This window comes from Eretmochelys imbricata, chromosome 11 (assembly GCF_965152235.1).
Source record: "Eretmochelys imbricata isolate rEreImb1 chromosome 11, rEreImb1.hap1, whole genome shotgun sequence".
In the NCBI taxonomy this organism is placed as follows: domain Eukaryota; kingdom Metazoa; phylum Chordata; order Testudines; family Cheloniidae; genus Eretmochelys; species Eretmochelys imbricata.
Window position 1 is genome coordinate 26,798,120 of NC_135582.1, and position 114,989 is coordinate 26,913,108.

The window sequence follows — 114,989 nt, forward strand, 5'->3', positions numbered from 1 at the left end:
ATAAAGAGGACAGTGACCAACTGTTCTCCGTGTCCACTAAGGGTATGACAAGAAGTAATTGGCTTAGTTTGCAGCAAGAGAGATTTAGGTTAAATGTTAGGAAAAACTTTCTAACTATAGGGATAGTTAAGCACTGGAATAGGCTTCCCAGAGAGGTTGTGGACAGTCCCCATCATTGGAGATATTTAAAAACAGGTTGGACAAAACCTCCCAGGGATGGTCTAGGTTTACTTGGTCCTGCCTCAGCATAGGAGGATAGACTAGGTGATCCGTTGAGATCCCTTCCAAACCATTATTTGTATGATTCTATACTTTGGATTGTCTGACTCCTCTCAGGGACTTTTCATAGCTTGATTGTCATAAAGCCCAATGATGCCCAAGAGCACTATTGTACCATTAGTTTTTCTGATTCCTTCCTTTGCGGATCTCTCGGCTCTCATTTGCTTCCACACAAAATGTCTCACAAAATGTGAGGTTTGGGGGTTCAACCCAGCCAGTAAGGGGTTTTGTCACCAGCTGCCCTGCAACTCTGGGTGCCTTAAATGTTATGCTGCTGTGGCTCACAGCCCGGACACCAACAGCGAGCAGACAGCATGCAAGTCACATCCTGGCTTCCACCACCCAGTTACTGTTTGCAGAGTGACCCCAACATCCGCCAGTCCTGAATTCCCCCCAAAATGTTTCCTTGCAGTGTCCAGCCCTTTCCTGGAACACTTATGGAAGTTATTAATATTGCTGTTCCTTTAAAGAGACAGAAACAGCAGCTAGTTATCTTGACTGTAGTTAACAGTCACTTCAATTCAACCAAAGCAGTGGGATGGTTTAGATGAAAAGTAAACTGAATTTATTTGATCAAAAAGCGAGAGGTTTTAAGTGAGTTCAAGTCTAAGGTATAGAGATAGAAAGGATTACAAAGGAACAGAAGTAAAAATACGCTTTTCAATGGCGAAGACCTAACATTATAAGCTACAGTCTTTGGTCAAGGTAGTTTCCTCACCAATCTTCCATGTCCATCAACAACTGACTGGTTCTTAGTCAGAATCCCCACAGAGTCCATGGCACTGGTTTTCCTTGTCTCCTCAGATAAAGGATAAACCAGAAACTCTCTGCCCCTCTCTTTATAGTCCAGTAAAACTTTGAAAAGTATCTCTCTCAAAGTTCATTGACCCTGCTTCAAGAGGCAGGAAGGCTTCCTAGGGAGTGCAGTCTCCATCCCTTGTTGAGACTGTTAAGTGATCACTTTTTTCCCCACCGGCTCTCCTGATGGTTTTGTTTGCCTGGCATGCAAATGTGCTTTTCTTTGTCTTTGGTCATACCTTGCTCAATTTACATGGGAGACACATTCAAGGAGCAGAACCGCATTCCTTTGTCTGGAAAAAAAATCCTGTTTATCAATTCCCCCTGACTTGCCTGGTTTAAACATGTTTCAGCCATAATTTCAGCATATCTATATAATCCTTTATGGGTTGCCCATACATACATCATGCAAGAATATTAATGATCAGTGAGTTATTAGTTTTCCAGTGACCTATTAAATGACACCTTTTAGATATAGATTATAACAATAGTGAGTTGGGGTACAGCCAGCTGAAACTCAGTCCTAGTTACCAGGAAGCCCCTTGACTTCCGGCACAGTGATGCTCTTAGGGTCACAGTGCCAAAGGACATTTACATTCCAGTTACCTTTATAGTTTTCTATGGTGCCCACAGCAACACAGTCTAAGTTGTGGTAGTCTGAAATACCCATGAATGTTGCATATCTTCCTTCCATCCACTTCAAGCTGCCACCTGTCCAGGTTTGACAGGGATAGTCCTGTTTAAAAGACCATTGTCCTATAGCACCTAGCCAGTTGAACACAAAATATCCAGTTTAATCCCTAAGAACAAGAGCATCGAGGAGTGGAGCAACAAAGCTGAGGCGATGTGTCTTTGGCAGGTTGATATGGTATTAGCAATCAATGATAGAGCCAAAGAGGAGAATTAAGATGATTGTGTCCTGCCAGCTTTATAAGATCCTCAAACCAGTGTTTGGCAACTGATGTGAAAAGAGTGTCAGGGATGCAGGAACAAAGTCCCTGCCTCAGCACTTTTCCTATTTATAGCAAGGCAAAACATCATTCCTCAGGATTATTTTGTGCCCTCACCTAGAACAGGGAAGCATGTGGTATTGATGCTTCCTGCAGAAGAGCTGCCACTCGCAATGGTGCCCATTGAGAGCCTACACTGCCTGCCACCTATTTGCTGGGGCAAAGTTATAACTAGCTAGTTAGTGAGTATCCCATTATCCTAAAAATGGAAACATTTCTGGCAGGCAAGATAGTATTCATTCTGCATTCGCTCTTCGTATGAATGTGAAGAACAAGATTTCCAGTTCAAACATCCTTCTACCCGCTGTTCAGTTATGGTTGGGAAGCTGCCCCATGGTTTATAGAATAGCAATCTGAATCAGATGTGGGGGCAGCAGGGTTAGGACAGGGTGCAGATTAAAACAAGTCCTTATCCACTTTTGTGTCTCTGCAACAGGTCCCTGGGAAACAACTCAAAATAAGCCTCTATATCTTGGCTGCCTTTTGGCAGAAAAGTTCTAGTGGCAGATGTTACCAGGCACTGGCTCCTTCTGAGTCTGAACCAGATGCTTAGTTTACATTGATTTTTTTGATAGATTCATACTGATTGTGGTGGTATTAGGGTTCCCATATGGTTACAAAACTCTATACAACAAACAGCTACGCACTAGTCTGATAGGGAGAGGGCCTTTGGGAGGGACAGAACCATCCTCAGTTGGTGCAGGGTAGGTTGTATAGCTCAGGGAGGAGTTTTTGTGTGCTCTTGTTATGTAAAATCATTTTACTTTGCTTCTCTTGCAACCCATCACTCTGAATGAAGCCTCGGGAATGAAGCCCTGATGAGAAAAACTCACTGACTAAAGGACTGCTCTTTTTTTGCTGAACTAGCTGATCCACTCTGCCACCTTACACTGCAGTCGTATAATCTGATAAACCAACATGTCTGGAGATCTTCCAATTGTTAAAATTTCTTAATGACCTGAATATGCTGAAGGCTGGTGGGAAGGGGAACCTTTGTAAAACAAGCAAAGAGAATTTGAGAACGGACAGCAAGGAGTCAGATAACAGTGCTGGAGCCTGACTTTTTAAAAACACATGCAACTCCTGGGATAGGACAATTATATTAATATCCAGGGTTTGAATTTAAAATGTAGAAATCTAGAAATTCCCCTAACCCATATTATATGGCCCAAGTTATTCTCACAGTGGGTCATGATTCTAATATTCTATCCTCCTTATATGTGCAGAATTCCCCATGGATGCCAATGGAAAATCCACATGCACAGGGAGATCAGAATGTCAGTGTTGTAACCTGGCACTTAGAATGGAAAGAAGAATTTTTCTTTAGATTAAATTCAGCCCAGGTGAAACGCCAAAGATGGTAGATTTAGAAATAGCTATGTCATCTACACACACTCATGAAAATAATGTTTACTTAGATTAGATTGTGTTTACATCAAGTAAAAATCAAAGAGACTCGGGGCCAGATTTTCAAAAGAGCTCAATAGCTCCCATGGGAGCTCAAGGGTGCTGAGCCCTTTTGAAAATCAGGCCATTTCATGGAGGCGTCTAAATGGGAGACGAAGTAATCTGTAGGAAGAAATAAAGTGATTATTAGCTGAAGACTGGGGTTTTTCACCTTCCTCTGCAGGACATGAGTGCAGGTAACTTGCAAGGATTATCTGAGCATCTGTTACTTAATCATTTCTCTGCCATTGCAGGGGGTCTCAGGCACTGGTGCACCTCAGTTTGTCCTATTGTCTGCCTGTGGCACACAATAATCTAGTTGCCTGTGGTCTGATTGGACTATAGTGTAATTTCAGTTGTTGGGTTTAGAGGGCAAGTGCAGAGTGGTGTTGGTGGTCTGTGATATACAGTAGGTCAGACTAGATGATCTGATGGTCCCTTCTGGCCCTAAACTCCATGACTATGGTAGAGGTGAATAGGTGGAGAGAATTTCATATTTTAAATTATGTTGCATTGTATTGATCCGAGATTGTTCACTCTTTCGTATTCTCAGTCATCAGTCTGGCTATAGCCACCTCTCAGAGGAAGATGCATCATCAAAGAGTAACAGCCTAACCATCTCATGTAACCCTCTCTTACCTTTCTTTGCACCTAAATTATTGACTTACATGCTGAAGGTCTCACACAGGTGCCTCTCTGATTCCCAGTGTTGGGAATTCCTTCCATTGTAATTGAAAATTTCCCACCCCATTTTAGCAAGAAAACCCAGTATTATCACTTTTAAATAACTTGGAGACACTGTGGTTAAAAAAAAAACCTCACAGCAAGTATGTGGAGCTCATCTTCCTGGGACGGATACTTTTCCTCGTCTGTTCATGGGGTTGCTGCTGTGACCTTTTCTTCTGTGCCCGGAGTGGTCGTGGAGCTAGACAGTTGTGTGTGCCTTTCCTTTTGTAAATCTGTCCTAAGAGAAGCTTGATGCACAAGCTGGTATAGAAGTAGCTCTGTAACAAATGGGCAGACTTTATCTCTTAACTTTTCTCTTCTCTCCTTCATGCTCCCTTTGTGCCTCAGAATCCTCTTTCCTTTGTCCTTTTTGCTCCTTCCTCTTGGCTAGACTTCAGTAATTGGAATAGTCTCCTATGTCCTGCTCCAAAGTCCACTGAAGTCAATGGGGATCTCTCAATTGACTCTGATAAGCTTTTGAACAGACAGTCACTTCTTATCCATGTAAATTTGGTGTCTATGAACTTTTATTGTTGAAAACGGTTTACTTTGAAGTAAAGACTCATTAAACTGAAATTATGGAAAGAGTTGTTTACACTAAAGGGACAAATCCCACAGAATTTAAGTTTCCTGCACAAATCCTTTTTGTGTCCCCCATTTGGGGTCTTTGTCACACATTGTATCTCATGTCTGGACCGTGGCAGGTGGAGAGCTGGAATTCCAGGTATCCTTTCTGCCTTGTTTTTACCAGTGATTTCCTCACTCTTCCTTATTTACTGGAACTGTTGTCTTGGGTCTCATCTTGCCTTTGTTTGTCTTGCCTATCATAGGTGGTACTCTTTGGGGCAAGGAATATGCCTTCCTCTGTTTGCAAAGAGCTATGCAAATTTACAGCACTGTAGACATGACTACTAATAACAGGGCTGCCAACTGACATGCATTGGGTGTGACACTCGCACATTTCCCCCCTATCCTTCAGTAACACTTGTGTGTAGTCCCACTGAAATATCATGTATCAAGCCAGGATATAAGTAGGCAGTGGGGTTTCCCCTGCACCTTGCCATGCCACTGCGAGCCACTGTAGACAATTAACTGCAGGCAAACCATGCTCTCTCTCCTATTCTGCTCTCGCTGCTCCCCTGCTGTCACCTCCTAACTAGCATAGAGTAGTGGGCACCTGGTGGAGGGATGTGAGGTGGCCGCCATAGTGCCCAGCAGCAAAGTCTTGAGAGGTTGAAGCGGGAGACAGACTAGAAAGGCAGGAGATTAAGACAAGAGGCAGAATGAGGATGTCACAGCATTCTGGGGGTGAAATTCAGACCAGTAAGGGGTCATGTCCCTGCTTGCCCTGCAACCCTGGGTGCCTTACAATGCTAAGCTGTTATAGCGCCCAGCCTGGGATGCTCACAGCCATCCTACAAGCATGCAGGTCAGACCCTGAGTGTCTGTGCTAGAAAGCCCTGTTACAGCAGCACTGACCCTAGCAGCAAGTTACAGGCTTAGTTCAAGATGGTTTCTCTCACCAGTCTTCCTTCTTCCCAGCCATGGCTGACTTTCCCTCAGTCAGGACCTTCTACAGAAGTACAAGAGGCTGGTTTCCCTTGTCTTCCTAGGTGAAAGATCTTTGCCTAAGCAGGTTTCTCACTATATTCAGTTTCCAGAGACTTCAATCCCCCGCCCCCTCGGGTTGAAGGACCCATCTTTCTCAGCTTGCAAGAACTCTGTTCCCTAGTGTCTGTCTGGTGAGGGATGCCAAAATGGCTTCCTGTCTTTGCTAATATCTTCCAAAGTCTAATGACCTTGTTTCAAGAGGCAGGATGACCTCATGCTGGTTTTTGCGTTCTATGGGCTTCCCATCCTCCTGCATACAACTGGGGCTTCCATTGCTTTGATGTCACCATGCTTAATTTACATAGGAGACAGGTAAATAGTTGTGGTGGTCTCTCCTGTCTGAGACTGACCTGTTTATCCCTTTGTTTGAACACAGATTGTAAAGCCTAATATCAAGGAGTATCCATAATTCCTTATACAGTATAGTATTTTATGATGATATTAATCACCAGTGTGTCATAGGCTTTCATAAAACATCTCACTTGATGATAAGCTTTAATTATGCAATAATGTTGTATACAGTCAATTGATTCAAATGCTTATCACTTCGGGTTCAGAACCCCTGTCTTTATAGCCCAGATAAAGTTTCTCTTTCTGGCTGGAAGTTCTCTCCTCCTCCACTTGTTAGTTTGATGACTTTGTTTACCTAATATGTAAATGGACCTTCATTGTCTCTGCCTGATGACTGGGCTGGTCAGAGATGCAGATAGAGAGATAAGGTGGGTGAGGTAATATTTTTTTGTTGAGCCAACTTCTGTTGGTGAGAGAGAGAAACTTTCAAGCTTACACAGAGCTCTTCTTCAGGTCTGAGAAACGTACTGGGAGTGTCACTGTTAAATACAAAGTTAACACATTTCAGGGGACCATTCAAGGTGAAGTGGCCCATTAACAGCCCTCCTGGTCGTGGGTGGGGGAGGCAGCTGGGGTGAGGTTGTTAGTGGGTTATAATCCCCTTCTTTCTCCTCCCCCCCACCACGATTGGAGGGGTGCTAACTTCACCTTGAATGGTCCCTTGAAATGTGTGTTAACTCTTTAACTGCAGCAAGCTTCTCCCCGATAATTCCCTAAGCTCCAGGCTTTATCACAACAAGCCCTACTTTCCCTTTTAATGTGCCAGCCAGCTTGGTAGCAGTACTTGGCTTTGGAGGAAAAAAAGAGGTGATTGCTCCACTCTGGGCCTAGAAATGGGTTTTGAGCCCTATATGCATGCCCTCTGCTGGCTGGTAAACACAGTCAATAAGCCTGGCTGTGGAGGGGGAGTGCCATAACGGGGAAAAAACTAGGGAAGAAGAGAGTTGGAAAATGTTGGTTTGGGAACCTCATCGCTCCCAGAATGACAAGGTGACTTTGGGAAGAAGAAACACCAGCACAAAACACCCCCAGATCTTGAAAAAACAAACCTCCATGAGATTAATGCTACATCATTTTATTTTGTTACAGTGTTTTGATATATAAAAGCCTTACAGGATTTTGGATGATAAGGGGGATTAGAGAGTAATGTTCCCACAATACTGCCGACAGAAGCAAGGCTGCTTATTACAGTTGTTTGTTTTATAGATCAGTATCTCTAACGTGGAAAACATGTTTGTTTTCTTTAACACATGCTAGCACCGTTTGAAACTGTGGTGCAGTTTTTGCAAATGCAGCAGTCTATGGAATTCAGGATGTACTGGAGAGTGAGCAAATCCACTGTAAAACAGCAACATTTCAACAATGATGCTTTACAGTATATAGCACCTTTCATCTGAGGATTTCAAAGCTCTTTACACACACTAAGTCTCACAAAACCCCAATTATACCCTTTTTACAGATCGGTGAGCTTAGGCATTCAAATTATTTTTGCAAGGTCACATAGTGAATAGAGGTGGGCCTAAGCCAAAAACCTACATCCAATCATCCCAAGCTTAGGAAGCTTGAGAATCTTGATCAAATCTTTGAGGCTTGGGCTCATGTTTAATAGCAAGTCAATCGCAGTCAAGAATAGAGACCAGAGTCTTGACTCTCAGGATCTGCTTTGACCATTAGAAAACTCTGTCTCATTCTATATTTGTAAGTTATAAATTTTTGCCCAGACTGTCAGACTCAGTGCAACTATGCCAGTTTGCACCAGCTGAGGATCTGATCTTTGCCTTTCAAGGTATAGTTCTGTAATTTTTTTGTAATCTATTTAACTCTTATTTTATTAGAAACAAGAATATAGTAGACAAGTTGCCTTATATCTCATTGTATCTGCAAGCAACTATACCATGATCCTTCTTGATGAACCCCCACAGTGGACCTCACTAGCCTGGTGTTGCTACTACAGTATATTTTGTTTCTTTCATTACTATATTGTTTAAAGTCATGTATTTAGCACAGTACTTGTGTATCTTCTGTTCGCAATTGTGGTTTTTGTTTTATATTTAAATTTTTCATTAGGAAATGTCAGCATGAAAAAGGAGGTGTGCACATTGTTGTTCTCTAGGATGTGGTTGTTGTCATCTCTGTTGTGGTTGCTGATATTCCAACCTTCTGACCTTTCAGGGTGAGTACACAACTTCTGGCCTCAATCCTGCATTCTTTCTGTAAAACCACATTTCCTCATTGAGAGTTTGTATCTCCCTCTAGTTGCTGGTCCACATAACCTATTAATGAGTCTGCTACAGCTGCCAGAGAAGGGCTCTGGTTCCCAATCCAGAAAAGTACTTAAGCACGTGTGTAAATTTAAACATGTGAGCAGTGCCATTGACTTTGGTCCATTTTCTCTAGCGTGAGCATAGAAACAGGGACAAAGACCTTTGTGGCATTGTGCATATCAGGGGTTGGCAACCTTTCAGACGTGGCGGGCCGAGTCTTCATTTCTTCACTTTAATTTAAGGCTTCGCGTGCCAGTAATACATTTTAATGTTTTTTTAGAAGGTCTCTCTCTATAAGTCTATATATTATATAACTAAACTATTGTCGTATGTAAAGTAAACAAGGTTTTCAAAATGTTTAAGAAGCTTCATTTAAAATTAAATTAAAATGCTGATCTTACGCCACCGGCCCGCTCAGCCCGCTGCCAGCCTGGGGTTCCATTCACCTAGGCCAGCAGCTGGCTGAGCGGGGCCTGTGGCTGGGATCCTGGCTGGCAAGGGGCTGGTAGCCAGAAGCCCAGACCGACAGCGGGCTGAGTGGGGCTGGTGGCTGGGACCCCAGACCAGCAGTGGGCTGAGTGGCTTAGTCCGCTGCCACTCAGCCCGCTGCTGGTCTGGGGTTCTGTCTGCCGGCTCCTGCCAGCCAAAGTCCCGGCTACCAGCCCCGCTCAGCCTGCTGTCGGTCTGGGATCCCGGCCCTGCCCACATAGAGTGGGTACCTACCTTCTCCCTGGTTCTAGCCCATTCTCTTCCTCTCTCTCTGCACTGAGCTGAGGGTGGGAGCGCACTGAGCACAGGGCTGGGGGTGAAGGAGCAGGCTGGGGGTTGGAGTGTAGGGTCTGGCCAGGAGCTAGAATGAGGGAGGGGCTCAGGGTTGGGGTTTGGGTGTGGAGTGTGGAGTGCTTACCTGGGCAGCTCCCATTTGGTGTGAGGGGTGCAGGAGCTCCCGTTTGGTGCTAAGGGTGGGGGTGGGAATGGGAATGTGGGGGGTGCAAGAGTCAGGACACATGGTGTGAAGGGGCTGGGTATGTGTGGGGGGTGCAGGAGTCAGGACAGGGGGCTGAGGGCATGTGGGGGGGTGCAGGAGTCAGGGCATGGTGTGTGGAGGGGGCTGGGTATGTCTGTGGGGTACTGGAGTCAGGGCTGGTGTCGTGGGAGGATGCAGGGGTTAGGGCAGAGGGCTGGGTGTGTGTGAGCGGGGTGCAGGGGTCAGGGCAGGGGGCTGGGGTCGTAGGGGGGTGTAGGGGTCAGGGCAGAGGGCTGGGAGTGTGGGCTAGGGTCGTGGGGGTGGTCCCAGCCCGCTGCCCAGAGCGGCTCACAGCAGGGGACTGGAGGGGGTATGCCCTGATTCCACCCCCCTTCCCCAAGGCCCTGCCCCCACCTTTTCTCCGTCTCCTCCCCAGAGCAGTGAGCGCGCTGCGGGTCTGCTTCTCCCCCTCCTCTCAAGGGCCATCAGCTGATGGGCGGCAGGGAGGGAGAGGAGGAGGGGCAGGAACCCAGTGCGCTGGGGGAAGAAGCAGGGGAGAGGGGACCTTGCCTGCCCTGCAGCAGGAGCCAGCAGGACCAAGCTTCTTCACCCTTCCTGGGGTGGGGGGGGGGGGCGGACAAGAGCGGGCCAGGGCGGGCAGGATTTTTAATGGCACGCTGCTGCCTGCCAAGGTCCCGGCCTGGGTTTGGCAGCGGGCTGAGCGGGGCCAGCATCTGGGACCTGGCAGGCAGCAGCGTGCCATTAAAAATCGGCTCACGTGCTGTCTTTGGCACGCGTGCCATAGGTTGCCGACCCATGGTGTATATGAATAGTGCACGGTATGTGGATGAGTAGAGCCCATCCTTGTTAATCTATGTTCTAGTTTAATGTGCCAGCCTTTCCCAATGTCATGAGCTAATTCTGAATTTAGCATTCATGTTTCTTAAATATGGAGTTTGTATTTCATTATATTGTGCGTGGGAGTAAACAGCAATTTCAAGTTTCAGAATAGAAAGATGCTGAAAATAAAATCTAACACAGCCAGCTGTCAATATATTATACTGAGAGCAGGGCCATTTCTGGTGGTGGTAAATTACCTAAAGGTTTCACAAAGTCTGGAAAAGAATATGAAATGAGCGCAAGTGCTAGTTTCTCTTGCACTGAAGTAATAAATCTTTTCAAACATTTCTGAGGTGAGATGAGATTTATACCAGAGATTATTAGAAGGTTACCTGTAATTTCTTCCTGAAGCACTGACAACCAGAAGGATATTAATACCTAGCACTTTTAATAATGCCATTCGTTCAAGGAGTGGACAGCATTCCACATAAAATAATTAGCAAATGAATCACCAACATTTTGCACAGGTACGTGTAATGGATGAGATTCCCCTACAGCTACTTTGTGCCACTGGCTGAGGATTCGCTCAAGTGGTAAACAGTAGCTCTGAGGCCATGCCGGAAAGAAAGTGACACGGCCGGTATGTTTCACACATTTGCACTCTCCAGTTGCCAGAATGCCCTCATGGGACACAGACAGCTGGGGATCAAGCCCCTCTGACTTGCACAGAGAACTGGACCAGTCCACAGTTGGCCCCACAGTGCACGGTGTAAAGCCACTTTTGCCACATTAGGCTGCACTGAGAACAGCTTGGAGGTACCCCAAGATCAGGGCCATAATGTTTGATCCAGCAGTCTTAGCAGAACCAAAATTCCCATTGAAGAGAGGGTTTTGTTAGTGAAAGGACTACAGGGTCATGTCTTATGTGTTCTAAAAATAAAACAAACATTTGTATTATTGCTTATTTAATTATTGACATGTTTCTGTAGTATCTGGCTGATGAATCTTGCCCATATGCTCAGGGTTTATCTGATCGCCATATTTGGGGTCGGGAAGGAATTTTCCTCCAGGGCAGATTGGAAGAGGCCCTGGAGGTTTTTCGCCTTCCTCTGTAGCATGGGGCATGGGTCACTTGCTGGAGGATTCTCTGCTCTTTGAAGTCTTTAAACTACGATTTGAGGACTTCAATAGCACAGATATAGTTGTGAGGTTTTTTGCAGGAGTGGTGGGTGAAATTCTGTGGCCTGCGTTGTGCAGGAGGTCAGACTAGATGATCATAATGGTCCCTTCTGACCTAAATATCTATGAATCTATGTCAATAGCACCAAAGATCTTTTTCTGTCATTTAGGTGCGATACACACATTTTGAAGTACTGCTTATTCACCCGAGAATGAGTCTTAGGGTATGCTGTTTTGTTAGGTGCACTATATAAATTATTTAAAAAATCCTGGATCATTACATATTTACCAGGCAATTGGATTAGTTACTGAATAATGAATATACAGTATATATTTTATAACCTCTCAGGTCAAATTATATTCCGCTGTTATGATATTTATAAGTAGGAAATTGATTCCTATTAAATCACTGGAACTTCTCTGACTACTTGTGCTATTTTATTATTAAAAGCAGGATGACACTTGCTCATGTTTCCTGTGTGGCTTTCTAATTTATATACTTAAAAGGGGTATGGAGTTTGGAAGAGTATATGTTCATTATGCTGTGTAAAGTTTTGTTTCTGTTGAACTGAAGCAAAGACTCATTGCAGACATTTTCCTGTTGCAATTAAACTCTCACTTGAGATTATCAGAGGAAAAGGATTGCTTCCATATGTTTCCTTCACATACTCTTATGCCTCTTGAAAGCTAAAACTTGTGATTGATTTCAGTGGCTTGATATTACTTTATTCAATCTATATGAAATCACTGTTCTGATAACAATTCAATATCTTTAATGCAAACTGTTGATTGGCAAACTGATTAAAATATTATGCATTTTTACTTTTCAGAAAAGGGCTGGTTCAGTCTCATTGCTTTGAATTTTTTAGGTAGGTTCATAACTGAATTCCTAAATCTAAACCTAGCTTTCTGGCTGTAGTGCTCAGTTGGCACCAGAACTGGTATGGACCTATTTTCCTGTTCTGGTTCAGATATAGCCAAAACCTCATAAGGACACAAGATGCTCAAAATGGCAAATATTTTATCAGAACAGCTTATCTTCTGAGATGCCCTGTGTCTGTGGGCCAAAATGTAGGACCACTAAACCAGCTGCTCAGAGGTTCTAGGTAATAGGACATATCCTGTTTAGCTGCCTGAGCAAAATGTCAGCACCCAATAAATAATAATAATGATGAATAGTAATACATTAATATTTTATTATGGAGAATTATTCTGAATATAAAATGGTGTGATGCTCCTAAGAAGGGATGGATTATTAGGGCACAATCCAGTGCTCACTGAAGTCAATGGAAGGACCACACTGACCCAAGCACATGGGTAAACACATGAAGTCATGTGTATTTGCAAATGGATACTTACACATAGAAAAGTGAATATGGCAGATTTCAACAATAACCAAGTTTTGTCTTTCACTATTCACTCCTGACTCTTGTTCATTCTTGTCCCCTTGCTGTTCTATGTTCATGAACATTCATGTGAATGGGATTTTGTTTGTATGATTGTTTGGGAATGGCTGTTCTTCATAGGAGTATCCTGATTCACAGGAGAATATGCCTGAACAAGAATATTCTCCCAGAGCTAATTGTAATTTATTGTTCTGCTATTTAAATATTTCTAGTCATCCAGCTGGGGATTAGAAACAGCAATACCATGTGACATAGTTGACCAGTCATGCACTATGAATAGCAAATAATCACTGTGAACATTTTGCAAATAACCCACAGACTGAAAATTGTTATTTTAAAGTGTCTGGTGAATAGTTTGAAGTAATGACTATATTTTCAGAAATTAGGAGAGGTTAGCAGATGATTCACAGGTAGAAAAAAAGGGACTAAATGCCTAACAAATAGTATTCAAAATCTCACCAGCTCTATCCCCAGACCACTGGTGCCACAAAAAGATTCCAGCACTGTGAAAGAAAGATGCAGATTTGTTTATATAATTGTATGCCTACTGTATCTCTTCGATATGGACTGGTAGGCCTATTCTGTTCCAACCTACTATATTAGCATAATAACTGGCTTAAATCTGGACTATTCAGCTTTAAAATATGAATCCCACCCCATTCTCTCTTATGGAGTAAAAGTTCTCTTTAGCTAGTTTAAGACCCATTTAAAGAAGAAATGAAGAAAACAAAGATGCAATCTTGGAGTGACATCTCGTAATGAGACCTCCTGAGCCTTTCCAAAGTTGCTCATTAACTTGCACCAAATGCAGATTTTAGAATTACAAAAGGATTTTCTTCCATAGCTCATAATGGTCTCTGCTTAGAGTATACGACATTGTCTCATTCTTTTTGGCATGTTCCCAAAGCAGCTTCTTTTGGTAAGCTACAATCACTGGGAGGAGATATTGTAGGAAGAACAAAGTACAATTTTTCCAGAGGAAATAATGATCCTCTATGGGATTTCAAAGAAAACCTACACAATCAGCAAATAATGTTTAAGAAGCTAGGAAAACCAGAGATGTTATTTTGGAGTGTTTAATGTCTAAACTTTAAAGATGGTGAAAAGTGTTTTGAAGTGTTTTGTTCTTTGTTTTTCCTCTTATTTTATTAAATTCAAAGCCTTTCATCCCCTACACTAAATATATGGCAACATGACGTCAGAGCCCAGCAAAACTGTAATGTTCACTAGAATGAACAATGACTGTAGGTCCACTACAGATGTATTTTTGTCATGCCACCGTTCCAGGTCTTCAGATTTTTTTCTCTCACATGATAATGTAGTATAGAAAAGAGAACGTGAAAAAGAAACTTACTGTTAAAAGCAAAGGTAACTAACTTTTTGACAGAGGTTTTGGTATTCTAAATGGAAGTATAATAAAAGTATGACCCAAAAGCAGGAGAGAGACAAAAGAAGAGCAGGGATTTTCTTTATAATTAAATCCCATGCACCAAAGGTGACCAAAGGGTATGTAAGCTCTGATGAATAGGAAAGTTTACACCTGTTTTAGGACCTGAACCAACATCCACAGAAGTTAGTGGGAGTTTTTACACTGATTTCAATGGACATTGGATCTAACCCTTAATAATACTTCATGTCTAGCTACAAATCAAACAAGGGCCCTATGGTTTCCTTCACTCTGGAGCACAGAGCAGAACAAATGGTAGTAAAAAGGGGTGAAAGTATCTCAAAATTAGTGATGGTTGTATGTATGTGTTGGAGAGGAGGGCTGTTTGTGATCTGTTTGCCCCCTTCCCAGGAGCCTACAAAGCCTCTTTGTGCTCAAACGGCATGGCTGGGGCTCTATGGGATTTAGAAGGAATTGTGTTTGGGATAGGCAGGAGGCAGAGGCATTTACAGAACACACACTCCTCAACCAGTGACAGCTTTCCAAACAAATCCCTGTTCTAGTTTAGTGATGCTCTTTAGAGACGAGGGGAGCACACAGATTTGGCAGGGGCAGAAGGGAAAAGGGATAGAGCCAATGGCAACATGGCTTTGTCCAGAGAAAGGGAACCCATGACTCTGAGACTGGAGCCTGATTTCCCTGAGGACCTAGAGCTTTGTGGGATTGCAGGCTGCATCCCTTGTCTAGCTCATCTGCATTGCCTGATACCCCTCTCCAAGGAAGGGAGGCTGTTACTTGAAAGCCATGTCAATTTCAGACTACTACTTCTTTGGGGGCGGAGGGAGGGGAAGGAAAGGTTGGCATTAGACTCAAGACTGTGTTGCAGACTTTTCTTTGTATGTGCATTTCCATAGTACTGAATTAAGCACCCATCTCTGACTACTTGAAGAGTCATTATAATATATATATATTTATAACAAATTGCCAGAGAATTTCCTCAAAAATCTCTTATTTAAGAAACCAAAGTGTCATCTATAAACACAGCAGGCATCAGAACAAGGTATGGGCATCTTTCACCCCAATTACTTTGGTGTAAAGATTAGAGATAGGCAAAATAATGGATACCAATTACCTAACTTTATCCAAAGACATTGTAATGGTCAAATACTTGCTATCAGTGGCAATTACTTGTTTCTGTCTGTTGCTCGGGGGGGGGGGGGCGGGGGGAAGCATATTTTAAGGGATGAGGCTACCTTGTGCAAATGCCGGATTAAGTCATATGACATGACACAACCTGGATGTTTTCCAGTTGCAGGGAATATTTATCTAAATGGTGGTAATCAATGGAATGCTCAGCAACAATGCCCAGTGCATTTTTTAAGGTGGAGGAAGGAAAACATGTGTGGCTTCTTTGTTTGTTTTAATACTGGCATAAATCATTTTTTATTCTTCATATTTAGATCCCTACTTCTGTTTACTTGGGGCCTGCAACAACAATCAGAATAGCAGAGCCACTGGAGACCACACGTGTGTGTGTGTGTGTGTGTGTGAGAGAGAGAGCGAGCGAGAGAGAGCGCGAGCCTGGACTGGTATAGAAGTTTTAGCTCCATGTGAAAGGAATGGCCTTGTTATTCACAAAGGGCAAAGCCCATAGTGTGTTATGCAAGGCATCTCAAACCATAGAAACTTTGCATATCTCACCATCTTGCATTTTGTTTAGGCCACCTAATTTGCAGAAAAAAATAGTTTCAAAATTTTTGCTCGAGAATTTTCAATTTGTATTGGTAGTTGTACCCCTCCACCTGTACAATCAGAGTGTTGCTGTTCCCGGGACCCTTACCATACGACAGTTGTATTAACGCTGATGTCCTCGCTCAATTCCAACAAATGGCATTTTGCTTTCTAAATCTACCCCACTGTAGTTTCAGCTGTTGTGAAGTGTTTCTGCACACTGTCAAACAGCTGAAGTGTCCCATAGGTAGCTGCATGTGTGTGGTAGGTGAAATGATCCCTCTATATCCTGTACCCACCGCTCAGCGGTGTTGGGAGGCTTAATTAGTTACAGTTTGTAAAGTGCTTTGACAGTCTCTGATCAAAGGCACAACAGAAGTGCAACATATTATTATTATTACTTTGTCTGCAAACTAATTTTAATGTTGTAACACCACAACACTAGACTTAAAGAGCAAATATGGGAGGAAGGCTTCTATCACCAGGCTTAAAGCTGTCAAAAAACCCCAAACAACCCCATTAGGAACTCTCTGATCATTACAAGTGAATACAGCTCTGTGTGTTTGCATTTGCACACAGACTCTAGAGAAAGAGCTACAAGAGTAAAGAACTATCAGGTGCATTTCCAGTTTTCCACCAGACTGTAATGAAATGCCACAATGCCTCCAACTGGACCTCTCATTAGTAGTCTTATTAGTTTTCACTCTAGTAAACAAACTAATGGTGCTACTAGCAGTTAATAATAGGCAATCAGGGTTTCTTTCATGGCTGTCACTTTTCCCTCTGCTCTATGGAAGGAACCAGTGTGTGGAAAAAAATGTCGAAAACCCCTCTTTTTATCCCACTAAATCTTCTTTTAAATACTTTACTTCATGGTCAGAATGCTTTTATGGCTGTCATTGATCCAGAAATGAACTTTCTGTGAAGCATACTTCATCCTTAAGAAAGGTTCTCTGGCCTGTTTTTTTTTTTCTTCTTGTAAGGCTGATATATGCCTGCAGCATGTTCTTATTGAAATGGAGGTGTCTAGTGGCAAAATCTGTCTGATGAGTAAAATGCTTTTAAGTAGTTTGCTTACATACTGCCTCTGAGTGCGTGTAGAGTACACGTTAAATCAACTCCTGTCAGTACAGAAAGTTCCACCCTGTAAAACAAGCAACATATTATTAAAACATGCCATATGCAAATGTCTTAAATAGATGTGGGATGACTAACCTCAACAAAGGAAAGTGGAATCATAGCTATGAATGTATGTAGTCTAGTGGTTAAAGCACTGTGTTCTAATCCTGGCTCTATTATGTGACCTTGGCTATGCCACTTAATGTCCGTGTGCCTCAGTTTACCCCCTCTGTAATACTGAGATAATACTTACCTCTATAACAGTGTGTGTTGTGAGGTGTAACTAATAAATGCTTTTGAAATGCTCATTATATGATTGTTATAAGTGCACACCATTACTAGATTTTTTTTATTAGTAATATTTATATTATGAGCCTCTTAGAATCCACCAAGAGGAGCCCAATACAGACCCAGGGACGGAGAAGGTTGTAAAAGAAACTGGCAGCTGAAATCAGAGGTGAGGGTGAGAGCTGGATACTGAGGACCTCTCTGACTGTTCCCTGCTTTACCAGGCTCTGAGTGAGCACTTTTTTGAGAGAACAGGGCTGAGAAAGGGAAAAAAAACCCGTGTTTTTAATGGAAAAGAGAGAAGTGGTCCCGTTCTTCCCCCACCCCTATTGTCCATATTGGTCCTTGTTAAATTTAAGTTGAAAAGGCTTTGGCTTAAAAACTTCCCCATTTTCTATTCATCAAAAGAAAAACCAAGTGATGATTTAAAAATCTTTTAAATAAGATGATGTCTAGACTGGAACTTCAGCACTGCCAAAATAGCCTCCCCTGCAGGTGGTGTATTTATATGTACATGCACTTAACACACTTACCCACAAGCCCTAATTTCAATTTTCAAATTTTCAGAAGTTCCCTAAGTGACTTAGGGCAGGCCCACCCTTAAAACGCTGCCTCGGCACAGCTGCACTAAAGCTGTACCGCTTTAATGAAGATGCTCTGTGCTGACGGGAGAGAGCTCTCGCGTTGGCGTAGTGAAACCACCTCTGTGAGAGGTGATAATTGTGTCAGCAGGAGAAGCTCTCCTGTCGACATAGCTTTGTCTACACCGGGGGGGGGAAGGTGGGGGGTAGGTCAGTATAACTACATCACTCCTGGTAATTCTGTAGTGTGGACCAGGGCTTACTCTCCTAAACAGTTTACTTTTTCTAAAACGAATTTTTTTGGAATTTCCTTTTCCACAGGAAATGTCAACATTTCTACATTTTGTTCTGAATTAGAAAGAAAACTTTTTCAAAATTTTGGGATTTCCCTTGGAACAGAAATTTGAGTTTTGCCCAGCTTTCCCCCGCAGTTCAAAAATCCCACACCCAAGGCCTCGGCTTCAGCTAGGGCTAGGGCCTCTTGATAGGTGTGGAGTGGCAGCAGCACTTAGCCTGCTTTGAAAATGCCGGCTGGTGGCAATGTAGGGATCATAGGGAGTTAGGCAGTATGGGGAATTAGATGGCACCTGAGCTGTGGCTTTGAAAATGTCAGTGGCACCTACATGGTGGATTTAGGTTCCTATCTACCTGTTTAGGCACCTAAAGCCCTTTACAACTGTCGATTGGTGCCTAACCTGCTTTGGCACTTTTGAAAATCCCACAAGTTTCCTAGTTGTATCTTTAGGTGCCTAAATACTTTTGTAAATTTGGCTGTAAAGACTTAGAGTGCGTTTGAAAATGTTACCCCTTATCTCTAACATAGCACAGCTCAAAGCAAGGGAAAAATTAGTCTCTCAGACTGACTTGTTTGCTTTTTGTGATTTTTTTTTCTTTCTGTAATTTAGTTCAGATAAATTTTCCTTGGTCTCCCAGTATGCTTCTCAAGGCAGAGACTTTTTTTTTTTGTCTCAGGCAGTGCCAAGAACACTATTTTCCAATAACATAATAAATAATAAGGGGTTTATGTGGTCATCCTTGTTCATTTTTGGATTGCTTTGAATTTCCACTATTGTTTCTTACAAGATGCTTTTGGAACTATCACATCAAGAAATTATTTAACATAACACAGAGCAAATGTAATAAATTTAAAACTAGTAATAATAAAAAAAAGGCTGAAAGTACAGCAGATCCCTCACAAGTACTGCCAATTTCCTCTTTTTCCAATATCCAGAGGGAAAACATGCCAGAGGAACAGCAGCCCATTTGAGATCTGGGGCCCTCCCAATCATCTTACCATACAGCTCCCTCCATCTTTTTTCACACTCCTTATTTTGTTCCAACTGTCACTCTACCCCTTATCCTTGGAACGGTCTCTCCTGCAGCACTGTATCTGTTCTCTTTCAAACCTTGCCTTAAAACTCCTTCTTCCTAGAATTCTCACCAGTAATTTCTCCTCACTGTATCTTCCCTGAGGTGGTGTTCTGTATCTTGCCTTGTGCATGTTTATCTATCTTAGGCCACCACTGTGAAAAGAGATCCACAAGAGTGTATCCTTATCCCTGTGTCAAGACCCATTGAAGCTGATGGAATGCTGAATAGTATAAGGGTCTGGAGATCCCTTTGCAGGATTGGGGTCTTAGAATCAAAGCATTTAGATCAGGGAAAGGACCTGATTTTGAATTCTCACCAACGTGTAAATCAGAAAACTGTATGGTATGACATCAGTGGACTAACATGTGTAAACCTGGTAAGAGACAAGAGTATGACCCAATGTGACTTACTTACTATGTCCATAAAACACTGTGAGCTGAAACTGTGCTATACCTATGGTTTTTAAGAATAATAATCTGTATCATTCTTTGACTGCATAACATGTTCTGTTGTAAGCTGTTATCTCTGCCATCTGGGACACACCAGAGTTTTATCTCTGGACGCTCAGTAGATCTTCAGCACCTTACAAGGAAGTGCTATTGCTCACGGAAAAAATCACTATCTTGCCAAAATCATGGAGAAATACCATCTGGAGTGCTCATTCAGTTTTCTGGCCCAGAATATCTGTGAAAGTGTTAATTAATTGTTGCCAAATGTTATTAGTTATGTTAATAACTCCATTTAAAGTCAATAAGAGTTTGGGGTATGCAAGGAATATGGGAGTAGATTCTATGTTTATATTATGACTATAAAGTATGACTAACACTTTCATACCCTGGAATTCATCTCCAAACAATTTACCTGGAATTTTTCATTGAAATCTTAAGATGGAGTCCCAACTAAACCTGCATAAAATTTTGACCTGTGCCAGTTTCAATCCTTTTTTCTCTGGAAGATTGATTGGAGAATTTAATAACCTTTCCAACTGATATTCTTAAATTCTCTCCTGTTATACTTACATTTTTTTAAAAAGATTTGTAAGAAAAGATTTCTTAATTTAGCACATATGGATGGAATCAGGCGTTACCTACTATTTAAAGTATATTACACGTACTTCTCTGTGTCTGATCTACAGAGGATGGGTTTACTACAGCTTCCAGCTAAAGACCTCAAGGTGAAAGACTGGCCCCCCTGAAGTCAATGGTAGTTTTGCCATTAACTTCAATGGGGTGAGGATTTCACGCCCATTCCTTTAACTCAAGTCAGAGAAGTTTATTCTCTTAGCTCTGGAGGTCCCGAGGTTCAATCCCTGGTGACAAGCCAGATGATGGTCATTACACATTCAAAGATACCTTCAAACACCTTAAATCTACCCTCACATCTCCCCCCACTCTTTGCTCCAAATCATGACTCAACTGTACAATCAGAATTTTGAGGCCCGTCCTCAACTCTGCCAAACCTGAGGTCCAAATACTCCCAAAAAGATAGTATGTTTCAAAATCTGAATTTTGAGGCTTTGGCACCTATCTAATTGTAAGGGGCGTGTACTTTATAAGGTCTACATTGACACTTTTGTGTAGAGTTTATCTCCTTTGTCTGACTGGCAATGAATTAATCGGGGTGTGTGTGTGGGGGGGGAATTACAAATGTAACCTTTGAGTATAACCTAGTTTTGCAATAATCCAGTCATTTTTGCAGATCCCCAAAAAGCTGGTCAGACTCTCAGGCTGCAACATAAATGCCACTGACTCACAGTTGATGAACGTTTGCAGAAAACTTGGAAGGAGCAGATAGTTTCACTTAATTAGACAACCAAATTAGAGTGGATGTTGGAAGACAGAGAACTGTTTTAAAAAAAATGTATTGTATACTCTAGCTACTATATCTGTGATCTGGGTACAGTGAAAAGATTAGCCTTTGGACTAAAATGTGCTTTTACTACATTTTATTCAACATTTCAATGTGTGCTAGACACAGCAAACCTCAACATGACATAAAGGAAAAGAATCCCATTGACAGCTGGTGTTCTTGGGGGATTCTGAGAATGAGACGCAGCTGTGGTAAGAGCCAAGAGATATACACAACTAACGATCTATATAAACCATACCCAGCCAAAGAAATCTCTATCAAGCATTCTTAAAGCTATAATACCCACCTGCTGAAGTGAAAAAACAGATTGACAGAGCCAGAAGAGTACCCAGAAGTCACCTACTACAGGACAGGCCCAACAAAGAAAATAACAGAACACCACTAGCTGTCACCTTCAGCCCCCAACTAAAACCTCTCCGGTGCATCATCAAAGATTTAAAACCTATCCTGAAAAATGATCCCTCACTCTCACAGATCTTGGGAGACAGACCAGTCCTCTCTTACAGACAGCCCCGCAACCTGAAGCAAATACTCTCCAGCAACCACACAACAAAAACACTAACCCAGGAATCTATTCTTGCAACAAAGTCCGATGCCAACTCTGTCCACATATTTATTCAAGTGACACCATTATAGGACCTAATCACATTAGCCACGCCATCAGGGGCTAGTTCACCTGCACATCTACCACTGTATTATATGCCATCATGTGCCAGCAATACCCCTCTGCCATGTACATTGGCCAAACTGGACAGTCTCTACGCAAAAGAATAAATGGACACAAATCTGACATCAGGAACCATAACATTCAAAAACCGGTAGGAGAACACTTCAACCTCTCTGGCCACTCAGTAAAAGATTTAAGGGTGGCAATTTTGCAACAGAAAAGCTTCAAAAACAGACTCCAATGAGAAACTGCTGAGCTTGAATTAATATTCAAACTAGATACCATTAACTTGGGTTTGAATAGAGACTGGGAGTGGCTGGGTCATTACACATATTGAATCTATTTCCTTAAGTTAAGTATCCTCATACCTTCTTGTCAACTGTCTAAATGGGCCATCTTGATTATCACTACAAAAGTTTTTTTCTCCTGCTGATAATAGCTCATCTTAACTAATTAGCCTCTCACAGTTTGTATGGTAACTTCCAACTTATCGGTATGGGGGTGTGTGTGTGTATATATATATATATATATCGTCTTACTATATGTTCCATTCAATGCATCCGATGAAGTGGGCTGTAGCCCACGAAAGCTTATGCTCTAATAAATTTGTTTTTCTCTAAGGTACCACAAATACTCCTGTTCTTTTCACAACTAGAAAGTGAATATTCATGAGCAAGAAGGAAGTAAGGATGAGGTAGGTAGCAAATGAGATGAACAAAATGCTTTGAAGTTGAGCATTGAAATAATGGGCAGTGCTGGAAAGGACTTTGAATGGTAGCATGTATTGCACAGAGGCAAATAGAAAATGTCTGTGAAGCCATTTTAAGAACTTCAGATGAAGTTTCTGTTTTTATATAGAGTTCAGTGGGGAACTATTTTTTGGATCATAAAAACAGATTCAAACCTTTGGTTCTTTTACTGTGTGATATTTTAGAATTATTAGCAACACCTTCTTCAGCTGCTGTTTGTTCCTTACAGCCACGCATCACTGCTCCTGTACCCCCAGGGCAGAATCTAGCCCCCTGGGACTTTTGGTTAACTATTTCCTTTTCTTCTCAAGGGAGTATCTTCTAATCTTTTTTTCACTTCTCTAGTGACATCTAAATGGGACTTTTTCAAAATTTCAGTTTTCTAATGCACATACAAATAGCCACTGTTCTTAACCTTTCACTTACATGAGCTTTAAAACATAACGATGATGATAATTAATAAGCAAATGTACTAGTGATTCAAGGAACTTTTTAAGACAAAAGGAATAGTAAATATTGTCTGGGCTTTTACTTTCCTTATTTGACTTCACCATCTGTTGTAGTTATCTATTATTATTGGTTAGTAATTTCCCTTCAATTTCCCTTTATCATTGTCATAAAAATAAAGGGAAGGTTAACCACCTTTAAATCCCTCCTGGCCAGAGGAAAAACCCTTTCACCTGTAAAGGGTTAAAAAGCTAAGATAACCTCGCTGGCACCTGACCAAAATGACCAATGAGGAGACAAGCTGGAAGGGGAAAAAACAAAGGGTTCTCTTTGTCTGTGTTGCTTTTGCTGGGACCAGAGCAGGAATACAGGTCAGAACTCCTGTAAAGGATTAATAAGCAATCTAGTTAGATATGCATTAGATTCTGGTTTATTTAAATGGCTGATAAAATAAGTTGTGCTGAATGGGATGTATATTCCTATTTTTGTGTCATTTTGTAACTTAGAAATCCCCCTAGAGGGATTCTCTATGTTTTGAATCTGATTACCCTGTAAGGTATCTACCATCCTGATTTTACAGAGGTGATTCTTTTACTATTTCTTCAATTAAAATTGTTGTTTTAAGAACCTGATTGCTTTTCCTTGTTCTTAAAATCCAAGGGTTTGGGTCTGTGTTCACCTATGCAAATTGGCGAGGATTTTTATCAAGCCTTCCCAAGGAAAGGGGGTGTAGGGCTTGGGGGGATTTTGAGGGGAAAGACGTTTCCAAGTGGGCTCTTTCCCGGTTATATTTGTTAGATGCTTGGAGGTGGCAGCAATAAAGTCCAGGGACAAAAGGTAAAATAGTTGGGGAAGTTTTAACCTAAGCTGGTAAAAATAAGCTTAGGGGGTTTTTCATGCAGGTCCCCACATCTGTACCCTAGAGTTCAGAGTGGGGAAGGAACCTTGACGATCATTATAAAACTTTAACTCTGAAGGAGATAGAAAGTATATACAGCATTTGCCTGGAGTATTCAATATAATAGCCTTGAATAGTTATTGAATCAATAATACATTTTTTGTTATAATGTATTATTATTTATTTGTTAAGTCCCAAAATTGTGGCTGGCACATAACAATTACCGCTTTACAATTTTACAGTTATTTCAACTGTAATTTAGTATATAATACTGCCAGATTAAATTTGGAACAATTTCATACTGTATTACAAAAACCCACATATACTGAAGGCTCCCCTGCTAAGTTTACCAGAAAGAAACAAACCAACAGGAGTGATGTGGGTATAGACTGATCCCCATAAAATTTCTTTCAGTCATACATTTGTACTGCAGTATGCCTCTTAACAATGCCTAAAGTTCTCCTAGCCTCTGTGTGGCTCGTGGCTTTTATGATTTCAGTGGAATTTCATCTAGGGTGACTAGATAGCAAGTGTGAAAAATTGGGACGGGGTGGGGGGTAATAGGAGCCCATATTAAAAAAAAGCCCCAAATATTGGGATTATCCCTATAAAATCGAAACATCTGGTCACCCTAATTCCATCCCTGAAGATGTCCACTGGATGTTCTTTGGTTAGCTGTACTCAAAATCTGTTCAAGCACTCAGGTGTCTTCATTAACTCTAACTAAGACGTTATTTTTCTTTTTACCCATTTGTTCTTGGTGGCAAGGAGGGCTGCTATATCTGAGTTATTCAGATGGGATTATTTTAATCATTGCTTTGTTCTGTACAGTGGCCTAGATGGTTTTGCAATGGTCATTCAATGAAATATGGAAATCAAATTAACAGTGTCATAGGGTGAAATCCTGGTCCCATGGAAGTCAATAGGAGTTTTACTACTAAATTCAACGGGGCCAGGATTTCACCCATAGCTCTTAGTGATGGAAAGGAACTATTTGATCACTAAATCTATTTCCTCTGCAAGGCAGGATACAGTACCCTAAAGGGGAAATAATTGTTTGGGGCTATTTCAAAACCCTTTTATTTTTCAACAACTAGAATACATTGAAATGTAAGAATCTATAAATATTTTTGGGACAAATTATGACATGGATAAAAGGGTTTCAGTTCAATTTAAAAAACCAGGATAACAGTCAGTAGAAATGTACATTAGCATCACTTACAATATTGTGTATTGCTTACTACATAATATTTTTTTTGCAAACTAGAAACTTAGATTTATTCATTTATATTATCAAAACACCTAGGAATCCAGTCAAGGAGCAGGGCCCCATTGTACTAAGCGCTGTACAGACAAGTAACAAACAAGTAACTTAAAAAGTTTCAGTAATTCCTATGCATGTGAGTAAACTCCATGGTTACATCAATGGGTCTATTAAAGTGAAGACCAAAAGCATAGAATCAGATGAATTCGATGACTATTAGCCAAGATGGTCAGGGCCTCAGCCCCAAGCTCAAGGTATCTATAAACTTCCAACTGCTAGATGTTCAGACTGGATGACGGGATGGATTACTTGAAATTGCCCTGTTTTGTTCATTCCCTCTGAAGCATTTCGCACTGACCACTGTCAGAAGACAGGCTACTGAGGTAGATGGACCATTGGTTTGACCCAGTATGGCCATTTTTATGTTCATGTAAATAAGATTTATTCACATGAATGGGGTGGCAGGATTTGTAAGCCAGAGAACTAAAATATCTTTGACAATCTCATACAAATATTTAAGGTAACTTGTATTCCACTGATTATATTTAGGCTTGGAAGTAATTGATTTTTATCAGTAAATGTTGGTAAAAATCAATTGAACTGTACACACACAAACAATGAAAAAATATTTCCATTGGTTGAAGTTTACAGATAGGCACTGTAAGAAAAATGCTTCTTGAAAACTTTTTAGCATTTGATTTAAGGATATTTACTTTGGATATTTTGAGATGTGATGCTGACAAATTCTATTTTAACAGTTATAAATCTTTAACTTTTTGAATCTCAACATCTACTGTTTTAAAATAACTGTTTGCTCACCCATTATCTGACCATCCCCAATTTCCCACAATTGTGAAAATTTAAACTGATAATTAAAAATGCTTAAAACTCATAATTTTGTGCAACTGTGAAATTTAAATAGATAAAAATAAAAAAGTTTTAAAATAAACATTAATATTATCCATCAAAATATTTAAAAAAATAAAAATTGAATTCTGCCAAGCCAAATTATATTTGTAAGATCATTCAAAAAAAAAAAAAAAAGAAAGAAAGAAAGACAGAAACAGGCTGATTATGATAACTCTAACATTGGTGTGTATCAGCAATAGCTCCATTGAAATCAATGGACCTCAACAAATGTAAAACCAGTGTAAGTTCAGAATCAGAGCCAGATTTTATAACTTCCCACATCAGAAAGAAAATTCCTGTGCTTATTAACTATAACCATGAGCCAATGCAGATTTAATACTAATGCTTTTTTGATGAATTGTTTCGTATTCTGTTGTGAATACTTTCCGCATGACTACATAACGTAATAAAATAAAATCTGTCGTTAAATTCTACAGATATGAACAAAGCACAGAACTGTGTTTTCTAGTCTTAAGTATTCAATATTTTATCTTGTAACATTCGCAAGACCAGGACGCCGCTTTGCTAGCGCAGAACCATTTAACTCTGATGGAGTGTAGTGTGTAAATTATAAAAATGGTCCCCAAGGTACACTTAGGGAGTCATGTTTAGGTCTGTTGAGGAGTGGGTTTAACTATAGTGAGATGGACATAACTATGTTCCTACAACAATAACAACACTCACTTGACATCAACAAGAGGTGCAAACCCAGGGTCTCATGCAGGACTCCTTACTCAGGCAAGATTTCAACTAAAGTCTCCGTATGTCTCCAATATAGAAGGATAGCATGGTTTATACCAAGATAGATACTCTGTTGATGAGAAAGCAGTTAAGAATCATTTGGATATTGACCCCATTTAGATATGACATCAGAGCTTTCATCAGATAAAACCAGGGGGATGAGACAATCACTTAGCAGTAGATATTTACAATATACATTTTAGTTATTCTAGTTACAGCTACAAAATTAGTTACAATATTATATGGTAAAGTGTGGGGGTGAATGGGAGAAGGGGCACTGTATCCATGTTGATTCAAGTGCAGTGGCTGGAAATTCTAACATAAATGTGCGGAGGCCCATTAGCTCCTGCTGTAGCCCATTCACTAGTGTAATTGCCTGAAAGGCTGTATTTTAGGCTCCTACCTTTACTTAGTTCCTTAGTAAACAAGGTGTTTACCTAGGCTTTGAACTTGTGACTTTCACACATCATGAATTAAAAACATTAAATATCAAAACCAGGAATATAACATCCTAAGTGTTAAAACTCAAAAAGAGTTGGTTTGTGGCTAAGATTAATTTTGCAGTCCAAAATTTGTTTATTGAACTAACTTAGTTTTTCATTTAGATTCCTCTTGGACATTTAAAATATTTTTCATGCGCATGACATTCTAAGGGTAAAATGGGAATTTCATGTACAGAAAAAGAGAAGGATATGCGAGATGGACCTGCAGTGTGGATCAGAGAGGAGGATTTTTCCCTAAAGGATGATTTCTAAAGAAAGTTTAGAAAACAAAATCCTTATTTTTTAAAAATGAATAATGAGTTTCAAAGAAAATAATTTCAGCAGTTGTTAGTACAGATGGCCACAAACTGGAATTCCCATTCTGCAGAAAATTCCAAAACTACCCATCCTCCTCCCAGTCCCTGAAATTTTGAAATTTCTGGCAGAATGGAAATTCTTAAAGATAGTTTAGAAAAAGTCAAAACATCATTTTGTTATGATCTTTTTCTAAATTATGCTGAGGCTCCCTGAGCTGCCCAAAGCCCCAGCAGCCAAACAGGAAGGAACTGGACTGCTCAGAGAGATTAGGAGACAGTGCTCCTGGGCTGCGGAGAAGCCCTAGGAGACCCAGCTTTGGGACAGTGAATGAGCCCACAGCCTGGAAACCCTGTGAGCCTTCTCCCTAGTGCAGTCTGCCAGAGCTGGGGAGTCTGGTAACTCCAGCTCTGAGACAGTTAACCCATTGGCTGCCCTGGAGCTGGGGAGCCTGGAAGCTTGAGCTCCCCACCAGACCACCAGGAAGGCTATTGAGTGGGGAGGGGAAAAGAGACAGAGCTGGGAATGATTTTCTGATGGAAAATTGAAAATTTTCAGGCAAACCCACAGACCCATTTTGATTACATAAAAAGTGAATTTTCCTCAGAAAATTATTCTAATCAAAAATTCCCACTTCTTCTAGTAATTAGTTATTAATATTCTTCTTAACATCCAGTCTTATTAGCAATTATTTATTTCAGATTGTAGCTTTTACATACTGTAATGAAGGGGATGTACTCAATCATGTTTGCTTTAAGCTGCCTTTTTCCTATTTCTTGATTTTCATATGATATAGGTGTCATTTTAATTGTTGGTTGAGCTTACAAGGCCTAACAGTACACTGATTGTCTGTCTCTTTCCTGATAGCTTTTGAATGCCACATCAAATCTATTCCAAAATTTCAGGGAATGTTTCAGAAAGAGGAAATGGAAGATACCCATCTCAACTCTGCTGAGACTCCCAGTACAGGTAAAAGATGTTGAACCCTGAATGACTTACATCCCTGACAGAAAGAAAAGAAATAAGGGCAGTGGAGGGGAAGGGAAAAATGTGGTAGGTACATAGAGACCCTGACAGAAAATGGGGACCCTGATATAGGGAGAAAGGGGAATAAGGGCATGAGAGGAAGAGAAAAATAGGGGCATGAGGGAAAGGTGGAATGGGGGCACATAGATACCCTAGAATGGGAGGGGAAATGGGGGACAATGGTATATGGAGGCATTACATGGCGGATAAACAGAACCTTTAGCACTGGGCATGGAGTGTAGGGGGAACACACAGAGCCCCTGATGCAGAGAAAAGGGAGGATGGTGGGAATGGATAGAAGGGAAATGAGGGGGCACAGAGATCCTGGCATGGGTAGGAAAGGGAAATGGTGACACACAGGGCCCTACATGGTAACCCACATCACTCACCTGTAATGCCAGCCCTACTGCCTCTGAAAAAGTGACAACCCCTCCCTCCATACCATGCGACCCTCAACAGCCCAACCAGCAGCTGCCCTCTAGCCACCCAGCTCTGAAGGCAGCAGTGCAGAAGGGTGGCAAAACCGTGATCCCCCCTACAATAGCCTTGTGACCCCCTGATCACGACCCCCTTTTGGGTCAGGAACCCCATGGTTACAACACCATGAAATTTCAGATTTAAGTATCTGAAACCATGAAATTAATGATTTAAAAAATCCTATGATGGTGAAATTGACCAAAATGGACCTTGAATTTGGTAGGACCCTATTTATAGCCCTGATTTCCCCAAGGACCCTCTAGAAATATTTGTGATTAAGGCCATTCCCCCACATCTTCTAGTTCAGCCAATAATCTCTGCCTCTGAGATAGGATAATGAGTTGAGTTCTCCATGGTTTTGCATTTGTGTTGCATCACATACATGTTTTCCCCATGATACAAGGAAAAAGGGGCCTGGGATGAGAATGCAGATGTTGATATTTTTGTATTTGGGATACACTAGCATCTAGTTTTTAAATGAACTACAAAAGAAAAGCATTTAGATAAAATTCTATGCTCAGTTAAGAAAGGTTCTAATCCCTGTGTTGATTTCCAAAGAACACACTGTATAAAAGCCTTCAGTAGATGTGTTTGTTACTGGAAAGAAAACAAAATGTATTTCTGTGAAAGCACCTCCTGCTGGACTGGAGAAATGAATTTACTCTGTTTTAACCTTGAGCTTCTCCATGCTGAAACTGACAAATTCGAGCCCAAAGAGTTAGGAGAGAGACCCTTTTAAATGAGGAACTGGATGAACGCAAGGGACATAATATTCCATGAGATGTACTAATCTGTAAGATCTCCTAAATTTGAAGGACATGTTTCATGATTAACACATTGTGAATAGTAAAGCAGAAAATATGGAGTGCATATAAAAATAATTATTTTGTGTATTACAGTAAAATGGTCAGAGCAGCTTATTTTTCAAAGACTCCTTGTTTCCAAGGGCAAGGGTCAGTTAAAATGAAGCAGTTTTAGAGAAGCAAACACCTCATTTATATTTTTCAAACTTAACACAGTAATATTTTGAGCAACAAATGTATATATTAACAGTCACATTTTAAAGTGATAAAACAAAACCCTGTCCACCCTTAGGTCTGAATACAAAGTTGCATACTATAATTGACTATGCCTTGTATTTTGTCAGAAAAAAGAGCACACAGTAATTTTTATCTCAGCTAAAATATTTCACATATGTAAAAAGGCAAATTATATAAAAAACAGAGGATGTGAAGTCTCTTTCAACTGCTTTGTTAAAAGTGTCAGTGAAACACTGGAACAAGAAGGAATTAGGATTAATTTTGGTACAAACCCACATAAGGGACATCTGAATTAGAGGACTGGGAGCAAGTTAGTCTTAATTGTTTTATTTAACTCGATCATTAAAAAGCTGCCCCTTTCCTAACATGGCATAGTTATCCCTTCTTTATATGGCTCAGCTGTTTTTCTTTTCTCTAATTTACCATTGTACATGTGATTTTTTTTTAATCTGGTATAATTTCCCCCATTGTTTTGCAGTTAGACTAGATGTAAAAGATAATTTAGAATAACATCGATGGGGGGAGGAGGGGAGAGTAAGAGATATTTTAGGAGAGGCACCAACCTAACAGGATTTAAACCACAATATTTCTGAAAAACTGTCAGACTCTTAAGCACCATGAGGACTGAAATGGGTCCCAGAAAACTTCCAATATAATAAATGTTTCCTGGAAGGGCTATAAAGTTAAGGGAGAGATATGTGTCCTTTAGTTCATACCACAATCACAGGAAAACCAGCTTTAATTGAAAGGGGGAAGTGAGAAGAAAAGGAAAACGGTGAACAAGATCCCCCTCCTCCCCTTTTAGCTGCCTAATCCTGCAAATGGTCTCGGTGTCGGTGGTTTCGTTTCAGAGAAAGCCCAGGTCAGTCTTTCCCCAGCTTGCAATGTTCAGTCGCTTCCCTTGGCAAGGAGAGCCCTTCCCCTTTCTCTAAAAGAAAAGGAGTACTTGTGGTTGCTGTGGCTTGCATGATACTCCGCATACGACCGGTTATCTAGGTCCGCAGCCGGCCGGGAGACCTTTGTGGGGCTCATTGTCCCAGGCTCCCCCTCCACCGAGGTGCAGAGCGGACAGCAATGGCCGGCAGCGCTCTCCGCTCACTGCAGTAGGGGGCAGACCGCGCCGCTTGTGTGCACACGGCGCTGCCGGTTCCCTCTGAGTGTAGCCCGCGTCCTCGGCTGTTAACACCGGAGTGCTCTGGGAGCGAGCCGGGCTCTGTCAAGCCACCGCTGCCCCTGGGCTCGCCTCACGGCTCTCAGGTAAGGGCGAAGCGGGGGTGAAGACACCAGGGGCAGCGGGGTGAAGGTGGCTGGCAGGGGGAATGGAGCGGGCGTGAGAAGACAGCGCAGAAGCTGATGAAACAGGAGGTGTGAGAGGAGACAATGGGAGAAAAAACTCGGGTGCAGCAAGCACGGTGGGGCAGCGGGTGGAAGGGGGCGCCGCTGGGCTGGCTGGGCGTGGGGGACAGGTGGGGAACGGGGGCCCCGGTCCCAGGGGATCAGAGAGAACTGTGGTTCCTGGGGGCATCGGGGCACAGCTAGCGGGGGCTGGGGGGAGTCTGCCAACTTGCCGCGGTGGGTTTGTTGGGCAGGGGCAGGCGGAGGGCTCCGGACACTTGGTGCAGGCTGGGGTGGGAAGATCTGGTCCAGGGCACTTGACAGGTGACCCGGTAAAGGTTTTTGGCAGTGAGGGGCTTGATGACACTTTTTGTTGTCCTGGTGGGCGTGTGAGGGTCTTTGGCAGCTTGAGGGGAAAGTTCAGAGCTCCTCTCCCCTGGGATGTGAGAGCGCTTGGGCAGCTGGGGTAGGGAGGTTCTGGGAAGGTTTTTTCAGCTGCGAATTAGGGTTGCCTCCCGTTGCGGGGCCTGGGAGGGTTTTGGTACCCGGTGTTCAGGGATGAGTGTCAGAGAGGCGGGAGGACAGGGTGTTGCTGGTTGGATTTTCCTTGCCTGTTAGAGAAGGGAAAATTCAGCCCCCTCCAGAGTCGCGGAAAGTGAGTTTCCCAAACGACTGACGGTCGTTTGAGGGGAATCGCAGTTTCAAGAGCGGTCCTACCCCAGGAACACAGCCAGCTCCTGGAGCTGAGCCGGATAGCCTTGGCACCAGGTAGGTCCCTCCAAAACGACTGATTCCCTGCAAGATTTACTGTCTCTCCGAGCCCCTCCTTCCTGCATAGGCAAATGACAGGCTGCTAGGCTGGCCGAGCGACTCTATTTCACAGCTGATCCGGCAGCCACGCTAATTGACTAGCCAATTAAAAAGCACACTTTCAACGTAGCCTTGGCCCCGGCCTTCTGATTGGCTGAAGGTGCGGAGAGGCTGGGCCCCTGGCCGGCCGAGCGTTCCAGAGCAGGACTGTTGCGTTGCGCGCTGTCTGTGTAGCTGCGTTGTGCATTCTTGGGATGGGGCGGCTGGCTGGAGGGTGGAGTTGGTGCATTGCTTTGGTGAGTAAAGCTTCTTCCCAGTATTTAACTGAGCACAAAGGAAAGGAAGTTCAAGTGCAGAGGATGGAGCACATGCAGCAGTCTCAGAGGGCCCTGGGGGCATGTTGCGTCCCAGATAGTTTCCAAAGCAGCAACAAATAAAAGGCTTGAGTAATTTATTATCATTTTCAAGTTTATCTCAGGAGCTGTATTTTCCCTCGTGTCTGCTTTTCACACCACACTTCAGTAGTGTCATTGTCGTTTAATAGCCCAAGGGATGGGAAATAGACGCTTAGCGGGTTGGAAATGTACAATTTTTCTTCTCTTGGGAACTTCAATGTCTCTAATAGTTGCTAAAATACAAATTAGTTTAGTTTATGAACTTCAGAGCCAAAGAAAATAAGTTAATTCCGGCCGAGTAGGGATTGCGCTGCAACGTTGTCAGTTGTTTTAGAGGTGTGTGCGGGTGGGGGGGGGGGGGGGAGGTTTGGTATTTTTGCTGCTAGCAGAAAACATACTGCAGCCAAATGCGTTGTTAATCAACTACAGAAACTATGTTTAAATGTGAATTTACGAAGATCATTACAAAGATGAGAGTAAAAATCCTTCCTATCTTTAATTCATGTTGCTGTGCAAATTGAACAAAACAAAGTGAAATCACCTGAATTGATTATCCATCACTTTGTGCTTTGTAAATAGAGATTATAGTGAGCATTTGGTAGAGAAAGCTATAATGATGAAAAAAACAGTTTCAGTTGTAACCTGTTTTCACAGGGTCAACTCTGTAGAAAGCTTATCTTTTTGACTCAAATTGTTCATATTAATCTCTGGTCAAAGATGGTTTGTTTGTTTAACTTTGAATAAAGCTTTTCAGACCTTGATTCTTTCCCTCCCCCCCCCCCCCCCAAATGAAAACATACATGTAGATATCAAATAACTGGCAAAAGGTGCAGGTTGTATAAAATCCATACATTTCTCCACCTCCTTTAAAAAAATAACCATCATCTTTTGTTCCACACAGCTAACTTAAAAATAGCTAAACTTTGAAATTTTGAATGTAATTGATCCTTAGTGAAGAGTATCTCCACAACAAATTTGAAAATATGGGTTGGCTATTGATAAAGTTTGAATGATTGAAAACTAAGTATTGTACATGTGTAATGTAACATTTCACTTAGTCTGAAGGTGAAATCCTGGCTCTGTTGATGTCTATAGAACTTTTACCATTGACTTCAGTGGAATCAGGATTTCTCCCTCATGAGTGTTTTCACTTCAGAAGAGATGCAGTGTGTGTGTGTTCTTTCAGAAATCTGCATTTGTCAATATATGTCATAGAGATATAAACTTATGCTTGTTTAAAGACTTGAGAATTAAGCGCCTAGGTGCTTTTGAAAATCCCTCTATGTGCCTGTTTGCATCTTTATGTTCCCCAAAGTCTTTAAATATCTGTCCCTTTGAGGGCCTATGTTACCTTAAGGTAGCAAAGAGGCATCTTTTCTTTTTTCTAAAAAATAAACACATGGAAATTAAATACAGAAAACTTCATTAATCCAACATTATGATTGCACAGTTAAAAAAAATTGGAAATGAGTACACTCAAGGAACCTTAACTGTTTGTTTCCTGACTTTCCCTAATATATTAATTGTACATTGCATTAATTCAAGAAGTTATTTGTATTTAATATATTCCAGGTATGCTTTCTAATGTAAATACAATTTTTAAACATCTCCATTATATTTATTTAGTACTATGTAATTAAACAGTTTTCTAGTTGAAATAATAATTTACTCCATATCCCTGTTACACTAGAAATATGTAATTACATATCTTTTAAAATAAGTTAAATTTACTGTATAGTACTAATGAAGTCTTGCAGAATTTGTGTCAGGACCTATTTAGAAATGTCTTAGAAGTAATTAATCTGATGGGGTCCTATTCAATAAAGAATACTATAATTTTGGAAACTTGCATTAGGTTATGGAATCCCTTCAAAGTATGATGATGTGGATGAATTCTTGCAGCTTTGTCGGCAGTGTTTACTTTATTGAATGTGTGAGCTTCAGCCCATAATGGTCCCTCTGATCTATTATGATCTGTACAGTCCTTGTGGATACAGTTGAGTGAATATATTACAATGATTTTTTCGGTCTTAATGGGTGTGTTGTGCCAAGACTTATTTAGCAACTCATTCATCCAATATATTAGATAGACTATGAATCAGATTCTTGCAGGTGCATACTTGTGGAGCATGGAAAGATCTCTAAAAATGCTCACAGTGCTTTCCATTTGATTTAATGAACATTAACTTATTTATAAAACAAGACATCTTAACACCTGATTTTGCTTCCATTTAAATCAATAGCAGTTTTGCCACTGCTGTTAAAGAGAGCAAGAATTAGCTCTTAGTGATTTGGGACCTGATGTACAAAATTAAACATATGCAATTATGCTCAAAAAATGCATGACTAATTTGTCTATGCATTTACTGCAATTAAGTGTGCAGATTGGTAATTGAATGTGTAACTGGACATTTCCACATTCAACTGACACTTTATTATTGAATTCACATGCACAATTACATTGTGCATGTGTATTAGGCAGGTAACTGTGCATGTAAATTGGTTAGTCTCTAAGGTGCCACAAGTACTCCTTTTCTTTTTATGCATGTAATTGTGTGTCTAATTATGAAAATCAAGTCCTTTACGTTTTATTTTCAAAATAGCAAAAGGAATGGATTTATGGCCTTCAAATTGTCATATTGAAATGGAGGCCTTTCTGGAATTACAGCACTGCTGAAAAAATATTCTGAACCTATATATTTTTGATTGATGGCTTTTTTTACTTAAAAATAGCCAAATAATTTTTAGTGCTTGAATATATATAAAATTAAATTCCTTTCTGAGATGAGATTTTGTATTCTAAACTGAAGGCAGTTTAAATTTTATTTTTACTGCTAAATTATATTTTCTCTGAAACAGAAATAGTTTAGAACAGAAAATTGACCGTCTCAATTATAATAATGTAAATATTGCTACTATAATGAATGACATATAGAACAAAAATAAATTCAACAGCTTGCCTTTATAATTAACAAAATACTCTGTAATGCATTAATTTTACTTCTTTTCATGTGTCTTTTTCTAGATAGCAAATGCTTAATAAAGTATATTGACAATTTTGCAACCCTTATACATTCAAGTAGTCTGTCAATGGGACTACTTATAAGAATATAAGTTTTCAGGAATAGGACCTATATGCCAACATCACTATATATATGTTAACATCACAGTATCTTAGGCCCCAGTCTTGCAAAGAGATTATATGACCAAATTTTTATGCACACATGGATCTCTCTGCATGATCAAGGTCTTAGTCTGATTTTTATTCTCTACAGAGCGAACGCACCCAGTGGGCAGGGTTGGTTCCAACCTTTGTATACTTACAAAAATCATGATAATACAACTCCATATCATTTTCTCCTGTTGAAATTAATGGCAAATTTTAATATGAACATCATGAGGGTCTCATAAGTTATCACTACCGTTTCTTCACAACTGTATTTCATTCTTAATTTTCCAATTTTATTGAAGTAGAAATTACATTTGGCACCTAGATCCTACTGGTTGGATTGCATTAGAAATAAATATGGATGGGCACATATATATAATAAGGCCTGCTTCACAACTATGTTACTCCAGTTTTACATCGGTGTACTCCATTGATTTTAGGCCTCTAAAATACATTGATTTTTCATCATTTCTAGCATAGAAATTTAATGTTATTTATCCTTGTCCAAGACCTAAAAAGCATGTTTAAGACAGAACAACTGGAATGTTCATGCAGATATTCCTGCCTATCAATTGGTACACAGCACTCATTAGCATTTTAAAAAACACAGGGGAGTGAGCTGATTAGAAATCATTTGTCCATGTAATATTTCTTGTCAATAGTGTTTGTAAGTTATGTGTAAGTCCGTGAAATATATCGTTAAAAAGTACCTAATAATCTGACACTACTACTGTGGATTGAAAGAAGTATGGCATAAGTGTTTCTTATGTCTGTGGGTTAAGATTTATTCATTAATAAACAGGAACAACATATCTCAGATAAAATGGTGTACTCAAACATCCTGAAACAATTTCCAAACACACTTATCATCCAATCAAACCCTAAGTGGGGTTTTATGAGGCAGAAATCATGGCTGAATTTGGCCCCTTGATTTCTGTTTTTTTTTTTTTTTTTTTTTTTTTTTTTAAACCTGTATTTACACAGAGTGCATGAGGGTTGCTCTCCCCTTTTGCTCTGTTAAAGCAGAGGACATGTTCTTATATGAAATGTGTGAAACTTTAGTTATCAATTAAGATGATCAATCAGTATTATTAACTAATGTTCATATGATGGCTCTTGACTCTGATATTCTGCTCCTTCTATGTGTGCAGCGTTCTACATTGATATCAAAGAACATTCCATGCAGTCAGGGAGAGTAGAAAGTTGGAGCTGAAATCAGCCACCTTGATCTGAGAGCAGAATTTTGCCATAAAAATAGATATCTTTCAATTTTATTTGCTGGCAATAGTACAAGTGAATTGGAATGGGCAAGAAAGATATTCTGTACTGAGCCTAACTTTATTTAATTTTCTTCAAGTTCAGAAGCATCATCAACAACAAAATGAAAACTGGTTTGATCAAACAGTGAATTAAGAATAAGTTTAATGCATGAAAAATAATCATCACACTTGATAAAATATAATCCAATTCTATTACCGTGAAAGACTGTATGGGGGCAGAGCCACTACTGAGTTGACCCCCGGCTCTTGTTTGTTGGCTTTGAACCGTAGTTACCACTAAAACATTGTATTTGGTTAGTGCAATGCACCATATATAAGTAACAAAAATTCCTTAAACATGATACTATCAGGTTGTTTTGCTCATATGAATAGTCAGTGGGATGAGTTCTGTGAGTAAAGTGATATGAGAGCAGGATCTGGCCTACAGTGAACTGCTTCGAGAAGATCCAAAGAATGAATTACCATACCTTATATTTTGGTTCTGTATTACTCATTAAAATATAGTGCATTTTTAGGATACTGTAAGATATATTTAATTAACATGAAATCCACCACCTCATTGACCAACACTTTGGCGAATCTTAGGGGTGGTTGATATCGGTCAAGACTGTTGTTTTATACAATGGCCATCTGTAATAGTCACAGATTGGTTCTCATTATGTAAACATGATTACAAAGTGGAAAGCCAAGCCTATACTGTAAGCAAAGTAGAGTAACAGCACTATAGCATATTAACACAAAGTATTTTGTACTTGTTTTATTGGTGTTTTTGTCTCCACAGTTCAACACTTTTCTTTTAGTTTGAATGTCATTTTTCTATATGATGTGTTGGAGAACTCACATTTTCATATTTATACTACTTACTGATTTTTCCTTTTAGAGTTGTAGTAGAGCTCATATGAACTCTTCCTTAGAATTTTCTCTATCTCATTTACTATGGAAAGTTTGGTGTGCTTCTCAAATGGGTAGAAATAACTTGATTCTTAACATTAAAAACGCCCTATTTTCATCATAGGAGATGTTTATTTTCAGATGTCCTAGGTAAGTAACCTTATTCATTTTATTATGTGTTTACTTTGTTGTATCTAATACATTATTTCTTATGATTAATATGGAAGAGCTGAGGTTTTCATTTGTATGCAGCAGATATACAAATAAGTAAATGGTGTTATTTCATTATGAGCCACGTAGCACCACGAGCCTTTTAAATACTTTGCTGTGTCTACATGCTGGAGGAACATACAGTGAACTGTCTTTTTGTTCAGTGATTGTACAGTGCTTAGCACAATGGGGTACTGGTCCGTGACTAGGGCTCCTAGGTGCTACAGTTACACAACTAATAACAACAATAGCCCTCTCTTGTACTGAAGTCACCATTTCCCATTGGAGAACTTCACAATAAGCAAAGGTTCCTTATAACTGGTGTTGCAATTTGTGCTTTGTAGGGCTTTGAAACTATACAAGATTAACATCCTGCTTCACTATGAGTATCTGAATTCACTGAAATAGCATTTTTGGTATTAATATTTATTTCTATTACAATACAGCTCAGATGCCTCAGTAAGAGTTTACAATCTGCTGAATTGTAATACTTGAAATATTAAGCAGTAGCCTTGGATTTATCTAAGGTATGGATATAAACTTTCTAGCTTACTGCTCCATCAGCAGCATTTCAAAATAAACACAAGTCAACTCCCATTAAATTAAATGATCCCATTAAATTAAATGGGACTTTGCACTGAAGTAATTGGAAGGGATATAGGTCAATTATAAATAAATGTCATATTTTCACTTTTCCTCTTTCATATGCATCCAAGCTTCACAGAAACCATTCTGCATTATATTTTAAATTCCAGGGATCAAATTCTGCCCTCTCCTATACCCTCCTCAACCTGTTGTCTTGAATAGATTTAGATGAAGGGTAAGTCTTGTCAGAATTTGGTGACAGGCATTTAATTAGTCTGTCTACTACTACTCTTTTATTATTATTCATATACTAGCTAACAGTAGTACAAAGGAAAAATGTCATAAAGAACAGTTGTATTGCATGCATTTTACCGATTGGCTGCCGTGGATGTTGGATGGGCCCTCCTATTCTGAATTTATTTGATTGGGAAAATGCTGGCAGCATAAAGGTGAAGTATTTCCAAAGCAGACAATTTATAAAATTACATGGGTTTTGTTCTGACAATGGCATTTCTGAACTAAGATGTGTAATTAATCACTGTGCAAAAGAAGACAAATATGTGAACTGATTAACAAATGGAAAGTTTCAAATCTGGAAACCTTCTTTACTGCACTGAAGTGAAAAGTAAGATTCTTGAAATCTAAGGGTCATGTAAACTCTGAATTGTCCTGGCTTTTTGCATTCAGAGGAGAACAAGGCTGGATTCCCACGATCTTTCCTACTTTGTTTGCTAGGTTTGGTTATTGGTGCTTGCAGTACTGTAAGGACAGTTTAAAATTTTTCCTTTTTCTAATTAAACTAAACTTGCACGCTCCAGTCTTGTTGTTTAGCCTCTGAATTAGAACTTGTAAAATATGCCCCTTGGTCATGTTAAAATATTTATGATGTTTTTTTCTTGGATACTAGCATATTGATAACTTTTTAGTGCTTGTTCTCTTCCAGCATTACATATTCCTCATTTACTGCTTCAAAGCAGTTCATTGGAAATTGTTGCACTGACATACCACAATTTGAATGTCTTATTTTCCAATAATAAATAGTTCATACTGTAATTCTGGCTCAAACTCTGTGTGGTTTGTGTCTTGCCCAGTGGAGGATAAGGTGAAGTCTGTGAGGCTCGGGGCAGTTGGAGGGGTCAGTAAATACACATCCAGTTACAACGTTAGGGTCTTTATTTGGAAATACTGCGTCTTTGCATTTGACTTTTGGAACTTTGGATAATGGCCTCCATAGAGCTTTCAGTCACCTGAAAATGAGCTTGTGTGGGGGGAAAAAAATGAAATACTTTTTGTATAAATCCAAATTTTGACACTTTTCTTCCTAAAATTATATCAGATTTATGCCTGAATTAAAGGAATTAATTTCAGTTTAAACCTAGTTATTGGAAGTATTACAAGTGGAATTGCACCCGTATACTATTTTACTGTAGATCAGATATTTGTGTTTTCTTCGTTTTGGCAAATTTTAAATATAAGAATGTGTACAATTTGCATCCTAAAATAGCACTCACATGAACAGAAGTGACCAGCTTGGGTCTTTAAAACTTTTGAAATCTTTGTAATTTTAATTTTACAGTATGTCAGCACATTTGGTAGACCACCTGGCTCCATTGAAGTTAATGCCAAAACTCCTATTGACTTCAGTGGATATGGGATTTCACCCTATAATCCCAAACAGTTTGGACCAGTGGTCCTCAACGCGGTGCCCGCAGGTGCCGTGGCGCCTGCCAGGGCATTTATGTGCGCCCACTGTCAGGGCCGGCACCAAGGAACGAAGAAGAGAGGAGTGCAGCGCATCCGCCTCAGAATGTGATACAACATAATTATATTTTCGACGTGGGGCAATTATGAATGAAACAATGCAGCTATTTGACACACCTGATGATATGGTATTTTAAAATTTGCTTAAGTGCTTCGAGCTTCTGATAGTTCTATAAATCTAAATAAACAAGTAAAACTAAAATAATTGTATGTTTCTGTTTTTCTTAAACAATACAAATGAGGAGGGGAAGGTGGTTTTGACATAAGAATGAATGGAATTTCAGGTCTAGCTATTACTAAAATCCACACATCTCTATAGTGCTATGCCTCGTTATATATTGTAATTTAAAACTGATATGTGGTGAATATTTAAATACATGTGCTGTCAAAAGAGATGTTTAACAGACTTCATAATCTGTGGAGGTTCCATAAGGCAGCAAAAACATGCTTTATATTACCTGTTTTGATTCGTTTCTTAATTTTATGGTGAGTTCTGAAGTAGTTATGATATGAGGGGAAAATTTCAAAAGCATTAATAAATGTTTGTGGCCTTAAATATTTAGTAAAGAGAAGATATTTTCCTTAGATGTTTTTTTGTTAACATAGCCTTCAGAATTAAACAATGGCCAGTGAACCAAAGAATTAATGTAAAAAGTAGCTTGCCTATTTAAAGTCTTTATTTATTGTCAGCATGTATGACTTATTTCATAGAAATCTCTCTTTGTTTAGCACAATAAGTGTTCATAGTGTTTTCCAGACCACTAAAAAACTTGGGCCAAATTTCAGTGCTGGGGTAAACTGGTGCCAGTCTAAATCCATACATGAATTTAGAGTACCTTAGAGACTAACCAATTTATTTGAGCATGAGCTTTCGTGAGCATCGGATGCATCCGATGAAGTGAGCTGTAGCTCACGAAAGCTCATGCTCAAATAAATTGGTTAGTCTCTAAGGTGCCACAAGTACTCCTTTTCTTTTTGCGAATACAGACTAACATGGCTGTTACTCTGAAACCTGAATTTAGAGTGGCATAATAAGCTTACACCACTGGTGAATTTGGCTATGCTCGCCATCCCAAGGAGTTTACAGTTATTGGTGGGATTATTCTTGGTTGTAAACAATGTATTATGTCTTTGCAGGACTAGTGGTCTAAAAGTTAAATCAAAGGCACAACAGAATTGACACTGGACAATGTTGGGTGAGGAGAAGCAAAGCCGAGTGCTATGGAGAGCTTAGTTCTCCTGTGTAGGCTAGATTGTAAATGTTATTTAAATCCCATATTTCATGCTGGTTACTTTTGAATTGCTTTATATATATATAAACTAAATAACATTATTCGATGGATAATCATTGCAATGCTTCACAGGGAAAGTACACAGGGATTTGAATGGGAAGAGGGTGGATGTTTTGAAAAAAAGAAAACTACAGTGTGTTTTGAGGAAGGCTATGCTTTATGTCAGCTTCATTTTAATTATATCGGGCTCTGTTCAATGATACGTAAGAATTTGTTTGGGTTTTTTTTCCATTCTTTTTTCAATCGACTGGCCTTTATAGCTTTTAAAATTCTTTAAAAGTAGCTTTGTCAACATTAGAAAAGCTGCAGTGTAATTATGGCAGCTTTCCTTGCCGTTAAATTCTTTTTAATTACATGTTTAGCCTGCCTATGCCAAACTGCTTAATCCTATCAAATATACTGTAGTGCATATTTGTTTATACTGTTTTTAAGATGCCAGTTTTAGATTTTCTTACTCCTGACTGGGTCTTTCCCAAAAAATAAGAGGTTTGTAATGTCATCCTTAGCCTGCCAATGTCTGTTGTATAATGGCCATCAGTAATTATAGATGTTGAACTTCTTCTCAGGGCTAGTGTACACCAATGCAGCTGCACCACTGTAGCACGTTTGGTGAAGACACGCTATGCTGACAGGAGAGCGTCTCTCACCAACATAGCACGGTTCGGACACTGCTTTAAGTTGATGTAACTTGCGTCGCTCATGGGGGTAGCTTTTTCACACCCCCGAGCGACGTAAGTTACATTGACTTAAGTGGAAGTGCAGACGTGATTGCACAAGAATCTCAGTTTTTATAAAAAGAACAGGAATGCTTGTGGCACCTTAGAGACTAACAAATTTATTAGAGCATGAGCTTTCGTGGGCTACAGCCCACTTCATCGGATGCATAGAATGGAACATATAGTAAGAAGATATATATATACACACACACAGTGAAGGTGGAAGTTGCCATATGAACTGTAAGAGGCTAATTAATTAAGTTTTTCTATATGATTGTCTAGCCCTCTGTGAAGAAAAGCTTGAAAATGTCCATCATAAAGGACAAAAGCCTGAAGGCAAATAAAAAATAATCCAAAATTTTGCACTGTTTAAAACCTCATGATTTTGTGGGACCTGACTTATGGGTTCTGAATGCATGTGGCTTGCAATACTGCTGTTCTTTTCAGTGTTGATATTTTTGTTTACTTTTTGTTGTGAGGTTTTATTTGGTGAAGTTTATTATTTATCACGGAGGCCTTCATTAGTATGTACCTTACATAGAAAAATACAGTGAATCCTGTTTCAAAGACCACCTGCCTTGAGACCACCCCAAGTATACTGTAGCATTTTACCAAGCTAATTTAACTATTAAGTGACTATATTTCCGATGTCACCAGAGACAACCTAGAATTGGTCATAGATATAGAAGAATCCTATTTAGTAGACGCGGGTAGTCAATTATTTTTTGTCAAGGTCCAAATTTTTTGGTCAAGGTCCAGACTCCAGAGAAACATTTTTATAGCAATAATAGCAATAATGATAATAATAAGTAAATAAAAAGATTTCATGGTCTGGAGTTGACTCGTGATCTCCCTGAAGTAGACCATCTGAACTCTTTGGACTTTGGTGTCCATAAGACTCACGCTGTATTTGCATTCAATTTGTGCCTGGTTTTATGTTGAAAAACCAGGCAACAGTTAAACACAATGTGTCTGTTTAGATAGTTAGTTAGTTTTTCATTAGTTTGAGACTGTGACTTGAGTCTAAATATGACATTGCAAATCTTGAACTTCTTGAGGAGCAACAAGAGACCCAATATATTCTCTATTCTTATCCCATACAGCTATATGTTACAGGCCGCAGTCAGTCCTTGTTCCAATGGGAATTTTATTCAATGACCAAGAAGCCAATATGGCTCAATAATAACTTAGGCTCAGATTCTGATACTTTTACTTACTATGTGTAGCAACTTACTCCCATTTACTTCAGGGGAATTATTCATCACTATTTTTATTTTATTGAGCTGGCTGGAAAATGCAACATTTTGTGAGGAAAAAGTCCTTCAAAATTTTTTGACTGAAAACCGCTGAAAACAGGGGGAACAAGTTGGAAAATATACTTTACTTTTTTTTTCCGGTTGTAAAACAGCAAATAAGTGTGAAAAGTGTTCTTTTCTCCTTTCAGACACTTCTTTTCCACTGTGGGTAAAAAGGGGAAGAAGGAAGGACAAAATGGAGAGAATGGAAAATGATATTTTTGATCCAAAAACTGAAAAGAAATGACAGTTTAAGTTGAAATGAGCATCTTATTTTGATATGAAATCTTTATTTCAAATTTTCCAGTTGGAAAAACTGAACATTTTTGTTGAAATCAACATTTTCTCACAGAAAAAATTGATTTCAATGAAAGCATATTTTTTTTATGGGAAAGGGTTTTTCTTTTTTCTTTTTGGTCAAAATGTTTTGACCAATTCTATTTTATTGCTAATTATTATGTATTAGTACTTATATTAATAATATATTCATGTTGAATATTTCAGTTTATAAAGTTTAACCATATTTTATAAACATACAAAGAGGTGAGATCCTGCCTTCTTCATTTAACCAAGATATTTATTGACTTCCATGGCAGATTGTTGAGAAAGAACTGCAGGCCCTAGTTTGCAATGTGAGTGCTCACAATGATTTAAACTTTGAGTGCCTGTATCAAATCTTGATCCATTTGTATTCATAATTGACATTGTTATTTGAGCACTTAATTGTTGCCTGCTTAGAATGGTGGAGAGTTTTGGCTTTTGTAGTTCCAAGACACAATTTTCTAAGGTTTATCTCAGACCTCCTGTTTCTGTGTGACAGTAAAATCACCACACACATTCTTTTTCATTGCTGCTTGCTGTGGTGATCATATTTCCTTGGAGCTGTTTCTTTGAACACTTGTTGATTTATGCTGCCATAAATATGCTTATGGAGGGTGAAAGTGTGATTGTTTTAGCAAAAATAAAACCTTCCAGTGTGTTAGCATTTAAACCAGGGACCATGTGGTATGTACAAAAGTCACACTTCAAACGTTTCTACTGCTTTGAAAGTTTTGTCAGGTGGAGAGATACTACCTATTCATGGAATGGGGAATTTCTGGAACTGGGTTAAAATAATAATAAAAAGAACTGCTTTAAGTGTGACCTGTCTGTACACTTTAAAATGGTAATAAAGATAACTATATGGCCATGTGCAATTTAAAAAAAAGTGGTAAAAAGAACTAAGATTAACAGAATGGGTGAATAAAACTCTGAGATTCCATCAGGCTTCCTCTCTGGCATGTTTACATCTGTGGCCATTAAAACCTTATGGGCTTTAATAGAAGCAAGTCTGTAATGGTATACCTGCCATTCTTCATTACCATGGTGTGCCACTGGGTGATACGGTAATCCAGGCATTTTATTTATGGCTTCTGATTTACAGCACTTCTCTAGTACAGCAATATGTAGTTGTCCTGCACTTCTGAAGCTGTGTTTATTGCAAACCGTTTGTGACAGGGTCAACAACCCTATTTAGATGTACAAAAACTCCACGTTTTTTAATGGCAAGGCTGCTGGTGGCTGAGACCACAGCCTATCATGCAGCCCAATATTATCCCATTGTTTTCTTGTATTCCAGTGTTGGTCTGTCTGTTGTCTCTTGTCTTACATTTGTACTGTAAGCTCTTTGGAGTGGGAACTATCTTTTTGTTCTGTGTTTGTTCTTCACTTAGCACAATGGGGTCCTGGTCCACAACTGGGGTTCCTAGCGCTATAACAGTATAAATTATAACAGTGTTATTTTAAGAACAAACAGATAATTTCATTACAGTGGTTCAGAATTAGGAACAGCTTACAATAAAACTCACAAGGACCTTTGGATAATATTGGCTAGATAATTGAGCAGAGGATGGTGCTGGGCTTGTATCATTTGACCTCTGAGATTTAGATCCCTGTGGCAGAGTGGTTGGTTTGGGGGAGGGGATGGGGGAGAAGAGCAGAAATGGAGTGATCTTACAGTACTGGAAGTGATATGCTTTTTTACTGAAGTGAATACTTTCTTCTAACAACGAGAGAGAGAAGATTAAGAGGCTAACCCGTTCGTGATACCACTTGTGGTGCAAGACAGGATATGTGACTGGAAAGCCTCACCCTTGGTGTTTAGAAGCTTAAATGAAAGAAGAGGTAAACAACACAAGTTCTTTCCCCCACCCGGAGGAATTTGGTATCGGAGGGCAACAAAAATGATTAGGGGGCTGGGGCATATGACTTATGAGGAGAGGCTGAGGGAACTGGGCTTATTTAGTCTGCAGAAGAGAAGAGTGAGGGGGGATTTGAAAGCAGCCTTCAACTGCCTGAAGGGGGGGTTCCAAAGAGGATGGAGTTAGGCTGTTCTCAGTGGTAGCAGATGACAGAACAAGGAACAATGGTCTCAAGTTGCAGTGGGGGAGGTCTAGGTTGGATATTAGGAAAAACTTTTTCACTAGGAGGGTGGTGAAGCACTGGAATGGGTTCCCTAGGGAGGTGGTGGAATCTCTATCCTTAGAGGTTTTTAAGACCCAGCTTGACAAAGCCCTGACAGGGATGATTTAGTTGGGGTTGGTCCTGCTTTGAGCAGGGGGTTGGACTAGATGACCTCCTGAGGTCTCTTCGAACCCTAATCTTCGATGATTCTATGATTAATTTTTTTACCATTTCTAATAATGCAATATGTGTGTGAATATATTTTCTAGCTAGTTTTGAAAATGTCTTTTACTGTATTAATTGGGATTGCGTGGACTAAGCAGGAATAGGGCTTGATCAGAACTGCAGTGCCTGGCAAATGCCCAGAGCTTTGTAAATTAATGAGCTCAAGATGATTACTACAGGTTTTGGTACTTGGTACTTTATGCACCAAATTGCTTTAATTGCAGGGGATATAGTGGTATTTGCTATCGTCTTTTATTCATACGCTATGAAGCATATGAATATGAGACTTTAAGAACTGTACCTGGCAGTCAAAAGAAACCTTAATTATCAAGAATCCAAGGGCAGGACCCAATCCAGTCACTAATTTCAATGAATGGGAATTTTACCATTGATTTAAATGACAGCTGGATCAGCATTATAATTTTTCTATTAATAATGTGCTCCTACCATCGGGGGAATCTCAATTCTGGTGCTGAATATAGTTTTGCTTACATTTAGCAAGTTTTCATGTATGATATGTTTTGATCTGCTAAGTTATTAGAAGACATTCTGTATTCATGTGAAAGCATTTTAGACTTACATGTGCTTTTATTTTTAATGAAAAATAAGCATCTGTCTAGAGTAGGAATGGCAGATCGTACAAACCTATTTGTACACGTATGTACTGTAGGGTGGATGTTTAGAATAATGGCACCACACAAGTGGTCAGAAATAGCACCATTCTGTGTGTCCAGGAATATTGTCAAATCACAAAATTCTAATGCTTTTCAAAGCAGCTATTAGCCTCCAAGAAAAAGATACATTTTACCCCAAAATTATCTGTAAAGTGATCAAAATAACATGAGCATTTAAAAAAAGGTGATGCTCAAAAATTCTAATTAATAGAGCCCTGCGTAGATACAAAAGTTATATCTGCATCCGATCTGTAATCTGCAAAAATAGTCCGTGGATATAAAGTGGATATCCACAGATTTGCAGGGCTGTACTTATTAACTTCCCCTCGTTTCCCACATTCTGAAAGAACTCCACTAGCTCCATATTCATTCCATTTGGTGGTTCTTGTTTTTAGTACCCTCCATGGACTGTCTCCAACCTACCACATGTATCCTTTTCTTACTCAGTCTCTCCTCCCTTCCCTGCTCCCTCTGCTATCACTAGCTTCCACACAATTTTCCCACACTTGGTAGGAGCATTCACCTCTATGGCTCCTTCCATCTGGACCCCAGTCTTTATGTAGCTCTCTACCTCATTGACATCCCATTACATTTTCAGGTAATTATTGAAACCGTTATCTTGTCACCCTTTTAGTTTCTCTCCTTTCTTTTTGATTGTCTCTTTGTAACTGTCTTTAGCATTATAAAACATTTTTGGACGCAGCTTGTCTGAAAGATGCTATACAAAATGAAGCTGCATCTTATTATTATCTTATTATAATGACATTTTACCTGGTGAGGGGCAAGGTAAGGAATAAGAATACTGTTACAGCCATTCTGATTATAGAAACCTTCTTGCTTCTTTTGACTGACAACAATCTGTTGAGGCTATTTCAGAAAAATAGGGATAAATAATACCTAGCTCTGATTATAGCGCTTTTCATCAGTAGAGCTCAAATGCCGTTACAAAGAAGGTCAGTATCATCACCCCTGTTTTACAGATGGGGAAACTGAGGCATGGAGGTGAAATTACTTGCCCAAGGTTACCAGCACCAGTGGTAGATACTGGAATAGTACTCGGGTCTCATGAGTCCCAAGTCCAAGCTATCCACCAGGACACACTGTCTCCCAACTACAATACAGTTTGTTTCTATTAAGATCAAGCATACCATTTAGAGAGGCCTCAGTCCAACTAAGAACTTTAACACTTGTACATTGTCCCACTGTGGTTAAGCATATGCTTATGTATTTGTTGGATCAGGGATTTACTGTATCACTCCTTTGTCAGTAGAAAGGATGGTCTCTTGGGTAAGGCCCAGAGCTGGTAGCCAGGAAATCTGAGACTTATTCTCACCCGTGAATTACAGCTATTGTTTTTTTGTGTGTGTGGCCTGTAGTGAGTTCAGCATTGCTGTCCATATACTGTAATTTGAGAATACTTTGCATATCACAGGGTTGAGCTCTGGGGACATCAGGGCAGACTGGTGGTGGGAGTAGATAATAACTTAAATAATTTCTCCTCATTTAAAAAGGGTAACACTGACATTCTGCTAGCTTTTTTCATTGGGGTTGCAGTTTACAGTATGTCTTCAAAGACTATGTAATGTGATCTGAATTTCGAAAATTATCCATTAGGCAAAAAAAACCCCCAAATTCGAGTGGGCAGAATCTCATTATTCCGAGGTCTGTCTGTGTCTGTCTTCATCCAGTATAATATTGTAATGATATGCAGTGTCCTGCATTAGATTTGTGTGCTATGTCAGTACAGTGTGAAAGTTGCTAGTATGATAAGATAGTAATTTTGTATTAAATTAGACACTTGTAAATTTCTATTGCTCTCAAGGGCCAACTTTTAAATAAACTGCTCTTTTGTTTCCAATTTAGAGCAGGAAGCGCATTATGCCTTCATTTAATATTGCAGCTCAAACTGGCAGAGTATTAGAACTTTAACTTCAGTTGATAGATGATGTCCTATCTGGCATAGCAACATGACTTGAGGCTTTATAGAAACCAAATCTTCCAAATAATTCATTTAAAATTAAATATAAATATCTAATTAATTTTAGGGAATATTAACCTTTATTTAAAATTGTTAGTATCAGATCATGAGTCTTAATACAAAATGGTTAATAGGTCACATTTTTCCTTTGGTCTTTTCCATCTATAGATCAAGGATAAAATTTTCAAATGTGTCTAAGTGACATAGGAGCCTAAGGCTTTGTCTACATTTAACAGCTTTGCCAGTTTAACTGTACCGGTATAGATAAACTGGGAAACCCCTACTTGTGTAGATGCCGTTATATCAGTGTTTTATAATGATATAGTTTATACTGGTTTGGGGAACTGGCATAAGTTATACTGGTAAGTACTTCAATACCAGTGTAACTGCATCTGCATTAGGGCTTTTACTGGAATAGCTCTGTTGGTGAAAATCACACCCTTAACCAACATGGCTATGCTGTGAAAAGTTTTAAGTGTAGACCAAGCCTAAGTCTCATTTTCAGAAGTGACTTAGGCATTGAGCCACAAAGGGATATAGGCACCTACACCCAAAATTTAGATCCTCAAAACCCCTATTCAGCTGTCACTGGTTAAACCCTATAGGTGCCCAGGTTTCTGACAGTATGCAGGCACAAAGCCACCTAGGTCCTGACGCTGGCAAGCTCCTCTGCATCTAAGCCCTGGCAGGAATCCCAAAGTAGGCGTTTCCCTGCCTATCGCTCACTTGTGGGCCCTGTCTGGTAGGTATGTCCCACCCCACTCCTCAGCATTCCCTACTAGCTAGTTTAGATAGCTCCTTGCTCAGCCTGCTGGCTTCTGTGAATCATATTCTTAGGCAATTGAGGGTTTGTCTACACTACAGAAAGCCCACCCCCCGCAGTAGTGAGTCTCAGAGCCCAGCTCTCCCAGTGCATTGTATAGAGACTCTCAGCACTTAACTCAGGGCTGCGGATTCCCCTTTGTGGATCTAGCTCATAGTCTCCTATGTACTGAAGTCATTTTTTAAAATTGGGACTCAGGCTCCTATGGCACTTAAGTGCTTTTGAAAATTTTCTCCTTTAAGCACTTTTGAAAATTATACTTCACCTGTTTCCTTCTTTATGGTAGTTTTTTTGCCTGTGTGTGCTCTAGTGGGCAATGCTCTGTCATGGATCATGGGACTTGTTACAATATCTAAATCTGATGTTTACACATTTCCCTGGAGAGTGTTTGTGTGTTTTTGTTTTTTTTAATAAATAAATGGCAAGGTGAGAGGCAGGAAAATGTTGCACTGGTAGGTCAAAAAACATGCAGACGTAGCCTGAGTTACAGCTGCTGCTCTTCTGTCATAAAGTTGGCCATTTGTGTTCCAAAAACAGAAAGAAATGGGGTTAGAGACCCCGCTAGAGATTTCTCAAATGAAGACTTTTCTTGAATGGTAAAGGGAATGTAAAGTTTTGATTTTTACAGTGGGTTAATCTGGACAGAAACCCGCAGTTCAGAGGTCAGACATGTACTGCTTCTCTGATTCATTCCTTTTATTACCTGAAGAAAATAAAGGAAAGCTCAGATTTGTATACCAGTGGTGCATAAGGGTGTTAAATCTTCCTCCATTTGAGATGATACATGCAAACCTTGGGCTAGATTCTGCACACTGGGACCTTTCCTGCCCTTTTAATATTCTGCCTAATTTCTCACACATCTGTTTTTATCCTGAGCAACCATTTGCAATTCTTATTCTCTTTTACTTGTTTTCATTTCTTTGAAGCAAAAGACATTAAAGAGAATGCCTGGTAAATGCCTATTCTAGATGAACCAGTTTAGGTGTATGTTTTTTCCATCCTCTTTCTTGTAAATAGCGCAATAGGAGGAAATGCAGGCATGTGATCAATCACTTAAACAGCTGCACTGAAACTTACCCTCTAATTAATTGCTGAAACTTTTAACGCTGCTGCCTAACTTAGTAAGGAGTTCAAAAAGATAAGGTTCCTCTCACTCTCAAACACTGTAACTACATATCTTAACCTACCACATATTTGCAGCTATATTTTTCTTTAGGTTAAATTGAAGAGAACTCCAGATCCAGACATGCTGTGTGTACTCTGTGGGTGAAATTACCCGTGTAGAGGGACTGAACAAGGCCCTATGCACTTCTTAAGCTGCACTTAAAGTGTGGTTTTTCTCTGAAAAGTGACTGTGTAAAAAGGCCACCTTTTTATTCAACACATCTTCTCCCTATGTATAGTTTGATTCTTGATTGATTATACTGATTTTTAGTGATTTCCATCCCCCTTCCTGTTAGCACTGCACAGCCAACACGATGCTGACAGAATGAGCTAAGTTCTGTTCAGGTTAATGCATCATCAACAGAACAGAATCTTAAAACTGACTTTATCTTTTCTAAATGTGATAGTGTTCTGTATGTTCCATTCAATGCATCTGATGAAGTGGGCTGTAGCCCACAAAAGCTTATGTTCTTATAAATTTGTTAGTCTCTAAGGTGCCACAAGTACTCCTGGGTTTTTTTGCGGATACAGACTAACATGGCTGCTACTCTGAAACCTTATGTTTATGTAAGGGAAAGACAGGGTCATAAGAATCCATTCAGAAATTGCATGTAAATTGAGAGGAGTCTAAAAACAAGCTAAGCTCCATAAATATGAATTTACATGGTAAGCTACCATAAATATTGGGGTAAGAATTCTGTGTGCAAATCTCTTGGACACTAGGTATTCTGAAACTCCAGCATCCCTTGTAAGGAGAATCACATTGTGGTTCACTTCATTACTCAGTCTTTGTAGGAAGAAATGCTGCTGCTCTGCAGTGGAGGAACACAGTTAGGGCCTTTATTGTACTTTATATGTAGCCGGTAAAGCACCAGAATGTAAGGTAGAACAGGAGGAGTGGAATCTACAAGCAGCATCTTCTCCTGGGTCATTCTGGAGGTTTTTTTTTGTGTGTGTTTTAGAGGTAAACAAGACATTTACATGGGACCAAACCCTGCAAAGACTGCCCTTGTGAAATCTGCCAAATGTTTTTCCTGTTCCTGTTAGTGAATATTGATTAAAGTTTCATGGCTGCTGTATTTTCTTTAGATGGCATACTTAATTTTGTTAACGCTGTGTATCAAATGCATATTCAAGAAGGCAGTATGTCAGTTACTATACATATTCAAAGGTTCTCGAGTCACGTGACAATGTACATTTTTGCAAAGTGGTTCATGGATTCATAGGTTTGTAAAGCTAGAAGAGACCATATAATCAGGGAGTCTGACCTCCTGCATAGGACCAGAGACTCCTGCATCAAACTCATAACTTCTGGTTGAGCAAAAGCATATATTTTAGAAAGACAGCCAATCTTGATGTAAAGATTAGGAGAATGGGAGCATGTACAAAGGTAGGTGTACGCCTACACCTTTTAAGTACATCTTGTTGGCCCTGCGTAATAAGTAGCACTGATGCTAGCTTTATTTGTGATTCAGTATTGTAAATTGAACCAACCAATGGAGAAAGGTCAGAGTGAAAAGAATTATAGAATCGTAGGACTGGAAGGGACCTCGAGAGGTCATCTAGTCCAGTGCCCCGCACTCATGGCAGCACTAAGTATTATTTAGACCCCCCCCCCGAGAGGTGTTTGTCTAACCTGCTCTGAAAAACCTCCAAAGATGGAGATTCCACAACCTCCCTAGGCAATTTATTCCAGTGCTTAACCAGCCTGACAATTAGGAAGCTTTTCCTAATGTCCAACCTAAACTGGCCTTGCTGCAATTTAAGTCTATTACTTCTTGTCCTATCCTCAGAGGTTAAGGAGAACAATTTTTCTCCTTCTTCCTTGTAACAACCTTTTATGTCCTTGAACACTGTTATCATGTTCCCCCTTTCTCCAGACTAAACAAACTTAATTTTTTCAATCTTCCCTCATAGATCATGTTTTCTAGGCCTTTTGTTGTTCTTCTCTGGACTTTCTCCAAATTGTCCATATCTTTCCTGAAATGTGGCGCCCAGACCTGGACACAATACTGTATTGAGGCCTACTCAGCGTGGAGTAGTGCAGAAGAATTATTTTTTGTGTCTTGCTTACAACACTCCTGCTAATAGATCCCAGAATGACGTTTGGTTTTTTTGCAACAGCGTTACACTGTTGACTAATATTTAGCCAGCGATCCACTATGATACCCAGATCCCTTTCCATAGTACTCTTTCCTAAGCAGTCCTTTCCCATTTTATATATGTGCAAATGATTGTTCCTTCCTAAGTGGAGTATTTTGCTTTTGTGCCTTATTGAATTTCATCCTGTTTACTTCAGACCATTTCTCCAGTTTGTCCAGATCATTTTTAATTTTAATTCTATCGTCCAAAGCACTTGCAACCCAGGTTGGTATTATCCACAAACTTTATAAGTGTACTCTCTATGCCATTATCAAAATAATTGGTAAAGATATTGAACAGACCTAGACCCAGAACTGGCCCCTGCGGGACCCCACTCGATATGCCCTTCCAGCTTGCCTGTGAACCACTGATAACTGCTGTCTGTGAACGTTTTTCAACCCATTTATGCACCCACCTTACAGTAGCTCCATCTAGGTTGTATTTCCCTAGTTTGTTTATGACAAGGTCATATGAGACAAAAGCCTTACTAAAATCAAGATATACCACATCTACTGCTTTCCCCACTATCCACAAGGCTTGTTATCCTGTCAAAGAAAGCTATTAGGTTGGTTTGACATGATTTATTCTTGAGAAATCCATGCTGATTGTTACTTATCACCTTATTATCTTCTGGGTGTTTGCAAATTGATTGCTTAATTATTTTCTCCATTATCTTTCTGGATATTGAAGCTCACATTGTTGAGGTAGGTTCCCTAAATAAAAAATAAAAGAAAAATTACAATATTAAATAATGTAATATAATATTAAAAGAAAAACCTCACAAATCATGTGGAAAACCTAGATAATAAAGGGCGAGTTTCTGCCCTCACTCTAATTTAAATCTGGAGTAACTCCAGAGAAGCCAATTGAATTGGAATTACAGCAGCATAAGCTAGGGCAGATTTTTGTTCCCATGGTAATAAAAGGACCCTGACAATATTCTCAGTTAAGTTATACAAGAAAATCTATTTGAAAAGCCTGTTGGAATGCTCTTAGGAGAGCAATCCATGTTCAATTCAGTTCAAGCCAACTGAAAAAAACAGACAATAACAAAACTTTCACTGTACTTTAACCAAGGTTTGTACTTGGGATCAGTGCTGATGTCTGCACTGCAGAGCATGAACAGAGTGTGAACAAACACGGCACTGGGATTCAAAAACAGAACATAATTCTTTTACGCTGTACGCTGGGAATGGCTTCAGTACTCAACAGTCTGGGATGTGACACTGAGCCACATAGAGTGGAGTCACTTTCAGCCTATTTCAGAATATTGTGTCTTTCAATATTGTAAATGGTAAATAATGATATAAAATGTATTTATTGTGTTACATGCCAATATTTCCCATGCCAATATTGCCCCCAAACTAGTCTCTTCCATTCCTCTCTGTTGCTGCTTTCATCTGCTTTATGGTGAGACTGTTTTGCCCCCCCTGCTAAGGGTTCTTCTTAAGGTTTCTCTTTGACTCCCCCTTTCCTCAGACCAAATATATACATATATAAATATATAAAATATTACAGGTCAAATCCTAGGAGATACTGAGCACTCAGGATTCTGACTGACTTTAAGGGTAGTTGCAAGTGCTTTCACTTCTGATTTCCCCAATTACAGCGCAGAATTAATTGTTCAGCAGTGTTTTATATTTGAATGTTCTTTTCACTGCATATGGGAAAAGATACCTACTTTGGATTCAATGGTCAGACAAGAAGTATGCAGATGATTTCTCAAGGGTCAAGCACAGAGCTCATTTGGCTGTTGGCAACAAATAGATTTAATGCAAGGTTACTGCCCATTTCTGAGGGTGAGACCTAGTAAGTTGAAAAAGTCTTGTGGTCTTTGTTGCTTCTACTAGTATGTGACAGGATGTACTCATCCCACACTGGACAGGGAAGGATTAATCCCGCATTGTGGGCTGAGGAAGCCACGCCCCCTTGCCCCTTCTCGGCAGGCTCCAACTGGAGCACCAGTATAAAAGGGAGCAGCTCAGCTCAGTCATGGCTGACAGCCGAGGAGAGAGGACACACGTTCTTGGCTCCTGTGCGGGAGCTGCTGAAGCCCCCGATTGCAGAAGCCAGACCCACCGAGATGCAGGCTGATACCCGGCTACCTGAGAATGCTTGCGGGAGAGGGGAGCCGCAGAGAACTGCACAGGCTGAGGAACCTGGAGACCACGGAGATGCCTGGGCCTCCGCATCGGGAGACAGAGTAGGAAGTAGCCCAGGGGGACTATGCATTGATCCGGTTGTAGAACTGAGCAATATGTCTGCATGTTTCAATAGGATCCCTGACTACTCAGTGACGTGTAGACTCACTGCTGACAGGGCCCTCGGTGGGACCTGGTGGAGTAGGGAGGGCCCACGTCCTCCTACCCCAGCCACCATCCCCTCCTGGTGGTGGCCTATCGCCCCTACAGCCATCAAACCTCACCTATGTTGACTCTGGCCAGTAGGTCGCATGGCCCTACAAGAGAAGACATCTGTATTGGCTCTGACTGTTAAGCCATGCAGCCCTGCATGAAAGTGCAACCATACTGATTCTGGCAACTAGACCACGTAGCCCTGCGAGGGATGGGAGCCATATTGACTCAGACCGGTAGGTCAGACTGCCCTGAGGCCAAGGGCAGGCAGGTGGACTTAGCCACAGGGCTGTGATGCCCTTGTCCAGCCCCAAGATGGGGTTGGTGTGTACTCCCCCTGTGACACAATACTTAATTCATTTCTTCTTCAAAGCACTTTGTAGACATTAAATGAGGAATCATGATCCTCATTTTGCGGATGGGGAGCTAATGACATGCACAAAGGCACTTATGTGCTAGAATCAGGACTAGAATTCAGGAGTTCCTAGCTCTTAGTCAGTGCCCAGACTGCGCCTCTCTCTGCATAACAGTTGGCTATGCTGTGCACTGGTCTCTAGCCTAGCTCATACTTTTATGCATGTCAGGGTCAGAACGCAGAGCCTGACTTACACTCCAGTTTTACACTGGTGTAACAGATAAATCAGACCCAAATTCTTCAGTTGGGCCTCAGCAGAGCACCCTGACCTCTTTATAAACATTTGGCAGAGATCCTAAACTACCCGCACAGGAAAAGTCTTAGAGTTTTATTGGCTTATTTAATTCTACATAATAAAGTGCATTATATCAAAATTGAATTATTTCTGCCAGTCTTAGCACAGGGATACTGTCCAGTTGCTGACTCAAAGCTGTATGATTATTTCTCAGTTATGGAAATCCCTGAACTCTGACTAAATGAAGGTGCCTGATTTGCATAATGGCGGTATGATTATTTATCTGACTACAAATCACTCTGCTCTGATTGACTCCTGCCCTTACAACTCCCGAACTCCAAGATCTTCTGCAAAAAATAAGTAACTTTTAAAAAAGATTTAATTATGCATATATTTGAAGCTCCCCATCCTTCTCCTTCCTCAGCTTTCAGTGCTCGTGGGTGGGAGTCAAGTACTGCTTCCCCTGATCCCTTCAGCTTTTAAGTAATTGAATAAAAAATGACTCTGTTGGCAATTGGTGGGGGGGTGTGTGTGTGTGCGCGCATATGTATTTAGCAGGGGGAGGAAGGAAAGATAGATCAAGTGGAAAGAAGAGGAAGTGGAGCTTTAAAAATTCTTCTTATAAGTAAGGCACATAGATGGCATGATGTGCTTTGCTGAATGAATGAAGACTGATTCTAGAAGAGCTTCCAATTTAAGGTCCTTATCTAGAGTAGTGAAGATTGCAGAACCAGGCACTTGTTAAAATGAAAACAATGGGTGGAGATAATGCATGGAGGGAACCAGGGAAGGGTAGAAAAAGAATGCAGACATCACGATCACACTGTCATTTTGCACCTAAATCTAGTAAGTTTTAATGTTTAGTGTCAGCTCTTTGTTCCAAAAAGTTCTCATTTTCCATAGCCCCATATTGTGCTGTGAGTTTCTAAGCAGAATTCCTCACTGGGATAACTAAAACCTGGTAGCACAATATGGCTCATCCTCTGGAACTAGTTTATTCAGCTACTAATGCAGCATGGCATTTTCTTTGGCTCAGAATTTCTGAACAGAATGTTACTTGTGACAGTTCTGGGCCATTCTTCCAATTGGTTGTTTGAATGGTATTCCTGAATTCTGAATACACCTAGTGTTGACTTCTTTTATTACGTTGACTTCAGTGGGAGATCTCTTTCTGGGGAGTTTGCAGAAATAGGCCCCAACATTATATTGTAAATTTCTTGAAATGTTTCCCCGAGTATGGCAGTCACATCTTGAAAGAAATGATCTATTTGTTATACTTTCTAGTATCCAGTGTTACCAAATAATTCTTTTTGCTATCTGTTTTTGGTTTGCTCCATAATGTGTCTCCCCTTCCGCTCAGGGTTTAAACAGCTGTTAAATTTTAAGCTGTTTTTTACATGATCTTTTGTATTGTATGGTATGTTTGAGATTATAGTGTTTTACTCTGTGCTAATGAAAGAGGGATCAAACATTCCTTCCAGCATTTTGATTCAATTAGTACCAAAGATGAAGTAATAATTAAGTGTGTAGCCTGTTTGGTAGTAAATAAATGGTGATAGAATTTCAGGTTTGTGAAATTAAATTAATCTTTATAAATAGGAATGTGTAGGTTTGCTAAAGGCTGGTCTGGCTACTATTCAATCCCCCCTCCCCCAAAAAAGTTTTTGTTATACTGTATTGTTAATCTTAAAATAATTATTTTTTTCAGTTCAATAATCATGTCTTTATTATATTTAATATTCTTGGAGACACGTTCATTTTCAGTAAGCTTGCAGTAGCCCTTAGGCTGTTTTAACTGTCCCCATCTTCTTGGATATGATGTAATTGTGCGGAAGGTCATCTTAAATTATTTTTCGAATTCGTTAGCTAGACTGAGATCCAGAACAGTCCTTTGGGAAGCCATTTAAAATTCCTCTTATTAAAATATGGTCTGAAGCATCCTTCTGAGGTTGTTAGGATTTCTGTTTCTTTTAGTTCACTAGGTAGTGTACAAATTGTACTAAATTTGCTAAATTTTAATAAGTTTAGAATATTTTCTTCTAGGCTGATAAATATTGCTTTTAGGTCAGGGATTCTGTGATGGGGCATACAAACCCAGCACTGGGTCAGAAGGTGTTAAAGGCCAGTATTGGGCCCAGGTAGTCCTGCCTCTCCCACCCCGCACAGCATGCCCCAACTGGAGAAGGGGTTGAAAAGGGAGCAACGCAGCTCAGAAGGGAGACGGCTGGGGAGGAGGACAGACCTACCCTGAAGGCTCTTAGCAAGGGTGCCGGAGAAGCATCCCTGAGGGAAGTGAGACAGTTTGGTTACCTTTCCTTTTTCTTTTTATCTTATCTGGGATTGAAAGCGGGGAAAGAAAAGCAATTACTGTGCCTGGTTCCTGATCATGTAAAATTATATAGTTCTATCCGGAGTCACCGGATGGCACTGTCACACATAGTCACACAAGTTTTTCTTAGTTGCAATCACGGAGTGTGATTGCAACTCACGTAGGCACATCTGAGTTAGGTGGCTCAGGTACCAGAGTGGTGAAGCTGCAGCAGCGTGCAAGTAATGACCCAGGCTTCCGGGCGCAGTCCTGCTGAAACCCATGCTGCTTCAGTGCCTGCACTAGCTAGAATAAAGCTAGCTTGGGTATGTCTACATGAGCTGCAGTCACATACATGACTGTAGATTAGACGTATCCCAAGTGTGAGCAATGTACAGTCACTGAAGAAATGCTGTGTTGTTAGTTTTGTGATGGAGTTTCTCATGAGGAAGCTGTGCCAAACAGCAAGAGTTTACTCTCCCTTAATCTCCATCATAAGAGTCAATTCTTGGGGCAGTGTTGCTTTCTGGGAACTTGGCATTGTTGTTTGGGCTGAGATCCCTGAAAGAAGGGATTGTGTGCATGCCATTTGTGGTCAATTCTGATCAAGGACTGGGTGTATGCAATGTAAATAAAATAAGTTACACTGCAGGCTTGTCTGCACCAGAGGTTTAATCCATAGTAACTCGAGTTAGGTTGGTGTGAAAATGCCTGCGTACACACCACATTTGTTAATTAGAGCACAGTAACTCCACATTTACTATGACCTCTGGAGTCCCTTGCAAAGTGTATTATGTTTGATGCCTCTATTGAGTTAGTGCAGAATATTGTTCGTGTGCTGCCGCACGTTATTTTGGCGGTCCTCCAAATGCTCTCCTACACTACTTTGTGGGTGTCTGTTACTGATCTGTTTGTTTACCTGAGAACCTTACACTGCTCTGGTGTCAGGTTGACCTGACGTTCCCTTCCCCATTTAAAAACTGCCCCTGGATTCAGATATATTGACGTTGCTGCGATATTGCTCCAGAAGCCCTACAGCATGCCTCGAGCAACCAGTTAGAACCGTGCGTGCTGAGATCCTGGATCTCCTTGCCATCTGCGGAGTGAAGAATTGATCTGAATCCAAATCCGTCCTGAAGTTTGATGCGAGTCAGTTTAATGGTTTTTTTCCCCTATCAGTTCACTCTGCTGTAACTCAACTATCCTCTGTGCAATCTGAATTCAGAAGAGCCAAAAGATTCTGGTGTGGCAGGAGTTATAGCAAGGATGACTTTGGTGCTGTGTTTTGATTATGCTTGGTGTACTAGACAATAAGCAGCCTGTACATAATGCACTTAATGTTTATTCATTGCCTATTCATTATAAATGGTATAATTCCCCAAAACAATCACTTTCCAATATCTGGCAACAGCATGTCCAGCAGCTTGGACTATGGAGTGCATTGATTAAAATACAGTTGAGCATCAGAACTCCTGTTGGTAGCTGGAGACAGGTCCTCAGGCTTTCTCATTCAATTTGTCATCGTGGATTGTGGCCAGTATACAGAAGCATAAGTCAGCAAGTGACATGCGAAGAGATACCTGGGGCACTACATCTTCTGCTTCTGGGTTCTGCCTCGGTCTGCCTTGGTCTTTACGCAGTTAAAGAGAGATTTCCTTGGGGAATACTAGTCTTTGCAGTATGCAAGCTCATAGCTTGACCCAGTCTGTAAAGTGTATATTTTTATTTTCTCAAAGCAAGCTTTCCATTTCCAAGAGCTTATTCTGCAGTATATATTAGTAATGAATATATCCGCTATGGACATCACAGCAAAATGATCAGGTGATGACTATTGCAGAGAGGTTTTGTGCAATAATGATAGTCTGGTTTTAGTAGGAAGCTCTGACCGTGTAGCTGTTCCGTTTTGCTCAATAGCGTATGCTTGGGTGCCGTGTAAAATACTCACAGCAGTGATCTAGCTTAAAGGAATGTCAGCTGAAGCACATTCTCTTATGCTTCCAGCGTAAATACTTTGGAATGAAGAACAACTCATCAAATCTTGCTAAAGATGGCTAGTTGTGAGGAGGTTGTTTCATAGCTTTCCATTACAGTGATTATAATTTTTTTCCCATAGCCCCAGGGCTGTATTAGTGAAAATGAATGATTCTTGGGGCATGTCTGTACTACATCTGGGAGCGAGCCTCCTACAGGGTTATGCTGGCAGGGCTCATGCTCGTGCTCTAAAAATAGCTCTGTAGATGCGGTGGCTCAGCCTGGGACTTGAGCTCACGAGCCCACTCCCCCCATCTCAGGCTTTACAGCCTGAGCTGCAACATGTGCACACCTATTTTTAGTGTGCTAGCACAAGTCTGCGGACTTGGGCTGGGAGGCTGACCCCCCACCCCAATGCAGTACAGGTGTACCCTTGAGTTGTTTTTTCAGGAAAGAAAGGTGCCAAGTCATCAGATAGGAAATTGAGCTTCGTGAGGAAACTGTTCAGCAAAAATTGAAATTCTGGATAAGACAGTTTTTTTTTATGTTTTTTTCCTGAAAAGCTGTTGAAATTATAAGTGCACTAACTAGTGGTGTTTACTCATTCCATTAACTGGACACCTGAAACACTACTGACAGTCAGTTATCATTTGGGCTGTCTTCGATCATTTAAATATTAAGAATATAGCTCTTCTAATGTTTCGAGATTTTAATTTAATAAGACTTTAAAATCTGATGGCGAGACAGCATTAGGACAATACATTTTATACAGAGCTCTATTGGAGACGTATTTGGATTTGAACTTTCAAGAGCATATAACAGATATACTATATTACATTAGATGAAGCCTCCACCCTTAAGATATTATGGAAAATATTACTAATTATAATATTACTAATTATGGAAAATATTAAAAACAGATTTCTTCCCAGGGTCTATTAATGCTTTGAAATGCAAAGAAAAGAGTGTTAATGGTTAAGCATTTTAAGGGAAAGGTCTAAATTTACTTTTACCAGCTCTGAGGCTGATAGGTGGGTGCCCGAATGACAGGGCTCTGGGCTGTTCCCATGTGGGTTTTTCTCAGTCTCTCCTGTTAAATCTGCATTGGGCCAAAGAAAAGTGAGAATGATGCTACCCAGTGGTTAGGGCACTCACCTGAGAGTATGTTTAAATTCCTTCTCTGCATCAGGCAGGGGGAACTGGACCAGCATCTCCCACATCCTGCGTGAGTGCTGTAACCACTGGGCTAAGGTTATAATGGAATTCTCCCCCACACTCCATCCATTTTGTATGGCGTTAAATGTTTGCTGCTGCCATTCTTGAAAGAAATGGCTTAGTTGTCTGATTCTAGGAGAGGGTTCCTGGTTTAGGCACCCAACACTTGGGATCTAAACGTCACAAGAGGGGACACACCCCTGACATCTGCTATTGACATCTGCTATTGGCTAGCTTAGACTACTCCTTGCCTAGAATGCAGGCTCTGGTGACAGTCTCTCCCTACATGCCTAACTCGGAGTGGGGACTCAACAGGGGGCCTAAGTACCTAAAAGTTATGCGTTGCAATTGTGAGTGTTGCGATGCCTACGTCCATTTGTGGATTTGGGTCTGACTCCTTATGTAGACATGGACAAGTCACATGATCTCTCTTTTCCGAAGTCTTCCTGTCTGCGAAATGGGGATCAGTTACCTACTCCACAAGGCTGTTGTGAGGCTCAATATGTTGTTTGTAAATAGTTATGTAGGTGTCTACATTTTTAACTGAAGTTAATAAATTATATTTGCACTGGTATGAATACTTAGCTGCCTGCATCAACATGTCTTAACCTGAATTACACCAGTATGTCAGTGTCTTTTTGGAAACTACCACATGCAGATACATTTGATGTTCTGTCCCTAATACTGAATATCCCTTCATTTCGCGTCTTGACTGTATTTGTAGAATGGTCAACAACAGGACTTTTATTCAGGAATTGAAAAATATAAATTCACATGAACTTGGAATGAACTAAAGTGAAACTGAGAATTTCCATAGACTGATTTATATGTTGCTCAAGAGTCAGGACAACAACGCCTAGTGTTTCATTAACTACTACATACCCATGTTAAACTGCCGTGGAAAAACACGTGACAGTGTTGAATGTATTGGAAAAGCATGTGAATTCATTGATATCTTTACTGGCACAAACAAATAATCGTAGTAATAGATTTAGGCCATTAAAAGTCAATGGCAAAACACAGATTGCTTTCAGCTGGAGTAGGATCAAGCCTAGATTGAATTTATGTAACCAGCACCAACTGGAATCACAAGCCCATATTTTCAGGGGATTATATCATAGCTTTTTCAAAAAGTTGCTTTGGGCTGAAATGTATCTGGAAAGGTACTTTAATTACTCTTTATCTAGCATTTCAGGTGTAGATGGTGCTGTACCAGTGGATGTAACAGTGAATATTACTCACAGTGGGTACCATTGGCAGCAGTGAGGAGGAGCAGCACTGCTGGCTGCCCCACTGCGCACTCAGGTCTAGTCCTGACAGTCTTCCATCATGACAAAACATGGGGGCCAAATCTGAATGAGTGGCATTGCACCCTGGTGCACAGGGGTCACAGAGCCAAACCTGAAGGACTTCCAGTCTAAAGGCACAAACAGTACTATATGGAACAGAACGAAGACAGACCCATGTATGGTCATGATAGTCAGAACACTTCTTTTTAAATAGCTTTGTTACACTCGTGGACGGACACCTGAGGTTATCTTGTATGTAACGGATAACTCCAGTTGCAGTCGTGGTCCTATTGAGGTCACACAATGTTTTTCACAAGTCAGTTTCGTTACTGTTTGTCAGATTATTTTGAGATTTCTTTTGTACTCCTTTTGTAACACAAAAAATAACTTGCTTGAAGGTTGAACCTTGAATCTTGTATAGCTCATGCAATATCCACTTGAGCTGAAAAGAAAACTAAAATGTTGCATGACACTTATCCATAAAACTAGTACTGTATCTTGGAGAGATTTTCTGGGAAGAAAAAAAGTTTTATTTAGCAAATCAGATGCTACTGGTACAAAAGCTGTATTCAAACATTCCATGAAAATTTCCAGGCATTGATACATTAGATCTTTTGAGCAACCATGAGTGTAATTACAACAACGTATTTCTATAGCACCTTTTGTAAACCTTGCCACTCTTTACAAAATTACAGTCTATGTATAATAGGAGAGGGACCATTTTGTCCTTTAGTGAAATGCAAGGTCCTCTGGGATGAAATCAGGCAGCTGTTTCATAGGTGCTGGAACTAAGGGTGTGGGGGTACTGCCACATGCCCTGGCTTGAAGTGATTTCCATCATGTACAGGGTTTACAGTTTGGTTCAATGGCTCTCAGCACCCCCATTGTACAAATTGTTCGAGCACCCCTGAGCTGTTTAACAGTGTACAACATGCTTACACAACAATTGTAGGATAGGAAGGGCTGTGGGGAGTTAAGTAGGCATCATGTGCTTACTGGGGTTAGAATACAGCCAGGACAACATAGTTAACACACTGTCTATTGCACAAAGTGCCATGAGATTTAACTAATTTACATATGCTCTGGACCTTGGTTACACGTTTCCTTTGAAAGTCAGCCCCACACTGCCTGCTATCACTAACCAGGGGAATTAGTTCAGTACTGTTTCACAAAGATAGCTACATTCATCAAATTACAAGAAACACTTTTTATAGAACCTAGGTGTTTCCTGTAGGTCTCCATCTAAGAGCTGAATAATCAGTCTGACTCTTCATAGGCCTGACTCTTTACTCTGATCTGAGAGAGCAGACCCCTGCACCCATGGGGCGCTCCAGTGACTTTAATGAGTCTCTGTGTGGGTTTAAGGATCTGCCCACATTGATCAAATTACAAAGTTGGGGTCTGTTGGTTTGTGACAGAAAACAGAACCATATCAAAAAGCGTTATGACTGAAGTAGCAAGGATACTATGAAGTGTTCACTGACATTGAGCAACTCTAGTTTGTCTATTCATAGACCAGCTTTTCAAAGTTTGTACCTAAGAAGACTTACCTGTAGATTTTTAAACTGCTTTGATCATTTACCTAACACCTATTTTTAAAAGGACTCCAAGGGCCATACACAACCCATAATCCACAAAAAGAATCCCCCTGCCCACCAAGGAGAGTTTTACCTGTGAAAGAGGAGCGGTTATAATGGCCCCAAACAAACGTATGCATGTATATAGCGGAGAACCCCGCCCTCACCTCTGCAACTGTAGAGGGCCCTAAATGCAATGGACCTGATGTGATTTTTGCTTCCTCCAGGCAGTAAAAATCACAGGATTTCCAGCGCCCATTCAGGGTTTTCTTGTCCTCTGTATCATGTGGGGCCTGACTGTCTGAGAGCTGGGTGTGGATTGAGGTCATGTCAACTGCAGTGGCATTTGGGGCGGGGCCAGAGGAGGAGCGGGAGACTGGACTGGTATAACCACTGCTACAATGACCACGTAGACTAAGGAATCTGGCTCCAGTTCCCCCAAACTCATGAACTTCCAGGTTTAGGTTGAACGCTGAGCTTATGCACTCTATTGAGGTGTATTGTCAGTGTGCGATGTCGATAAGCACCTAACTAAATTCACATGCACTTGAGACATTTTTCTGTCCTCCCATTTCAATCCTATATAACTGTCTAACAGCTAGAATATAAAAATAATATACGGATGTACAGCCCAATGATAGAAGTATGTTTGTTTAAGCTTTCTTCTTCTATGTTTTTCTGAAGCAATACTAGCATTCAAGGAATCAGTTTGATTTTTTTTTTTTAAATGTTGACAAAACACCTAGGGCCTAGGATAGATGCTTTTGTACAAATCTAAAAAAATAAAATGAAATTAGAGATTGTTGAAATCATTCAGAAGATATAAGAAGCTCATGTTTTAGGCATTGGGTTAAAAATATCCTTTGTAATGCATCCTATTAAAGTAATGATTACATAGTGCGAGAGAAGAGTTTATTGTACATTTTTTTCAAAGATGTAGGCTTTTAGTTCAATGAACAGCTTTGTAATTAGCAGCAAGGAGACTAGATGGTCCACATTTAGGAGAGTAATTTGTACGCTAATTGTGTTTGACTGTTTAATTACACTTGCTTACTGTAATTGAGGCCGGATGGTGACCCCTTAACAATAGCTGCTATAGGGCCTGTTGATGACTAAGTGTGGTACAGTGTCGTAAAGCTCACACAACTCTCAAGAGGCTAGAATATTTTTAACTATTCCCAAAGCTAAGAGAAGAAATCTAGAAGGAGAAAGAAGGATTGATTTGAGGGGAAGAGAAACGGAACAAATACAGGCTGCTATTAAAGCCTTTACTGGCCAGTGGTAAGTTGAAGGGAGAGAGGAAAAAACGGGAGGATCAGCAGAAAACATGACAAAAACAAAGAAGTAAAGAAAAGCCAGGAGGACACAGGCAGAAGGAAAGGAACAAAAATGTAGGACTTTCAAGTGGCTCAAAGGAGAGAGTCCTACAAAGTAACAGGATAGAAAAGATATCTGCTAGCGGGTGGAGAATGGGAGACCATCGTAGCAGAAACACGAAGAGATAACAAAGAAAGGGTGGGAGGCTGAGAGTAATAGAAATGTGCCCCAGTTTGTTTTTTTTAAATATATGGTTATAGCAGTGTAGCGGCCAGCTGCATACGATTCTGGTGGAGTACTATGAAGTTGCACAACATTGTGTGAGGTTGTAAGGTATGTCAATACAGTATGCACCTCTATGCTGGTCTGGAGGCAAGACATGCCTGTTTGTACTATGCATCTTTTTACACCATTCATAATAATAAGAAAAACGCTTTCCAAATACAAGTGACAAGAAAAACCCAGCACTGTGAGTCAGCCCCTTGTGACAGCTGTTATGCGGCTTTAGTGAGTTCTCAGATCAAGTGGATTATAGTACAGTTTGTAATGAGGAATGGTCTCTGAAGGGTGGAAATAGGTGAAATATTGTCAGGGGCAGGGAGGAATCCTAAGCATTATCTCAGTGACATGGAAGTGAGAACCTGTAGTGAACAGACATGATCTGACTGCACTATTAGTCATTTGTATTACAGCAGCCTCTAGAAGCCTCGTCCGAGATCAGGGTGCTGCTGTGCTAGGTGCTGTACAAATACAGAGACAGTCCCCTGCCCCAAAGAGTTTTAATTCTAACTAGTCAAGACAGACAAAGGGTGGGAAGAAAAAGAGAAGCAGGGAGAGATGAAGGTCACACGGAAGGTCAGTGAAAGAGAACAGATAGAATCCAGGTTACCTGAGTCCCAGGCGCATGCCCTAATGAACCATACTGACTTCTGCTGTAGTAACTGGGCCTGCAAATTTACCCTATTTGTAAGCTAAATGAGAAACAGTAACTAAAAGTTCATAACATGTCACAATACCTGTAATAATAAATATTATTAGGGAAAGGTGCAAAAGATGAGGGGAAAAAAACCAACTAAATTAGTCCAAACCAAAAAGACCTGCTAATATAACTCAAGGACTGTGTTAACATCATGTCTGGTGTGAGACTGAAAATCAATGAATCAACATTGGAGTGTTGGAAATTAGGCCTAATTGGTGGAGAAAATAACAGGGGAATGGGCCAAGCCATCCTCACTCTCTTTTGGGTGGCAAATATGGATGGAGGTTACTGCTACACTGGCTGATTGAAAGAAGAGGAAGGAGCAAACTTCACCATCATGGCTGTCATGCCAATTGTCTCCTGAGCACCTGGACCTTCTTTGTCCTGATCCTGAGAGAGGTGCTGACACCTGACTGGGCCAGAGAGAGGGACCCTGATGACATCACCACCTCCACCAGCTGCAGATAAATCCCAAACACCACCTGGGATGTGAGACTTTGTCACACCTCTCCCCAACAGTCCCTTTTCCTTCCCCATCTTATTTCTTTTCTTTCCTATCCCTCTCCTTTTGCCTTCTGTCTAATAAGAGTCAGGCTCAGCTGGACAAGACTGAATGTTTTGCAACACTACTGTAAGCCTGTGACCGGAAAAACAGCTAAATCCAGTGCTCTGAACAGCTAATGCTCATACAAGTTCGCCAGATTTCAAAGTGGCTAATAAGACTATGTGCTTGGCCTGGGTTTTCAGCAGTGAGTTTGCAAGCAAAAGTCAATGTCGGAGACAAAAGCTGCATTTTCTATCTTTGTGGTTCTTTTCTCAACCCCTTGTGTATTTGTCTTGATTTGTCTTCTGGGAAATGGGATCTGACTTTAACAACAACAACAACAACAACAGCACTTACAACAGCTCCAGCCAATGTCAACTAACTGCCCCTCCCACCAAAGAAAATAGTTATTACCATCTAAGAGACTATCATACTGGGTGTTTCTTTCTAAGATCTCCCTGCAGCCTAAGGGAAAGGAAACAAAGGATGTTGTTAAAATAAAACCTTACTCAGTTCTTTACATTTCAAGCGTTTTAATTGTTTTCCTTTTTTTCCTGTGCCTTTAATAAAAGGTTACGAAGATTTTTAATGATGTTTGCCATGTTATTAAGCAGACTGAGATCTCTGTATACCAAACTCAAACCTTGTTTAACGCTGTTTGTTGTTGGACAGTAACAGGGTCTTGTTAATACCTTTGACACTTGGGGCCCATTTATTCCATCTAAATTAATACAGCACTCCCCAAGGTCATTGTTACTGGTATTTGCGTCTATCTTCTCTAAATGCACTAATGTTGATTAATAGGTTCTCTCTGTTGTCAGACTCTTACGCTGGATAGGAAATCTTCGTTTTATTATCTTGGGGTAGTGCTGATAAGAAATTTAGATTTTTTTAAAATTATTATTTTTTTTAGACACTGTAAGGATACAAATTTGTGAGCATTTTTGGTAGTTTTAGCAATGGAAAACGCCTACTGAGAGTTTCTGTTTTGATTAGAAGAGAGGCTGGAGGAAATTGAAAGAACATATGGAGTAGGAAAACATGCACCTGTTTAATTGTAATTTGTTCAAGCTATTGCGAAAACAATTAAAACTGTGACATAATCCATTTTCTACCAGCAGTAATTCATTCAATAATATGTACCACTCTTTGAACAGTTTAATAATTTCCAGCAAAGGCCAGCTAGTGTATATATGACTGAGAATTAGAGTCAGGGACAGGACAGACTGAATGGGGAGAACCACTACAATAATCCCCTTCTCCAAGAGGCTTGCAGTTTCTGAAAATTGCATGTTTAATTATTGGCTGTACAAGAAAATGTCTATAACACTATTTCTTTTAAGTACATCTACATTCTGTTGTCTCCAGAGCTGGTGACAGTGAGGACAACAGGTTGCCCCCTTAATCAGATCTGACAGAGCAGTTGGATTGCTGCTTGGTGAATTTCAATAGCTCTGTGTCAGGGCAAAAGGGCAGGGAGGGGATAATCCTGCTGTGTAACTCTAGTGAAGATGTGTTTCTGTATGAAAGGTGCTGTGTAAGGCTGGAAGGATTATGAGTTAGCTAGGATTTCTGTGTCAGTGTCCTAAGCCGTTTTATGAACAGACCAGACCATATGATCTAAATACCATAGAACTGTTTCCCCTAACTACTGACCTGAAGAAGAGCTCTGTGTAAGCTTGGAAGCTTGTCTTTCTCACCAACGGAAGTTGGTCCAATAAAAGATATTATCTCACCCCCTTGTTTCTCTTCTCACTACAATCAGATATCAAAATCAGGCTGGTCAGTGCCATTTTCTGTTATATCAGTTTAGATGCTCAAATTTTATTACCCACAAGAGGCTACTGAAACTTGTCAAAGAAGGGAGTTAATTTAAAAGTACAGTACTGTATTCCAAAGAGTAAGACTGTTTTGTTTTAATAGTCTAAACCAATAGTGTCCTCTGTTAACAATAGGAGGCGTTTAGAAAATGTTTCTCTTTTGCACAAAATTATGATGTTGTTGACAAACTGTAAACCCGAAAAGTTTTTGGCCAAAAAGCTGAAAATTTTACCTGAAACTTTTTGTTTTTGGGGGGTTTTTTTCAGTGAAAAGTCAGTTTTCCCTGGAAAGCAGCATATACTTTTTCCCCCCCTCAAAAATTGTTTAGTCAAAAAAACCCAATTTTTCATGAAAAATAGTTTTGGTGTTAAATTTTCAACCAGTACTATTAAGAATGTATAATATACAGTATGGTTCATACATTTTCTACATATCCATATCTACATTTTATCTCATTATATATCTATATTATATAAAAATGAGAGCAGGTAGAACAAAGAGTAGGTTGAATAGTGTTTGCTGAATATATTTGATGAATTCCACTGGCTTGTGTTGAATAATTTATTCGAAACACTTTTGCAGTATTTCACCAACTCTGTAGCTGATCAGATACAATTCAGCATGATACTTATGAAATTTGTTGAAATTGCCGCCAAAGGCCTGGACGTGCCATCTCTTTGTATTGGCCGCTGCAGGCATCTCCTTCCTTCGCTGGTGCCTGGAGCAGACCCTACCTAGGAGCTGGAGGAACATGATACACTTCCTGGTAGCTGCCTGAGGTCAGCGCCGCCTGCATCCCAATCCCCTGCTGCAGCCCTGAACTCCCTCCCGTAGCCCACACCCCAAACCCCCTCCCATGCCAAAGCTCCTGCCCCAGCCCCAAGCCCTCTCCTGCACCCCACATACTGGTCATATTGTGCTTCCTGCCCCTCCCCCCCCTCATTCTGTTTGGGAATTCTTGCATTTGACTGCTATGGAATACAGAGTTTTCTTTTAACTCCTCTATTGTAACAAAATCCCTCTCAAACACAAGAAATGGAGACAGATGATATTTGCATATATCATTTCAACACATCCATTTTTGCTTCTCATCTACAGATTAAAAGGAATGTTCACAGATAAAAATAATGAATTACAAATAGACAATTGGCCTGGTTTCCAGAACTTGTGTATCCTGGACATTCAGTTGAAATTTATCACAGTCTTGACAGTCACTGAGTTTATGATACTGTCAATCAGTTTTTTACTAGCAGTTAACTGGAGGTCTAAGTATTGGCCTAAAATAAGCAGTTGGTTCTAGAAAATCTGGAGCCATACCTCTTACGGGGAAGATTGGCATGTTAAACCTGGAGACTTTGATTAGTATCAAAAAACTGCAACTCCTTCTTGGATTATTGCTGAAAAAGACCAGCAAGCACCTCGCACGCCTGTTTTAGGCTGGTTAAAAATTCCTTTTCTACATCATATTTTTTTCTTTTTACATACCATGGACATCCCCCATTTTTCTGTTCTTTTACATTGGTTTAACTACAAAGAAAGCATTGTTTATGCATGCCTTTTGTTGAATAGCTAATACTAAATGTTGTATGTAAACTGCGTGTTGAATCATGTATAGCCCTTTTCTTTTTCAAAGTTTTGCTTTTTATTCTGTAAAACCAGTTGCTGCTGATACATGTGAATCAACTATATTTCATTGTATCACAATAACTTCTTAAAACAAACGTGGCTTCATATTTGTAAGAATCTTTTTTCTTGTTGTACCTGTGCAGGTGTTTCTCTTTTTTCTTAAAACTTAAATAAATCTTTAAAAAATGAAGAAAATGATCCATTACTCTAGGAATGTGTGTGTAGACCAGTCTTCAGATGCAAAAGAATGACTGGAGATGTGTAGGGGATGGTGGAGTGAGTTCAAGGGGCCTAAATAAATGGCTAGCTTTTGTACTGGGGTGTGTATGTAAGTGTACTTGTAAAAAAATCCAAAACACAAATATTCCCCCTCTGTAATATACCTATCACTCCATAGTTAAGGCTGCAACTGAGTTTCTATTATAATTCTGTTTGTACTCGGTATTTGTAGGGTTTGCCTGCCTGAGCGTTGGCTTTGGGCTGTGCTGGGGAGTACACTAGCAAAGCTCGGCCTGAGGATACATTCACTCTGTTTCCTCTCCTTTCCCCTTACATACCTTACATGGTCAGGCTATTTGTCTTTTCTCACTCAGCTTGTATTTTTATGCAATTACAAGTTCTCTTTTATTTGATTTTCCTTTGTTTCAGACCAATACACCAATGCCAGCAGGTAGTCAGTTAGGCTCTGATTCAGCATGATACTTAAGCATGTGAGTAACTTTAAGCATGTGAATAGTCCCAAAGTTATGCATGTGCTTAGGTACCTTACTGAATCAGGGCTTTAAGTGTGCAGGGCAAGGGGCTGTGCTATTTCAGACCACACCAAGTGTAACTGTTTCTCTTCTCCTTCATTTAATTGGGAGTGGGCTCATTTTATTACCTTTCTGTTTCTAATGGTGACTTTTTTTCTGGATTATACACATTTGTGGAAATAAAATAAATAAATAAATAAAATAAATGGAAATTGGCATTTCCTTCTTCTCAGGGTTACAGCAACAAAGCTTAATGCACCACATAGGCCTGTTATCTGCTTTCCTCACTGTTATGGATTTCATGCCATTTTAATAAAAAAGCTGTTTCCAAATCTGAGCAAATGAAAACGTCAGACCCTCTGATATTCATCTAAATGCTGATCCTGTGCACACCCCTGGTGACTACCACAGTGAGTTTGAGAGAAACAGAGCTAGAAATGAAAGTTAGCTTACGCAGTGAGCTCTGGAACATCCTAACTGCAAACAAGGATTTTTGATTATTATTTTATATTAATCTTTATCAAAATTTGTAAATTGCTTGGGGAAAAATATCTGTATGAAGTTTATAAGTGTACCTTTTTGAGCAATACATATTTTTAAAGAGGTTTCATATAGGAATTTGGATCAATTTTTCTTTCTCCTTTTAGAAAAAACAGTCAGTGTGAACCATCTGAACAGTTTATTTAAATGGTAAGTTGGGGGTGCTTCCTGTTAATTAGTTTATTATAGTATCTGGGTTGCTCATAAACTCTGGAACTGATGGTTGAGGATTTATTAGCACAGAATATGGTTATTGCTAAGTTAAAAGCGGTTATATTGCAATGTGTTGCTCTTGGCCTTCTCACCCTAAACTCTGATTTACCATTCTAGGCCTTAGACTGGTCCATCTGTATGCCCACAGCAAACATGGCTCCTTTAGCTCTGCCCCCTCCTCACCCAGCCAGTTCAATCTTCTTAATATTTCCCCTCCTCTGTTTTGCTTTTTGAGGAAGGTTCTCTTTCCTTCACTAAGAGAAATTACCACTGAGTTATTGTACAACCCAGATTCCCACCCCTCTTCTTCAAGCCAATCAGATTGCAGAGAATTGTGAAACTAATCCCGTAAGCTCTTAACTTTAAGAGAGTCTCCTCTTCTTCCTTCACATTTTATTTTGAGTATCTATGTAAGGGAAACATATCAAGCAAAGTGAAACTAAAACAGAGGGTTCCTTTGTCCCTTTGAATGTTAAAGAAAAAGTTTTCCCTCTTCACTAGCATTAGGTTTATTATGAATGGTAATAAACACTGTACGGATACAGATCTTGAATTTTTCTGGAGTGTAGGGTACTGAGCAAGGAGACAACTCACAGCAAAATGTTTACATTTGAAGCATGGATTTAAATATGCCAAAGTACTACTGCATTTGGACAACCTCCTAAATAGCAGAAACAAGTGCTGATAGGGCTGCAGAAATTACTTTCCTTCCTCTAGGGGACCCCTCCCAAAGGGGAACTATGCGGTGCTTTTAAATCTAATGTGCAATACAGATATACTTATTACCATAGAATGGAACTAAGGCCTCAGAATGTCCCAGAGAAGAATATTAAATCAACTTTATTGTATCTAAGCATCACCAAACCTGTGGTGACCAAGTTTAGGAGTTGGAAGAAACTTGAATCTAATATTGCTTCAGTCTGCTCCATGCATTCTCTAGGATATGTGCACCACAGGAAAAACAAGGCAGTGGAGAAGGAATCTCAATACTGAAATGAGTCCTTCGGGACCGTAGTTTAGACCAGCTATTGACCAGCTCTTAACACATGCACTGCATTTACTGATAATATGCCATTAGATCAAAATACCAAATTATTTCATTATGATGTGAAGTCCACAGCAGTCTGAATAAATAAACAGCTTCACCCATCCTGTTTCCTACATAAAAAGTTAGCTAGGGGAGATAGGGCAATGGAAAACTCAATCGAGTTAAAAGGTGAGAGAAATCTCTTCCACTGTCCATTTTATGCAGGATTTTTGACATGAAAATAAATCTGGTGAACCTCTCACTCACCCTAGCATAAATCTGGAGTAAAACTGGGGTGGGATGAAAACCAGGCCTTGTTTGTACAGTGTTCTATCCGGGAACTTGCTTATCACATGGACATAATGTTCGAAGACACAACTCAACTAAAACTAGTTTGACATTCAAATGAAATGAAAGGTATTTGGACTGTGTTTTAGTAGAATGCCATGACAATTCACAATAAATGTGGTACAGCAAATATGTTGTGATAGTTAAATGTGTATAATTTAGACCTAAAACTAAAATCCTGACACTTGTGGATGCATGTGAATAGAAGATCCATGGCTCTTTTCCCTAGGATGGTGGTGATAAAATCTGATGTCCTAAAATAAAAAACCCTTAGTTGGTTAACAGTCGTCTGTCCACCTAAATTCCCTCTGTGTTGTGCCAGTGTGCTATAATTGAGTGACCACAAGCCAGAGACTCTGAGCTCTAGTATTGCCTTTACCACTGTCTTGCTTTGTGACAGTAAATCCAAACCCCGAACCTTAGCCCAAACTCAATCCAGATTCTATTTCGAATGTTGCCCCCAGCCTCTCTGATTAGCATTGCTGTAGTTTGTGTTGGATACAGGCTTTGTGTTAAACTGCTATGTAGTGACTCTTATAGGCTCCATACTCCCCTTCCTTCTGCACCGTGGAGGGGAGCAAAAGAGAAAACGTCTGCTCAAATCAGAACAAAAGAGTGGAAAGGTATTGAGTGGTGACCACACCATCCGCTCCCCCTTAGAAGCTAACAGAACACTTCCAAGTGGACACTGCTCAGCTGGGATCTGTGGTGAGGCATGTAGGAGCAGAGAGGGGGTGCAGCTGGGGAGCAGCCAGTCTACACAGCATGTTTCCCTAAGGACCCAGCAGATTTAGATCAGCAGTTCCTCCATAACCCGCTGCTGCTGGTCCTCTTCTCTTCGCGCTCGTCCTGTGGCTGGGCTTGAGCTGCGGTGCGTGCCCTGCAGCAAACCACAGTCTGTTGCTCCATCGCCGGCACCCAGGAATTAGAGGTATGTATCCCCATCTCTGAGTGCTGGGAATGGGGCTGCACCCCCATCCCCCTCACTGCATCCCTCTCCCGTCTCATCCCACCCTGCCCCCCACACCTACCCATCCTAGCCCTGTACCCCTTACAGCACTCTCCCACCACCCAGTGCTGCCACCCCTATGTTCCTCACCCCCGTAAGCCCTGCATCCCATTCACCTCCGTACACTGCTGCACTCTCATATGTCCCTGTGCCCCCCACATCCTCATGCACCTGTAGCCTTCTGCCTCCCCCTGCAACCCCATCCATCCCACATACCCACCCGCACCCCTTCCTCTCTCCTTCACTGCCTCCTCTCACCCCACCCTGCTCTCGTCCTTGGCCTCTTTCCCTCCCCATCCTCTCTCCTCACCTCCTCCCCCCATCTTTTCCCCTCCGGCCCACCCTCCTCCCTTCCTGGCTGGGTGTCTCTGTAGGCAAGTGTGTGCATGCATGCACTGTATGTGTGTAAGAGACTGTGTGTGTGTCTTTGTGTAGGGAAGTGCATGTGTTGCCGCATGTGTGTGTACCTGTGTGAATAAAATTTTCAGCCTAACTCTCTGATGTTTATTCCGTTTGCTGGCTTGCGCACAAAAAAATGGATGACATAAAATGTGTGTATTCATTCCATAACAAGTTTTTAAAAGAGAGGGGAACTCTAAAAGAAATGTATTATTTCTTAAAAAGTGAATGTTGTTACAGAAGAGCCAATATATCATACATTTCTCCCTAGCTTTGTCTAGCTACCTTATAAACTCTTTGTTGCAGACTCTGTTTTTATGTGTATGTCCAGCACCTACCACCCTGGAGCTCTGATCTTAATTGGGGTCTCTAGGCACTAAACAACCATTGTAATAATAAATAATGTGAAAGTATGTGTGTTCGTGCATGCTAGATGTGTACACATGAATACATGTGTGTACCAGCATGTAGGTGTGGGAGTCAGTTTCTACAGATTTATTTATATAGGTATCTGGACAGGTGTGCATTTCTGTGGTTGTGCTCTATGGATTTGTATTTGGGCTTCAGGAGTGGGCCTTTAATGGACCCATTGCAGCTGTGATAATGTGTGGTCCTAATTTCCACATATAAAGTAGTAATAACTTTAATGAACAAAAACCATGGAGCTGGCTATGAAAAATGGGAAGAGGGGAGGGAAAGAATCATGAAAAACTTTGTGAAATTTCTTTTTTAAAAAAATACCCTTTTTGACTACTTTGCTGCCTACACCCATACCATCCTCTCCTCCCTCTTCAAAGAGGGTATTCATGCCAAGGAAAAGGAGAGATGATGATACACTCCCTTTGTCCTGGACAGCTCCTTGGCTCCTATGCTTTTCTGATTCTTAAACCAGTGTCGTATCTGAGTGGTTCCAGGAGACCATGAAATGACGTGACTAACATCTGTCTCATGTACTTCATTCTTTCTCTCATCCTCTCTCCCGGGGGAGAATTGTGCGTGCAGTGTGTTTTTTTTATTCCTTTGGGAGCCACTGTCCATTTCGACAAATTGGAGTAGCTCTGGGTTTGCTCTAACTTGCACTGGGGGCTGGTTTGCCCCCAAACCCTTCAGGATCGGAGAGTGGGAGGTTGTGGAGCAATGATGTAAAACCATGTCCCCTCTGCAGGTTACCAACCGCAGCTCTAGGCACACCTGGGGGTCTAGCCCACTATGTTTTGAATAACAGTGCTACTGGCATAGTTTTAACAAACATGGAAATCTACTTTTAGCTTTTCTGGTGGTTGAATAACAGCAGATTCATATGATCTTTCAATGGTAGCAGATCAACATTGGAAGTGAGACTATTGCCAAAAGAGGCAGAGCTGTTGTCCTGCCTGACAAGGACCTCTTCCGGAGAGACTGCCTGTGCGCCAAAGCTACTGCAAAGGAGAGGGTGACATAGGGACGGAGGCTTTGCGTCAACAAAGCCCTGAAGCATGTCAAAGGGACCTAAGCACATGTTTAATTGCTCTGCTGAATTGTGGATGGAATCACTGAGAAGCCACTTTTGTGACAAAGATGCTTAGCTCTTCACAGGACACCATAGGGACAGAAGAAGCAATGACTTGTATGTGTTTTTAGTGAGAGGGTAGGATCTGGGGAAGAGCTGTGTTGTACATAATGGTATATTACCAGCGACTACAACAACTTAATGTCAGTCTCTTTATACTGAGCCCTAAAGCCCTTCTGGTTCCCAAGAACAGGTGTACGAAGAGAAGCTGCTCCAAAGTGCCTTAGACCACACACTGCTAACAAGAATCTTCTATTGAATTTCCTCACTGGATTTCTTATTGTCTGAGTCTGGCACTTTTCCAATGGTCTCTAAGATAGAACTAGTTAGATCTCATTATAACTCAGATGCGATAAAAATCACCCTGGGATTTTTCAGGGGACTGCTTCTAATGGGATGACAGTATCCCTGTTTACAAAGTAAAGGTCACATGGAATTTTACCAAGCAATCTAAACTTACCTTGTTGTAGCATTGCAGAAGCCAGAGATTATGACAGCTGTCCTGCTGCTCACTCAGGGGCAAAACTCTCTCCCATGTGTGCTTTGGAGCTCGCTGACCCCACTAGAATCTATGCCATTGAAGTTCTCAGATCCTGGCTCAAAACTTTGTGCAATGCAAATAGACTGGTTCCGCTGCAGTCAGGACTCAGCTCCACAGCGGCTTCTAGCAGAGCACAGCTCTGAGGAGGTCCCTGTGCCTCAGCTGAGAGAAGGGCTTGGAGGGCTGGGATGGACGGAAGGAGGGGGCAGAGGTGGTAGATCCACAACTACAGGGGAGGAGGGCTACTGCAGCTGTAGCCTTAGGGTGCAAGTAGAATTCTTTCCTGGCCCCTGCACAACTCCCTAGTGCCCAGCTTGGTTACTTGGGTTGTGTGCTGAGAGGAGGATTGGCCCTTGGATGGGCTGTCGAGACAGTAGCTGTAATATTTTCACTTTTCTTTGTTTTTCTTCTTTGTATCATAGGTGCATTTTTCTTCCAATTATAAAGAAAGCGTGCTCCCAAGAAACCCGTATGAGTGAGGCCCCGCTCTGCAATGGAATCCTGGCCTACCCTGGCCTGGGTTCTGCTACTTAGCCTGATTGCTGACTGTCTGAAAGCAGTTCAACCTAGAGACTTCACAGTGAAAGATATTATCTACCTTCATCCTTCAAGTAAGATTCATTTCACATGCTTAAAATAGGATGTCACTGTGCCAAGGCTTAAAGAAAAAACCCTGAATTCAGACAGCAGAAACATCGGGTAGTTTGAGCTCAGGAATATGTAGCTTTTTGTAATGTTAGCCTCTGCACTAAAGAAAGTAAGTTATTAAAATAGAAAGGAAGTATGTTTTATATGTGCGTACATACAATATACTTTGTGTCAGAAGAATATTTCTTGGTCAGTTTACATGACAACAAACGATTAAAAGCCAAACTACCTGTGCTATTGAAATGATATAATAAAGTTGACCAGACAGGTATCTTCAGGGATCTTCTAGGTCACCTCGCTCAATGTATACTTAGGGCTTGATCCTTCTGGAGTTCAGATGAAAGCTCTGCGATAGCAGCACTGAACAACTGGTAGGATGGCTGAATCTGATATTTTGTTACTGAGAGTCTAATAAGTGAAGTAAGCTACCGGGATTGGCATTACAGACTAATGGGATGGCAAAAACACTTTTGGCTAGTAGATGTCATGAGGCACTGAGCAGTTGGCCTTGGGATACTGTTTCCCAGTAAACTTAGGACACACTTTTCTAGCAGCATCTGATCATCATGGCTGTCTCTGCTCTCTGTTTCCTCTAAGTGCAGCTCTTCAGCACACTCAAGTAACTCACTACTTTTGGTAGTGAAAATGGCTGGTACACACATCATTGGCATTCACTGCTCATGTTGTGGTCCCACTCTGTCTGGCTCTGACACACCCATTTTATCGCCTGCTCACCATGTCTCCATTCAGTATGGCAGTGGAGGTTTGCTTACGTTGCTGAACATCTCTTGGTATTATAACGAGTACTATGTGGAAGCCTCCCTACCTCAGTGTGGAGAAATGTGAGTGCCAGGTGCTAGTCCTTGGTTCTCTAGATTTATTTCAGCAGTGCTCAATAGGCTGCAAGGTCTGTGCCATAAGTACCCAGGATTTGGCAAAGGGGATTAATGGGGGCGCTTGTTTATAATGTGAAGCTATCCTCAATGCTTACTGAGTATCTCATTCCCCAGTCTAGCATTGCACCTATGTTTCAATTCTACAGACTGTTAGGACAATTATTTTCTTTTACTAATGTGTGTAAATGGCAGACAGCTGAGGTAAGCGTAGTTCACTTTTATAGGCAACTTTTGTCCTTTGTGATAGACTCGTGGAAATAAAAACACAACTTACAGTGCTCAGGAAAGGTGCCACATTGATAGCCCTGGAGATTGAAGTCGACTGTTGATCACAGAACAGGTGCACCCCAAGCAACAGCAGTAGACGCCTGTTAATGTGGCCCTGCCTATACAGCTCAACCTTGTGAAGGCTCCGTCCTTCATCAAGGCCTGGGCTAAAATCTATTAAGTCAATGGAAAGACTCAGTGAGTTTGGATTAGGTCCTCAGTCTTTGATTTCTCTACGAAGAGCTCTCTGCCAACAATAGTTATTTATTTTTATTTTTTAATTTTTGGTGGCGTGACCACCTGTCCCTAGGAAATGGTTTAAGATCACTAATCTCCTTCACAGGGGCCAGGGAACAGCTGTCGGATGGCAATGACTTTGTTACCATTGACCAAGCCACACTGAAAGCATTCAGCTAGAGCTGAAAGGATGTTATCCCTGCAATTCCTCAGCCACTAAGTTGTTAATTTTCTGAGCCTCTGGTTTTTTTGATTGATTAAATGAGGTGAAGCTCATAGAGCTTGAGATTTTGTGAACTTCTTTCATGGGTTCTGGCTCTAGTGTGAGGTTGCAGTCCTTATGCCCATATAATTTAAATCCATTTGCCCCAAGGATGAGTCATGAAAAATAATGAGCCAGATCCTCAGATGGTGTCAATGGGCATAGAGTCAGTGAAGTCAGTGGAGCTGTGCCAATTTACACCAGCTAAAGGTCTGTTCCAATATCTGTTGAGCTAAAGGGAAGCCTATGTATTAGGAGCTAGAGGTGACTGAAAATCCCAACCCTTTTCAGGTTTCTTTTAATCAAAAGTTAAATTTTGAACAAAAACTATTATTGACAATTTTAAAAAAAAAATTCAACCAGCTCTGTTTAGAGGCAGAAGGGAGCTAGACTGGCACTAGAGGCTGCCCAATTTAGGACTCAGTTATGCAGATCTTACTTATTGTGGTTAGCAATTATTTAATCACTGTGATTATTCATTTAAGTGCTCACCGACATGAGCAAAGGTTGCACAACCAAGTCCTTAAGGCATTTCATTTCGATAGCAATATAAGATGCTGCATGTATTTTTTCATTAGTTTCTCAGTCTCATTGTATTTTTTTTCATTCTGCTTGCTCTGTGTTCCTTTTTCACCCAACTTTCCCCCCCTCACCCGCACTAAATGGAATCTGATGATGATCAACTTTGTGAGTCAAACTTTTGAACCCACACTTGTTCTAGTGGGTTTGAAATTAGGCAAAATGTGTTTGTGCACCCCTAACAAACATCTTTGTTGGAGAAATTTAGCCTTTTTTTTTTTTTTTAGTGTATGTTGAACAAAGACTAAATCTCCACAGTAGTCTTCCAAAGAAAGCTGGTACAAAGTGAACCACTGCTGACCAAGGGAGTTAATGGATGGATAAAGTTACAGGCAGTTACGGGGCACCGTGAGGTTGGTTTTTTCTTTAGAATCGCCCTTTCCTGAGGGACTGAGGCCTTATGTCCCGAAACACAGTCTATGGAGCTTATTAACTTCTGTGATCAAGAGCCAAATGAGATTCACTCACAGCTGTGGCAACAACTGTTCGAAACTTTATTTTACTCCAGTAGTGCTTTGAAGATAAAGAAAATACCATGCAGCTCAGGAACTTCCACAGTCTCTCCTTTTTGCTCACCTGTTTTATCAGATATAGTATTAGTTAATGGTCTACTACAAGAAACAGTGTTCACACACATGCGTCTAGCCACACATCTCTGTTGTCTAGAAGCTATTTCCAGAGAACCCTTCCTGCCTTTTGATATCCAGAGGAGCCATTTACTTTTTAAAATAAACCCCCCAATCCCTGGACACTTGTGAGATGAATATGTTTTGGGATGCTGGCCTGAAGACAGCCATAAAGAAGAGTTTGGAGTACTTTTGTGCTCTCATTTGGGTTGCTTGCCAAAACTGAATTAATAATCATTTCATAGGCAGATTTGTATTTTGCATATAGAGGAGAAAATCTATATTTTGTGACAGTCTCTGCTAATACAAATTGGCCTATGTTTTAATTTCAGAAGATTACATCTGGTCAGGTGCCATGTAATGCTTTCTGTCCAACAAAATCAAAGTTTAACACAGCATTTACCTAGACCTTTGCAAATAGGTGAGCTGCAGATTGTCTTAAACCTGCTCCCGGCCAATGGGAGCGCAGAGCCAGTGCTCGGGGTAGGGGCAGCATGCGGAGCCCTTTGGCCCCCCCACCTAGAAGCCAGACCTGCTGCTGGCCACTTCCAGGGCACAACACGGTGTCAGAACAGGTAGAGACTAGCCTGCCTTAGCTGGGCAGCACCACCGATGGGACTTTTATTGGCCTGGTCGGCGGTGCTAACCAGAGCCGCCGCAACCTAGTGCCTTGCATTCCGCAGTTTGAAAACCACTGCTTTAAATCATATAAGCTCTTTGGGCTTTGGGACAGACCAGCCTTCAGAGATGCATACCAACTCCATATAGGTTGGTATTCAAAGTACATTTGAGATCCAGGGACTGGCCACAGATTGTTGATTCAAGGGCCCCAAACACCTCTGTATAGGGTGTGCAGTGGTTACCTAGAGAGGAACTTTAGGAGTTTGGACTGGAACAGTGACTATAGAGGTGTTGTACTGAATCTTGCATTGGTTGCTTGAAATGAGATGGAGTGAAATTAATTTATACTATCCCCATTTTATTGCCCCACATAATGCCTTGGCTTTGTGCCAATTGTACATTTCACCTATTGTTCTTTGGTTAGTTTCTGGGCATTGTACTGAGAGATGGCAGCATCTGGAAAAATCCATTTACTTGGATTCATTTAGGATATATTGCAGAGGTCTTGCCAAGAGAGCACTTTAAAACTTTGTTTCACATTTGGCGAAATAACTTGTACTCTAGCAGATTACTGATAGCTGGAGGTTCAGCAAATTGATGTTTTCTCCATTTGGGAGATCAGTCGGCATTCAAAAGTGTGAGTGTATTTCCTCTGTGAGACCGATTTCAGAAGTATTTAGTCCAGCTGACGTTTTGTTAATAGTGATGATGGAGTAACAGTATTGAATACTGCTGTGAAATAATATTTGCTACAGAGAATGAGCAAATGCAATTACGGGGCTAGATCCCATACCTCTTATTCAGATGAAACTCCCCTGGAGGTCAGCTGTGGGCAATTTTCCTGAGTATGACTGTTTTACTGGGCCCTTGTACTTGTTCTTCCAGAATTTTAAAATCCAGAACAATTTATGATGGGGCTGAGGCACACATATCTAGCAGCAAATACATTTTTAAAAAAGAGTATTACCATGGTGCCTTTAAAAAGCATGGTACAGACTGGCTAAATGATCATCAGTTTAAATGAATTTTGTTTACATTTTTCAGCCACACCATATCCTGGTGGATTTAAATGTTTCACCTGTGAAAAGGCGGCAGACAATTATGAATGCAACCGATGGGCTCCAGATATCTATTGTCCAAAAGGTAAATTAGCTCCATGTTATCTGTTTAGATTAAATATGTTAAGGAAATGCCTAAGTATTCCCATTTAAGTGATAACATGCACAGGTATCCAACACCCGCCGTTACTGGAGGTTTATAAGAACAGGTTGGACAAACACCTGCCCGGGATGATCTATATATACTTAATCCTGCCTCAGCATAGGGTGATGGACTACCTGACCTCTCGAGGTCCCTTCCAGCCCTACATTTCAATGATCCTATGCTTTTCATTATTCTCCAAAAGTATTTGAATTCAGGTGATGGCTATTCATACCCGTAAGCCTCAATTATTGTAAGTAAGGTTGGTGGATGATACAAATGATGCATCCAACGCTCACACTTCCCTTTGCAGTAGATGGGTTTAGAGCTTTAATCGATCCCCATGTTCTCCCACAGCTGAAACAGAAATTAAGTGTCAGTGGGACGTAGGCTCCCAAGTATGTAAGTCACTTTTAGAAATGGGACTGTGATGAGGTGTTCACCCCACACCAGCCCTGAAGGGGTTATGGTGGTGCAGATGGGGCCAATTAAGCTTATAGGCCACACCTGGTGGAGAGTTTGGCATGATTGGAAATGACTACTGGCTAATAAAGCCCAGCTAGGGGAGAAGATGGATAAGGTATGAAACCAGGAAGTTCCCAGCAGAAAGGGGCTACAGTGTGGAAGCTGTCAGTCACTCTCTGGGGTTGGGAGGAAGGGGAGGAGGAAACCAAGGCTATGTCTACACTACGGACCTTACAGCGGCACAGCTGTACCAGTGCATCTGCGCTTCTGTAAGGTCTCCTGTGTAACCACTTTATGCCGGCGGGAGAGAGTTCTCCTGCCGGCATAATTAAACCACCCCGAGCAAGTGGTGGTAGGTATGTTGGCAGGAGAGCGTCTCCCACCGACAGCGCTGTCCACATGGGTGCTTTTGGTGGTGAAACTTATGTCGGTGAGGGGCGTGTTTTTCTTCAAACCCCTGACCAATAAAAGTTTTGTCAACAAAAGTGCTAGAGTAGACAAAGCCCTAGGGGGAGAGAGAGAAGCCCTGGGATCCTTGCCTACACCTAGAAAGGTGGAGAAAGCCTGTGGGAGGTGGGATAGTAAGCAACCCAAGGAAGAGCAGCAAGGTTAGAGATTGTGCAGACAGTGGCTGGAACTCGAAGTAGTGGGTGGGCCTGGGTGCCAGGGGAAGTGGCACAGGACCTGGCCTTGGACCGGAAGACACTCTGGAATGGCATGAAATGTAACAGAATCCTGTTTGGAGAGTGTGGAAAATATTTATTAATTTGCAAATGAGGCTTCTGTATTCTGCTGCGTTCCCTTAGAACACCAGGGAGCAACACTAAAAAAACCCACAAGAACTTTGGGAGGGAAAGTTTTGTTTCATACAAGGAAAAAGAACCAGTCTTGATTTGTTTGGGGGGGGGCGGGGTTATCATCCACCAGATAGTATATAATGAGAGAGTACTGTGCATAATTCTACTCAAAATGGCAAAACTCCCATAGAAAATCAACTAACATAAATTTGAATCAAACTAAAGCAGCTCAGATCTGGAGACCAGTTTTGGTCAGGTAGTAGAAATGATTTCTAGTTAGAGATAGTTGTGAGAATCTTTGAATCAAAGGTATACTCCACCTTTTGGAAAACTATTTATTTTTTAAAAATCTTGCCTCATTTCTAATTGTTCCCATTGGCCTGACATTGAGCACAGCGCAGAACCACAGATCTGCATACCTCTGAAATTTTGAAGTCTTTGAAATCCTGACAGGGATCCAAATTCTGTGGGTGCCCTTTCCTGCTTTTTATCTTCTCTTCATTCATTTTCTCTTCCGTGCTCTGAATGTCTCTCCTAATTCTCTCAATTAATTGCTTCCTGCTTTCATCTTTCATTTCTTGCCCATGCTGACATCCTTTATATAACATCACCTTCACACTCCATTTGTCTCTCATTGTTGCTCTTCCTCATTTTGTCTTGTGTTTGTGTGTTGGGAGAAATCCTTCTAGCCTTGGTGGGGCCATGTAGTCACATAGTTAGCCTGCCTAGCATGGGGAGCAGAGAGTGGGCTATGAAGAGATACCAGGGGACTGTGTACTACATGTGTACTACAGGCAATGCTTCATGGTTAAGGCTACGTTTTCATCATGGGTATTTTTAGTAAAAGTCATGGACAGGTCACGGGCAATAAACAAAAATTCACAGCCTGTGACCTGTCCATGACATCTACTATATACCTCTGACTAAAACTTGGGGACAGGAGGGGTGGCTTGGAGGAGCATCCTAGGGGGTGTGGCGGGTACTAGGGGGGCATGGCCTGGGGGTGTGTGGCAGGTGCTGGGGGAGGAGGGACGCCACAGCCTGAGGGGTGTGGCAGGTGCTTGGGTGGGGGGTTGGCGGGGCTGGGGCAGGTTCCCCGCCCGGCTCCTGGGAAGCAGCGACCTCCAGCTCCTAGCTCCATGTGCTGCCTCCATTCTGCTCTCCCCCAAACCCCGGTTCTGCAGCTCCCATTGGCTGGGAACTGTGGCCAGTGGGAGCTGTGGGGGTGGTGCCTGCGGGCAGAGCAAGGAGCTGAGGGAGGGGAGTTCCTGTAGCCCTTCTGGAGAGGTCCCCCCCCCCAGGTAAACACCGCCCTGCAGCCCAATCCCCAGCCCTAAGCTCCCGCCCACCCAAACTCCTGCTGCTGGGGGTGGGCCCAAGACTGCCCCAGCAGCAGCTGGTGAGACTGGCCCAGGGGCTGCCCGAGGTGCTCAGGTGGCTCCCGGGCCAGCTGCCTGGGTCGCTGCAGAAGTCACGGAGGTCATGGAAAGTCACGGAATCCGTGACTTCCATGACCTCTGTGACAAGCACAGAGCCTTATTCATGGTGTCTCTCTCCCCAGTGCTATTGAGAGAGGGACAGGCATGGCCAGGTGATCAACACTACACAGATCCACTGGCCAAGCATATCCTTCCCATATATAGGGGAAGCCCAAGGGTATAAACTATCATAGTCCAGCCACAGCAAAACAGGTGTGTGAGTATCCTCCACTTTGCTGCTAGATACCCGCACTGGTGTACGTCTTCCTCTAAAACCGGTACAAGTCCCCTTGACTAAGTCCATTTTCTTGAGCCATTCATAGGGGATCCAGATTTGGCCCTGACAGTTACTCATGAAACTGTTCAAAATAAAGGAGCTGCAGAGAGAAGTTTACAATGGTCAAGAAATATTGCTGACTGACCTTTTGCAACTGAATCTACAGAACTCAAGATGTAAGCAGCTGACGTTTTTGGAAAGCAGCCTTCATCTAGCCAGTTCTTTTCAATCGGCACTTAATATATATTTAATAATGTCCTTTAGCTTTCTCATCCAGCATCTTTCTGAATTATGTACCTAGATTTGGTGGTGATTGGCCCATTGCAAATGCCTTCCGTAGTTAGTGCTTTTCATGCATCTCCGAAACCAAAAGACAATAGTCCCAATAGCAAAGACCAGCCATCCTGTGTCCCTAGACTAAACCAAAGAGATGCAGGAAATCCTTCTGAATTTAATTTGTTTTTTTAAGAGTTTAAATTAATGTAACTTCAATAACAATGAAAGATCAGAACAGCTTGTGTCAAATGATGGCAATAGTAGCAGTTCCCACCCTGTTTTGGCAGGAATACACATTATTTTAAATAATTGACAATGATGATAGTGGCTAAAAACAATCTGCAGACTAGTCTATCAGACACAAAAGAATGACTGCAAGGCTTGCTTTCAATAAAAATGTTTCCCAGCTTCAAAGAATCACTGGTTCAGACATTAAAGGGAAGCCAATAGCTAGGCAATGCCAATTGCTTTCTTTTTGGAAATCATGTTTCCAGTGACTCTCTTTATTTCGTTAATCAGGCTCATGCAGACCAGCTTTTGATGGTATGTCTGTGAACTACTGTTGCTACTCTACCTTGTATTAAAGCTTGTTTGTTTTATCTGCTTTTAAAAATGCTTGTTTTCTCTTACATTTCACCACAGCAGGATCACTACGTATTTACAGAATATGGGATTTGGAGCCCGGAATCGACCAGGTGGAAATTCAAATCCATCTTTTTATCTTTAGAACAAAGAAGCCCAAATCTTCGTAGAATGGAGTTATCAGATAGCATTTTGCTCACATAGCATGGAGCATTTAGTCCTAAAACTATCAAGGTACATTGGGAACAGTGTACTTTGTAGCTGGACTTCAGCCTGAACCAAGCTCAGATTCACTATATGCTCTACTTTTTTTTATCTTCAGAGGCTGAGACAATGTCCTTGTGTGCCACCTCCCTATAGTGGCATTCTTTGGAATGAATGGAAAATAATAACCTAGACAGCACGGTGTTACTTTGGTGTTGGGCAGCAATGCATGCAACACACTCCATTTTACAGCTCTGGCTCTTTAAAGTGTTCCTGTCCTGCAGGTGATTTCCACTGCATTCTTGTAAGAAACAGCTCTCCTTTTCTGCAGAACAAGTAGAAAATTTAAAGGGCCAAGGCCAGAGTTGCTCTTTCTTTGGAAGAAGGAAGGAGTAGTTTCCATGAGCTGTTGCTTGCAGAAATGACAAGTATAACGTGCACTGGCATTTTTTATCTATGACCATGGATTTTGGAACAGATGCAAAGCAAAGAGATGGAACAAAGCAGAACAATTCACAGCTGACAAATAAAAAACAAGTGTAGCTTGTCTTGTTTTAGAGTAGCAGCCGTGTTAGTCTGTATTCGCAAAAAGAAAAGGAGGACTTGTGGCACCTTAGAGACTAACCAGTTTATTTGAGCATAAGCTTTCGTGACCTACAGCTCACTTCACCTTGGTTTTCTCTCCCCCCACCCCACTCTCCTGCTGGTAATAGCTCATCTTAAGTGATCACTCTCCTTACAATGTGTATGATAAACACCCATTTTTTTCATGGTCTGTGTGTATATAAATCTCCTCACTGTATTTTCCACTTTATGCACCCGATGAAGTGAGCTGTAGCTCACGAAAGCTTATGCTCAAATAAACTGGTTAGCCTCTAAGGTGCCACAAGTCCTCCTTTTCTTTTTGTCTTGTTTTGTTTTTTGTGTGGGGTTTTTTTTTTTTTGAGAGAAAGGGGGAGAGAGAAGCATTAATTCTGCTATCACTTAATACTGATTTTAAACTGGTGTAAATCTGTTGGTCCTGATTGTCTTCTAACACTATTGTAATTCAGGAATAACTCCACTGAGTCAGTCGAGTTACACTGGTGTTACTAAATGAATCAGTGCTATTGGCTTACATGAGTCAGAATCAGGCTGAAAACTTTACCAGTTCACATTGTAAGGAAAGTCAGATGTGATCTGTATTTGTTCCTTCTGGATGCAAAATCAGTGTCTGTGTTTGTTTGTTGGTTTGTTTTTGTTTTTTTATCTCCAACTTTCCAAGCAAATCATTTCAAAATAAACTAATTTATCAGTTTTTTTAAACAAACTGAAAGAAGAAAAAATAATTTCATGTCACAGTTCTAGTAAACAGGCCTAAAAATTTACCTTATAACTGAAAATTGATCCCCAGGCTAATTGTGAAGACCTGAAGTTATTTACTCATTCCATAGGTTGGTGATTTTATCTCGGGGGGGGGGGGGGGGGGGAGTAAAGTTGCAGCACCTCCTGCTCTGCAGTTATCTGAACCTTTTCTGGACTGCTTGTGTTATGTGACATTGCAAGATAAGAAAATTCTCGGTATTGCATTTAAAAAAATAATAGAAAATTTGTTTTAGTTAAATAGATATTTTAAAAAATTAAGTCACTTTCACAGGAGCTTAAATGCAAGAGTTACCATGGAAAGCACATTTCTGCATAACTAAAGATTAGTGCAGTGTATTATTAAAACATGAACAACCCCTGGAGTGAACATGAATGACTGACAGCAATTGCTAGAGTGCAGAAGAGTGCAGACTCATGCCTTAGCATTGTACATTAGCCTGCCCACTCTTCTGGGTAGGCCCATCTCAAGCACAGTGTGTTAGTTATCCAGTTCTGTTATGACCCAGCACTAGGAGTATTCCTGATATTCAGTTCCTGAATGGCTACTGAGCAGAGTCTGACAACTGAGGCAAACTGTTAAGTGGATAGGTGCCATCTGAAGCAGCGACATGGTTATGACTGTCAGATCCTGTATACATATTACATCTAAAAATCCTATGTTAAAAGCATGGTAAAACTGAAAGTCAAGCCCTCTCTGCTCCTATCCAACCTCCTAAAGCTCCTGCTTCCCTTCCCTTCTGCTACTGTCTAACAGACCCAAGCCCCAGCTCCTGTTCCCTCTTCTGCTGTCATCCAACACCACCCCTCCAGTGCCCCACCTCCTGCCCCCTTCACTTCTATGCCTGTTCAACTCCCCTGCACTCTGGCTTTTGTTGCCCTCCCCCACCACATCCCAGCCTCTGCCCCCTCTTCTTCTAGCCCATCCCCACTTAAATCCTGTCCCTCTCTCCCAAGACAGCTCCCTGTGCCCAACACCCCAGCAGCTCTCAGCAGCTGGGAGGAGCAATTGGAAGGAAATGCTTGCTCAGCACTTGAGGCTTCAGGATGCTCAGTCACTCTGTGGGGATAGACATATGCAGTCCAGTTGCTCATAGGAGCTGTGAGGGGATTGAGCATGCTCAGTGGAGATGGAGTCTTCGGAGAACTTGCTACCAAATTCTAACAAATGTCTACTGAGCATGTGCAAACGGAGATTTTCCAGAGGCTAGAACTTGATCAAATTTAGGCGAATTTTCATTGTGATGGCAAATGGCACAGCATGGAGGTGCCAGAGCTTGTTGACAGAATGGTTGAAAGAATTTCTCTTAACATGGACAAAACAGATTTTCCCCTAATCTTAATTATCTGAAATGACTGAAGCATTTTTGTTGAAACTTAAAAAAAAAAAAAAATACAGTTCTTTCTGAGGCAGACATCCAGCCTGGGAAATTTTAGCCTGAACTGTTTATAAACTTATAAGTCATTGCAAACGGGGTCATATAATGGAAAGTGTTGGGCAACCTTAACTATAGGTGGCAGTACGAGCTCCACCTTTAACTGAAGCTGTATTTAAAGAAACATTTTCAACTTCTAAATCATATATTATTTTTTTTAAATTCATTTTTTTGTACAACTTAAAATTTGGGTAAAATTTAACTTGATATGAGATGATCTTATAATTAAGGCAAGTATCTGGGAAACAGGAGAACTCTGTTCTTGGTTGTGTCACAGTTCCTACATTGCCTTGGACACCTTAGTGCCAAAGAGATGATGCACAGCTAAAGGACACTGACTCCATTATGTATTCTTCGATTATTTGGTTTAACTTTATGTAGTGGGCAGGCCCATCAGCCCATTTGCTTACCTGTGACCCCATCAGCTTCAGCATACCAAAGCTCTCACCTTCCCAAAGTATTAACTGTAATGTAGATTTATCTATTTCACTTTTACACTCATCTTTGCTCTGGGCTGCCTCTTGTCCTCTATATAAACCCAAGGTATGCCTTCATCTTATCAGCTGTGATCACTGCTCTTACCCTGCACTGGGAAAACAGGCAATATATAACAAAAGGCTAGAAAGCACAAAGAACATTACTTTACTTCAGTCCCTTGAGAGTGTTTTTGTATGCATGTATTTTGAATCCAGGGAAAAAAGACTTTTATTTGGGATGATAAGAGCATCTTCACTGGTGCATGTAGATGGAAGCTGGTAAATGCAAGCATTGCAATGCTTCTCTGTGAGAGCTCAATCTTGCAAGGTACTGAGCATGTCTTGAGAAGTGCCAGGTGTTCTCATTTGTCACCCAGGCACTCTGGTCCAGATCCTAAAAGGTACGTAGGTACCTGACTGCCATTGATTTTAATAGGTGTTAGGTGCCTTGGATGATCTGACCCTCAGTAATACTTAAACACAGTTTGTTGCTCACTAAGGAGCTGATTCTCCAAGCTGCAGAGCCCCTGAATTCCAACTGACTTCAACAGGATTTCAGGGTGATCCTCACCTTGCAGGAGATGTTCATGACCTAAGAAGTATTTATGAAAGAGAGGAAGGGTAGGTCTCATATGACACACAAATGCACATATCTCACTGGTTATGACCTAGAATATTTTCAAAAAAACGACGTAAAATATTGTTCCTTATCAAACTTTTTCAGCCCAAAGTAAGTCTGTGAATCACAATGAAACCCCTATTAAAGAGAGCCAGTGGGTGCATTATATTGGGGTGTCTTCTAGAAACATGGAATTGTAAATGGGTTTCAGCTGATATGTATAAAGGGTGAACTTCATCCCTGTGCAGAGGGGCAGCACGGGCTCTGTGCAACAGATAAGGTTTATGTGAGGCTAAAGTGGTACATGCATAGGCCTTGTTCTGTTGCTTTATTGGGAATGGATTTTACTCTAGAGGCCCAATCCTGTGAGGTGCTGAGGTATTAAATGGCACCTAACTCCCATTGATTTCAATAAGATTTAGGTGCCTAAATATCTTTGAGGATCTGGGCCTGAGTGCTTTCAAGTCCAGTCACCTTCAGTGGGAGTAGGGAGCGCTCAACATCTGATAAAATTAGGCTCTGACCTCTTAGTAGAATATATATTAAAAGTCTTGCATTTGTAGTGACTGTAGATTTAAGCAAAGGCAGTCTGTTAGATCATCGTCAGAGATCTGAAATGCTCAAGTCTGTTTGTCATGGGTATCACCACTCAAGTTCAGAGCTGGCCAAACTTATGACAAACATCTGGTATTTTTATTGCCCGTGTTAACTAATAACACATTTGTTCAATAATCCTTCTCTTTGTAGTTGATGAATACCTAAAAAGGGAAAAGTTTGAAAGACTCTCTTCCAGTTAAAGATAACAGCTGCACAAGAACATCCACTTTAATTTAATTACACATTTTTTTTCCCCCATGACAGCAGGCAGGATGTTCATCACTACCTACCAAGCAGGACATAAAAATGAGAAAAAACGTTTCCTCTGTTTATATTATTTTGCTATCATCTTACAGAAATAGGAAATCAGAGCCCAGTGGCTTTCTGTTCCCTTTGTAGTTGAAGACAATTATGATTTTTTAAATCACTCACACAATGGTTTACATTTTCAGAGCATTTAAAAAACATTAGCTAGTTCAGCATTTCCAAAAGGGTGGGGTACAGCTTCCTGTGGGGGTGGGAGAAGGGTGCAAAGGACTGGCCAGGGGGAAGGGAAGGCGTAGAAGATGTATAAATTGAGATGTGAAGGTGTTTAACACCCTCGCCCCTAGTGGGAATAGTGGAGGATGTCATTGACTTCATTACAGTTTGGGAAACATAGAGCTAGTTAATCCTCATAAGTTCCCTGTATGGTAGGGAAGTGCATTAATCACCATTTTATAGGTGCAGAAATTGAGGTATGGAGATGCTAAGTGACTTGCCCAAGAGTACACAGCTAGCTGGTGGCAGAGCCAGGATTAGAAGACAGGCATTCCTGACCACCGGTTCAGTCCTCTGTCTAGATTATGGACTATGGGAAGGATGACTCGCATTTGCAGAGATCTCAATCATGAGGAAGGAAAGCATGTACATGAAGTTAGTGGAAGAGAATCTTTAAACCCATATACATTGATGTTAAGGGGCATGAAAGGTCAGCTTTAGGGACAAAACGTGAATGGCGAATTCCTGCAATTGGTGTGAATTTAATACTTTTTTTTTTAGCTAGCAGTGCTATAAACTAGGGATGGTCCTGAGCTATTGATTTTTAGACTTGGATCCATATTGAAATGCTCAGAGTCTGGAAGTCTCTTTAGTTCACCCATGATATTTGGATCCATATCTAGATATGACTAGATGACCTCTCTTCCAACCCTAATCTTCTATGACTCTATCATATGGATCAAAACTTTAAAAGTTTCAGAGATGTTTGAGATCTGAGGAGCTGTATAAGAGCTTACAGCACTAGTGTGTATATATTTACACTTTGATCTAGGATAGGAATTTGGTATATTTCTTCCATTTTTTTGTCTTTGCCATGACTTTCTTTACTTACTGATTGCATCCATATTTCCAGAATGTGATCACAACTACTCTATGAAGTATGAATTATAAATAGAATTTGTCCAAACCCAAACATGCTTTTCTCTCTCTTTCTAGGGACAAGATATTGCTACACTCAACACATATTGGAAGCTGGTGGAGAAAGTATATCTGTCACTAAGCGCTGTGTGCCACTGGAGGACTGTTTGTCTACTGGATGCATAGATTCAAAACATGAAGGCCACAAGGTTAGGAGCAAAAGCTATCTGCTTTGGTAAAAACTGTGCAGAAATCTTCTGCTCTTAGCCAGAAGTCTGACACACACAACAGGTGGAACGACATCACCAAAATCGTAATGTCTCTATTTTTGATCAGTCCTTTGCTATATTCATGTTGCTTTGTTTCATAGAAAAAAGGGAAGTGATCCTTTTAAGCATTAGGTGAAGAGGATTATGGGCTAACTCCTGCTCCCACTGATGTTAGTGATTTAAGTGAATTTGGTCCGTGTTAAATAATGAGAGCATATAATTTGCATGAACTCTGCAGAGCTAGGCAAAATCTATTAACATTCCCCTTACAAATACAGGAGCAAATCCTGAAATCCTTAGTCAGGTTTTACGCAGTGACAAAACTCCCTTTTCTCAGGCAAAGGAAACTTTGTCTGAGTAAAAATTGGTAATAACTGAGGAAGGATTTGGGCCAGTATGTATATATACAGATTGAAAAGTGTGAAAACATAAACACAGGAAAGAGTAACATCATCCCACTCTCCTTGAGGAATTAAAATGTTGGGTCCACAAGACGAAAGACAGGGACATGGCTAGACGTTTTTGATGGTATGTTAAAGACCCACTGGTACTGCAGGAAAGAGAACCATTCTAATGAATTTAAAAAAAACAACAACATTTTGCTTATACTATTATACTTCCTGATTTTCTCAGCCCAGTTAGTTTTAATGAGTGGGGACATTGTCCTGTGAAGTGTTTTTGTACCCTCACCAATGTAGGGCATTGGTGATAGGTGAAAGGGCACTGGCCAGTCAGTAATCATGCAGTGACTTATTTATTCCATACATGAGCTGGATCTTCTAATTTTATCAGGAATGGGTTATTTTAAAAGGCTGTTTTATTGAAAAATAAGTCAAGATTTCAAACTCCTGACACATTTCAAAAGTAGGTTCCAGTCAGATATTCCTATGAGTAACCAACCAAGCTCTGTTCCCTGTGGTATTCTAGCAATTTAGGGCCATAGCATTCCCTCCTGCCTGGGCCACATGAAGATCTGTGAAGTTCTCCTACACATTTGAGTCAACAGTGTGCCCTTGTTGCCAAGAAGGCCAATGGCATTTTGGGATGTATAAGTAGGGGCATTGCCAGCAGATCGAGGGACATGATGGTTCCCCTCTATTCGACATTGGTAAGGCCTCATCTAGAGTACTGTGTCCAGTTTTGGTCCCCACACTACAAGAAGGATGTGGAAAAATTGGAAAGAGTCCAGCAGAGGGCAACAAAAAATGATTAGGGGACTGGAACACATGACTTATGAGGAGAGGCTGAGGGAACTGGGGATGTTTAGTCTGCAGAAGAGAAGAATGAGGGGGGATTTGATAGCTGGTTTCAACTACCTGAAAGGGGGTTCCAGAGAAGATGGCTCTAGACTGTTCTCAGTGGTAGCAGATGACAGAACAAGGAGTAATGGTCTCAAGTTGCAGTGGGGGAAATTTAGGTTGGATATTAGGAAAAACTTTTTCACTCTGAGGGTGGTGAAACACTGGAATGTGTTACCTAGGGAGGTGGTGGAGTCTCCTTCCCTAGAAGTTTTTAAGGTCAGGCTTGACAAAGCCCTGGCTGGGATGATTTAGTCGGGGATCGGTCCTGCTTTGAACAGGGGGTTGGACTAGATGACCTCCTGAGGTCCCTTCCAACCCTGATATTCTATGATTATCACTTGATGGTGAGCGACAAAAGAAGCAGGGGTAAACCAGTGGCTCCCCCACTATTCGCAGGGGCCTGTGCCATCTGTGCGAAGGCCATGTTCCTCTTCACCTGTTCCTTCCCCCGCCTCTCTTTTGGCCCATGTCACTACTGTTTCTGCAGGAACTATGCTGGCATGGGCTGGTGACCAAAAAGCACTCCTCCAGCCCCCAAAGAGAGGAGGAAATGAGAATGTTAATGTTGACTGGATAAGTTTTCCCAAATGACATTAAATATTGATACATCATGCAGTAGACCCAGGAAGGAATTATTCGCTCCCTCTGCAAGGAGAAGTAACTTACTGTAGCCTTGAAAAGGGTGCAACTTACTTTTACCTGTTGCCTGGCCAGATCAGTGGATGATGCCTGAAAGTGGGGGGAAGCCACTCCCTCACGTCCCCCACACCTGACTCACTTGTTCTTGGTGGCATGCAACTCCTCTGTCCCCTGAGCCAAGTTCCTGACTGGTCCTACATGTCCATCCATAGTCATATGGAACCAAAGCACAATCTTCCCTGAAATGTTCACTTGCAGTAACGCCTGCTGTATCTGGGTATGTGTCAGTCACTGGCACCAACTTTATGCTCCTTTTTTTTAACAGGGGATACTGGACAGGAATCAACACCCCCTGAAATGTTGTGGTGTTTCCACTAGGCGACACTCGTCATGCGGGCCTTGCAGGGTAGTTAAAAATCCCATATGCTCATTTCTATCTATTATCCTATGCTAGCATTCAGTAATTCTAGGACACAACTGAGTGATATACCTTAAATGCGCCCCTTCCCATTTACACTTCCAGCATTCAGGTCAGTTAAGATGCGTGGTGTCCAATGTACTTAGTTAATATTTCTGAATGTTGCTCTCAAATGTGACCGGTTGGTAACATTTAAAATCTTTTATCACTAACTGTTGTGGAACCAAACTTCTAATTCTCTCTGCCCTTGAACTCTTAATAACTAAAGAGAGTTGCTTGGGTAATTAAACTCCAAGACAGATTATGGTGGTGATCCTCCAAGACAAAAACACAAGATAAACTTTATACATGGGATTGGGAGCAGTCCCACTGAAGCTGAATTTACTTTACACACCTTATAAGTATTCTTTATGCTGCCAGAATGGTGTAAAGGGGCCTTAATGAAACTGAGAATTCAGGCCTTTGAATAGTATTTATTCCCAATAGGCTGTATACGTAGAACATGTATCTTTGTGTATTTAATTCTCCAGTATTATATTAGCCTAGATATCAGGTGATGGGTACCTAGAAAGGCCTAGATAAATTCATGATTAATTTCTGAAAGTTATGCTACATATCGCATCGACTCTGCTGTAAGCATACAGCCAAAATGGGTATTATTTTTTAAATGGCTTACTCTGAAAAAAAGTATATTTGTTTTAAACTGAATGCTACGGCCCTCCCTATAGCAGACATCACTTGTCCAGGCCACGCATCTGTCCTAGACAACTCTCTTGACCACCTGACCGCGTGCCAGACCCCAAATTGCTATTCTTAACACCTTAATACTATCCTAGACAAATTCAGTGTCTCCAGGCCTCTCCAGAATAAGGAGGGGTGACTGTTGTTATTTGTATTGCAGTAGTCCCTAGGAACCCCTGCAGAGATTGGGACACCATTGTGCCAGTCACTGTACAATCATGGAATAAGAGACCGTCTCCACACCTAAGAGCTTACAATGTAAATGGAAAGACAGACAAAGAGTTGGGGGCAGGGATATAACATACAAGCAGAATGACCGATGTGATGGTTTGCAAACATCATGATAAATCCACTCATTAGTCTGAGGTACTGAGGTATCTTCAAAAGTGGAATAACTCTGGTTACTGAACAGTTTTATTTCTTTCAGATCTGCACTTCCTGCTGTGAAGGAAATATCTGTAACTTGCCATTACCCAGAAATGCAACTGATGCAATATTTGCAACGACATCCCCTATAAATCAGACAAAAAGACTTTCCCAACATATATCAATAATAACGTCATGTCTCCTGTTGGTATTTACTTCATAGCGATGTCATATGGTGCCATTTGTATAGTTGGAAAAGCTCAACTGGATGAAAACCTTAGTATCGATATATGACCTTATCTTAATATATGTTCAAAATCTTAGTATTTCAACAACATTCCCAAAATTTTAATTTCTTCTTGATTTTTTTTTGTTAATTTTGGTTAGTACTGCACCTAAATGTTCCTGAAGTGTATTCTCCTGAAGGGGAGAATAATCCAATTGTTTTCACTTAATATTTTGAGTAGAAACACATTTGAAATATTTTCAAAGCTAGTGGGTCGCCCATATACACTGGTACAAAGAATATTCTAGAAATTTGTCTTCTCTCTGTGAAGTGGTAATATTTGTTAAAGATATATTATGCAGCTTATTTGAAGCTCTCTCATGAAGAGGTATTTATTTACTGATTCCAACAGAATAATTTGATTCTCATATCAATCTTTGGCACCTTCCTGATTTGTTTGGAAACCTCACAGTAGCTAATCTAACCTTTCAGCTCTCGTCGCCTGCCCTGTCATTTTGTTGCACACCACAAACTTCCATTGGATCTGCTGCTTCTTTCACTTACAGTGATGTAAATCAGGAGTAACTCCATTGAGGTCAATAGAGTTACACCAGTATAAAAGTAGTTAGAGGAGAATTGGGCCCAATGGGAGATTGTGAACAGGCTTCAGCTGTTCACAAATGCCTTCTCTAAAGCAGTCCATCAACAGCGAAAATGTTTTTTTTCTTCATGAGAACCCAGAGGGGAAAAAGAAACCTTCACGTCCGACTTTTAAAATGTTTGTTTGGATGTGGTGCTGAGCATGGTGGTGTTACCTGTTGTAAAAACTCATCTATTCTATAAAGAATGACATCATACAACCTTTTGTAAGTCAAGCCTGAGACCTTAGTTTTTTAAGCTTTATTGATCGAAACATGGGCTCAAATACAACCAGCCAGCTTTAGTCTAAGAGGGGAAAATGTATATTAAAAGCTATTTGAAAGCCTCCTGTGGAATATGATGGTGCATGGCAAGGCAGCACAGCTCATAGTGCTTCACAATTTTATTTCTTTTTACAGGTAGGTGCCCAGTCCTTCAAGGTCCTTAACACTGACTCTAATTTAGCAAAGCGCTTAAGCACATGCTTACCTTTAAGCACGTAAGAAGTCCCATTGAACTCACTGTGTTTGGGAACAACCACATAGACATATTCTGGCCTGAGTCCATGCATGCCAGTCCCAGTGATGTCATTGGGGTATGGACACTAAGAGTGAGAATAAGATATAGCTTGCCTAAATTCAACTTTTATGACAATATTTTTAAATACCGTTGGAGACAGAATTTAGAATTAAATTACTACTAAATTAAGGACTGATCCAGCAATGTTCCCACTCTCCAAATTCCTGTTGACTTCAGTGAGAATTATACATCCCAAACAACTGCAGGACTATGCCTGAGGTTTTACATTTAAAAGTATATATCAAAATGTATAAAACTGTTTAGCCACATGGCAAGAAACACATTGGAGTGCATGATTGTACTCTGACAAAGAAAGGCTAGTAAAACGTCATTTATTTCTAATGTTTACTCCTGGTATATAGGGTGAAACTTTTAATAGTCTTGGCTATAATTTTGGCACCAACTGTTGTGTATGTCACTTGTAAATCATTTATACAATATTTATTTTTGTATGGTATGATTAGAATCTAATGTATTGTTTAAAAAAAAAAACATTCTTAAGAACAATTTACCCTAATAGGATAGTTGTTTTAAGATTGGGTAAAACTGTAATATATACTGTGATAATTTATAATATTTTGCACCAATGTTGAAAAAAGATTAACTTGCTTTACAAGGTCAGTAGTAAATTAAAGTTTCCCTCACTGGTTTAACTTAAAACTAAAGAAAAAACTGGGTGGAATTTTGATAGATTGTACAACCGTGTAATTTTCCATGTAAGTGTTTTTGAGCTATTTTTGGTTAGCAAGAATCAACTGATAACTTGCACTTAATCAAATTACAATACAGGTTTATGCTCCGAGGCTTATGTAGTGAAATGTATTATAAAGAGGGAGGAAATATTGCTGGAATCCAAGTGCTCTGTAAAAAATCTTTGATAAGAAGGTACCTTCTAAAGGGCATAAAAATTGTCCACAAACACTAATCCGGTAGAGTTTCTTCGAAATATCAATAATATGTAGACACTACTGAGCCCAGTAAGCAATGCTCTTGTCTTAAGCTACCGTTCAGATCGACGGGCAGCAGTTGATCCAGCGGGGGTCGATTTATTGCGTCTAGTATAGACGTGATAAATCAACCGCCGATCGCTCTAGCGTGTACTCCACCTCAACAAAAAATGCACAGTGATGACACCGTGGTAAGTAGATCTAAGTACGTCGACTTCAGCTACGTTATTCATATAGCTGAAGTTACATAACTTAGATCGATTCTCTCCCTTGCCGCCATAGTGTAGACCAGCCCTTAGTTGTAATGATCAGTGGCTTCTTTTGGGCTACACATCTGTACTATTTAGGATTGTGTGAAAGATTTTTTTTATGGGAAAATTGCAAAACCTCACAATTCATCTGAACCCTTCCTCCGCATGCCCCACATATTTTTGAGGGGTTGGAGAACTTTTACTTGTGTGAAAATTCAGATATTTTTACACATTTCAGTGTGAAAATTGAGCTTTACCCCTTTTTTAAAAAAAAATAATTAATTTTACTTACAAATAAAACTGCGTGAAAGTTGGCCCATTTTCATTCACAAATGGTCATGTTCTTGGTCAAAAACCATGGAATTTCAGTGTTTTCGTCGAGTTGCATCATTTTTATGGTATTGCAGTAAAATATGTGGATCTCTAATTTGAGTGACCATCTCAACAATCCCTGGTATTAATTACAAGGGTGGTTGCAATCTGCTATTTTTATGCAAGGGAGGCATGTCATTTGGGCTCCTGGTGAGTTAATGGTGTGGCCTGCAGTTGCACAAAGTTTGGCCCCCTCTTGAGTAGACTTTCTTAGGTTATTAAAGCCCAATCCTGTGAGCTGCTCTGCACCCTCAACTCCCATTGGCATTAGGGCTGCATAGGTCAGCCACTGAGATTGCAAGAGTAGTCTCCCTACATGTAAGCTGTATCTCTATATTTAATACTTTTCCTGTAGACATTACGTTTTTGATGCTTGATTAACTGGGTGATATTTTTAGGTTACTGCTGAAGCTTCACCAAATGTAACCAACATTTTGATGAGCTAGATGAGTAGAACCATCTTGACTATACTGCGATAGTGTCTATCTTTTTTTACTAGGGAGGGATTATGTTTTATTAGTAGTAAAGCATTTAAAAATGGTTTGTACCTACCATTTGTACAGTTAAATGACATATGGCCAAATTCTGGGTGTGTCTGTGCAGATGCACTCATAGGCAAGCAGGCCCTGGGAGCCTCTCCCCAGTGGCATATATAGCTCAGTCCCTATGCAGACCTCATATCAAGGGAGTGCTAGACTGAGACATGGCTTGTGAACCCAGTAGTGCTCTCCAGCCATTGAAGGTACAAGGCTGTGTCAAGGCACATACTCACCTTTCCAAAGCAACAGGTACAGCCACTGTAATCATGTTCTCCAGCACCAACCCAAGCTATTCTGATGGTTTCATCATTGCATAGATAGAATGATTCAGGCTACTTCTACTTTGCAGCTCCATCTCCTCTAACCTCATCCCCATCAGTGCATTGCAGGTGTGCAAGGACCTGTCTTGCCCTTAAAAGGAGAAGTTGGAACTGTCAAATGAAGTTGCTACCAGTTCTGTTATATACAGTTACAGGGGGGTTGGTCAACAAATAAGTCAATGTTACTGGGACTGTACAGTGTGGGAGATAATAGTTATAATAGTTTTAAAAAAATTAAATTCTCTGAAAACAATGTTTACGGAGACTCTGTGCATAATTCTCCTCTTTGCCCCAAACTCTTAGTGCACCAGCCAATCTGTGGATGTAGTATGATATTTTAATAGCACACAAATGTTAGATTCTACATATTTATTTTTAGGCTCTGAACAACATATCATCTTTTTAAATATCTGATTTTTAAATGTTGTAAATTTTGTACATAGTGCAAATAAATGAGGTTTTAAATATAAAGGTTGACCTATTTGTCTGATAATCTGTATGTATTTTAAATTGTTTTGATAATTCCAGCTCTTCCACTAGGTTCTCTACCTCTCTTCCTCCTCCTCTTAGAAAATAATTGCAAACTTTCTTTTGTCCTTCGTTAGCTTCTTTTAGGTCCCATTAGCAAAGGAAGAACCTTTGAAGTCAAGAACTACATTCATTGCTCCCACAGAAAGAAGTGCCCATGAGTCTGATCCATTTCCTACTAAACCTCATGTGAAACTTTTCCTTGATTTCAGTGGATGCTGGGTTGGATCCTATATATTTATCCTCTGGCACTCGCTAAGAGAAGTCCATGGTAGTTCCATGCACAGAATACCAGCAGGATTGGGACATAAGTGTTCCAGTGTATGAGTATATTCCGTTGAGGTCAGTAATCTTCCTTCTCATGAAAATAGTTGAAGGATGTAGCCTGTCAGTTATTCCTCCCAGGTAATTTTTGTTACTTGTAGGTTTAGGAGGAACTGCAACCATGCCAGGTTTCCAACAAGAAATCCCATATTAAGCAGTGAGTAGCTTGTGTTCTTACTGCTGTTGACATTAATTAAAATTCAGCATATAATAAAAAAGTGAATGAGGTAGTATAAAATAGGCTTGGAAGGATTAGATTTTTAATAGTAAATGTCAGTAAACATCAATTTCTCTGCACACACACAAACCAATGAAAAAATATTTCCATCGATGATAACAGAAATTTAGAGATGCCACAGTAAGAAAAATGCTGCTTGAGAACTTATTAGAGTTTGTTTTAAGGATATTTACTTGGTATATTTTGACATGCAATGGTGACAAGTTGTGTTTTAGTGTTTATAAAGTTTTAACTTTTTGAATCTCAACATCTACTGTCTTCAAGTAATTGTTGTCAGATCCTTCAATACCTGAACCCCCTTCAATTTCCCACAGCTGTGAAAATTTAAATTGGTAAAAATGGAAAAAAATGCTTAAAAATAAACATTGATCTTATCAATTGAAATTACAAAGAAAATTGAATTCTGCCAAGCCTAAAATGAGTCTAATTTGTAATTGTTGTGTAGCTATTTCCTGCTTTCTTGATAAATTGTAATTTTCTAAACAGAGGGCCTAATTCTTCTCTCTCACCAGTTTAACACCAGTATACCTTTCTGTTGCTTTCATGTAGTTACTTCCGATTTATATCCTTATGAGCTCTGATTCAATTGAAAAAACGTCAGACACCTAAAGAACTAATTCAGACTTAAACTTCCTGTGAAGCTGATGCACACAGTTTACATCTGTTTGCTCAGAAGATACTGTATATTCTGTGCTTTCTCATTAAAGTTTCAATTTACAGAAGTAATTTTAGCTGATTTTCCTAGATTCATTTTTGTACCATAAAAGAAACATTTTGTTCTAAACTGGAAATACAAGATTTTTCAATAGATTTTTGTTAAGGCTGTGGTGTGACCAGGCAGCCAGTAACTCTGTAGACTATCTTGATAGCGTCCTGAAATTGCTTTGAGAAAGCACTACTCTCATATGGACATGAAATATAAACAAAATTCCCCAGACATTTATGAGGGTTCTTATCAGCAATGGTATTCCTTAGATGTCCCATAGAAATGTATAGGCCTCTTAAAAAAATTAACTACCTAGTCTATGTAGCTGAAAGTAATCTGAGATAGAAAAAAAAATAAAGACGGTTAATGAAACAGTTTATCGGTCTCTCTTACCCATTTAAACATGTTGTCTCCGGTCTGTAATAACTATTTAGGGTCTGGAGAGAGAAATGCTAAGACTACCCAAAGCTCACTTATCAAACCCAAACAAATAAATGTCCTGTTTGCAATACAGTGAGTCTGCTTAAACGTGAAATCCCTGAAGAAAGAGAGTGGTGAGAGTCAACAGGGAATCACTGTTATATAATGCAGAGTTTCCAGACATCCCCTCCAGAGAGTGATCTTATGAAAAATACCAAGCGTTTTATATATGTTTCCTATAAATGGGTTTTAATACAGGGTAGGGGGAGGTTCCCCTTCTTTTCTGGTATAGTTTCCAACAATAATAGGACTCTAGCAGTTCAAGGTTGCTGTTGGCATGGTTTCCAAATGCTATGTGTGTCTCTGTGCTTCTCTCTGCATTCATTATCCCTACTGGACTGAAGGGCAGTTAGTGAACTTGTCAGAAATGGAAAAGAAGCTTGCATAAGTCTGTTGTAGAAAGTTATAATAAAGGTCATTACAGATCACTGACCACTTTAGCAGTGGGAAAGGCTGATCTGAGGGTCTTCTGGCAGCAGAAGGTGATGCTGTGGCAAACGAAAAAAAGACTAAACAAACTTTACCGAGGAAGGATATAACAAATGCTCAGAGAGCAAAAATGAAAATAGATCCCATTGGAGAGTGTAATTTATGCTAAACGCTTAAAGCATCAGGAAGAGCGTTTGCATTGACAGTATTCTCTCTGTGGAGTAGAAATGTGATAATAGCTTGACTTTGGAGTTCATTAACAATTTATAAACCAATTTTACAGGACCGTTCAGTAGGTTGCTGCTTGCTTGGGAGAAAGAATAATGGCACTGGTCAAAGATTTAGCAGCAATTTCCAATGAAAACACAAAACAGTTCTTTGGACGTTTGTAATGTCAGAGGGCATATCAAGAAAGAATAGGATTCACTATCAACAGTGAAATATTTACCTACAAGGAATATGGTGCTCAGCAGTCATACATAGACTTATCCCCTGCAGAGTTTCAAAATGTACTAGTTAGATCAGCAGAGATTATGCAATTTATACCAATGCTCACCTCCTTTCATTATTATATATTTGTATGCTAGTAGCGTCTACAATGTCCTGTTGGTATCCAGGAGGTGAGCAGGCTTCTGCCCGCCCGCTACTAAAGGACCTCCCTTTAGCCTAAGGGGAGGATTCACAAATCCAGGATTCCAAATAAGTGCAGGGGACAACTAATGAGATAATAGGAACGGGAGTGAGATCACAGGGCTAAACAAAGGGAACCTGATGGGGACACTGAGCAGAGAACCCCAGACAGCGCCCACTGCTCCTCGAAGGGGTAGTGTCTACAATGTGCTAGGCACTGCCCAACACAAGTGAAAACACATTCCCTGCCCCTGAAGCTAACCCCCACCAGTCTCTCTCCAATTATTGCCCGAAGCATCCCACACATTCCTACTCTGTATATCAGTCCCTGCCTTCTAGCACGTTGACCTGCATTTCCTCACTCCCACCTCGGTCATAAAATATGCGTTGCTCTGAGCCCTCAGAGCTCCTGTACGCATGCCTGTTTATAATCATGCCTCATGGTCAAAGACTCATTCATATTTCAACAGGTGCATCCAGCAACACTCAAGGGCAGATTAATTACACTAAACTACAGCCCATCCCAGGGTTACAGAATTTATTTTAGCCCACCTCCTAAAGCAGAGATACTCAAGTGTCTGTGAGCAGATGTTAACATTCACAAATGTTTTACTTCTGGATCTGCAAGGTGTTTAAATTCACTGACAGCCAGACCAATCAAGCTATATCATTTATGATCTAGCTCATCTAGCTGTTTTTTATTTTTAAAATCACCACCACCACCTTTGGTCTTAATCTAAAGGCCATGAGTTTCTTTCTTAAGGATATCAAGTGGCCCATGACACCTTTTTTAAATGAGGGCTTGCCTAACACCATCCACCCTATTAATTACAGTACCAGGACTACCAAATCCTCGATGGATTGTCTCCGTAGCTCCCCGCCTAGCACAGTAGGATGTCGATCACATGCTTAGGCACCTTTCTCTCCACATTCATTGTACAGGGAGCCTAACTAAGGTTTTGTAGATTGCAATGCGGTTCCTATGATTTTCTAAGTGCCTAAGTCCCTTTGGTGCTGGGTCTGAGTCCTTTTGCAACCTTTCTCAGGTTTTTCTGGGCCTCAGTTTTATCTTCTAACCTTAGGAAACTCCTTGTCCCAAATAAGAAAATTCACAGAACTCTAATCAGCTGTCTGCAAAGTCTGTGCTCCAGGGAGAGAGTGGGGAAAAGAGGGAAAGCTCCTAGCAGTGTCGTGAATCCCACCTACCGGACAACAATACATTGCCTACAAACCTCTCACATGGACGTAGACCTGGGAATCATGTTATACTCATCTGAAACATTGGTAGGGGTGAAGCCTGTGGGTGCCAGAAATTCAGGTGCAGCAACAGAAGAGATCAAACAGCCTGCAAACTTTTGCCTCAGCATGTTTTTCTTATTGCCCTACACGCTTCCCTGCATACTTGATGTTGGAGGGCCGGGGGAGAGGAATCTGATCAGTAAATGGAGTCCGTGGTAATTTTCATTGGAAATTTCTTGGGATGAGGAGGGCTTGGTTTGATTCAGGCTATTTGGCCTTGACCAGTGAGATCACCAGCAGAGCAAGTTGAAGAACTTCTATTTTGTGCAAGCGGACGACAAGATCTGTTGCATTTAAACATATGACACATTGGATTGCTTTCCTGTCACATGTTCTAATGGTGTAATGCTGGGCAAAGACTTCATAAGCTATAGCTAACTTTGGGGCCAGATGCTCCATTAATCCCTCCCTGTGTAAAGGCTCACTAGAGATATGTCTGTGCAGCTGCGAGGTCCCATTGTGTGTAGACAGACTCGTGCTAGTTCTGCTCAAGGTAGTGTGCTAAAAGTAGCAGTGTAGATGGGGTGGCTCAGGCTAGTTGCCTGAGTTTTCCCCCTAAAAGGTGAGCCGGGGGGTGAGAGGGGGTGTTGGGCAGGCTTGAACTTGGGGAGTTGCAGCTGCTGCCCATGCAGCAGTGTTAGGCTGGCCACTCATCCAGTATTAAACTGGCCAGTCTTGCTTTTCTAGGGTTTCTCCCCTGTCTAGTAGTCAGACAAAACCAGACATGGTATTGGATGGAAGAGCCCTTTTGAAGAGTGCACCGTGCTGCCCCCATCCCCCACCAGCGTGACCGCACACACAAAAATCATGCCAGGGGGAAGTAAGGGGGAGGCTCAGTGCTGTCTGAAAAATGGCACCCACTATCATAGGTGCTGGAACTAGGAGTGCTGGGGGTGCTGCCACACACCCCCGGCTTGAAGTGCTTTCCATTATATACATGGTTTACAGTTTGGTTCAATGACTCTCAGCATCCTAACTATACAAATTGTTCCAGCATCCCTATCCACAGCATGTATCTGCGGGCATACCAGCAGGGGTGAGGATCGCACAAGCAGGGACAGGTCCATGGCATTCCTGGCTGTACTGGAATGTCTGGTATTCCAGGAAGGCATGAGTGGCCACCCTATGTTATGTCCACACTGTTATTTTTAGTGTGCCAGCTCTTTAAACCACTTTTGACCCTCCCCACGCTCAAGCTTTGTGCCAAGCCCAAGTTGGCTGGAAATAAGGCTCTGGGTTAATATGAGCTTGGTTAGCAACTACAGGAAGAAACAAACCAACCTTAAACTAAAGCTCAGAATCAGTGAACCTAAATACATAAGGCCTGCTTTTGATCTTACTCTGTAGTGTGATGGAGCTGCAAAACAGGGACTGCAATGCCCATCCGCCCCCTCCTGACTACCTTCCCTTCCTGCTGGCTAAGTAATGACTGTGTTTGCCATCAGTCCCCTCCCCATTGCACTCGCCTTCCTCTGGCCAGATAAGAGGAGAGACTAGGTAGAGGTCCTGAACCAGCAAGTGGCTGGCTGTGTTTGGGAGGGAGTGGGAGCCTTATGGTAGCAGGGAGCTGGAGAGAAGAAGCGCCAGGAACTGAGGGTCTAGCTATACTTAAAATGCTACAGTGGCACAGTTGCAGCAGTGTATGTGTGTTAGACACTTACTACAGTAACGGGATGTGTGTGTAGGTGTGTCTTGTTGCTGTAGTTAGTTGAGATGCGGTAGCTAGGTGGATGGAAGAATTTGTCCATCACACTAGCTATACCAGGCGTTAGGTTGGCATAGCCATATTTCTTTTCACACTGCTGAGAAACATAGCTATGTTGATGTAAAATTTCAGTGTAGCCCAGCCCTTAGTCTGTGGACAAAGCGGCAGGTGGAACAGTCTCTGACTGATGGATATCACAGCTGGATGTAGGTCTGTGTGGGACTTATGGGGGTGCAGTGGCTGGGCAGGAAACTAGTGCAAAGGGGCCTCAATGAATGACACTAAGTGAGCCTGACCTGGAAACTCAGAAATGCTTATTTGCTTGAATAGAGACTAGACTGGAGAGGGCACAAAGGCCACTAGCCTGATGAGCCCTGGCTCTTGATTGTGCTGTACCAGGGCCCCACAAGAACTGCTATTGTGCACTTTGAACCGTAAACTGTTTAAACCTTGCTACTTAAGGTATTTGCAACCTTTCCACTTTCCTGCCAGCCCTAGCAAAAGCCTTTCCCTTAGCCATGTGTCTGAGTGGTTATTGGGCCCCACAAGGGCTAGCACCCACAATGCTACAGTGCTGAATCAGCTACAATACCTTCCTCCAAGACAAGTAACACTGAGCATGCTATTGGCATCCTAGAGGCTTGGGGTACAGTGTAATCCTAATAATTACAGTATTTACACTGATGCAAGGAATGCTATTTCTCAGCAAGTCAGTTGGGTTTCATCAGTGTAATCAGAAGCGGACTTCTAAGAGTGAGGAAGGACAGCGTGTTACAGAATTTCTTGGGACATGTATTTTATTATGGTTTTTAATGCAGGCTCAACAACAGCTGCTATGGGAACTGGCTGTGTAAAACACTGAAAAGGCGGTAGCAGAGGGAGGGAGTAGAAAAGAAGAAACGGGCCCAATATACTAAGAAATTCAGATTGTTTTGTATGCCTTCCCTGTCATCATCATTTACCACTCTGCCATCTTTGTATCAGTCACAAATTATGTCAGCAGGGATTTTATATTTACTTCCAGATTCCTGATGAAACGTTAAATAGTGTCTGGCCTTGTACCAATCGCTGCAGAGCCCCACTAGGAACACACCCATTCAATGACAATTCTCCATTGACAACTACTTTTTGAGATCAGTTCTTAATCCATTTAACTGTGCTTTATTGGTATTGTATAGTGCTAATATTTTAATCAGAATATCCTTGGGGTATTAAGTAAAATGCTTTACAAAAGTCTAAGTATATTATATCTACACAGGTACTCTTAGCAACCAAACTTGTAATTTCATCAAAGAATGAAATCCAGTTGGTTTGACAAGATCTATTGTCCATAAAATCACGTTGACTGGCATTAGTTAGATCACCAGCCTTTAATTATTTTGTAACTGAATACCATATCAGTTTTTCCATTATTTTGCTTGGGATTGATGTGAGGCTAATCGGCCGATAGTTCCCTCAGTCATCCTTTTTGAATACTGGTATGACAACAGCACGCCTCCAGCTGAAGATCTCTATGGGTACAGCAAATTCAGCATGCCCCCAAGTCTTACCCCCCACAACCCAACAGAAATACAACAATCAGCCTAAATAAAACTGGTAAAGGTAGCTTGAATAAGCTGGCTTATTTAACTCTGCTCTTCCGCAGACTTTGCATAACTCACAGAAAGTAAAAATGAATTAGAGTTTATTTAGGATAAAGTGATTTGCATTATAAGATGAATAGTACAGAATGTAAATGAAGCTCTATTTAAAGAGAGCTAAAGTTCAAACTGTGAAAACTTATTAGCAATTATTTTGCTGCTTTATGCAAATAACCGAGTATTAAAAACAAAACTTACCCCAGGAGACTATGATTTGGACAACTCATAATGATGGTGAGCCAAGTCATTTTTCTTGAGTGATTTTTTTTGTATTCAGAGCTGCTTGGTGCCCTCCCACACAAAACAGTGTGGTAGGTACCTAGAGATCCCAAAATGTACAAAGGAAAATCACATTGCTGCATGTCCACAGCTGAGCAGAAAGTGGGTTACAAGAAGACATGTAGACTAGAAGAACCAGTGAATATTCCACAAACCAATGCCTACCTTTAGCGCAGCCCCTGAGAGTACATGTGGACGTCACAATTTCATGCGCATGCAAAGAGTTGTAGCTGTGGATACCCATTGCATGTCCCTTTCTGTGCCTTTGCCATGTCTGTTCTGTGTGTGGTTCCCTGATGCTTCTTTCCTCGCTCTAGAGAACTCTCAGTAGTCCAGTCACATTGCATGGCAAGCTATGGCTGCCACGAGCCGCAGTAACTTTAGATGCCCCTTTCCTGTGTTCTGCAACATCACAGTTCTTTGTGGATGACACCTCTCACCTTGTTTCTGACCCACGCATAGTGTGTAGCACACTTTGTACATGTTAAAAGAAAAGGAGGACTTGTGGCACCTTAGAGACTAACCAATTTATTTGAGCATAAGCTTTCATGAGCTACAGCTCACTTCATCGGATGCATTCAGTCTCTAAGAGGCCACAAGTCCTCCTTTTCTTTTTGCGAATACAGACTAACACAGCCGCTACTCTGAAACCTTTGTATATGTTGTGAGCCTGCTGCTTCTGGGGAATTTGAGGCTTATAGCAGCCTACCACCAAACATTTCCCTCCCTTCTCACGCCCCAGCACATGGGACTGAATTAGTTTGTAACACATTTCTTCATACAGCACAACTGTGGGAAGCCTGTCATCCCACAATTCACTGGTGCTATTATCAATACAAAAATCATTAATTGGAACAGTGAGATACAATAATTCCACCATTAGTGTCTTGACTGAGTCCTTTCCCATATTGTATTAATAGTTTCTTAAACCCCTAAGTGGTAGCACAGGATTCACTGGTGAATGGGTTAGATTAAGACTATGAATTTTAAAAAGAGATATGTGTATTACAACATCATCCAAAAGCTTCTGTTCAGTCTCAGCTAGGGCTGCAAAGTTGTTAGCATGCACGCTTGGACTTATATTGATTTACATCAGCAGAGAAGTTGGCCCTCTGGGTTTTGTTCAGGTCCTCTGCACTGGGTTGAATTTCCCATTCTGAGTGGGCACATTTATCTCTAAATCATGTATTTCTAGGGGCTTGCCTTTAAAAAAAAATCCTTGCACTTTTGAGGGTGGGTGTCATCTGTCCTTGAATCCTTGTAGCTGCTTAAAATGGATGCTGCTATAATCCACATAAAGTGCCCCATATTGTTCTAGCGGACAGAAAAGCAGAAAATAGTGCGGTGCACTCCTCTCGACCAAAAATCTCAGCTTTCATAACAAGGCAACAAAAATGATTAAGGGACTGGAACACATGACTTATGAGGAGAAGCTGAGGGAGCTGGGATTGTTTAGTCTGCAGAAGAGAAGAATAAGGGCGGATTTGATAGCTGTTTTCAACTACCTGAAAGGAGGTTCCAAAAAGGATGGATCTAGACTGTTCTCAGTGGTAGCAGATGACAGAATGAGGAGTAATGGTCTCAAGTTGCAGTGGGGGAGGTTTAGGTTGGATATTAGGAAAAACTTTTTCACTAGGAGGATGGTGAAACACCGGAATGCGTTACCTAGGGAGGTGGTAGAATTTCCTTCCTTAGAGGTTTATAAGGTCACGCTTGACAAAGTCCTGGCTGGGATGATTTAGTTGGCGATTGGTCCTGCTTTGAGCAGGGATTTGGACTAGATGCCTCCTGAGGTCCCTCCCAACCCTGATATTCTATGATTCTATGATTTTTTTGTGTCTAGAAAAGAAATCCTACCCACAGACCATGTGGGGTTGGTATTTGTTACTTTATCTAATTCATTAAAGTCAATTATAGCAATCAATGGGGGATCAGGAGGTGGTGCAAAATATTCCATCAATGTTTTGTCACAGAAAATTGGGTTTTTGACTAACTGACTATTTTTGCAAAAAGCGTCTGTCGTGAGATTTAACTGACTGTTTGCAAAGTGATTTGAGATCCGTGGGTGGAAAGGACTACAGAAGTGTAACATACTGTTAACAGTATCAGGCCAAATTCCTGAACAACAGCTCACTTTCCTAATTTCTAGCATGATATTTACACCATCATCAAACTATGTTACAGCCTGGTAAAGTTAAATCTAAGGGAGGTAGCCCATGATGAGTCTTTTATTATTCCCACTCCAAATAGATATGAAATTCTAGGTCAACAAGTGCAATGATAAAGTATTATCTCCTTTCAATGGCATTTCCTATTTCCTGTAAAGATTCTGCTTTCCATCATGTTCCACAGAAACCCCAATTTCCACTTACTGTTCTTTGTTAATGCATTGTTGTAGCATGGGCACCTACCAGCCTTTAGTGGTCGCACACAATGTTATTCACATCCTAAATATAGACTTTCATTTAAAGCATTACTATACTTAGAACAAACAGAATATCACTGAGTGACATTAAAAAGAACTGGAAAATAAAATATACAATACTTGGAGAATGTTCATGTGAACAATAGTGTAGCAAAGGGACTTGCTCGTGCCTTAGGCTCCAGTTCAGCACATGGCCTAACTTTAAACTCATTGGCTTCAACATGACTAGTCACACATACTTAAAATTTGGGATGTGCATATGCACCTTTTTGAGTTGGGGCCTTATTAGAGTTCATGCCTTTCTGAAAGCATGCCCCAAATCAGTCCTGTTCTCTAAAAGGTGATGTTGCCCTTCTTGCCTAGGTTTACATAATAATTTGTCTCTCCATAGCTTTGTACAAATTTCCTTATTATAAAATGAAACAACAGGGCATTATTTTTTTAAAATACTTTCTCTAAAGTTAAACTCAGTAGCACATATTACTTTTCCTAAAGCTTTACCTGCCTGTTGGGCTCTGCAGGTTTAGAAATAGAGATTACCTTCTCGATGAAGCGTGACATCCGTTGGCATGAAATTTCAGTCTCATAATCCTGTTAGTTTTTCATAGTAAGACTCCACAGTGATTAGACCTTTGCAGTCCTGCACCTCCTGAAATGATATTTTAAGTCTCACTGCAAAGAACAAAGAATGGCAATTGATGCGGTGAAGCAGCTTTGTTTTAAGGGAACTGCAGCAGTTTGTTCAAGCTAATGGACATCACCAACTTGCAACTGTTCTCATACATGGCCATATGTTCCAAGCAGTTTGCAGTAACTAGGAGCATGTCAGAGATGTGTGGGTCAGACCTTTGCTTTCTTCTATGGGAGGCCAAACCTTCTTCAACGGAAGGTTACAGAGCAAACTGTGCAAGAAAAGCCTTGGAGAGTGAATGGCACCATGGGGACAGTCCCTGCCCCTTCTGTGGTTATCAAGATGTAGGGGAAGGACCTGACCCATTAATAACAGAACTTTGGTAACACTAGTGCTGGCTGAAACTTTTTTCTGTGAAACTTTTTTCTTGGCAAATGCTGATTTGTCAAAATTGAAACTGTTAGTGGGAAAGGGGCATTTCAATGATTTTCACATTTCCAACATTTTTGAAAGTGGGTTGGAAGTGTGTAAATGTCCTACTTCAACATTTTCTAAATAAAACTTCCATTTTTTGGTTCAAAATTACTTTTTGTTTAGAACTTTAAGTTAATGTATAAAAATAAATAAAAATAAAAGATCAAAATCAATACAAAATTTTTTGAAAGTCTCAACAATCAATGTTTTGATTGACCCAATCAGAATTTTTCAGATTTTTTTGGTTTGTGCAAATTTATGAGATTTTTGCCTTTTGGTCCTGATTTGGGATGGGAAATATTCTTGAAATCTCAAAGATTCTCACAGTATGGGAAAACTGTTTCCCACCCAGCTTTAGTCAACCCATATTTTTCACCTTTTAATATACAGAAGTAGATTTGCTTCTTTCAACTTAGATATTGACTTTCCAGCAAGCGATTTGTTTGTTATTCCTGCCTCATGGAGTTTTCCAGCCATTGTCCTCAAAGCTGGTATTCGCTGGTAGCAGAGTGGAAGGGGAAAGGCCATCCAGCCTCAAAGATCCTGAATGTCCACACAGAAGAGAAAACACAGTAGTGTGAAGTCAAACACCTTCACATAAATAGTCTTAGTCTCCTCATTGCTGCTCTGAGCCCACGCTACATTATGTGTGTTCACATGGAGAACTGCAAAGGCTTTGTGTGGGAACGCGGGTAGATATATCACTGGGGCCCAGAAGAGCAGCTGGACTTCAAATTCATCAAGGGGCTGGGGGGAAGCAATGTGGAAAGGGAAAGCAAGGAGTCAATGATAAACAGAAGGGAAACAAATTGGTTACTAGGTACCGGGGTAGGGTGTGAGCAAGTCTCTAGATACAGGGATGGGGAAGGATAAGGAGACAGCAGAGTGGTACAGCTGTGGTCTTTTTCTGGTGAAGTGGCATAGTTTTCTGAGAAGCTGGGAATCATCACTTAGAAGATGCCTAACAAATAGTTTCCTGTGCAAAGTAGCCACCGAGGAGGTTATTTAGTGCTAGCTGCTGGTTACTATTAAGCCCTAAACTGAACATGTAAAAAGAACCTAATAATAACAAAAACAAACTAAAAAAATAAAAGGTAGAAAATCTGATTAGATAGGCAAGCAAGCCTAATCTGAAAATGACTATTTCTGCTGAACACAGACTGTGCCATTCACAGCCCTGTTGCGTCTGGCAGCCAGTCTATATGAGCTTTCAACTCATCCTTTTTATTGAGCAGTGTTGAATTTCTGTCAAAATCAGCCTGCGATAATTGTGGTTTTGTTACAAAATGGCAAAGGCAACATGAGCTTTGTGGCTGGAGAACATAAAAAGTTTGGCTTTCTAATCTTATCCCGCCACAGGCATAGTACATACTTCAACAAGAGCAATTGGAACAGCTGTGGCCTTGGAGGACTGCAGAGATTAAAACCCAGGCCCTGGTGGGCCAACTAATAGGTTTAATCAAGTTCCCGTGAAATAAGAGTTGAGGGCCACTAGATGAGCATTTCAAAAAGAAGGTGCTTGCTTTGTGTGAAGGGGTAACTAAAACTGGAAATGAATTGAGCCCATTTAATCAGCATTTTTCTTCATTAAGCTATAGGTATTTTGGTCCTTCTTAAAAATGTATCATTAATAGAAAATAGCTATTAATCTTCCGGCTGCTGCAGAGCATACTATAGCAGGTGTGGCTTGCAAATGCACACCTCCTCTGCTGCCAAACACAACTGGTAGATCCTGAAATTCCTTCTGTTTCAAAAGAATATCTAGTTCAAGTAACAACAGAATCGTTGCAGAGAGGGTATGAGTGGGAGCAATGATTAGATGAAAAGTGAATATAATGAGTATCAATTTAACTCACCACATGGCTACAGTACAGTAAGTTTCAATTTAAATTCCATGGTGATAAGCATCTCACAAAACCACAAATAGTTTAGTTTTGGGCCTACCTTATTATTCATAATCATATGCAATACACAATAACTATTTTGATAGCTCAGCAGGTGTACGTTTGCTAGCCACACCCGCTGTAGACTGTTCTGCAGGAGTCAGCAGGCTAATTCCTTAATTAACTTGGGAAATCACTATCGTTTTTCCTATTTGATTCTTTTAAATATTAGCCACAATTTCAGATGGTCTTGGAGAGTTGAGGAGTAAAAATCTGTGACAGTTGTGTAACACTACTCAAAAATCATTAAAATGCATTAAGAAAAGGAGGACTTGTGGCACCTTAGAGACTAACCAATTTATTTGAGCATAAGCTTTTGTGAGCTACAGCTCACTTCATCAGATGCCCAAATAAATTGGTTAGTCTCTAAGGTGCCACAAGTACTCCTTTTCTTTTTGCGAATACAGACTAACATGGCTGCTACTCTGAAACCTAAAATGCGCTAAAATCTTGAAAATTAGCCCATTTCCACACAATTTTTAGCATAACCTGGCACACTTCCTTGTGAAAATGGGCCCATTATTGAGTGCTGGTAGCTTCTGGCTCACAAAAATGCAAAAAGTCCATGTTCACATGTTTCTGAGAAGAAAATAGAAAATGTGTTGCAACTGGGAACAACGTGAAATGTTTTTCTTTTTAGGGGTCGGGTGAGGTGAGGGAAAGTGATACTGAGTATGCTTGTGAAAGCTTTGTATAAAATTCCCTGAAACAAAAGTTGTGAATTTCTCAGGGCTGCTCCGAAGAACCATTATGGATATAAATAACAAGGTTGAGTTAATGACTCAGGATTCATTTGAGTTTGTTCTCATGTTTGAATTATAATGACCCCTGGCTGTAAATGGTCTGTTGCAATTCTCCATTATACCTTCTGTAAGATTGGCAGAGAGGCTGAAA

The 114,989-nt window shown here is 40.8% G+C and overlaps 1 protein-coding gene across 1 annotated transcript; it reads left to right on the top strand.

Annotated features, from left to right (window-relative positions):
• The first annotated feature begins 32,566 nt into the window (after positions 1-32,566).
• Positions 32,567-99,301, top strand: LYPD6 (LY6/PLAUR domain containing 6). Its single transcript, XM_077829838.1, has 5 exons — positions 32,567-32,679; positions 77,877-78,065; positions 82,635-82,733; positions 92,836-92,966; positions 96,553-99,301. Exons 2-5 carry the CDS (start codon positions 77,948-77,950, stop codon positions 96,712-96,714), a joined length of 510 nt encoding a protein of 169 aa, XP_077685964.1. The 5' UTR covers positions 32,567-32,679; positions 77,877-77,947; the 3' UTR covers positions 96,715-99,301.
• Positions 99,302-114,989: the final 15,688 nt, after the last annotated feature.

Coding starts and splice junctions, on each gene's coding strand:
- LYPD6 (XM_077829838.1), top strand. CDS start 77,948: ATGGAATCCTGGCCTACCCTGGCCTGGGTTCTGCTACTTAGCCTGATT. Junction 78,066..82,634: donor TATCTACCTTCATCCTTCAA/GTAAGATTCATT, acceptor TACATTTTTCAG/CCACACCATATCCTGGTGGA. Junction 92,967..96,552: donor CAAAACATGAAGGCCACAAG/GTTAGGAGCAAA, acceptor TATTTCTTTCAG/ATCTGCACTTCCTGCTGTGA.